The following is a 144,179-nucleotide window of genomic DNA, read 5'->3' on the forward strand; positions in this document are numbered from 1 at the left end:
GTGGAAGTGCTTGTGGTTGCCTCATCGTCTCGCCATGGAAAATGTATTTGTATTAATAATGTATGTGAATGCGTCATAATGTAATTTCAGAAGAGAAAACCTAACAATCAATTTATATTCACAAGAGACGTACCTTGACATAACCTTAAATCCGTCGCATTGTCCGTGGGATTGTTTTCACTCATTTTTTACAATTGTTATCCACTAAATTTGAAAATAAAAAATACTACCCTATTAAATTATATGTGTATCAAAACAAACTAAAAAATATTTATAAAAAACAATAATTTTATGACTTTTATTATTTTTATGCTAGTGAGAACCAAAACAATATGGAAATGAATGAGGGAAAACTGGATCCTACCACGTGATTTCCCGGCCAATAAAAATGTGGTTTTAAACGTTTAACGTAACCTTGTTGGAAGTCGAATAAGAAGTGTAACTTCAATAACAATATATGAATATACATTTTAAAGCAATAATTTTGAGAGTCGTACAATGACTACTCCCAACTATCGTTAGTCTTGTTATTCATTCAATGCTTAGCATTAGCGATGCATAATTTGCAGAAATTTGGCTTTAAATTTCCAAAGCAACTTTTTCAAATACTTAAACTTATATTTGTTACTGAAAATTCATCATCATCATTATGAGTAGCATGGAAGCTCAATTTTGTAAAAGGCTTTACTTAGAAGAGATTTCCAAACATGTCTCTGGGTGACAATGGTCCCCTAGCTCCTAACCTTTTTTTTATTTTATAACCGTCGTCGAACAGCCGACCCAATTTTGTGTTCACGACTACTTCAGTTCAACTCCGTAGTTTTCTAATTTGAACCAATCCAGAAGACAAAAGAACTCTTGGATCGAGTATTGGAAGAAATTTGCTTTCGGGGAGGACTTTTTGATGGAACTAACTCGCATTTGCGTTACATGGAGAGGAAAACTATGGAAATATCCCACGGTTTTTCCAGACGGCAAGGGGACTCTAACCCATTATCCGTCTACCACTGAGGATATTTCACGTCAGCACTGTGATCGGTGCAAGCCGGGTGCGGAATTCGTATTGACCAGCCATCACTGGTATTCGATCCCGGTTCACTTCATTGGAAGGGGAACGCTCTATCCTCTGAGCCACCATGACTCTCTACACCTTGTTACAAAACTCTCTCTCAACTGCATTTGTTCATCGCAGTTTTGGGTCTTCTTTCTTTACACCCGTGGCTTTACCAAATTAAGCCTTATACAGGGCTTAGATAATTTATTCTGAAAACATAAGCCGTTCAATTTAGTTAAATTTTATGAAATGTGGGTCTTTATAAGGCATTTATAAATTTCTGTATGGCATCGCCTTCAGCATTTATTTGTTTTAATCCCCCCCCCTAGAATAGTTTCTAAAAACTTTCGTTCAATTAAACTCATATAGGACTGGTCACTGTCCATATTTCATCCCCATAGATTAAAATAGGTCTAACAAAAGTTTCACAAAACAAAAAATTTCCTCCCATCAGAAAATTCAAAACTGCACAAAATCCAGCTTTCTCTTTTCAAAAAAAGTGTTTTAGAACACCCCAATGCTATAAAAGTTCATTTATTTGATATCATGTTGCTCAATTGGAATTTATTTCTTCGATTCTTGTATACATACACTCATTTATAATAAAAACGATCTTCAATGACTCGCCTTCTTTTTTGGAGATTTTCATCTTGGTTGTAGTGGGTCGCAATTATAATGCAAGCGTTTTCTTCTTTTAAATTTGTTACCCGAGCTAAAATAAAGTCAAAAATCATGTTTTCCTTTATTTGAAAAAAAAAAGCGAAACAGGACAGCGAGTTTTTAAAAGCCGCTGGAAAATCGCGACATTTACTGCCTTTTTAAAAGTGATTTCTAGTTTTTAGAATGGAGGTAACATTTCAAGTCTTTCAATGCAGAATCAAAAAACAGCAATTAACTTTGTGGCCTGTTATTTCTGAACATTAGAATGAGTAGTTGTGCAATAAGGAAAGCAAAAAATATTAAGTAAAAAAAAGATAACTGTTATTCATTATACGAAATATTTTATCGAAATTAAAAAAAAAAAATCTTTCATTGAAATTGAAATAGGTGGGGGTTACAGTTACCTTGAATGTTCAACTTTAATGGAGGAAGTATGGATATATTAGAATGATAAAACCAAAATAACTTAACTTGAATGTCAACTTGCATCAATATGGTAAAAAGCTATGCATTCTGAACAGCAAACGTAAAGGGTCCTACTGCAAGTTGATTTTCGTAATATTATAATACTAGTTGGCTGCGCCCCCTGCTCACTAACGCTCGCCAACCCCCGAAAATTGCTCCGCAATCTTATATGGTTTGCTTCGCAAACCAAGCTCGCTTCGCTCGCTACTAACTTAGGTACATTGCAAATACACAAAATTCTAAGAATTCAAAACAATCATTCAAATCCATATAACAACTTTTTTTTTTGAAAAAAAATTACATCTTTTTAGTAAATACTAAGTCATTAAAATAAATTTGAATTCAAATAAGTGACATGTAATTCGTTAAACTTATTAGAAATGTGCTATAGTATAAAATCTTAAGATAAAACTTCTAAAACTTATATTTCTTTTAAAAAGGTTAAAATTTTAGCTATAATTAAGTCTATTAAAAATTAAAATAAGTGAATTTTAATGGAAAAACCTGCATAAACAAAAAAATTCTAGTAAAACAAATAAATTCGTGACATGAATCAAAAATCGTCAAATAAATTCGTGAAAAAAAGCGCTTTCGACAAAATATTGAAATAGAGATCTATCGACAAAGACTATCACTTCTGCCTTGCTTATGCTCTCTCTGGTTATTTCAGTTTCCGTTTTTAAAAGCGCTATATGTTGAGCCATTTCAGCTAGATTTGGCATGTGACATTTTTAGCTGCAATCATTGGTCGATTTTCCAGCGTTGCCATTCGGGGAGTTGTAATGAGGCTTTTTTTTTATCGCCGTGTAAGAGAAATATACATATAGATATTAATTACTTTTTTAACTATGATGAACCATTTTTATTTAAGATAAAATGATTAAATATTTGCTATTTTTATCTAAGATAAAATGTTTGGCTTTTCTAAGAGAAAAAGGGGGCTGCAGTTCCGTGGTGACGGTCCCTTCAATGGTGGTGACATGGAATTACTAGGACGATCCAACCGCAATAATGAACTTGAATGATAACTTGCTTCAATATGGTAAAATTCTATATTTTCTGCACAGTAAATGTGATTTTTCAACAAGATGACCTTCATGCTCTTATAGTTCATTTTTAACTATTTTCAGTAACTTAGCCATTTTAACTGTCGTATATGTTTTAGTAACTAGTACTATTATTAGCTATGTAAGATTCATGAAAGACAAGGGCTAACCAAAGCAGTAGCAAAGTGCAGCACAATGAGATTAAGAAAAAAAACAGACATTTTTGTAAGTGTTTTCAGAGTTGGCTGATGTGGGATCCCGTATTCGGGAATAGAAAAAGCAGAGTTTTGTTGAGAAATGTAGTCTATTTGTTGCGGGATAAGAAAAAAAAATAGTGCGTGGAGTCCCTCAGCGCAGAAGAAGTTAAACTTCGCAACCTGCGACGTTAATTGTAGAAGAATCAGCAGTCGTAGAAGGATCACTAGTTCTATTCAACGACTCTTTTTCCAGCTCCGCTCGCTTCCGTGCTCTGTTATCACGGTAATATTGTGCATTTTTCCCTCATGGACCTCTTGAACCAGTTTAAATGCTTGTGGTTGCCTCGTCGTCTCGCCCTGGAAAATGTATTTGTATTAATAATGTATGTTAATGCGTCTTAATGGAATTTCAGAAGAGAAACAATCAATTGATATTCACAAGAGACATACTTTGACATAACCTTAAATCCGTCGCATTCTCCGTGGGGGTAGACTATATTTGAGGGTGCCCCTTGATTCTCGCCAAGTTGTGATCGCGGTTGATCGCCAAGTTGGGCGATGTTGAAACCCAATCGTGATTCTGATTGGTTTAGATTTTAGCGCTATTTTTAAATGTTCAACAGTATATGTAATTTCAGCATGTAGGTCCATTAGATCTACGTTGGATACCGGCTGGTAAGGCTACTTTTGAATCTGGTCAATAAGATCGAAGGCATGTGGGCAGTCATAAAAAGGAATTTAAGAAAAAAAAATGTTACCGCTAGTCCGGTATTACAGACGCCATTTTTGATTCGTATTTCGTCGAATTTATGTGGCGATGGAGGTACACAGACTCTATTCATGATAAATTTAGACAGTATCTAACTGTTATTGGATAATTCCGTGCACCTAAATCTAAGAATATTCAAGCTTAATGAAGAAGTGAGTTGTTTTTTTTCCTTTTCCTTCTGCACCTACTCCATTAATTTTTGCTTGAAATCAAAATCCTTTTTATTGGGTTTATTAATTTTGCTTATATTGGGATCATTGTAAGTTTTAGCCGATGTTTTGTTGAAATTTTCCAATGCTTCATTGAAATATCCTTATGTTTTGCCCGTCATTCCTGTTACCACGGTGTTCCACGCAAACAGGAATAGCGCCAAGCGTAAGTCGCCAATTTCGCCAAGGGGCACCCTCAAGTATATTTTTCCCCTCCGTGGGATTGTTTTCACTCATTTTTTATAATTGTTATCCACTAAATTTAAAAATAAAAAATACTACCCTATTAAATTATATGTGTATCAAAACAAACTAAAAATATATTTATAGAAAAGCAATACTTTTGTGACTTTTATTATTTTATGCTGGTGAGAACCAAAACAATATGGAAATAAATGAGGGAAAACTGGGTCCTACCACGAGATTTCCCGGCCAATGGAAATGTAGCGTTAAACGTTTAACGCAACCTTGTTGGAAGTCGCATAAGAAGAACAGCTTCAATAAAGAAGTTTGTATTCAGATTTCGCACTTGTACTTTAGCTTTTGTACGCAAGTTTGAAGCATCTGCGCATGCTCGCTTTTAATTTAGATGCTATGTATCTTTGCTTTATGTTGGCGTGATGAACGCTACAAACATAAAGCTACAAGCACGCTGCTTATAGTTGTTAAACGCTGTTTTGCTGTTGAACCCTATCTTCGACTGAAAACTTGGATATGGAATGCGAATCTGAAGAAATGTACTGATGAAATTTAAAAATGAATCGTGTGATATTACAACAATGGGTTCCTTCAATAAAAAAATAATTGTATTGGTTTTTGTTTATTATTATGGTTATCTAACTGCACTAGTTTCATAAGAAACTAAGTATATTTTCGCTATTTCATAATTATAAATTATATTTATTTTAACTATACAATTTAGTTAAAAGAAGTTAAATAATCAATAAAAGTTGAATAATATTTTTTTAACATTATTATTATTAATAATAATAATAATGAGCTGCATTCTGTATCACTGAATTTATCAAAGTCTATAATCTACTAAATTTTTCTGCTCTCAAATCCACAGATCATCTTGAATCGTGGAAGCAAAGGATCTTGAATAGTATGTCTCAGCTTTAAGGAGATAGTTTACGTCCATTGTAAATGCTGGTTTGATTTTGTGGTCAAAGTTAAAATGATATTCCACTACGTTAGCATATATAACTTACGGATGTTTGGCAAAATCTCTTATTTTCACTTACGTAAGATTGATTTTTCTTCTCGAGCGCATGCGCATTTCACTAGAACTGAAGTATGCGTATTAGATGGGCGCATGCGCAATTACTTGAAATCTTACGTACTACAGCGTATGGAAGCTCACGAAATCTCCCTAATGTCGTCGCCTAAAATTTTTTTGAAGTTCAAAAAAGGGAAAGTAGTAGACTGATTATTCTATTAGTTCAGCATTAGTTCTGATGTTATCGTATAGAAAATCGTCCGAATGGAAAGAATCATTAGTGTCATTTTTCAGTTGGAATTGGCGGAAAGCTTTCTGATGTTTAAATAATTGTCCTTTTATTAAAGTTAACTGGAACTTTAATTCATTACTCGATATTTGAAAAGGCAATATTAAAACAGGTATCAGATTCCTCTCATTGAGCAAATTTAAAATTGATTGAAATTTTGCATTTTTTTGTTAAGAGAAAGAGCAAACGTAGAAGGTCAGTGCCATAAAATGTCATTCGATAACGGTATGGCTCTTTTCTTAGAAAAAGGCAGACATTGCTTTTTTTTTTTTTTTTTTTTTGAAGAATACCACTTCTCTTATTCGTGTCACAAAGAGAAATGGATAAAGAAAAAAAAATGGAGAAAAAGATGAACCATAAATCCGATCGAAAGAGATGGCCATATTACGCGACGTTCTTCTTATACGACAAAATTCAACAAAAAAGATGAAAGACAAGAAAGAAAAGGTTAAATATTTTTTTAACTGTACCCGTACTCGCACGCCGAAGGAAAACATATCGTCTGCGCGTACGAGTTGTGGGCGGTTCTTGCAAGTGACTGGTCCAACACTGGAAAAGAACACGCCGCAAATGGCGCCCAATTTTGATGTCAAATTAATTGTGATAAATGAACAACGACTGTCACGCATCAAGTCTTTCAAGATCGTAAAATTTCGTCACTGCTGGAGAAAAAGAAGGAAATTTTTGGTGAAGGTGGGGGGAGAGAGAAACTCTAAAGCTACTTGCTTCTCTGTTTAAGTGACTCAAAAATTAAGTAAGCGCCAGTTTTCGAGTTTAGCGATATGCTTTTATTTTTTCCCGCTTCCAACTCGTTTGACTCAATCCAGAACGCTTTAAGTACGTTGTTTGTGATATTCAGTGGATATCCCAGAAAACAATAGGCAGTCACTTTATAGTTTAGATTTGCTGGATCGTGCAACTTCCAATTATTGTAGTTTTGATTTCCGTAATGAGGAAGCTGAGGTTTACCCATGAGAATACCATATCAAATTGCGGTTAAAGTGTTTAGATTATTAGCTTATGTAATTCTAAGTGGTTTTGTGGTTATGTACCTATAGGAATTATTATAGAGACAATTAGCTTGAGAGGGTGAGATAAAAAAGGTTTGGGATTAGAAGAGGCTTAAGAGCAATATCCAATCAGAACACAATTTATTTAAATGGGATGAAATAGAATTTTAATTGCGAAGGGCCAATCACATCAACATTTGTTTTTGTTAAAGTGAAATTTAAATGGTCAACAGAGATGACGAAGGGAATGGACAATTTCAATGAGTGATTCATTCCTGGTCAACAAATGGGGAGGCTATATGTCTACGACAGGAGGTGAAATTGTCTATCTTTGTAGTATCAGCACAGCTCTCTCAACCAAAGTAATGTACCCTTATCGCAGCAATTATTCATCTACTATTTTTAAAAAAAACGGACCTCACTGAATGATCTTCACGTTTTAAGACTCAATCTTAATAGTTTGAGAGGGTTACATCATATGTGCTAAATAATAAGTGTAGGTGATATTTCAAGTTACGATATCATACACGAAAGATACTTTCTCTAAATAAAGCTACCCTTTTTTTTAACGGATTAGGATTTCTGACCCTCAAAATATTGGAGCTAGCCGAAATAGGGTCCCCACAGTTTAATAAGAAAAGCGATCCTAAATTTGGACCCCTTTATGTTAATTTTATTTTTTGCATATTTCGCCATATCTCGAGAACTTTACGTAGAGAATTGAAAAAATTTTGCAAGCAGTTACAGAATTCGTTTATCCAAAGATAATTTCACGCAAAAAGCAAATTATTGTAAATATTTATTATTTTTTTTAAATAGTAGTAGAAAAAATTTTTTGATTTTAAGGTACATAATTTTTTACATTTTAAATTTTGTATTTTACACGGTAAAATACAAAATTTGAGCGAAATCGGTTGAATCGGCAGAGAAATCAAATTTTAAAGAAGTCCAAAAATCACTTTCTCCGGAACTAATCCACCGATTCTGCTCAAATTTTGTATTTCACCATTTAAAATTGCATTTTTTAAAATGGTGTAAGAAATTGCATACTTTACAATGCAAAATTTTTTCCACAATAGATAATAAAATAATATGAAGTAAAATAATAAAAAATAATAAATATGTACTAAATGTTATTTCTGCACCGATTTCTCTTTGGATAAAAGAATTTTATAAACTTATAATACCAATTAAAAAAATTTATGTGCCAAATTTTAGAATCCAAACTTCAGACCGCTGTCATGACCAAACTATGGGGATTCTATTTCCCAGATTGCGGCTATATTTTGGGGGGTCAGAAATACATCAAGAAAAAAGATATATTTTTTCAGAGAAGATACGCTTCTGTGTCTGATTCTGTGCCCTACAATGTCATCTGCATTGATTCATTTGAGGTTACCCCCTTGAATTATTAAGATTGAGTTCTAAAACGTGAAGATCTGATCCTTAGATTAAAAGTTATTCAGGATGGTCTTTTTTTTTTACTGTACTGAGTTTATTTATTAATTATTCTGTCAACTACTTTTGTGAGTCTCTGCTAGTAGATAACCATGGGTTTTATATGGGATTAAGATTCAAAATATCCATTTTGTTTTTGACTAAGTATTTCTCAGATTTTTTTGAGGTTTTCCTGAGAAGCAAGATGATTTATTCTGACCAAATTTTGATATTAGATATACATTTCGTTTACAGATGGCGTAGCTTATTAAGAAACACTATAAAAGTTTCAAAATAACCAACATTTCTTTCAATGTGGGACAGTCTTAGAATAACATAAACAGGTAACTGAGCAAATATTTCAGTTGAAATGGTTTTATAGTTTTCTTTCAGTCAGCGATGAATTTCGAAAATGTCTAACTTTTAACCCACGTAATTAATGGAAAATTTAGAATTTTGTTAGGAAAAAGTAAATTGATTTCTTAAGTTGAATGCAATAAGCTTATATTTACTTCCATTTTAATTCTTAATTATTTTTGGGATAATCGGTGAGTGTTTAAAAAAGATGTTGACCATAGCAAGAGTGACTGATTCGCCGATATATTTATTCGCTAATTGATTGATTGATTCATTTTCTCTTCTTTCTTTTCTATGTAAGGAGTCATTCGTAGTAACCGCTGTTATAGCATCTACAACTAAAAGTACGGTACGGTTCAGTGCTTTTATTTACGTCGCACTAGAGCTGCACAATGGGGTACAGGCGAAATATCCCCGAGGATGATCCGGAGAAAACATACATACGTCACATCCCGCTTTACAGGGAAGACACATTCACACGTCATCCATTCGCAGATCGTAATTTTGACTTGAACCAGAGCACAACCAATCACCGACACAGTACGCCCAGATGTATTGATTTATTATGGGAACTTGGTGAGCTTTGTGACCTATACAGATGTAGCTGGAACGCTGGAAATGGTTTTTACCTCGGTCTTTGGCGCGAAGCGCCACTTACCGATTCATCGAATCTGTTCAGTCATAATGGGGGATGTCGAAAATAGTTCGAAGTTGTAGTATGTTTAGAGAATCAAGTCCTTATAGAAGTGGGTCTTGGATTGAAATTTAAGGAACATCACTGAGAAGGGGAAATCCCCTTTAGTAGAGTTTGTAGTAGGCTAATCACCTCTTGGTCCTTCATGAGCTCTTGTAATTCTTTCATGAGTGAAACAAGGCGATGTGCTGATGTTGCATGAGTGTGAGCTTTAGTGTTGGTTTTCTTTCTACTGGGGCGGGCCTCGCACCCAGAGAAGTTTGATGTGTGATCCTTTCTGCAATTGCAGCAAGTAGCTGGTGTGTTTCTGCTTTTTGTACACTGAAACGAAAAATGCCCTTCGGCATATTTCATACATCGTGGTTTTTCTGTGCACGTACGCTGAGAGTGACCGACTCCTTGACATCGGAAGCACTGTTGCGGCCGCCGGCCGCTACACTGCTTCCGATACGGCATTACGGCATTAGTCGGCATTAATCGCTTAGAAAGAAACACCTCCTCACTCGTCAACGACTTGAGTCGGAATCCAAATGAGCCTATACAGATGTAGCATGCAGTCACCTTTTTATACACGGGGAGTCTTCGGCTGGTTGGGATTGAACTCATTGGGCCCACCCTACCACCCGAGCTCTCCAGGACTTTAAAACTATAAGTAAACGATCTTAAAAGTAACTATTCAAAGCTCGGCCCCGTCCCGCACCCTAGCGGGGGCCTCCGGGGTGAAAATTTATTAATCAACAAAAGGATACAAAGCAATTTCCAGTTTGAAAACAAAAGAAGATGAGCATTTACAATGATAAACATGAATAATAAAACAAAATAAATGAATAATAAATAAATGTAATAATATTTAACGCTTATCCTAAATTTTAGTTGACATCCTATAATTTTAGTTGACAATGACTTGTATGCCTTAGATTTGAATAGGGACGAGTTTGATATAGCATTACATGATTTCTTAAGTATCTTTGAATATTACTAACAACAACAATCTGAAAAAGAATAGAGTATATAACACTGAATCCAAGTGGGTAAACAGGTAAGTGAAAGATTGTAAACATTAAAAACATTTGATCAAGAGGTAAATTAGACAAGCAAAAGCAATTTGCTTGTCTAATTTACCTCTTGACTCTTAAAAGTAACTATGCATAATCTAAACTAATTAAACAAACATAGAAATCATAAAAAGCGACTTCTTTAAATAAAAAAAATTACATAATAAAAATGAACGGTATAATGCCGAAGAATATTAAAGGGTTGAAGCTTACAAAATAACTTTTAATGAATTCTCTCTTTACTAGACTAACATAAATTTATGAATCCACAAAAGCTATTACAATAGAGCCGCCGATTTTCAAGGGATAGAATGCTCGTCTCCCAATGAGGTGCCTAGGTCCGATCCCAGCGTTGGCTGGTCCATTCAAATTCTGCTCTCGGCCCTCACCGACCACAGTGCTGACATAAAATTTTCTTAGTGGTAGACGAGTCATGGATAAGAATCCTCTTGCGGTCAGGCTAACCATGGCAGGCTTTCGTGTGGTTTTTCTCCCCAAGTGACATGCATGCGGATTTGCTCTATCAAACAGTTTTCCACGAAGGCCAGTATAAACCAATGCTTCATTCTGAAGTTCCCTTGTTTTCCGGGTTGGATTCAAAAGTACAAAACTGCGGAGTTGAAGATTAGTAGTCGTAAACTCAAAATTGGGTCGACTGTTCAATACCGGCTATAAAATAAAATATGAAATTATAAAATTAAAAAAAAAAACCTCTAACAATAAAAAAATTATATTTTGAATTCTAAACTATCTAATTCTCTATCGGGATAATATAAATTAGTATCTTTTAAACATTGTTGAGAGTACTAGAATTGAGTTCGCCTACAGGAAAAGACCTCAAATGATTGCAACATAGATGCCGCTAATTAAGTAATTAAAGCTCTCGACCTTGAAGGATGTGCTTTGAACCAATAATCAAATCTCGGGATCTCATCTAAAACAATTAACGGAAGTGAGGTTTCGAATATATAGAACAACATTGATTAATTAGGATTTAAATCTTCTGGAAAAAAATGAGACTTGAAATTCATGATGTCTTTTCAAGGATAGATTAAAGTAAGAGTCAGATATTTAAGTTTAGAAAAGTTCTTCTTAACGCTTGGGTAAAAATATGAATATTTTATGACTGGATGAAGTCCGCTCTTTGGTTTTTAAAGCTATTATTCTAAGGCTACACTAAAACGCTTTTATAATGTTTTGGGGACCCCCCTGTCCGCTGACGCTCACCAACCCCGAAGATTACTTCGCAATAATTACTGTTTCTTGGCATGAAACATTTTAAATTATTCAATTTAAAATATATGCACTAAAAAGAACACTTGTGCCTCCAGTTCCCACTTTCAAACATTTCTCTTATACTATTAAAATCTATTAGCGAACATCAATCACTTTTCTAAGTAATCATTTTTTGAAATAACATTTAAAATTAAAAGTATATTGTAATAACATATTTGGTGAGCTCACAACTTTAATTTAAAATTTTTCTTACCAAGCGGATGGATATATTTTTAAATACAATTTTTGCTATCATCACTTTGTCTTTGAAGCTAAAAGTTAAGCTCTAAATTATTTACCGAATCTCTTTAACCGTAATTTACTAAAATTATATTAATATAATTTGCACCAAAAAATAATAACTGTAAAACGGTTAACTAGATCAAACACCAATGTAAACAACCGAATCTTAAAATGTAACGTAGAATTACATTATCCCAATAATACTAATAATAAAAAAAATCCTCCTAAACTCTTAATTTAGAAATCAAACAAAACCGAAAACATAATAATAACAACAACAGCACAGGTAATTTTAACCTATTATGGAGGAAGCAAAATCTCTTTTTCTGTATAATATTACAATTACAAATTTTTAAATCGATCTCTGAATGACGGGCAAAGCCGGGGAAATGATAGTTAGAATACTTGAGACCAACTTGTCTGAATGACGACTTTGTCTGAATAAAAATTTAAAATAACTAATACATTTCAGAAAAGTTTTAATATTATAATTACGTAATTGTTATATACCCTAGTAATAAATAGCTCCACCCAAAACTATTAAACGAAGGTTAGTTTGCCCCAATTCTTGATCCAGAGTCGTGGTGGCTCAGGGGATAGAACGCTTGCCTCTCACTAAGGTCACCCGGGTTTGAATCAAGCAATGGCTGGTTGATACGAATTCTGCACCTGGCTGACTCTGACCTCAGTGATAGACGGATCATGGGATAGAGTCCTTTAGTCGTCAGACTAACCGTAGGAGGTTTTCTTGGTTTTCTCTTCCATGTAACGCAAATGCGGTTTAGTCCCACCAAAAAGTTCTCCACGAAGGAAAATTTTTCCCAATATTTGATCCATTAGTTCCCTTGTCTTTTGGATTGGGTTCAAAATGACAAGGCTACTGAGTTGAATATTAGTGGTCGTAAACCCAAAAATTGGGTTGACTGTTATAAAATAAAATAGAAACCGAACAAAATGATTTGGTTTAAATTTTATCTCAATAGAATCGAACTAAATGTTGAAACCAAATTTATGTTTATACACAATGCTTTGGGTCCTTCAATTTGATAAATTTTAATTGTGATGTTACGCTCTATTTATCATCAAAAAGCAAAAAATGATTGCGCAGTAATCGTTGGGGATTGGTGAGAGAGTCTTAATTGTTCCCAAAAAATATTCCTAGGGTTCTGCAATACGAGTTAGTTCGCTCAAAGAGTTCTCCACGAAGGAAAATTTCTCTCAATACTTGATCGGCTGTTCAACGACGTTTATAAAATGAAACAAAATGCTTGATGTAGGAGTTTCTTTGTCTTCTGGAATCTTTTGGGTAGGGTTCAAAACTTTAAGTCATTGGTAGTCATACACCCAAAAATGGGTCGGTTACTCAAGGTATTTTATAAATAAATGAAATAAAACTTTTAGTTGGGAGACCAAACTTAACCATTCCGTTAGTTATTTGGATAAAGAAATAAATTTTAATGAGTAATACAACAACATTGTATTTTCTTTAATATTTATAATAAGTTCCGAATTTAGCTTCTATTAATTTCACATTCACCTAATTTGTTTCTCCTAGACTTTCCCGTTGAGAAACGAACCCTGGCTCTCAACAACCAGGTTAAGTGATCTATTCCTGACACCCCATGAGTCAGATGAGCGCTTTTAACCCTTCTGCTGACGACGCTTAGTGTGATGCTTCTGATCCACCTGTTATACCAGCCATAACCAAAAGGTTCATTTAAGAAGAATTACCGAGTCCTCGGTTGTTTCGATAAGTGCTATGTTATTCGGTGAATTCATTTATTGCTTTCTCAAGTTCATTTCCATCACTATCACTCGCTCTGTCTCACGCTCAACACCGTCCTTCATTATCTCTTCACAAACCAGATTTCGTCGCTTGCATATAAATTGTCCCATTCAAATACCGAATGTCCACTAGTTTATAGTTCCTCACCAGTTTAACTCCTTCCAAAACATTCGAAAAATAAGATAAAGAAAAAAAAATAAACGTCACAATTGTCATTGGACACCAACAGCAAGATAAAAAAAAAAAAAAAGGAGGACGCAGAGAAGTCCTCTACATCGTCCTGTCCTTCGTGCAAAGACAGTTTTTGAGATCTGATTCCGTAACTATATGAAGAGGGATAGAAGAAATTCGTGGCATATAAATCACTGCAAAATCTCTTAAAGCGAGGCTGCAGTTTAGTGTTTGTTTCTTTTGAAGATTGGTAAAAGCAAGCAGCCGGATGCGCTGAAATATAAGCAAGTTTGGAGGATGATGAGTGTATTTGTGAAAAGATTGTTCGGATGTGTAGCTCACGATTTTTAATTGGATGGTGGAGTTTCATTTCCTTGTGTGGCATCGGTTACGGAGTGTTTATGAATGACGGAAATGGATCGCAAACCACATTTTCGATAAATAACTGTTGTTTACTATCACATTAGGGAATAATATTTTTCATCAAATTAAAATGGAATTTATTTATAACGAACTGGGTGGGTGACATAGTCGATAAAGAGAAAATTTCGGTATGCGTAGGTTAGAGATTTTCGGCGGTTTTTTAATCAAATGTTTCGAGAGGTTTTGTCAGTGAGATAAGCTTAAAAGTACATAATTACGACTTTTAATTAAAATTGTGGTTAATGCGTATAGTAAATATATTGAAACATTAATTTTGTTTGCGCAAATAAAATTCTAAAGAGTTGAAACAACTTATCAATTCATAAGATTATGAGTACAATCATATAAAAACGGTTATTTAGTTGAAAAATTCAGTGATTTTGCACGATTTTGTTCAATTTTAATGAAAATGTTCACATTTTAAGAGTAGCTTTTTTATTAGTTTAGAAATTGTTTGAAATGGATTCGTAAGAATACTAACGGAGTTCAATTCCATGTAGTTTTGGCTGTTGATCATGTTTTTATTTTTGGAATCACCATCAACTTCGACCGCTCTGAAATACTTATCATCAAATAATTGGGTTTTCACGTTCTAGGACTCAATCTTAATGACTCGAAGGGGTGACCTCAGATATGTCAATTTAATAAGTGCAGACGGTATTATAAGTTACGAAATCAGACACAAAACGTACTTTCTCTGAATATACATAACTTTTTTTTCGATGGATTTGAATTTTTGACCCCGAAAATATAGGGGGTAGCAGCAATCTAAGAAATTTGGTCTGGAATTCGGTCCCAAAGTTTGAACCCCTTAATGTAAATTTTACTTTTTGCGTATTTAGCCTTCTTCTCAAAAATTTTTTAAGTGAATTGAAAAATTCTTGCACACAATTATAAATTTCGTTTAGCCAAAGATAATTCCATGCAAAAAAAAAGAATTTTTAGTAAATATTTATTTCCTTGTTATTATTTTATTTAATGCAATTTATTAAATATTTTAATGTTAATTTTATTTCATTTTATTCATTTTCTTTGGAACTATTCAACCGATTTTGCTCTAATTTTGTATTTTATCATGTAAAATTACATACTTCAAAATGATTAAAAAAATTATATACCTTACATTTCAAAAATTTTTGACCTTTATTAAATAAAACTATTAAAAATGATAAATATTTATTGAAATGCATTTTTCAATTTGCTTAAAAAGTTCTAAAGAAATAGCGAAATACGCAAAAAGTAAAATTAACATTAAGGGGTCAAAATTTCGGATCGTTCTCCTGACCTAACTAACAATATATCCCAGAATGCGGCTACCCGCTATATTTTGGGTGTTAGAATTCCAAATCCATTAAAAAAAGGTATGTTTATTCAGAGAAAGTAAGTTTTTGTGACTGATTTAACTTAAAATATCGTCTGCACTTATTAATTACCATAAGTGATGTCACCTCCTCGAGCCATTAAGATCGAGTACTAGAGCGCAAAGATCCAATCATTAGATCAAAAGTTATTTAGGGTGGTCCGTTTTTTTGGCGTACTGTACATAACACAGTTGAAAATCTCTTCTATTAAGGCTATGAAGACCTTAACAGTTATTTGCCTATATCGTCGTTTTTCCAACGCCTTCTGATGCTTAAACCAATTTCAAATTCCATTTGTAATTTTTCTCAAAAATTATGAATTTACAATCGATAAAAGTCTGAAAATGTTTTAAGAGACGAACAATTAAAAGATGAACACCAAAAAATTCTTTTTTTTTCTTTTTTGAATATAAGGAAAATATCTTCAATGTTATTTAACGTTCATAATTTATTTGTCATTTGGGAAATTTGCTGTAAAGAAAGTTCGTAGTAAGATAACACCACTGATCGACATTGAGTTCAACAAGAGATACTGCTTTTAAACTTAATATTTAAAGTTATTCTTATGCTTATTTTGAAATTATTGGCATAAAGGCTTAAACTTCAATAGAAAATTATTACTAAGAAAAATATGCTGTATATATTTATCAATTGAAAATTCTTTGCAGATGATTCATTATAAGTCACTTCTGATAATGATTCATAAATTGCAGAAAGAGCATTTAGAATTGGAATTTTAGCTGACTAATTTTAAATTTGATGATGGAGTTTCATTTCCTTGTGTGGCATCGTATACGGAGAGTTTATGCATTACAGAGGTTTGTCACAAACCACTTCCTCGATAAATCATGTTTTAGTAACCTCAATGAATAATATCTGTCAGAAAATTAATACGTAGAACTTAACAAGAAATACTACTTTTAATATAATCGTATAAAAAGTTATTCTTATGCAAATTAAAAAAATAATAGAATTGCAATTTTGCGAAGTAAAATCTAAACATTAGACCAAAGGTTATTAAGATTGATCTCATGGTTTGCAGATTTTTAAAATGCAGTAAAGGAAAAATTCGATATCCCAGTTTTTTTCTATTTTAAAGCGCAATCGTACCATAAAAGAAACTCATTTAAACCAAAGATATCTAAAGAATTTAAGAAACCTGTACCATCCTTCCAGAAAATTGCAAAATGCATAAACCTGAATATTTATTTGTTTAGAAACGCAGGCAGAGTATACAAACATTGCAAAACCGGAACTTATGATGTTTATATTGCGTTTTTAATTATGCCTACCTTGCTAAAAATATTAAGCATTCGACAAAAAATGTGTACAATTCGCGTAGTACAATGAAATGTAGGATTTATACCACCTTGAACTTTCAAGTATTGCAGAATTTTATAACCTCGGTCCCAGTTTTTTCCAGTTCCAAAGTAAGTAAACATCTCTAATCATAAAAGATAAAGCTTCTGTTTTTTTCCTTTCTTCTTTTTTTTGTTTGTTCGTACGAACGTTTTACCTATATTAGAATCAAAAGAATAATGTGAAAAAAAACATATATCCATTATTAAGTATCAATCGTGGCGTCATTTTTATTAAACAACTTGGCGTCATAAAGATGGAAGTAACCAGAAGCTGGATAATTAAAAACATTTTTTCTTTTAAACACAATGCAAAATGTCGAACAAAACAACTAACGAAATCTATGATAATTTGAGATTTCTCATAAAAAATCGAATAATTGTATTTCGTTCCTGAACTTATTATTTTAGATATAGATTAAAATGCTTGTTTAGCTCTTAGAAGAAAAAAAATAACCGTTGCACAAAATGAATGTTTTAAGAAAATAAATTTAATTAAAAATAAGTGTTTTTGTCTTGTTTTCATTCTTTTTTTAATGAGCCTAGAGCAAATTGCGCTGTAATGAAATTGGACATAGTACAGAAAGCACCCTTTTTATTTCAAACAATTTAACAGACTTTCCACACGCCCCCCTTCCCATGTTTGTAAATGATAATTACTAAATCAATATCAAAGTTAGCGTAATTTTTTTTTAATTATTGCGATTTATCATTATTCATTTGTTAACTCCCGTAAAATACAATAGTCACGAACAAATGATTCATTTGATTTCATTTTATGAAACGAAATTAAAAAATTGCGTTAGAAAAAACGGATTCCTTTTCTTTTGTTAACTCTGTTTGATTTTGTGCTTTAAAACAAATTCAAATGAATAATTTTCCTCATAAATCATTTCGTTAACAATGAATTTTCGGTATTGGCTTATTGGCTTTTTTCTGGGACAAATACTTAGAATTACTTATTTCCAAAATAATTAAAAAAAAAATACTTATTTTAATAATATTTTTCAAATAAAATCTCATTTTAATTATAATTTGCAAAATTTTTTTTCCAACAATTCAAAATATTTAAAATTATTTTTTACTCATAGTACATATTTCAATAATAATCTAGAAAATGTACTTAATTTCATATTTAAAAATTAATTTATATTTAAAATTACATATTTCAATAACAATATAAAATAAATTACTTATTTCAGCAACATTTTACAAAAAAAAATCTGATTTCAATTATAATTTACAAAAAAAATTTTTTTTAACAATAATCTAATAACTTACTTTTTTGTAACTATTAAATAATATTCTAAAAAATATTCATTTCAAAAATAACTTTAAAAAAAACACTTACTATTTTAAACAATAATTCTTCAAGTGCGAAAAAAGATTCTTGATTGTTGTCTTGGAGCTGATAATTTGGTTCAATTGAGTTTAGAAATACACCATTTTCAAACAAACAAAGTATTAAATATTTATCGGATTTCTGATGCTGGATTATTTCTGTTTTATCACTTAAGAAATCACATTTTTGGATTTGATTTTCTGTTTGTACGCCTTTACAAATCGATTGTCTATGAAAAAATATATTTGGTTTTGCTTTTGCTGTTCAGAGTTTTTTTTTTTTGTAATGACAATGAAAACTTAAGAAAGGTAAGAAATTTGATTGAAGTAACCTTTTGGACAGTTTTATGACATACAATTTCCTCCTAGAGTCGAGTGGATCTTGTTTCATGATCAAAATTTGAAGAAATACACTATAGAAGCATATAAAAATGTATAAAACGTTCTAAAAATAAAAAAGTTATCATTTATATTATAATTGGTGCTCATGGTGCTGCTCTAGTGCGACGTAAATGAAGTACCTACCAACATACATTCTTCTAAAATACATATTTCAAAGCAAAAATTGCATTTCAGTAATTATTGGAAACTTAAGTATTACTTAAGTATTAGGAGGATAAAGACGAAGAAATTATTTTTTTTTAGCAAAACTGGGTTTTTAATATATTTATTCAATAAAAAGGAAGGAAATAAATGGAGTCTCCCTGACTGAGAGGTATCACCAATCAAGCGCTCTCCAGCGCTGAGGTAGCAGGTTCGAATCCTGTCTTAAACCTGGATGCATTTTTGTGCTATCCTCTGTGTTGTGCTATTTGTATCTTTACTTGACAAAGTTCTTAAGCCTTGATTGAGCACACAAGCTTGAAAATGCATAACCAATCCAAACAATAGCATGTGTTCTTAATTTCTGAGAAGAGCACTATAATTGTTGTTGTGTTATACTTTTTAAAACCCTTGTTTCATTTCATATATAAAATTCAAGCCATATAATAAGCCATCTGTCAAACCATGTATCAAGCCATATTACTTTATATTTAAAATTCAAGCTAAAATATGCAGCCATAATAACAAATACTTTTTATTCTCTAATAAGGACTGAATGTAAGGGTTGAGTAATAATATTCAACTTATTATTATTATAATTAAGTTCGAAAGTGTGGTTTTAACCATCAAGACTTTTTTTATCAAACTAATTAGCAAAACTTATTCTTCTTCTTGTTGTGTATTTTCATCAAAATACATTAAGATGCAATGATTTAACTTTCTTATTTTTTTACCACCTAAATTCTGTCGTACTCCGTTATACTAAATTCCGTCAAGTAGCTGAAAAGAGAATTCTGTTCTTGTAACAAATAACTTTTTCAACAATGTTAAAAAAAAGTTTATTTATTTAGTTAGTTAGTTGTTGTTGCACATACATTGCAGGCTTGCGTGTACAAAAGTAGGACATATAAGTGCGTTGAAGTCGAAGAATAGGTAACAAAAGTAAAAGAAAGATAACACATCCAGAATTACTGAATCCGCTACAGAGCAATTGGTGGTACGGTGGAGCAAATAGAACTAACTATACTCTTAAAAAGTTTTTAACATTAAAACATTTTTTTTCGTGTACTTTCTGAATTCAATGCATTTTATAACTTTTCTTTTATTAATTCTTAGGTGCCCTAATTTTTTTATGTTTTAAAAAATATTTATAATTATCGATATTTATTTTTTTTCCGAAAAAGTTTCGTCAGATTCAGCAGAGAGAGTTTTGACCGTAATAAAAAATCATCAATGATCTTTATATTTATTTCTCTTATGTGGCAACAAAAGAGCTGGAATTTCTCTATCTAATTCATTTTGTTAAGTTGTCTTAAGTAATAATTTAAGTAGTGTAAAATGATTAGTTATGCGTTAAGTATTTGTTTAAATTGATTTTGTTATGCAGTCTTAAGGGATAGTTTAAGAAATGTTGAATAGTTAGTTACATACGTTAAGTATATAAGTAGAATACTTTTGTAGTTTTAATGAAATAAAAAATTAGTTAAGAAGTTATTATTTAGATTTATTTTTGATTCTGCATAAAATGGTTATAGAAGTTTTAAACATAACAGGTGCTATGGTGTGGAGCATACTCATACCAATTATTGGTTTTCGATCCATAACATAATTAAAACTATGCAAAGTTATGGTTCGAGAGGTGTGTGAGGCTGATTTGCATTGTTATTTGTGAGGTGCTATTTTTTCAACCGTATAAACGAAGTTGTTATTTAAAAACGTCGTTAGGTTGAAAAGGGTGCAAATGAATACTTCAAAATTCTCCTCACATGTACCTTAAATATACTTCCTCAGGTTTCAACCTGAGGTGTTACATTTTATGTCTGTGGAGAGGTAGATATTTACTACTTTAAGGTGTTTCGTTTTCAACCTGAGGTTATTACTTATCAAAACCTGAAGTGTATTTTTTCACACCTTTTGGAAGCATTTATAAACAACTTCGGAAAGAAAGAAACTTTGTAACAAATCCTCATTTACAGAGTTTTTTTCACAATGTAGATCATAAGTGTGGTTCTTTACTATTAAGTGTGGTTCTTTTACTCCAAATCCCAAAAGTAGCAATTTTCATATTTCATATTTTCATATTTATAATTTTGAACGCTTTTTAGAAGAGTTTTTGTTGTTAGTTCTTATTATTTCTTTAGTTAATGTTTTTCGTAAATGGAAGAAATTTTTTTTAGCAGTGTTTCAAATTGAACATGACTTTTTATGGAGTTGAACATGAAGTTAAAGTGTGGCTTTTATGTAAAAAATTTAATTTTTTTAAACATCCAGCGTTCGGAGCCCCCCCAATCCTGAGTTAACGTCTATCAATGTGAACTCCGTAGCCTTGTAATTTTGAACCCCGTCAAAAGACAAGGGGACCCCTGGATCAAGCATTGGGGTAAACTTTTACATTACATAGGAAGGAAAAGGACGAAACACTCTTACGGCAAGGGGATACTAACTCATGATCCGTCTACCACTGAGGATATTTCACGTCAGCACTGTGATCGGTGTAAGCCGGATGCGAACGAGCAAATAAAACGAGTAAAAACGAGCAAAAGTGGTTCAGGGGATAAAGCGCTCGCCTCCCATGAGGCAACCCGGGTTCGAATCCAGCAATGGCTGGCAGATTCGAATTCCGCATCCAGCTCGCACCGACTATAGTGCTGATGTGTAATACCCTTAATGTTAAATGGATCATGGGTTAAACAATACACAAAAAGTAAAATTAACTTTGAAGCACTCTCCTGACAACAGTAGGGGAGAGTGGGGTCAATTGTAACATTTTTTACTTAACTATTTTTAACTAACAAAAAATCCCATATATTATTAGTATTAATTGACAGACGAGTAAAGTAGACTATCCTCTACTAGAAAAAAAAATAAATACCTGATTTTAAATGTTATTATATTAGTTATTAACAATTTTTGACAGTCGTGCACTTGTTACAATTGTCCCCACTTACGGGGTCAATTGTAACAGTTCATAAATTCAACTAAAACATAGTTAATTATACATATTATCATAGTTGTGATATATTTTTTTATTGATCAAAATAGTAGTGATATTTTAGGAGTAAAAATAATAATGAGAGACCTAAAGGGCTAAACTTTTAACTTTAAGGGGTTAAAAATTTTATTTATGCTGTGAAAGGTGACAAATAAAATAATGCACATGCAACATAATATAAATGATATAGGAAACTATTGGTGGTTCTTAAAGAGTTAAGTAATGGTTTGTAAACATAAGATTATTTATTTTCAGCTGTTACATTCGTCCCTTTACTTATTGTTACAATTGTCCCCAAGACGCCATTTCAGCTTCATTTGTTAAAAACAATGCTAGTTAATTAGCAAAACTAATCTTTTTTTTTATTGAAATGTTAATTAAGGTGTCCACTTACATATTCGGTTACTAATTTTTATTTGTTTAAACAAAATTACTTTGTTACAATATAATATTCTAATACCAAAAAAAGTACTTTCGGGGCGTGAAAATATCTTTTGTGATGTAACTCTTTCAAAAGTACATAAAAATGGTTGCCATCAGGGGTGTACATGTAGATTTATTAAATACACCTTGTGCGCCACCTAGGAACCAAATCTAGAACCCGATACTCGAAATTTTTGCTCTGTTACAATCGTACCCTGTTACAATTGACCCCACTCTCCCCTATTTTTCAGATTGCAGCCAACCCTATTTTTCAGGGATTAAAAATCTAAATCCGTCGAAAAAAAAGGTATGTTTATTCAGAGAAAGTAAATTTTTTGTGTCTGATTTTGTAACTCAAAATATCATCAGCCATTATTAATTAGCATGTATGAGGTCACCCCTTCGATCCATTACGGTTGAGTCTTAGAAAGTGAAGATCCAATCATTAGATCAAAAATTATTTAGGGTGGTGCGTTTTTTGCACACTTTACGCTGCATTGAAAAAAACCCTTCTTTTTTTTGATTTTAAGATGTTATGTTAAATGTTTTCGCTATACTACAGAATTAAACATAAAAAAGAGACAATAATATTTTAAAGACAAATTTTATTCACCACAATAGGTTGCTCCAATAAATTTCTAGTCAAACACAGTTCATTTTTTCATAAAAGTCATGTCAACAATTACAAAGATAAATTTGAAATAATTTATATAAAAATAGAATTTATAACAGAAATACAATTTTTCTTCGCCACACCGGTAATGATGAGCAAATCTGCGTAAAATACTCTGAAAAGTTTTAAACCAAATAATTTCAATTGTTTTTATACAAGTTAATACTGCTTCAAGAATCATATTTCAAAATTACTAATGTCCAAGTACAGAAAGTATTTCATTCTTTTTGTATAAGTTTAAGAAATTTAGAATCATCGAAGGTTGGATATGTGTTGTTAATATAAACAAAAATCTTAGAGGAAAGCATGCTAAAAATATGCAAAGGCATGTTAAGTGAAGTTTAGAGAATTTGAAAAAATATCATCATACGAATGTACAGAAACATCGGGAAGTCATATGCAAAATATTCTTTTTCTGTTTTGAAAACCACTTAACAGAAACACTTGGCAGAATAAATTCAAATAATGTTCAAATCTTTAAACTTGTTCATAACTTGAACTTAAAATTTGAAATTTCAAAATATCACATGATCCTCCATTAAGTTGTTTAATTTATAAACTCTAATTTTAATTAATAATTATAAAAATATAAATTTCAAATTGTGCTGCAATATTATAATTTTGATTGATATTATATTTATAATTACAGTAATGGTATAAAAATAAGTCGACATCTTAATATTTCTTAGCAAATATAGCACTATATAAATTTTAATATGAATACTTTTAGGAATCTTATAAATGTTAAAAATTTTTTGATGCGTAACATTTATGCATAACAATCTTCACACATTTTTAAATTACACTCTCAGTCGTTGTTCTGCACAGAAAAAAATTACCGTAGTGTATATGGTAAGGGCATTTCTGGTTAAAAAAAAACAAACCATAATTCTGGTAATAAAACTAAAAAAATACCTTATTTAAGCCATTCATACGGTTACAGTTTCCGCTCATATAAATGGTTTAGCGGAAATTCTGGTTTTCAAAATTATAGTTCGTATTATCTCACAATTAGTAATAAATACAAAACTAAAAAGTAAATGTCACCAAATAAAGGATTTTTAAGCCATGTTCTAAAGTATCATGACAAAATACCTAATTTCAACACATATTTTACAGTATTTTATTTTTAATTTTAAAAATCATTAGCACATTGCTTCAGTAAAAATTACCGTGTTTTTCTGAAGTTTCCATAGAGCCAGGAACAAGGTAAATTGTACCATATTCTGGTAGTTCTGACCATAATTTTTTTTCTCCATGTATATTTTCATATTAAAAAAACTTAATGTATTTTCATCAACAGTAAAAAAATGCCTTTTAAAATCCAATCCGCTTATAATCCAAAGTAAAATATAAATTAAGGTCGCCATGGAAGTTAAAATTCCAAATAATTCATTTTTTAAACACTTTTCTTACACATTTGACGGTTTAGCTTAAAATAATTATTAAAATCATTATTTTCTGAAAATTTAAAAACTTTGTTGCTGTTTGAAGATAAAAATTATTTGATGTCTATTTTTTTGACATTTTTATATCATATAAAAATTTACAAGAAAATGCGCATGAATCTTTTATGAATCATTTAAAAAAATTTTTAAAATTAAAGTTTTAAGCACTGATCTTTCTAGCTTTCGATAAAATTGAAAATTTAACGTTTATGTAATGTTAGTTTTGAATAAAAATGTCCATATTTCAAACTCTCCATATTTTCAGCATTTTCAGCTATTCTTTTGTTTCTTACATTTTAACAAAATAGCGAAAGACATGAGTCAAGTATCGGTGGTATACATAAATAGGAACAATACAAACAAAAGGAATTTCCTGAACATACACACAAGTAGTTATCTAACTAACAGTGTGGGAAATTGTTGCAATAATTACATCTTATTTCAATCGCATGGATTCCTAAACATACACTTTACATTTAATAGCATTGCACAGAAAATATGCGAATTTAAAAAAAAAAAAAATATAAATAATAAACCATGAAGACTGCAAACAAAATCATAAAAATTAAATCAGATGCCATAAAGTCACCAAAATATATCATAAGTCATAGAGAAAGTCTAAAATCATAAGTCACTAATTGAAATCATGAGTCATAAAGCAATATCAAATTATAAGTCATTAAATTAAAATCTTAATAAGCCATGAACAATCAGAATAATTTATAAGGAATCATAAGCAGGAACACCAACCAGTAAGAATGTAATATTTTTTTTTAGTTTCTTATCTATATAATTTTCCATAGTACCGAAGGTAATTTTTTGTAATAATAGATGTAATTTTCCGTAGTAATAATGATACGCTGAATAATGGATGTTTTCCAACTTATATTTAAAAAAATTAAACGAACTTTAATGTATGTTTAATTATATAAAGACTATTATATTTTGAAAATATTAGATACATATTGAATAAGTTCTTTCAGCAGGAAATTACAAACAGTCAAATAGTAGTTACAATTTACAAATAGTAGTATGAGTTAGAAGTAGAGTTTTGTAACAAAAAGAAATATCATTAAAAAAACCCGGAAAATTGGGATTTCCTCGATTCCGACGTTCTAAAATCCATGCGGAAAACGGGAAATTTATAACAGTTCGTAATCCTGCTTATGTTTATTACACAGCTATTAAAATCAAAACCTAAATATTTAGTTAGGATATTATATTTTTACGACAGAGATGTAAACATGAAAGAAAATCTTATTATGGATATATAGAGTTGGAAGCAACCAGACATATAAATGGTAACACGTTTTTGTCAAAATTCTCTCACATTGTGTTGAAACACATAAATTATACAGTTCAAAATGGAATGTGTGATTCTTCTTTTCCATGCAACAAAATCAACACTAAGTACTTCACTAATACTGAAAATGAACAAAAAAAGAATTTTTTTGGTGAAAGTTTCAAACGAGAAACACGAAAACATTTTTTGATGTTTCTCGAGAGAAAAAAAATGGCTCAAACAACATGCAATATACTGCGGAGTTAAATGATTTTGAGTGGAGTTTGTAAAACATAAATATACTAAAACAATTTATTTCAAATAACATCTATTTAGATCACTTGATTTAAATTGACTAATTATGAACAGGAACAGTATACTTTAGAAGATTTTTGAGTGTGTTGAATAAAAATATCGTTCATATTTGCCACAACTTTAAATTGAATTGTTATTATTCAGAACTACACAGTTTGAACGGTAACATAGTTTAATTTAACACTTTATTAAGATTGCAGCAAATTGAACCATATTATGATTCTGGTATTATTGTTCAACAATTAGGGAGGGTAGATTGTAAATTAGGTCAAAATGTTCATTAATTCATGATTTTTGTCTTCTTAAATTCAGAATATAATCTTATTTGCTCAGTTATATTCAAACCTAATATGTATGAAAATTTTCAAACATAAATTAATATAGTTCATGACTTGTTTTTAGAATAATTAATAAAAGAGTATATATTTTTTAAAATATATCCTTCACTTTCTAAAACAATACGTTTGTTAAATATGGGCACTATAGTTTCCATGAAATAGTTAAATTTATAAATGTACAATAAATTGAAAATCTTCAAATAATAAACATATAAATCACTCTTAATGAACCCTATTTACAAAATTTCTACCGATATGCCTTTTTTAAAAATACTCAAACTGAAAGCATATCTTCCTTCTCACATATATTGCACGTTTACACAGCAGAAACACATAATAAGTCTTTCAGACTTACGTCTTTTAACAGACATGTTATGAACAGTTCATTTTGAATAAACGTTCTAACCATTCTGTCGGCATCAAAACTATTTTTGTAATACTTTCAATAAATTTTACACCGGGTTTCAAACTTTCTCGAACGGCAACGGCACCCATTGCATTCAAGTTTAGAGTCCAAAAAATGTCTAATATCACTTTACAAAAATAAAGATGAGTATGCCAAATATTTCTTTACAGTGACATACGGAGGAAGTTGCCATAAACTGAAAACTTGAAATAAATTCAATGGCACGAATTAAGTAATTCATAGTCCTTTTGAGGTAATTCTAGTTGTCAATCCATTCTGCAGAGATCTAGTCTCGGGTTTTTTAAATAAGGAAGACAATAGGCATCGAGTCTCAGCATGTTTTCAATGGCGCCTTGACCAAGATGCTTTGGATAAAGGCACTAGATTTCTTTCATGACCAGGGCACTAGAAATTCTTTCATTACCTGGGAAAGGCACTTTGAGTTCAAGGCACTAGAACTCTTTCGTGTACACCGGTTAACTCAATCACAATTTTGTACGTTGAATTTCTGAGATTATAGCATGATTTGTCGTGCTTCAGAGAGAGCCGCTATCAGTCCAGAATTTTCACTTTTATTTGGGGACGCGGTTGCGCCATATATAGCCGTAAGGTTCGAAGGAGCGGCTACATTTCGTGAAAATGAGGACATGTCCTCAACAGTACTTTCCATGGGTAGTCCAAGAAAACTTTTGTCCGTTGCTGTAGCCTCATTGTGCATTTCGGCGTAGTTGGGTGTTTCAACGCATTGGTAAGGGGCATCGGGAAAATGGGAAGACATTACTGCATTCCCGCTGCTCCCTTTGAGGTATTTTTCAAACTCACTCCTATCTTCATCGCCAATCACTTCATTTTCAGGAAAATCAGGAAAATAGTTGCCATCACCAGCTTGAGAATATCTAGCTTGCTGGTAGTACACGACGTTCTGGAATTGCGTGGTGGACGGAAAAGGGTTGTAAGAGGGTAAAGGCCTTTGTGGTTTAATATCACTCCCGAAAGTGTAGGGGTAATTGCAAGAGTTTCTGTCCTCTTGGTCTTGACTCTTGATCAAACTCTGGTGATCTGGAGACATCATGTCTGTAGCCATAGAGTAGTGGGGAAGTGGTGACATGGCAGTTAAGGCGGCATAGGTTGCGGCAGGATTACTACTGGAGGCAACCAATTCCCTCAGAGACATGACATTCTGCGAATGATGAGCTCCTCTTACGGGAAATGGCGGACGAACGTTCTTTAGGAACTTAGATGAGTCGCTAAAGCGAGTAATAAGCTGCGAGACGGGATTCTCGTTGCCTTCACGTCGTCCTGTCTCCGCATTGCCTCCCTCCTTTTGGAACATGAAACCATCTTGATCCCTGTCAATAGGTGACATTTCAGGGGTGGGCAGTGAACGGATAGAGTCGGGACTTACGTTGGATGACCCAGTGAGCTCTCCGTTGGTAGTGGGTTGCGAATTACTGTTGCTGATGGGCATGCCCATGAACTCAGGATATCTGTATCCGTCCATTCTTCGAGCGACATTGGCCTCAGAACACGGACTTCCGTGAGGGGATGAATCTGGAGTTTGAAGGCCACAGACATCCATTCCGCCCATGGACGAAGATCTGCCGTTTCCGCTGTATCCTCCCATGAGATGGCTGTTTCCTTGAGGAAATGAGTACGAGGGTGATGGAGCCGGGAATGGCATGGCCATGAGGGGTGGAGATTCAGGAGCAGCGACGTTTCCTTTCCGCACACTGCCACGTTTCGTATTTTTCCTCCTTCGAGGTCGGTACTTGTAATTGGGATAATCGTGCATATGCTGCACCCTCAATCGTTCGGCTTCCTCCACATAAGGCCTTCTGTCATCGTGACTCAACCCTCTCCATTTCTTACCTGAAAATATATATATAAAAAAACATTGTTAAAAAAGGATTTCAATAAGTCATACAATACAAAACACAACAAGTAAAATATGCGAAGAAAACACAAGGAAAATTGCTGTTTATTTCTTCACACTTTTATTTGAGTTTTATTCACGTTGCTTTTATTTATTCATCCGTAGCACAAATTATCTTCAGTTAAATTAATTAAAAGTTTCCTTAAAGTGCCAACTTTGAATAAATAGAAGCATTTCAAGTTACGAATTGTTTTACAGAAATAGTTTTTAAGTAGAAGAAAAATTGAAAATTAATTTATCTTTTCATACTTTTTTTCAAAAGAATATCAGTCTTGAGTTTGTCTATAAATTAACCACATTATCTTTTTAAAAACGGTTTTAAAAGTAGATCACAAGAATTTATAGACTTACTTCAACCAAACTTTTTGAATCAATAACGGAACGTGTCAAATGTTGGGTGGATATTGAAGGTTCACGGAAATAAGTTTTCCTTATATTGAGAAAAAAATTATTACATTTTAAATATTATCTAAGATGAAAATTAATTTTTAAGCTCATTTTTTAGTTTTTTATGCAATAATTATTGCCAAATACTCTAATAAGTGATAAAAAAATTTTAAGAATTTTTTTTAGAGACTGTTTTAGCACTTATTATAGAGTAATTTTTATAAGAGTATCTCTTCCTTTTCGGCAAATATAATAAACTTTCAAAATTTTTTTACTCTTTCTTTATATTGATTATTAATAGGTTATGATAACGTTGTTGTAATCACTTTTACTGCTTTCAATCTCTTATAAATTAAAGGTTTGATTCGCTATAATAAAGAGAGAGAAAAAAAAGATAGCGCAAAAAATCGTAATAGACTTATGACCTTTTTTAATTCCTATGAACGGTTCTTAAACTTTTGACGCTTAACGTGATGGTTAACACCCCTTTGTTTCTCTATCTTCACGTTTCAAGTTATGCTCATAAAAACGCGACATTTTGCAAGCATGTAACTAAAGTATTTAAAAAAGGATTGTGAAGTAGCCTGCATCATAATTTAAAAGGCGGTGTTTATTAAAGTTCTTGAGCTTGTCTAAGATCAAGTGTATTCATTTTTCTTTTTCAAATCGTAAGATAAGTTGATATGAAATTGGATGTTTGGTGTTTTGAAGAAGTACGGAGAATCTGTTTTGGACAGTTTGGAGCAGCGATTTTTATCTTTTGAGTAATTTGTACTGGTAGAAATTTCTCAGAAAAAAAATCGTCAAACGAAAATTTATTTAATTGTTATTTTAAAAGATTCTACCAAAGAGCCGTGGTTGCTCAGGGGATGAAGCACTCGCCTTTCAATGAGGCGAACCGGGCTCGAAAGCTGATCGATTAAAATTCTTCGCCCTACTCGCATCGACCACAGTGATCAAGTAAAATATACTCAGTGGTAGATGGACCATGGGTTAGAGTCCCCTTACCGTCAGGCTACCCGTGTGAGGGCTTCGTGGTTTGCCTTTCCTTGTTACGCAAATGCGGGTTGGTTCCATCAAAAAGTCCTAAACGAAGGCAAATTTCTCCCAATGCTTGATCCAGGAGTTAGTTTTCTCGTCTTCTGGATTGGTTTCAAAATTACAAGGCTACGGAGTTGAACATTGGTGGTGGTAAACCTAAAATTAGGTCGGCTGTTCAAAGACGGTTATAAAATAAAATAAAAAATTCTACCAAAATCAAATAACTATTAAAAAAGAGAGCATTTAAACTGCTAACTATGAGAAAAATAATTTATTGATTGTTTACCACAATAATATTAAACAACCAAAATTTTATCCGCTCCAAGTTGGCACACCTATGAAACTATTTAGTTTTTTGCAGTTGATTACATACTACTTCTGTTAGCCTCAAAACCTGCTGAATGGAGGTTCGAATCCCAGCGTTGACACCAAAATATTTCTCCCCATTTTGTCAACATACGAACAGTTTCCAGAAGTCTGCAATTGGTGATAATGGACTGTTTAAATACGAGACTTTTATTCACGTGTAGAGGCAGCACTACAGAGCTGTTTCACTCAAAAAGTCTAGTATTTCCTATCTCTCACGATAGATGGCCTAACCCAATAAACTAATTAAGACACATTCTTCTGTTCACTTGGCAAAACACAGAGCCCAACAACAACCCAACTTCGATGCCCATTACCTAACATAACTCCAATGTCCAGTTAAATTTTATTTTTACGGTTTTTAAACCATGTTAGTTGTAAATGATTACAAAGCCATATAGTTTTGTATTCATGTTTTTTTTTTTTAATATATCAGTTGTAAACGGTATCAAAACCGTAAAAGGTAAAGAAACGTTTCTAATCGTAAACTTAACACTTAATTGAATGGACAGATTTCTGCTGATTATTTTATCGTAATTTGAAAATGAAATTTCCAACAAGTTGGAGAAAACTTTTAATGTTTTTTTTTCTCCATTCGGGACCATAATTTTACTTTTGAATTAGTAGTAAAAAATAAAAAACGAATTCAGTGTAAGTAAATTATCAGTGACACAAATGCAACTAAAATAAATAGTGTGACATACTTTAACACATTTCCCCGACACACAAATCTTGGGAAATTCTCTCCTTAGTTGCAAGTTATGAAGCTTTGTTATTTAAAAAATGCCTCATAGACTTCCCATTTTCTTTTTTTTTCAATAGTTGATAAAACAATTTGATAATTGTTTTCTTGTTAAATTAAAACCTATAGCATTTTTGCATTCATCACTTTGTGCATGAAGCTGAAGTTCCAAATCAATTAACGAATATCTTTTACCGAATAGTATATAAATGTAATTTGCACCAAAAAATAATAATTGTAAAACTGTTAATAAGAACAAACACCCATTTATAAAGCTTTATCTTAAAATGTAAAGAAAAATTACATAATAATAATAATAAAAACAATCTTCCTAAACTCTTAATTTAGAAATCAATCAAAATCAAAAACGTAATAATAACAGTATAGGTAATTTTAACCCTAAAATTAGGGAAACAAAGAATATTTATGGAAAAACAATAACTTTACGCTGATGACAGCCAAACATGATTTTCCAGCCAATAAAAAAGTATTGACAACTATGGGACACCATCATTAGATTTTTAAATATACGTAGTAGGGAAAGTGACTCAAAAAGTCTAATGTGTAGTCATAATACGAAATGTTATATGCGTCGTTTAAATGCAAAAAATATATCTTGAGGTCCCCTTCAACACAACAGCACTTGTTTACAAAAAATCGTAAGCCCGGTGGTTTTTACAAGGCTGAATAGAAGAGTACAAGGTCGGCAAATGCAAACTTTGTCTCGATCTCACCCATGGAGTTTAGAATGACGGAGAAAAAAAGAGCTCACTGTACTGATTAAAACGTCTAAATGAACCAAACAAACAAATCGTTCAAAAATGAAAAAGATTTTTTTCTCAGAGATATAAACTCGATCTGTATTTTGTGCTCTGTCACCCTCTTCCCGATGAAGACGAGCAAAAAGGAGATAAAAAAGAGATCAAAATTAGTGCCACTTTAACGCATGTAACTTAGTGATAAGCTCTCTAAACAGCGCATTTAAGATAAGCTCCCGTGATAAAAGTGAAGAGAGTGAAAATAAATCCTGGTGATTCCTGAAGTGTGATTGCACCCTTCTTCAGAAACTTCGGCACCTTCGGGAATTGCAATTACGAACGCCACTGGAATTAACTTTTAAAATTAAATATAATGATAATTCATATACCTTGAAATTACCTGACTGACATGCAATATAGATTTTAACAAAAATTACGTTAAAATGCGCGAGAGTCTTCAAGCTACTGGAACTCTAAAAAGACAGAACAAATTCCTTGACACACTTTGTGCATTGTTGGAAATTTCTAGGTAGAAATGGTTAAATAGCTATTTATTTGTTAGTTAATCCCATAAAACCAAAACAGTCAAATAACTATTTAAAAAAGATGATATTCAAACTGTTAGGTATAAGAAAGAACGCTTATTTATCGTTTTCACCTAATACGGTTAAACAACCAGAATTTTATCACACCCACCAGGCCCACTTCATGGAGCCATTTTTTTCCGTGCAGCTCGGTGAATACTGTAGCCGAGAGGACAAATAGGTCAGACAGGGGTTCGAATCTCAGTGTCGATACCATAATATTTCCTTTATTCCTTCAACGCATGAAAAGTTCCCATTGTCTTGTACTCCTTAATGGATGATCCTGGTCTATTAGAATACGAAACTATCATTCGCGAATAAATGGCACAAGCACCACAGAGCTGCAATGTCCGTTTAAGTTTCATTTTAGAAACTATGTTAGTAGTAAATGGTTACAAAACCGTATATGTTTCATGGGTTTTAAGATTCTCGGTTTCCAAACCGTACCAGTTTTAAACGGTTTCAAAAACGTTAAGGTAAAAAAAAATGTTCCTAACCATAAATTTTATGATAAAGAAGCTTTGGCATCTTTTAAAACAAGATGGTCAATTACAAAGATATTATAAAAACAGAAACCACTTTATACTACGTTTTCCAATAGCAATACAGGATAGGCAATCACAACGATACTGCAGAGAAAAAAAAATTATTTTATTGCAAAAGATAGTATATCTCGACGAAATTGCAGAGCTCGAAATTACCTTGTTATCACCAATATCACCTAATTAATAAATTAATAAACAAATGAGGATTATAGATAACGAAAGTACCGAAGAGCAAAATAATTAATTTGTCTTAATGCATTTCAAGATTACTCAATGAAGTATTACAAAACAAGAAATTAGTTTGTCTTTGAATAAATAGGGATGATAGAAATTGAAGGTTCTGTAGGGAAAATTAATATTTGTCTTAATGAAATGCCAGATGGTAAGCAACGAACATATTGCAAAGTAAGAAATTTCATTGTCTCCTAGTACATAAGAATGATAGATAACGAAGGTACCGCAGAGCAAAAAAATCACTTTGTCTTCGTGCAAATAAGGAATATGGATAACGAAGATACTGTAGGGTAAAATAATTAGTTTGTCTTCAAGAAATGGCAAGATGGTAGGCAGCAAAAATATTGCAAAGTAAGACATTTTTTTGTAATATCTTTGTTAAATAAGAATGGTAGATAACGAAGGTACTGCACACAAAAAATTATTTTACCTTCGTGTAAATCAGGAATATAGATAACGAAAGTACTGCATAGCAAAATAATAAGTGTGTTGCTAGATTGCAGGCAACGAAGGTATTTTAACGAAATTACTTTGTCTTTGTGTAAATAAGAAGATGATAGATAGCGAAGATATTTCAGAGTAAGGCAAATAAGGATGATAGAATATTCTAGGGTTAGAAATTACATAGTTTTAATGAAATTTAAGATGGTTGACAACGAGGGTTTTGCTGGACAAATATTTCGTTTTCTTATAATTCAGGATCCCGGAGATATTATAGAGTGAGAAAATTTTGTCATGTCAAATAGATATAAAATTGGTAGAAATACACGCATAGTAAAACTTTACTATATTTCTCACACGTTGACACTTTTTCTGAAATATTACTATAAAAGTGTTTTTAATATTAATTCATGAATGCTAATAATGATGAAACTGCAAATGAAGTAAACAAATATAATAATATTAAAAACTTTTTAAATATTGAAAAATTTATCAACATAACACATATTTCAATCTTACTTAGTTTCGAAAACTCAGTTTTTTTGTTTTTTTTTTTCATTCTCTTTCATAATTGTAACTTTGATTGTTTTTTCGGAATTTTTTCCTCTGTGTATTCATGGAATGACTGAAACAAAAGCTCGTGTATTCCAGAAGCCAGTTAGCAACAACCCATCCTCTTCGAGTTTTGGTGTCAAAAACTCAAACAATAAAAGAAACCAAAAGGTAGCTAACTCTCGACACAAAAATGTCTCAAGAATTACAGACAGATCAGATGACAAGACTTTTGAAATGACACTTCATAAATTTAATATATATAAAAACGAGTAGTTTATTTCTATGAGAATAGGCTGACCCCTATCAAATAGCTTTTCAAACTAACGGGCCCAATTTGGGTGGTCCTTTATGGGTCTTCTTTTTCATGGAGGATGACCTCTTGGCTTTAAAAGAAACCATGATCCATCCTAAAAGATGACGGCTTGTTGACTATAAAGCCATTTCTCACTGAGACGCTTCCGAAATCACCGAAATCTGTCATCGGGTAAAATGGGCAACCGTGAAATACCCGATTTCTATTCTTTTCATTTATTGTATTTTTTTTCCCATCACTCCTACAGAGCTTCTTCACTGCTGATCCCAGGGGGTCAAGGTGTGTGGGTTGTGGTAAAAGGAACAAAAGTAGATGAAAAGATGCACTCATAAAGGTTGTCTGGAACGTTTTGAAGGTTTGAAAATCCTCGTGTCTCATGTTCTTTTTTTCCTATGCGCGATTAATCGCCGTTTAAGTAATGCCTTTGTTGACGGAAGTGCTTGTGTTTAGAACGAAATGAAAGGAAGTATGTCATATATGATATATAGTAGAACGAATGTGTATATATTTCCTGTTTCGTGTTATAATTAAAGCTTTTCTTGTATGCAATCCTCGATATCAAAAACTTAGATGACACTCATTTTTCGATATGAAGAAAAATCTAAATTCCTTTTGGTTGTGTTACTAATAGAAAAAACTTCTATAAAATACAATATTAAGCATATTTTCAACATTGAAAATGTAACTTAAGAATGAACTGTAACTTTAAAATTATGTATAATAGAAAAGAAATAAAATATAAATTGAAAATATGAATGCATCATTTCCTAACTTTTTAATTTTAAATACAATAGTCTTCTTAAAATTGTTGTCTATTAAAAATAAAGTATAATAAAAAGAAAATATGAATGCATTTTTTCTAATATTTTGAATTAAGAAGATAGCATTTTTAAAATTTAATAATGTAAAATTTTTAAAATAAATACAAGAAATGGAAAATATGATAGTATAAATTTCTTATGTTTTAATTTAAAAGACAGCTTTTCGAAATCGTAAATATGTTGCCTCCTAAAGTTAAGATATAAGGAATAAAAAAAAGCAGTAGGTAATGTTCCATTTCCTAGAACTTTAATTTCAAAGACAAAATTCTCAAACTCAAATATGTTGTCTTCTAAAATTAAAATACAAGAAATAAAAAACATTAATGAATTGTTTTATTACATTCTAATTTTTAAGTCAATAACTTGATAAATGGCCTGGATAACTTTAAATATAGAAAATAAAAAATATGGATGCTTATTTTTCTTACATTCCTTTGCTTTCCATTATTTTTCCTGCTTATTTTTTAAAAGCAACATTTTTGAAACGTAAATATGTTGTCTCCTAAAGTTAAAAAATAAGAAGCATGTTGAGTTCAGTTATATTTTGACTTAGGAAGAATTAATACTAAATATAAAAATAAATAATACTAATTACAAATAATATTAAATATAAATAATGCTGAATATAAATAATACAAAAACTAAATAATATTAGATACAAATAATCGGACTCACATTTGCAAAAAAAAAAAAAAAAAAAAAATCCTAATAAAAAGCGTTATGAACCTACTTAGAAAGCCAAGTATAATATGATTTATTATATTTTAATATAGAAAAGAGATCGGTTAAAAGTTATAACTCTACTACCGAGATATAACGATAGTTTTAGCGCAGTAAAAAGAAGGAAAAAAAAATAGTCGTGACTCGAGAAAGCATAAGACACGGTGGACAGAAAAGGTCTTTCTTAATTGAAATTTCGCCAAAGCTTTCATCATTAATTTAGTTTCGTCAGAATGAAGCAATCATTTTTCATTTTTGTCCATTTATCTTGAGGATTGTATGTAGAAGTATACTTGCATTCAATGAGTTTTTAATTGATGATTAATGTTTCCACTATCGTATCGGTTCATCTTTCAAATAATTGGAATCGTTTCAGAAAGGTGATGTCGGTTGACAGAGGACTTGGCCGAGTATCAGAGCGTGTGCAAAATTTACTGCCTTTAGGACATGACTAGGGCGAGTAGTAAATACCGAGAACACAGTAATCCCCGAGTAAGCTAAAGAGATTTAAAAGATTTACTCTTTTTTTTCTTCTTAAAGATGTCTTTTAACGTACGTTAAAGAGAACAGAAAAAAAAACTCTTACAGTGGAAATTTGTTAAACTTAGCTTTCTGTAAGAAATATGATACTTTAAATAAGAAATGCATTAAAATTATCCTTCAATAAGAAATATGTTAGATGTACTTTTAATAAGAAATATGTTAAAATTATTTTTCAGTGAGAAATATCTTAGACATACCTCCAATAAGAAATAGGTTAAAATTATCTTTCAGTAAGAAATACGTTAGACATACTTTTAATAAAAAATATGTTAGACATACTTTCAATAAGCAATATGTTAAAATTATCTTTCAGTAAGAAAAGCGTTAAACATACTTTCTATTAACAATATGTAAAACTTACGTTTCAATAAGAAATATCTTGGAGACACTTTTAATAAGAAATATGTTAGGATTATCTTTCAATAAGAAATATCTTATGCAAACTTTCAATAAGCAATTCGTTAAAGATATTAAGGTAGCTAAATCAAAAAAGCGAAAGATAAAGCTATAATGTCTTTCGCTTCAATAAGCGAAAGATATTAAAGTAGCTTTCAATCAGAAATAGCTTGGAATTAGTTTTCAATAAGAAACATGTTAAAAATAACTTTCAATAAGAAATACATTGAAATTATTTCATTGAAGTTATTTCAATAATAAATATATTAATAGTAGCATTTAATAAAAAGTAAGTTGAAATTGGTTCTTAATAAGAATCATCGTAGACTTATTCCAATAAGAAATAGTTAAAATTATCTTTCAAAAAGAAATATGCTGAAATTTTTTGCTATACCAATAAGAAATAATATAAAATTATCTTTAAGATATTCAATTCTTAAGCTTTCAGTAACATATATTTCAAAATTTACTTTCAATAAGAAATGTGTTCAAATAAGCTCGAAATGAAAGTACTTTAAAATTAATTTTCAATAAGAAATACTAACTACGTTAAAACTAGCTTTCAATTAGCAATATATTGAAATTAGCTATGTCAGTGGGAAATATGTTAAAATTAGCATTGAATAAGAAGTATGTAAAAATTGGCTTTCAATAAGAATTATATTAGACTTGCTTACAATAAAAAATAGTTAAAAATATCTTTAAATTAGTAATATATAGAAATTATATATGCAAATTAGAAAGATGATAAAATTAGCTTTAAGATAATAAAATTTGCTTCTTTGGTATATATTTTAAAATTTACTTTCAATAAGAAATGCTTTGAAATTAACCTGAAATAAAAGTACATTAAAATTAGCTTTCATTACGAAAGATCTTAAATTTAGATTCAAGTAAGAAATATGATTAAACTTCTTGAAGAAATCTGTTATAATTATTTTCCAAAATAACTTTTTGAAATTAACTTTGAATAGGAACTATGTTAAAATTAGCTTTCGATTTCATTCCAGCTTACAGAGTATAATTTAATTGATTTCCCAACTATTTCTTATTTAATTTAACAAAATAAGTTTAAAAATAGAATATCTGAAAAATAGTCGGATGACGCGACATTTTTAGAATGTATTGGTGTTTAATGCATAATTGTATTTGAAATAAAACCTATTCAATTGAAATAAATTGTAAGTTATGAAAAACTTGAAAATTCCATTTATTATCGAATTCTGACTTTTATCATTTGAATAATGCAGAATTTACCTTCTACAGCTATTAAGCATATTATAAGTACAAATGATGCCCTATATCAAATTTATAATTTCAAGAATTAAAAAAAGGAAAAAAGTGAATTTTTTTTTAGATCACATTTTACAGTTTCAATGATCTGTCCGAAACACTCATCCGTAATGTTATGCAGTTTACAATAAATAAGTAAATAAAAGATATTGTTAAGTTCTCAGCAGAAATACAAATTATAAGTTTATTATTCTTTTCAATTTATTTATTTTTGAAATTCATTTCTTATTTATTTAAACTTATTATAGTATTTACTAATTTATTAACACTCAAATACACTGATTCAATGATTTTAAAATTCATTGATTCACTCCCTCATTATTTTTTCATTTATTCACTCGCTATATCAAAAGCAATTCAAAGAAAAAAATATTCTAAATTACAATGGACGTGCTCTTATTTTAAAATATGAATTTACGAGTGAAATATAAAATAATATAAATATTAAATTCTTACTAAAATCCATCACTTCTACCAAATCTATTGCAAAACTATCTTCCAGTACAAAAACCAAAATTTAATCGAGTATATATTCATTTAATATGTAATAAATTCAAACTAAAAATGATTACTAATTTTTATTGCATTCATCAGAAAGGATATTATAGTACGAGCATTTGTTACTTTTAAAATGAGCTCTTTAAAACTGACAATAGCGATCAAATCATCATTTCAAATGAAACAAATGCCTCAGTTAAGGGGTTCGTAAACTCAACCTTTACCTCCAACAACAAGTAATACGGAAGCTGAAACAAACTATTTTACTTTCTTTAGTTTATTTTTTTATTTCCACTTGCCTTAAAACTATTTATTACATCTCTGGTTTTTTTCCCACGGAATCCTTAACGTTTGAATAATAATGGCGGAAAAAACATTAAAAAAATGGCTAATAGAGATTAGGGAGGGGAACAGGAGAGAGATAGAAACCGGGAGGGGGGAACACGTTTTCGGAAAGGGGGGGGGGTGATGAGGGCCGGGGACGCTGACCTATGGTCTCGTTCGTGACTCAAGAAAGTAAAATCGTGAGGAGGGCTGTTCCTTGGCCACGTGTATCCCGCCAGTTCATTTCCCACGTCGATCCGATGCTGGTCCGTCACTTTTTAATTATCATCGACGATTTTTCTTTAAATTTATTTCTTTAATGATAAAGGGTAATGATAAAGAAATAAAAAAAAAAGGGCCGGCTAAAATCAATTTATCCATGGTTAGCATGAAGAGTATATTAAAGTGTAAAATCCATTTTTGCATGTTTCTTATTTATAAACCTGGCTTCTGGGCTTTGTCGTTTTTTTTTTTGGCGTCGTTTTGTTATTAATAAAGTGAAAAATAATTGTTTCGGGTCTCTGCCTGGCTAGATTGCGCCATCGTTTATAAACGCGTGGAAAAAACCCGCCCTGCATAGAAAAACAAAAAAAAGATCTCGTCTTCTGGTCCTGTACGAATTGCGGTTAAGTTTCTCATTATTTACAAAATGTTTAATCTTTATTAATTGTTTTCTCATAAAAAAAAAAATTCGATTCTTCATTTGATTGACTCATCTAGATTTTGACCAGATGATTCGAAATGGGATAAAAAAAAAACTGAACACTTAAAAGGGATAAAAATTCATTGATTACTGTAATCTTAATCAGGAGGATAAAAAGGGCGTGAGAAGTCTTAAATATTAAAACAAACAGGAAACCCGACGAGTTAATGTCTGATGTCTATAAAAAAATGTCCGAGATAAATCCGAGAGTCACGTTTAAATGATAACAGCTTTTTTACTGCTTTTATATTATACAAAATAACAGTTGGAAATAGGAACGGATTAGTTTGATTCGACTGATTATTTTTGGTAGAAGAGAAAATGTATTGAACGCTTTCGGTAGTTAACTTCGAAATAAAATGTTTGAATGTAATTTGCAAAACATTTTACATCGTTTAGTAAAATTATTAAATATTTTAGAATTTTTATTAACTATTACCTAAAGTTGAATGATGCATTAGATTAAGTCATGTAAATAATTGTTATTTTGAAACAATGTAATAAAATAGAATAACTATTGAAGATGAAAAAAATCTGTGTGACTTTTTAAAGCAAGGAGGAAAAAAAAGAAAATGTTTCTCTAAATGATTACATAATAAACTATTTTTCACATTATTTTTAGCAATTTTTTTAAATTTAAGTTAATAAAAATTAAGAAAATGATGATTCTTGACAGCTTTTTTACTGTTATTTGTTATATGGAAAAAAATGGAAAAATAAACAATTTTCTTTATGTTACCTAATATATAAAATTTTGAAAGAATTATGCCATTTTAACAAAATTTCAGACGCGAGGAATAACGTAAAAAAAAAAAAAAATACTAATTCTAAATTTCATTTTGTAAATTTCAAATTTTTTTTCTTCTTAATTTTATATATAAGTTGTGTTTAACAATATAAACTTATACTGAAAATTTTAAACCAATCCCTTGATGATTCATGAAAAAAAATTTTTTTGAAAGTTCCTTGTGAAATTACACCTTTAGTGAAATTAAACGTTTTTTTATGGTTCTTAAAACATACTTTTTACTAGAAATCATCGAAAAATGGCTGACTTGAAATTTCCTTAAATTTTAATTCGGTTATTTCGAGATGTAACATACTATCGTTTATGTAGTTTTCAATGCAAGTATGATTTGATTCAATTTAAAGTTTGTTTCTTTACAAATACAAACAAAATAGCATATTAATGAATAAGTTTGGTGATGAGCATAATGCTATATATTAAGAATATAATTGTTACTTTTTTTATAAAAAAATGATTTACTAAGAATATCCATAATGATGAATATAATACGATATGTTATTAAGAATTTTTTTTTGTAAAAAAATGATTTATAAAAATATGTTGAATATACTGCGGTATGAAATATAAAAATGATGTATGACAGTTAAGAATATATTTTTTGTAGCAAAATGATAGACACAAAAGAGATTGGTATTTGAAATTATGGCTGCCGTAATAAATATTGATATTGTTAAAAACTGTAAATGCAATGAAAACAAACATTCTATATGCCAAAAAAAAAAAAAAATGGAAAAAAAAAAAATAAATAAAAGAAAGAAAAGAAACACACACATGGTTAAAGGTGCAGAAAACAAACAAACTTGCAAGTTTTTTTAAAAAAAAATTGCTGTGTGGTGTTCTTAAAAAATACTGCTTAATGTTTTGAAGTTTCGATTCAAATTCGTTAAAAAAATATTTCGAATATTTTTTTAATTCAATTTGCTAGCAACACGTTTTTCCCAAGGAGTGTGTTTCACTCTCCTTCACATTTTGATTTAAATAACTTTATATAATGAAAGAATGGTATCATTGTAAGTAAAAAAATCATCCTGCATTGTATATGCAAGATATCATTTAAGAAATAGCAAAAATAAATAATGAAAAAAAAAATTTAAGGCATTCTTGTATGCAAAAACATCATTAAAAAGTAAACAAATATTATTACATTAAAGAAATCATTAGAAACCGTGCTAGACATCATTAAATGCTAGAAATCATTTAGAAATATTCTAGAAGGTCAATTTAAGATAAAACATCATTAGAAACCGAATAAAATATCGTTGTATGCAAAAATTACAGAAAAATAAATAAAATATTAGTCTATTAAAATTTTTTCACTGGAAACTATGTAAGATATTATTTTTGCAAAAAAAAGAATAAAAGAAGAAACTATATTATATTTAACATGCGCAAGAAATTATGCTGAATTTCAAGAATTATGGTAGATTATATGATAGAATTACATGAGAGAAATTGTGAATCATATCATTTGTACAGGAAATCATCGGAAATAATGAAAGATATCATTGTAAGATTGAAATCATTAGAAATAATGTAAGTAAGCATTTACCTCAAACATTTTATTAAAATTATTTAAGATATCATCATCTGCAAAAACATTATTAAAAAGCAAACATATATTATTAGATTAAAGAAATCATGCCAGACATCATTATGCCCAAGAAATTATTAGAAATCTTGTAAAAAAGCAATATAAGACAAAACATCATTGGACGTCATATAATATAGCGTTGTATGCAAAAATTACTAGAATAAAATATAAGTGTTAGTCTATTAAGAAATAATCACAAAAAGTTATGTAAAATATCATTCTTTGCAAAAAAAAGAAAAATTTAAATAAATTACAAATAAAGACGATATGAAATTGAACATGGGCAAGAAATTATGCTAGATTTCATTAGATGCGAGTAACTATGAACGATATCACTTATATGCGAGTAACTGTGAACGATATCACTTATATGCGAGCAACTGTGAACGATATCACTCATATGCGAGTAACTGTGAAAGATATCATTGCATGCTAAAAATCATTAGAAATCATGCAAGACACGCAAACATTTCTTTAAAAATCATATAAGATATGCAAGAAGTGATCTTGTTAGATATGATGTATGCAAAATAGTAATTAATTAAGAGGTAATATAAATGCGACTCGAGAGTCACCCATCCCCTGAACCAGCAAAGCTTGAACCTAAAAAAAAATTGTAATAAATAATAAAACCCATAAAAAGTTTCAGAATTATATGCCTTTAATGTCTTTTATAGTCCATCTTAAACCAAAATCAATTTCTGATGCAGGTTACCACACAAACTCCGTCTCAAGAAGATTTTTCTCCCACTTAATTTATGACCATCTTATAACCCTAAAGGCAATCTATAGAGCGAAGGTTAATTATTTATTGACCATCTATTCGATCGTATTACTCGTTCCAACTAATAAAGTATATGAAATTCATTATGTTCTAAGAAAATTGAAAGGCGCCCTCCCTCCCCTCTTGCATTATCGAGATATTCCGATTTTATACAAGGGGGTAAATAAGGTTTATTAACTTTGACTGTACATCATCGATTAAATTGCTTTTAAAGATCGATTAATATTTTAGTAGAATTTGTCGTATGAGTTTTTTTTCTTACGGCGTTCGTTTAGTAATTCTGGTTCTTATGTTATGAGAAAAGTATTTTTTTCTGAACAAATTCTCAGAAAGAATTATGATTATTATTAAAAAGATGATAAATTTGTGGCAACGTATTGACATATTGAAGATTGTGTTTCCAAATTGATTAATATTAAAGTCACCTCGAGCAGTTTTTTCTCAGGAAATATACATCAATATAATTCAGTTAAGCTTGCTTAAATTATAAGGAAGGCGTGATTTTTCGACCTTTATTACATATTTTTAAGAGAGTAACATTTAAAACGTAATAAAAAACATTTCTAACGTGAGAATTACTTCAAAGTTATATTAAATGATGAGTTCTTAAGAAGATTATTCTCTGAAAATATGATACAAATTTTCAGTGATAAGTTAAGTCGAAATGTCGTAGCAGACAAATGATTTATTTAGAGTTTTATGTGTTCGACTCACAATTTGACGAAACTTTATGATTACAAAATTTTATTTCTGGGTTAAAGTATTTGGTAGTTAATTTCTCTTGCACAAGTGGATAGTTTTAAATAAAAGGGGTGAGTCATAATTATTAAAGAGGCTTGATATTCTTCAAACATTTTGGGCGTTTAACATTATTTTGACGCAATATGTTGCATTTTTTTTTAATGTCTAATGTCTAAAAAATTTTAACCATTAAAAAGCAACAATCTCACAGGAAAAATTGACCCTCAAAATTGCAAAAACGGATTTGTTAACAGATAAAGCTTAAACTCCTAAAAAAAATCGTTGTTTAAACTCAGTACAAATGTTTTCAAACACATCTGATATTTAATAATAATTCAGAAATTAAGTGGTTTATTTTAAATGCAATACTTAAAATATTTGAAAACGTTAGCGAAAAAATATGTTAAGTAAATTTTAATATATTAAAAAAAACCCAACATTTTCGGTGTTAGTAGCCAGTAATCTCTTTACAAAATATCCATTGAAAATATATTTCATAAAGTAACATCAATTACAACTACTTCATGCAGTAAATATTTTGTATTTATAAACCATCATAAGAATAAAATTGAGTCAATAATTGAGTACTAAAAAATTGAGTCATTTTAAATTGTCACTTAGCGCGTTCTTCCACTAAGCATCGAATCCTTGATTATTTTCACGATTGTCATTGAACACGTTTTTTTCCCCTATAAATGAAACACTGGAATAATTTTAAGATGTCCACCCACTAAGCACTTCGATTGCAGAAAAATTATTTTACACTTTTAAAAATTAAATTAAATTTAAGTAAAATAATCAAAAAACTAAAATTTTAATAGCTAATATTTTATTGTAAAATTACTTTCAAAAACTGTTATCATTAAAAGGTGTTTATGCAAATTTCCCTCATTTCATTCTTTTTATTTGTATCTAACTGTACAATTTACAAAACAATACTAATCTCAACAAAATGTTAAGAGTGTGGTAAGAGCAATTTACGAAATTTACAATAAAATCTTAGTGCATGATTTAGAAGAATTGCGATGATCCATTAAGTCATCGTTAAAGAGTTACTAAGCACGAACCTGACTGATTATCAAACTTTGTTAGAGACATCAAGGTGCCAATCGATCAAAATAAGAACTTGGAAAAGTACGAAAAAAAAGAAGAACGAAATATGGCGATTTTGCAAGCTTGCTTTGAACCATCATTTAGATTTTTTTGTTCCGAGGTAAAACAGATAAAGGTATTACTGTGCAAACAACCGCCATTATCAGTTTTGCTTTTTATTTTATTCTTTTCCCTTAAAAGACCGAGATTTAAACCCGGAAATGTGTATTTACCGATGCAGAGATAGGAATAGACCTACGGCCTACCTCTGGTCTCTTTACCTTTGAGGAGAGTCTTATCTGCATTGAGGTCTCCTTTGCATGAGAGACAAGATGAGGGAAGAGAGGGGAGACAGAGTAAATAAATAAATGAAAAATGCATTAATGCTCCCTCTTTTTCTGGGGTAAATGATGATGAAGTTGAGTTTAGATGATGAAAAACAACATTTTTAGACTCATAGTTTATTCTTAAGTTATTTCACACTGAGCTACATGATTCTTACAACAAATCTTAATAGTAAAACATCAAATATTATGCTTTATTTTATCTCATACTTTATTTCATTCAAATTGCATTCCTATTTCATATAAGCATCACATTTTGCCTTACAATAAATATTTGAAGCAAATAAAAATCCTTTTAAAAGAGTCTTTTTATTAAAAAAAGACGTTAAAGTGAGGAACAAAAGCAAAATTGTTTTGAGGAACCGATTTTTAAAGATCACTTTCAATTTTAAATTTCGTTCAACTTTTATCAATTTTCAAATTTTATCTACATTTGAGCCTTTTCGCATTCTTATTTCATTTAATAAATTATTTAATGTAAGTATTATACTTTGCACAACATCAACTACTAGTTACCTAAAAAAATTGTCTTAACGTGTCGTGTCGTGTTTATTAACTTATTAAAAAAAAGGTTTTTAAAGTGAGGAAAAGAACTTAATTTTTTTATTCTCATATGAAGATTTGAAGTAGGAAAAAGAGAGAAAATAAATAAATGATAAGTTGAGTTTCAATATAAGATGAAGTAAAGTATTTCTTATTATTATTATTGCTAAGTAATAATTATTAATATAGTGTTAGAATAAATGTTTCATTAAAAATCGAAGGGAAAAGTTTTAAAATTCTTTACGTCAAACAAATGTGATCTTATTATTTGTGTCTAAACGATACTATCAGAATAAATTAACTTATGTCCAAGAAAAAATTCCCAAAAATTAGAATTTTGTTTAAAAATATGTTGATGTGATACCTGCAAGTGACTTAGTGTGGATATTTTGATCCTGATTGGTTGTTGAAACATGGCATTTGCTGACGTTAGCAACTGTTCTTTCCATTCTATTTTGAGAAAGCGAAACCCGTCAAGTATTAGTTCTCTTACATTCTATATTCTTATACAAAGATTCTTTCACAAAAATTTCACTAGATTTTTCTTACCTAACACAAAGAAAGACACGAAGCGATATAGAATGTAAACAAACTAATTATGCATCGAAGTTTCTAGGAACACAAAACAAAAATATAACCAGAATTTAATAAAATACGTAAACAAATAATAAATTTAAGTTAAGTAAAAGACGTAGATGAGACATAATCATCAAATTCGATGCGCGCTACGGAGCTGTATTTAATTAACTTCACGTTGATTAACATTCTAACTTATGTGGAGAAACGTAACTCAACTTTAACACGCCATTTTGCTTATAAGCGAAATTTTCAGCTGGCGCTGACTTCATAGGTCAAATGTGTGGGTATCCGTGATCTTCTTCTTCTTGAAGTCCAATTACCCAATTATTGCTGAATAGGAAAACTCGCCATTCATACATTTAAAAGATATTTTCAGAAATGATCTTATAAATCGTTACTAATTTATCAGCTATTGCCGCCACAAAACCCTGTTACTTTTATTTTGCAATAGAAATTTAGAACTTGCAAATGATTCCTAAAATTAGTCATTTTTAAAATTGTTTTCTGAAATAAATGTTCCTGTTTTAAAGTTTTATTTTTGAAGGAGCCCACATAGAGTAACTTTCAATCTTAAAAAATATTCTACGACTAAGAATTGGGCATTACTTAAAAGCTAATTTCTATATATTTACACAGAAAAATATGAACGTGGTGTTTCTTAAACATTATGAGTTACTTTAAAATTTTACTATTTTCATTGAGTTAATTATTTATTTCCTGATTTTGGAAAAAGCTTCCTCCAACTTAAAAAGTATTTTATAGGCTTAGATAAAATATAACTCTTATGAGCATATTTTCAAATGTAATAGATATATGGCGTAAAACATTATCTTCTATAATTTTAATAAAGTAGAAGAGTATGATATGAAATGTTATGAAAACTTTATCTCTCAATTTTAAATCTACGATTTTCAAAGAAAGTTTTGAAATTTCCATATTGTTTGGTAATATTTTGAAAAAAATGATTTGTCATCTAAACAAAGCCGTAGATGTTAAATTACACTTTATTTCGTATATTTGATTTCAAATGTTTGTATGTTATACGAGCGTTTTTCTTAAGAAACTTGAGTTCTTTAAAGAAGTCGGCTTATAGTGTGATAAAACAATATGTAATTCTATAAAATTAAATAACCGGTTAATACTGAGCATTCACTTCAAGTTTCATTCTTCTTTAGAGCACTGAATTCAAAGCAATAAAAAATAGTTGGTTTACATAGCAGGATTCACAGAAATGAATAACCGAATATTTAATAATTATATTTTCGAAGCTTTATATAGTGCAATAAGTATTATACGAAATTAAATATAGATATGCCGCGTTTTTTCTTCAGTTACAATATCTGAATAATTTTGGTACACAACAGACTACTAATCTACACATTTGTTACCCACTTAGCTGTATCACATTGTTAGTGGTCTCTTAATACTGCACAAATGTGTTCTGAAGTCACATGGAGGAAGGTTCGGAGAACTTGGTGGCCATTTTTGATTAAAGATGTCACTCAACCAAAACAACGTTTACGAATCATCAATAACGAAAACACAACCAATACTTTAACGCATGAGTGAAGCGTTAGGAATCATTGAGAATATTAAACTACAAATTGGGTTTGAACTTTGAACGTTAAATGCGCTAGTCATTTTAAGCAAAGAAAAAATAAAATAGCAGGATGCGAAACTTCTTTTATTAAAAAACTTAAAAACGTATTGTAAGATATATCTGGTTCTATAGTTCTAGTATATTCCCAACTTAAATTACATAACTTAAGGTAAAAGACATTCTAAATAAATTATTTTCCATTTTTGTAAGACAAACGGTTGCTATAGCTACCGGTAACGTATTTTAAAACTTTTGCGTCTTTAACATATTGTCGTGATTTTGCTAACAACATGATTACAACATTTGGTTACACACGATAATAACACGAACAACATGATTATTAACACGATTTTGCTCGATTATAGATTAAATGTCAACATTTTTGAATGAGACAAAACTGGTAGATTTTTTTTATTTAATTTCGCGTATCAGTGTATTTGATTCGCTTCATTTTAGTCAGTGTAATAGTTTCTAAAACATTAATATTTAAAATTGGGTAATTCAAAGATAGATAAGGACACCCGAATGCAAAATCAAATGATGATAGTAGGTTACTTGATGCACAATACTTAAACACAGTAGAACTTCACTATACTTGACACAATTATATACCTTCGTTTATATGAATTTTTTTTTCTGCATCAAGAGAGATTTCTTTTTTTTAAAAAAAAAAAATTCCAATAAACGCATTAAAAAATGGAACAATCTATCAAAACTTTTTTGAATACAACTGTTCATCAGCTGATACAAGCTTCTTTAAAAAAATAGATAAAGATTATTTTTACACAAGAAATAAAATAAAAGTAAACAATAATCTCTGACGTTTGTTTTCTATGACACAATAACAATCTGTATAACATACTCTCGATTGGAAAAATCAAAATTTTTAACTTGCCAAGATGGGAAATTTTCTCGACTTTTTATCTGAAGCTTTCGTTTTATCATTAAAAGCACTTCAACTATTATCTATTAAAAATCTGAGGGAAGTTTTGATATGGGTCAGTGAGATTTATATTAATCTTTCTTTTATCTGCTAATTGCGGTGGGGCTTTCTGGCGCCACGGCAGCTGATAAAAAATATCAATTTTTTTATAGTTAAGCTTCGAATTCTGGTTAACGCTTACATCAGTACGTACTTGAAACAAAAGAATTTGATTGGTTGGCGATAAAATTGAGGAATTCTTATCCTGTGATATTTTACTCTAAACATGTATATTTACAACACACTTTAGTGTTTAGTTATGAAATGGGTAAATTGTCAGGCGTAGTCAAAAAATATATTTTTTTAATATTTTATTTTAGAAACGTGATAATTTTATAGCTTTATCGAAGTTCTAGAAATGCGGGATGAAAGTTCAAAAATACTTTTATAGTTAACACGGCTTCCAGAATCCTATATTTATTCCGAAAATGCGTTTATTCCAAATACAGGGCGAATTTGTTGAAGATTTAATAAGGCGTCAAATTAAACCAGATAATAGAGTGTACTATAATTAAAAGAATTAATTTGCACTGTCATACACATTAAAAAAATGGTCAAAACAACCAGAATATGGATAAATTTACCGTGTTTCTGAGTACACCAGAAAGCTCGCACCAAAATGTCATAATATGTAATAAAATTTAGTAAATGTGGTAAAATTTGTTTATTTTATCAAGCTTTTATCTATCATTTTATCACGCTCAATTATATGCTTTTTACGCCAATCTCTAAGAAATCTTAGAAAATGCATAAAAAGCATTTATTCGATTTAAATTTACTTCTCAGTTTTGTATTTTTTACTGAATGTTTGATAATAAGAACTGTAATTTTGAAAACTGGAACTTTCGGTAAACGGTTACCCTATCAACGGAAAAATTACTAAATGAATGGTTGAATTACCCTATATTTAGGTTTTTATTACTAGAATTATGCTTTTTTTATTAGAAATGTCAGTATTATACAGTACAGCCGTTTTAGAAGATATTTTTTGCTAGTGTAATATCAAGTTGTATTGTGTTCCCATACGCACAGTCATCATATTTTCATAATGCAAAATTCGAAATTTTTGATAGGATATTCGATATACCCATATTAAATATACAGAAGTTTACCATATCAAATACCATATTATCTTACTATATATAAAAATCTAATGATGTCACAGTTTTGAATTGTTGTCGTTGCATTTTTATTGGCCGGAAAATCACATGATAGGATCCAGATGACCCACAGTCATTTTCATATTGGTTTGGCTATCATCAGCATAAAATTGATATAAATCATAACGTTATTGATTTCCTATAAATGTTTCTCCCCCCCCCCCTAATTTAAAGGTTAAAATTACATGTTCTGTTTACATTAACATACTATAATGAATGACGGTTAAAGATAATCGTGAAAGGATTTAGACTTTAACTTTAAGCTTCATTCACAAAGTGATGAATACAAAAATTGTATTTAAAATATATCCATCCGTTTGGTAAGCAAACGTATTAAATAACACTTATGAACTCACCAAATTTGTTCCAAAAATATAATTTTAATTTTAGGTGTTATTTTAAAAAAAAATTGCTTAGAAAAATGATTTATGTTGACTAGAGAAATGTTTGAAAGTGGGAAGTGGAGACCCAAGTGTTCTTTTTAGTACATATATTTTAAGTTGAATAATTTCAACTGTTCTATGAGAAGAAACAGCAATTATTGGGAAGCAATCATCGGGGTTGTTGAGAGTCAGTGAAAAGGAGGTACAGCGTCCTGTTGTAAAATAATGAATCATACAATTGGGAAAATTCGTTGCAAGTTTTCAAAGTTTATCCATGTTATTGTGTACTTTTGTTCATGAGGAACTATTGAAGAGAATCGAATAATTGAACTTAATATCCTTATTCACCATTAATATCTAACTCAATTTTTTTCTCTCAATAATATCTTGTAAACTAGTGTTTTGCTTTTGTAGCAAGTTGTTTCCTTGAATTCAGCACTTTAGTAAGTTAAAATAAGCTACTGAGTCATCCAAAAATTGACTTTAAATTCCCCAGAATTTTTTACATTATATTTTTAAACTCGATCTTCTTATTTGTGAAATAACCATGCTTTTAGTTTTCAGTGTTTTTCGCATTTCACTTTTTGGCGCGTCTTCACTTAGTAAAAATAAAACAATCACAAACATCCCTTTTTTCTTTAGTTGTTGTCGTTGTCTGGATATCTTTCCCCCACCTCAAAAAACCAAAGCACGTGAAGCGGCTGATCTTTGTCTGTCAAAAGGGGTGGGCAGATTTACTTAAGAACTCGTTCTGGCACACGACGTTCTAACGATCCCACGACGTCTGAAAATGAGCTCTGTGCGACGTAAGGGATCGACGTTTATTTATGCTGTAAAAGGACTTCAGTTGACTGTCACCTGTCGAAGTGGAGACGTCCAAGTTGATCTCTCTGTCTATCACGATACATTTCGCATGTGGTAATGTAGATGTCAACACTTAATGTTCCGTAACTTTAAAACCATCCATCTAATTGAATTGAAAATATGAATGCAAAACGAGTAGAATCAAGTACCGGGAAGATTTTGTGGTAGTTGTGAAAAGATTTTGTGATTTTAAGCATCGTCACACTGAAGGTCCGCTGGTCAAGTCACCAGATCCTTCATTCACAAGGAAAAATACTTAGAACAGACATATACTATATTGAATGACAATCTATCAGCATCGAGCTTGTCTCCTCAAAGATAATTTCTATCATTGACACTATCCAGATTGTATCTTATGATATCTCGTTTGTTTTTACGGACCCTATCTAGCATCTCGCTCATGAGCAATATCCAACACTCTCTGGATTGTATTTCATGGTTAATATACAGCATTGATAATATCCTGATTGTTGGTCTATATCTAACATTACCGAATTTTTTTTCCTCACTTCATTGTAAATATTCCGATTGTCTTAGATGGACACTATCCCGCGAGTTCATCAGGGATAATATCTAATATTGATATGATACCCCATGTCTATTATGGACACTATCTGACATTGACACTATTCCACATGTCTCTCATGTTCAATGCCTATCATTGATATTATCTTGCTTTACCATCAGAACAAAATCTATCTTCTTTAATATTTCGCATGTCTGTGATAGATAATATTGAAAATATCTTGCTGAACAATGTGTGACACGAACAAAACATGGAGTGAACAATATCTAATATAGGCAAGATTCCTCTTTGACAATGTCCCGAATGAACCCAATATCTAATAGTGTGAATTTCTCAATTGTAAATTCTATTTAGAATGGACAATTCTATTCCAATTGGGCTTCCATTTTTAATTTTTAAGAATAAACATCCGATTTTGTTGGCCTGATTTTTCCCGAACTCATTTACTTTTCGCCTCACATATTTTAAAATAATCAGAGGTTGTGTTTGAGGGTTGGTTAGTGCAACGATTATGCCATGTTCGAGCCATGGGGGATAGAACGTTCGCCTTTCAATGAGGTGAACCGTGTTCGAAGTCGATACGAATTTCTCCCCCGGCTTACACCGACCACAGTGCTGACGTAAAATATCCTCAGTGGAAGACGGGCTATCGTCCCCTTGTCGACAGGTTTCGTTACATGGAGAGGAAAACTACGAGGTTTTCGTAGTTTTCCTCTCCATGTAACGAAAATGTGGGTTAGTTCCATCAGAAAACTCCTCCACAAAAGCGAATTTCTTCCAATACTTGTTCCAAGAGTTCCCTTGTCTTCTGGATTGAATTCAAAATTACAAAGCTAACGGAGTTGAACATGACTAGTTGTAAGCTTGAAAATTGGTTCGGCTGTTTAACAACGGTTATGAAATAAATAAAATAAAAAACGCCATCGCTTTGTTTTGCACAAATGAAATATACGCTATTATATTTGAACTAATAATCTTCTTTTTAATTTTCTTCAAATCACGAACTTTGAAATAGAATCATTTTTAATTAAAAGTTTAAATATATTTCACCGCGGATTTTGTTATTTTTTTTATAATTCTTTTAGATAATATTCTAGTAAACTTTATTTTCGCAAATCGAAGTAAACAAATAATTGGTAAAATTCTCATTTACATCAAATCGCGTAAAATCATATATGTATACAAAATCATTAAAAAAAAAAAAAAAAAACTGAAAAATATATTTTTAGTAACATTAATAAAAATCGATTGTAAATACAGTCAAACCCCGCTATAGTGAACACGTCTTATAGTGAACTTCCGGATATAGTGAACGAAATGCTCGGTCCCGTGCCTTGCTATACAGGTATAATGTTATTTTTAGTGGATATAGTGAACCAAAAAAGTGAGGAAGTTGGATATAATGAACTTTTTTCTGTCTTCGACTGATTTCCCCCCTATTTTCTCTGTAATAATTTTGAAATTTCTACTTCAAAATAAATGCATATACCGATTTTTAAAACTATCTATAGAAACTACTTTTATGTGCTCGAATGGAAGGTTAGATAGGTTTAAAGAGCGGAATAACAGAAATTCAGGAAAAATTATCTGAGAGTCGGGAAGTGTTTCCATATCTGATGTTGAGGATTGCTTATTAGCTAAACATTACTAATTTTTATTTGTACGTAAGACGAAGAGTGATGAAAAATAACACATTTTTTGCTACTACATAATATTTTCAGTCATTTATATGAATATAATGTAATAAAAGGGAGGAGTTTGGGAACTATTAGTAAATTGCCTGCGTAACGGATATAGTGATCTCCCGGTTATAGTGAACCAAAATTTCGGTCCCTTGAAGGTTCACTATAGCGGGGTTTGACTGTATAACAGTTTAAGGAAGCAACTTAATAAATAATCTGAAATTGCATTTATTCATTTTTTGAAATTTGATTCACCAGCATGTTTTTTTGTTATCATATTATGTTTAATTAAGAACACAGGTAATTGCTTATTTTTCGGCCTGCTTAGTAAAACCAACCGAATATGCTATGAATCATTCAACTTAAAAAAAAAAAAAGATTTGTTGTTTCTCTATTTTATAAAAAGGAAACAAAACAAACATCGTTTTCTAAAATAACTTCACTCCCCTTCTTACTAAGGCGATGACAATATCTAAGAACAGATCTCGAAATTCGAACAGTTTGTTCGCGAAGGAGCAAAAATCTTCACGTTGATGTAAAAAAAAAAAAGAGAGAGAAAGGGGGTGGTTGAGAGAAACTTGAAAACGGAACTTTTCTTGTTCGCGTACCGTTTGAAGTCATGAGTGCGCAGTCCTGCAGATAGCAAAACCTTCGATCTGGTCCGTAAGCCAACCGAAAAAGCGAAACGTTTTCGCGGCAGGGCTGTTTCAGTGTTCGAAATGCATCGGAGTGTGATAGGGCTGTTCCTTACTTGCTCGTTCGATTTGTTTTCCTTTATCGTTTTCTGGCTTGACTCATTTTCGACGTTGATAGGTTGAACTACATATTATTATTTGGATTGAGTCCTGTAATTAGTTTTTATCTGATTTGCAAAATCGATAAGTGTGACTTTGCCGAAAATTTTATTAGTATAAATTGGTGTGTGCTTCGCCCTTATCAGAACCGTGAAAGGAGAGTAAGGGGTCAGAACAATCCAGCCCACAATTTACATTGAAAACGAAAACTCTATAAAAATTCATTTATAAAAAATATCGATTATAAAAAATATCGAAATTATCCGAATTAAATATCAAAATCAACAGGAATAACAAAAAAATTTTGAACTTAAAAGGAAGTTAAAAAGTCAGGAAAATCAAATACGAAATAAAATAAATAAATAGTAAATAAAAAAGTTAATTAATAATAAATAAGAGGGAAAATAAATAAATATTTTAAAGAAAAGAATGAATCTTCTCTAAATAGAAGTATTTAACTTTTATAATAAGGATAAAAGTTTTCGTTAAAAATTTTTTTTCATGCCAACAGAAATAAATATTTGTCAATTATTATTAATAATCCAAACAAAGTGATTCATTAATGTAACTAGAAATTTTTTTCACACCCATTAAGATATATGTTATATGTTAATATATAAAGATGTGTAATGAAGTAAGTATACCATCACGTAATCAATAAAATTCAAGAAAAAAAAAATTTTTTTTCCTCACAGATTCCTATAAAAATCAAAAACATTCTACTGAAATATGAAGAACCGGATGAGTCTTCCATTTGGGCTATTTCGTATTTTCAAGTAGTATAACTTGATTTTTATTCTTTTAGTTGGGATATGTACTAAGGAGGAAATTTTTGTTTTATAAAAATTGCATAAACAATATGAAGAGCGGAATACCTGATATACAATCGAATTATGTGAAAGTAATTGTCATAAGCCTAAATGAAGAAAGAGTTCACGTAATTTATGCTGTTATGACTATAAAACAAATGTTATGAAAAGTTATGATTAAAGCTAAACAACGCGAATAAATCACAAATAATGGCAAATCATTTTATCTCTAAATTAATTATAGCTTGGTAAACAATTAAAGGTAAAATTACCAACAATGTCTTAATTGCATTTTTAGTGCCACTAAACAATGTGAATAAAGTACAAATAATGCTTTGTGTGCTTTTGTGCCACTCATTACGAAGAGCACAAATAATTGTGGAAAATAAGCAAGTTTTTTTTTTAAATTTTATTTTATAATTCATATTAATTTGTGACAGTCGTGGACACAATTGTTTGGGTTTACGACTACTCAAGTATAACTCCGTTTGAACCCAATCCAGAAGACAAGGGAACTCCTGGATCAAGTATTGGGAGAAACTTGCCTTCGTGGAGGACTTTTTGATGAAACTAACACGCATTTGCGTTACATCTACAGGAAGAGCACGAAAACCTCTCACGGTTAGCGTGGCGGCAAGGGACTCTATCAGTCTACCAATGAGGATGTTTTACGTCAGCACTGTGTTGGCGCAAGACGGTTGCGGAATACGTATCGAACAGTCATCGCTGGGATTCGAACCCGGTTCACCTCATTGGAAGGTGAACGTTCTATCCCTCGACCAATAAAGGCTAAAAAAATAGTTTTTGCTTGATTAAAAACTTCGCGTCAAAAATATACAATTTAGAAATAACAGTCGACATGTTTGAAGACCTCGAAAATAGGCGCCCGCCTATTATTTTCGAAACAGTCATTTAATGGAGAATAACAAATTGAATTGAAAATCTAAGGAAATCAAGAATTTAAACAAGAGAAATAAAAAGGGACACTGGTATAAGTTTGGGTTTCTGTACTGGCAATTTGAATAAAGAAAACAATACATGAACACTGACAAACTCAGTACTTGAGGCAGAATTATTCACTTTGGCTGAGGATTCAGAAAATTTGAAATTTAAACTGATAAAATAATAGGAAAAGAAAGTTGCCGGATATCTGTACTAGTTATATAAGAAAACTAGAAACTAAAAAATGGGAAAACGCTGATTTGTGGAAAACTTAGTAACTGTGGCTGAGAATTAAGAAATTTAAGAACTTAAAATAGCGAAACAAACGGAAAAGTGGCCATTCGACAGCAAGAAGTTTGGATATCTGTATTGTAATTTTGAAAAATGAAAATAATTTCAAAGGACTCTCAAACCCAATAATTTGTGTAAGAATTAACAATTTTGACAAATTTAAGAATTTAAAAGACGAAACAAAAAGTAAAGTGGATGTTAGGCTGCAAGAAGTTTGGATATGTGGATCGGCGTTTTAAAGAGAGGGGGAAAAAAAAGAAGAATTTTTAACCTCAGTAATTTGATGACAGCTGCAAACTTAAGTATGACGCCGTTGGTTTTCTAATTGATTAGAGGTTAAAAAGAATAGAACTAGGGAAGACGAGGAGAAGTTGAATTAAAAAAAAAAAATGGCTACCTGAAAAAAAAAAACAGGAAAAGAAAAAAAAGGGCTGTAATCATGGCAGCTGGGAGACATGGGGTGGTTTCTATATTTATGATGTTAGTTGGGGGTCTTTTGATTACAGCGTAGCTTCTGCGGGGAAATTGTTTTTTATGTTCCATTTAGATTTAATAAAGGAAAAAAAAAACTAATGAAAACTCAGTTTCCTTTAAGATACGCTGAAGTCTAAAGAATATATCTTTTTCTGTTAAAAGAAAGCATAAATAAGCAACTCAAAAATCAGTAGTCTACGAATATTTACCATACATTTGAATAATTTGACTATACTATGCCTAATTTCTTAGGTTTAGCGCACAATTTTATGTAAAGATTAAGAGTCAACAAAAGTTAAACTAAGCGAATACCATAAGAAATTAAATAAATTACTAGTTTACATTCTTTAAAATGCGATGTAAAAATTTTAATACATTTAAAAAAAATTCTGTAAAGTGTTTCTATTGCATATGCGTAAATGAAATAGTATATGAGATAAGAAATGCAGTAAGTGATTTATGAGTGATTTATAATAATTATATAAGTAAAGAAAAACTTCTTTGAAATATCATAGATATGATTATTTGCCCAATTTATGAATGCAGCGTAAATATTCTGTGTTTGTATACAGATATTTATAACCTAATATCGGTTTAAAGTTGTACATTGTAAAGAAGGCAAAAACTGCGACTAAAATACATGAAATTAAAATTTTGCTTCGAGCTTCCACCTCTATTACAGAATCTTTATTACGTTAATTAGATATTGTAATGAATATAGATTATCAAAAATTCTTGAAAATTTGTTAAAAAATTTAGAGTATGTTTAACCGTAATATCTTTCAAATTGGCTGTAACGTTGATAGGGTGATAATATGAACCTTATTATACCATCATTAACTTGATTATAGGACATTATTACTGTTATACTTGAACGAAAATACGGTTAAATTTAACTACTTCTTAAGATAACGGAAAATTGTTGCCGTGTTACGGTTTAATGTATCGATATTATGGTTCAAAGTTGAACTAATGTCTTTGACAGTGAAAAGGTTAAAAAAGAATATTTTTGCAGATTTTGTGGCAGATATTTCTTTTTTTTTTTTAAAGTAAAAAAAAAAGAGAAGTTATTAAAAAAAGATAAAAGTAGGAAAAATTTGAGTTTATTGAAGCATTTTTAAGAAAGATGTTAGTTGCAAAGTATAAAAATTATAAATAGTTTTAGTTTTTTTTTTTAATTTTGAAAAAAGTTTTCTTAATAGAACCAAAAAGATAAAATAAATTGCTTGAATTTATTAATAAATAAAAAAAAAGTCAAACCTCTCTCTCTCTCAACAGGAAAGTATAAGCGAAAAAATGACGAATGGTTGAAAATTGTCAAAAAAGAAGACTCATATTTTTTTTATAACTACATTGTTATAAACTTGAAGTGTGTTAAATATTTTTCAATATTAGGGGGATAAGCCCCCCTCTTTACAGACACTCACCCACCCCGATGATTTAACAAATCTTGGCAATAATTGCAATTTCTTGACATAAAACAGTTGAAATTATTCGACTATAAATATATGTAGGGGAGAGTGGGGTCAATTGTAACATTTTTTACTTAACTATTTTTAACTAACAAAAAATCCAATATATTATTAGTATTAATTGACAGACGAGTAAAGTAGACTATCCTCTACTAGAAAAAAAAATAAATACCTAATTTTAAATGTTATTATATTAGTTATTAACAATTTTTGACAGTCGAGCACTTGTTACAATTGTCCCCACTTACGGGGTCAATTGTAACAGTTCATAAAATCAACTAAAACATAGTTAATTATACATAGTATCATAGTTGTGATATATTTCTTTATTGATCAAAATAGTAGCGATATTTTAGGAGTTAAAATAATAATGAGCAGAGACCTAAAGGGTTAAATTTTTAAACTTTAAGGGGTTAAAAATTTTAATTTATGCTGTGAAAGGTGACAAATAAAATAATGCACATGCAACATAATATAAATGCTATAGGAAACTATTGGTGGTTCTTAAAGAGTTAAGTAATGGTTTGTAAGCATAAGATTATTTATTTTCAGCTGTTACAATCGTCCCTTTACTTATTGTTACAATTGTCCCCAAGACGCCATTTCAGCTTCATTTGTTAAAAACAATGCTAGTTAATTAGCAAAACTAATCTTTTTTTTATTGAAATGTTAATTAAGGTGTCCACTTACATATTCGGTTACTAATTTTTATTTGTTTAAACAAAACTACTTTGTTACAATATAATATTCTAATACCAAAAAAAGTACTTGCGTGGTGTGAAAATATCTTTAGTGATCTAACTCTTTCAAAAGTACATAAAAATGATTGCCATCAGGGGTGTAGATGTAGATATATTAAATACACCTTATGCGCCACCTAGGAACCAAATCTAGAACCCGACACTCGAAATTTTTGCTCTGTTACAATCGTACCCTGTTACAATTGACCCCACTCTCCCCTACTAAAAAGAACACTTCCCACTTTCAAACATTTCTCTCCCTTATGATACTAACATTAATCATTTTTCTAAGTAATCATTATTTGAAATAACATTTATAATTAAAAGTATATTGTTATAACATATTTAATAAGTTCACTTAATATGTTTGCTTACCAAACGAACAGATGTAAATACAATTTCTGCATTCATCACTTTGTGCTGAAAGTCTGAATCTTTTCACGAATCTCCTTAACCGTCATTCATGATTGTATATCAATGTCATTTGCACCAAAAAATAATATTTGTAAAATGGTTATTAAGATCAGGGGGAAAATATACTTGAGGATGCCACTTGGCGAAATTGGCGACTTATTTTTGGCGCCATACTTGCTTGCCCGGAACACCGTGGTAACTCACAAACAGGACATTTATATCTATTACTAATTAAACCTTCATTCATACACCAGTCAATCACTGCTTTTTTTTTCATTGTTATTAAAATCGTACAGAAACTTAAGATTTATTTTATTGACAGTATTCATTTTTAGTACCAGAAACAAAAATAACCTTACCAGCCGGTATCCAAAGTAGAACGAACGGATCTCTGAAATTACATTTAAAAATTCACTTAAAAACAACGCTAAATTCTAAACTAATCAGAATCACGATTAAAACCTAAACCAATCAGAATCACGATTGGTTTTCAACATCGCCCAGCTTGGCAATCAATCGCGATCACAACTTGGCGGGGGCACCCTCAAGTATAGTCTACCCTAAGATCAGACACTAATTTAAATAACTTTATATTAAAATGTAACTTAGAATTACTTTATTCTAACAATTATAATAATAAAAACAATCCTTTTAAACTCCTAATTTAGAACTTTATAATAGCAGTACAGGTAAATACCTTTAAATTAGAGAAACAAAAAAATATTTATAAGAAAACAATAACTGAATGACTTATATCAGTTTCATGTTCATTACAACCAAACCAAAATGAAAACAGTTGTGGGAAAACTGGATCCTATCATGTGATTTTCCGGCCAATAAAAATGCAACGACAACAATTCAAAACTGCGACACCATCCGTAGAGTTTATAGAGTAAGATTCAATGAACAATAATGAAGGGCCAAATTTGCTGCTACCTGAATGTGCTGTCAAACTGAAAGCTTTTATTTTTAAATTTTATTTAGCAACAATGTGGTTCAACGTTAATAAAAGCATGCTTAAGTTAATATTTAATTGACACTTGACGTTATTAAAGCTTAATTAAATGGGCATTTATACCGATATTCCAATACCGATATTAAGGTTCAACGCTGAACTGATTTTTGTGAAACTATTCATTTTTATTCATATTCTGAATAATAATGAATGCTTACATTATTATTATTCAATATTATTATTTTAATGATACTTCTATTTTTATTAAGTATCCATTTTCTGAAAATTTTATTTTCCTAAAATACGTTTTTCTTTTCATTTATCATTCATGATAATTTTTTCAAAATTTCAATTTGTCGAAAGAAAGTAACAAAAAATAAGTGAACAGCAATTTTAACACAATTTTTTTTTATTTATTAGATGCATTAACTTACACCTAAAGTGACATACTAATGACTTCGTCGTCTAAAACTTCAAACAAAGAGATAACTTACACAATTAAATCAATAAATTCAAAGAACTTAACAAATCACGTGCTAATGAGCTCCCAAACTGTCATATTTGTTTACCTCATAAACAATAACGCCTCAAAACGACTTCATTCGAAAGAATGACCAAGTCAGAACGACACCAAAAAAGCAAACGATATCGACGACTTTAAATGATTCGAAACAATCGACTTCATCTGCATCGAAAAAAAAAAAAATGTTTTCGAGAGCAGGTTAATTGAGAGGGAAACTTTGATGAACCTCGTCTCTAATTGCTTCAGAGACTGGTCATGTGGGATGCGTTGTGATTAGAACTCGAAGGCATATTACGTCGGTCTCCCATGTAAAAAATCACTTCTTAATCTTAATTGAAGGTGTGGTTGGGTATCGAGGTTATCAGAAAACTGTGTGAACAAATTTTGGTCCTTATAATTACGGATTAGCGACGATAGGGGAAGCTTTTTTTGATTGAATTGTAATCCTGTAGGTCTTCGAGCCTATTACACGCAGAAGACATCATGTTTTGAAGGATTTCAGACGTTGTCAAAACGATATGTTTCGATTTTATTAATAAATGTGGCTTTAACGTTATCGTTAACATTATTCTTTGTCGTTGTTACATGTAATGCCGAATAATATATAATTGATAGTCTGATGTAAAATTCATAGTGAGAATCTCCATTTGCATTGTTATTTCTTATTTATTGAATATTATTACTGTTTATTTATTATTATTATTTTATTTTTATTATTTATTCATTTTCCTACTTAATTATTTCTTATTTAATTATTTATTATTACTTATTCATATGTTTTTTAAATATTTATGTAGACGAATTTTTAATATGAATCTTACTTTAGCTACATTGTTGGAAATTTAATGGAAAAATGGTTAATTAACAATTTATTTAATTGTATTTTACCATATTAAAAAAAACAGTCAAATAGCCACTCAAACCGTTAAGCGAGAAAAAAAAATTTATAACTACTTTCACCTAATACGGTTAAACACCAAAATTTTATGGCACGAATATGACTTAATGAAGCCATTTAGTTCCTCGGATGTGGGTACATTGATTATAGCCGAGAGGGCTAATCTGTCAATCCCATGACTAACAGAACTGGGGTCCCAGATTGACATAATATTTCCTCCCTTCTATTTAACAAATGAAGAATTTTCAGTGCCCTGCACGTCCCAATTTGTGACCCTGGACTATTAGAATACGATACTCTCATTCGTGCCAAAATGGGAGCACCCTAAAGCTGATTAACACAAAAAGTTTAGCATTTCACATCTCTTCCGATAGGCGAAACTATCAAATAAACTAATTAAACCCATTTCACATTTTATTTGATAAAACATAGCTCAAATACAACCTAACGCTAAAGTCCTGCTAAATTTATTTTTATGGTTTTGATACATTGCTAGTTGTAAATGGTTAAACAAAACCTATAGTTTGGTATTCTGTTTCTTTACTATTAAAATTTTTATAATTCTTTAACGGGTGTAAATCTTATTTCGCGTAACTATCTATAAATACTGTAAAAATTATTGATTATTTAAGAAAAAAGAATAAATGCTTATTTACAATACTTAAAAATTAGGTATTTTTTATGCATTTTAACTTATTTAGAGTAATCCTATGTTGACTTAATATTTCGACTAATCTATACCGATATTCTTTACGATCTTACTAATCTTCATCGAACGCAAATCTTCCTTAATTGTTATTGCCGCCGTCATAAATACGCTATTCATGAAGAGGTTTACTTTAAAAATTGTTAAGAATTTGCAAGAAAAGGAAGTAAGAATAAATATTTAATTTTTCATGCAATAAAATACGGCAACTTTTCGTATTATATCTAATGTATAATCATTCATTTAGTCAATATTCCAACTTATCTACACCGAAATTCTTTACCATTGCAATCCTATAATTTCTAGAAATCATCTTCATAAACACGCTATTTAGGAAGGTTTACATTAAAAATTATAATTTATTTTTAAAAAACGGAAGTAGGAATAAATTTTTTATTTATAATAGTGTAAAATTAGGTAATTTTTAAAATTTTAGCTAATGTATAATCAATCGTACATTAACTTAATATTTCAACTTATCTACACTCATTTTCTTTACCATTGCAATTTTCGCAATTCTTTTTTAGGTTAAAATCCGATAATTTATTAAAATCGTCCTCATAAACACGCTATTTATAAATGTTTACATTAAAAATTATTAATTATTAAAAAAAAAGGAAAGTAAGAATAAGCATTTTAGAACTTTACCTAATGTATAATCAATCCTATATTATCTTAATATTTCAACTTATCTGCATCGAAATTCTTTACCATTGCAATTTTTATAACTTGTCTTCAGGTTGAAATTCTGTAATTTCTTGAAATCGTCTTCATTATACACACTATTTGTGAGGGCGGCTTACTTTAAAAATCACTCATTATTTCACAAAAGGAAAGTCTTATTTTCCCCGCCCAACATACACTCGTCATTTAGTCGGGAATTCCTCTTTCAGGGGCACCCTATTAGAGGTGGACCAGTGTTGCTCCCACAATATGGACAAATAGTATTGAGATCCATGTCTTGTCCGGGATTTGAACCCAGGACCTTTCTGATGTGAGGTCAGCTGTTTGACCACTACACATCCGGTCAACTGAAAAAAGAAAGTAAGAACAAACATTTTTATTTATTGTTTTGTGAAATTAGGTATTTTTTCGAAATTTACCTAATGTATAATCATACACTTAGTAATGTGTAATTTATCAGTTATTTAATATTTTAACTTATCTCTACCGAAATTCTTCACTGTAGCCCATTTCTAGAATTCTTCATGAGGCGGAAATCCTATCATTTCGCGTAACCGCCCACAATACCGGTTTCATTTAGCGAATAATAACACTTTCACACTTCATTCCATTTTCGAAAAGGATACAAGTGATAAGTAAAACTTAGGCGAAAATAAGAATAAAAAAAATTTGCGAGAATAAGAAAAAAATAATTCACACTTTTTTCTTCTGCATCTTTTGATTACATGTTCTACTTGGAAATTAAATTGAGGAGAAAATTGCCACGTTGGTCTTTAGAGGTAAAATGTTTCCCAACTTCGGTAAAATGATACAGCAAACGATATTTTATTTTTCGGTGCGTGTTCTATCAATGAAGGTTTTGTCATTACAATATTTTTTTTTAAATCACGAGGAGTGTAGGTCCTTGAAAACTATTTGTTTACTTCTTATTGGAATATAATTTTTTGGGGTAGAATACGTTCTTTTTTTCCGTATTTTAAATGTTTCGTAACCAAGTAATTCTCCACTTAAATTTTAAAGAGTTTTTTCTTCTCTCAAAGGAAATTATTTATAATAAATCGAAGTAAAGAAGATTCTTATTTTATGTTGAATCTCTCAATTGAAAGCAGTGCTTTTACTTAGGATTATGATTAGGTATGATGATCATTAGGATTTATGATTTTTAATTGTGGTTATGTTATTGGGAGGTAAAAATAATAAAAAATTAAATTTTTTTCTCAAAGAAAATTATTTATAATAAATTGAAGAAAAAGAAGAGTTTCATTTTATCTTGAATGTTTCCATTAAAAGGAGTACTTTATTTTTAAGAATATCAACAGGATTTATGATTTTTAATTGTGGTTATGCTTTCGGTTCCTTAAAATAATAAAAAGATTGATTTATTTTCCTTCCAATATAGTCTAAATAAAAGAACGTTTTTTTATACGAAATATTTAAAAAAAAATTAAGATAGGAACATATTAATTAGAATGAAATTCATTATTATTATATATAACGTATTGTGCGCAAAAAATTGAACACCCTGAGTAACTTTTTGTCGTATCGAATTTTCACATATTACATTACTTAACTGAATAAACTTATAGGAAAACTATGAATTGAACACTCTAAATATATTATCAAAATAATGGATTTTCAAAAGTCATTAAATATATATGCCGATATAATTATTTTTTAAAGGGGACAAAAATGAAAAATCCATCAAAAGTATATCTTAAATTAAAACTCAATCTTAATGGTTCGAGAGCTTAAACCATATGAATTCAGACGATATTTTCAGTTGCAAAATCAGGCACTTACTTTCTTAGAATAAAAACATAAACCTTTTTTGTTGACGGATTTTGATGCCTGACTTTCAAGATAGGGGGTTAGCAAATCGCTGTTATAATTGAAAATTCTACAATACCATGCCTTAGATAAAAAAAAAACACCTATAATTTAGGAAAATATGTTCAGTAGGGTTCAAACTTATAAGAAGTATTTTTTTATTACTAGTTGAGAGCACTGTGCAAAGTCATTTATTTAGAAATTTTTTATATTAATTTTTTGAAGATCATTTATTGCAAAAGGGTTCATATGAATGAAGAATTGTGTGTAATTCAAATTACATAGTGAATATATTTAATAAATTTTCAAAATAATGGATATTCAAAAGTCATTAAATATATATGCATATAAAAGTATCTTTGAAATGGGACAAAAAATAAAAAAAAACAATTAAAAGTAAACTTGTAAGATATATATTTAGAAAAGAATCGTTAAAGTTTATAAATTTCTAATTAAACAAAAATGTCAGTCGCATTTTCTTTGTAATTCAGCATACCATAGCATTGTATATTTTTGCTTCTTTAATTTTTTTGTTTATCTTTTTGTTTTGATCCTCTTTACTGAGTTAACATGGATTGTAATCTGGCAAGCGACCAATTTATTTCCGTTTGCTGCCAATCTTATTCAAACTGTAGCCAAAAAGATTAAGACTACTTTGTTGCAAGTGGTAACGAATTTCGTAAACGTTGTCCCCGCATTAAATCTTACATAACAAATGTTAATTTCAAAATATAATAACGATTAAATTATATAACATTTATTTTAAAATGGAATTTGAATTTTTTCTTCATATAGTATATATTATTTCCCTGTTACACTAAATTATCCTAGATATAAGACATAAGAAAAAAAATTCCCATGTTATTCCCACAAGTTTCCAAGCCACTAAAAATGTTTTAAAAATAAATAGCAAATAAGAAGGTTTAAGTAAAAATTATGACTTACAAAAAAACACTTTTCATAAAAATGTGGACAGCTAAAAAAATTGCAAAATAAAATATGTAAATAAAATGTAAAAAAGAAATCATAGAAATACGGTAAGAAAAAAAATAGTAATTATTTTTTTCGTAAAAGATTACATGTAAATAAAATCATAAAAATGCACTTTGTAAAATTGAAAGAAATATTTTTTAAAATTTTTTAAGAAAATTGCATGAAAACAAAATAAATAAAATTATAAAAACATAGTTTGTGAAAAGAAAGAAACGAAAATGTTTTTATGATTTCTTAATGCAAAAAATTGCTAATAAATAAAATAAAGGTAATCATTCAAACATTGTCTGTAAAAAGATGAGAAGTTCGTAAGAATTTTTTCTAAAAAAATAAAATCGTAGGTACATTTAGTAGATGAAAGCAGAAATTATAGTTTGTAAAAATAAAAGAAGTTTCTTAGAGTTTCTCTAAAAATAAATGCAAATTAAATAATTTAAAAAAAAAAAACGAAGCGAAAAGTCCATGCATATAAAATAAATGAAGATGTAAAATTACGGTTTGTAAAAAGAGAAATGTTACAAAAAATGGCAAGTGAAATTTTTTTCTATAAATATAAATTTTTTTTTTTTCAATTAAGCCATTATTCTACGATATACGTATTTTTAAACCATGTCAACCAACATCGACATTTTCAGCGTTATTAGGTTAAAGATTCTAATGATATATCTAGTCATATATCTAATAATTTGATAGATATCTATCATAATACTTGATAGATAGAAAATTGTTTTTAAACGTGTTCCCTAACGCTAATTCTTTTTTTGCATAGTCTCTGTAGTAGAAAAGTGATTTTTTAATAAAAATATAATGTATCAATTTTCTATAAGGGAAACATAATTATTTGTTCATACTTTCATCAACTGTATCTCTCTGAAGGTTTACTTTTTATTATGATACTTTTCTGTGTATGTAATTATGATGTTGACACGAAGGTCGATTTACTGATGTTTGCTTCTTTACGTTACGCTAATCGAAATAGGGAAGTTATTTATCAGCGAATTAACACCAACTATCAAGTAAATAAAATAAATCACTCAATGAGCATTTTATCAATTTATCATAATTATAAACATATAGAATGAAATCCAGGCGTTTATTTTGTTTCAAAATTTATTCGCTTCTACAATGTTTACAAAAAATAAATAAGAAGAAAAAAAGAACACTCCACACCCCTTCAAACCCTTTCATCAGTTAATCCAACTTCTTAAAAAAAATAAAATAAAGATACAACATTTAAGTCCGTATTACCATCGTGAAAATGGCAACAGTATCAACAGTAGCGGGTTTATTTAGTTTTAAATGCATTGACCTACTTTCCTTGACGAAAGATAATGTATTCTGGCCTTTCTCTTATAGAACACTGACCCTCGGACATCCCTGGCCACGCCTCACCCCTTCCAATGGACTTTCTAATAAGGAGTGGTGGAATAGAAAGAATAATAACAACGATGGAATAAAGATATTAAGGAAATAGGTAAAAGTGCGTAAAGCAAACGAATTTTTTTTTGAAGGTTTAATCGCTTGAAAAAATTAAGATTTCAGATTCATAGAGGCGAAACTCTGCATACAAATACAATAGACAAGATTAAGGAACTGATTTCTGTATCGTCTGATAATAAAATCGATGAATTTAATAAATAAATCAAAAAAATATCGATATAAAATAAAAAAAATAATACACGTTACACTTTTTGATTATACATTTTCTATTCTGTTGGAATTGAAATAAGATATAGAATAAGATATTTAATTCGAATAAAACATTTAATATGAATTTGGAGTTTTCTTTTTATCGTCGCTTATGGATAAAAGTTCACGCATGTATTTAAAATGTATAGTTTTCTTTTTATAAATTTTTCATGAGAAATTTAAAATTTAATAATCTTATTTTAGCTTTATTAAAAATTTTAATAAAACAACATGATTATGTTTTCAGATTTTGGAAATAAATCTGAAAAATATCGACACGTAAACCCATTTGATTCCGAGAGAGGAATGCCAGGGGGGAAGAGGTGTCAATCAGAGATGTCTTAGAAATGGTCAATAAGTTCACTGAAGTCACCCAAAAATCTGCTAGCACTTCTGAAAATCTAATAATGTTCAAGAAAATATATCTTCAAGAAAACATATCTTCACTAAAACATATTTTTATGATGTTTGGATCGGAATCGTTAAGGTTTCTGATACTGGTTTTATGATAGAAGAATTTGAAATTAAAAATATATATACTATAAATTTACTATTAGTACACAGTTGAGATTCTATAAAATTAATTTCGTTCTTTTTGAGTGGTAACAAACTACTGTAAGATATTGTTTCATATAAAATATGTTTAGGTGTGCTTTACTTTATTATGAAAAACAATAAAAGATAAAGTGTCCTAAATATCCATTTATAATTTATGGGGAAAATTAAAATTCGACTTATCACTACCCATAATTTTTTTTTTTTTGACCAGAAAACGAAAACTATTACGACAATTGATCCATATATTGGTGAATTTCATGGCTATTAATTAAAAATACGTTATTAATTGATTAATTAATATATTCCCTAATTATTAATTGAAAAAATTCCTGAAAAATACTTAGACAAATCCAATAATTATTCACCATACATCGAAAAAGTGCATCTAGTTCTTTAGCGTATTGAAATTTTCTTTATAATCAACCTATTGATTTTTCAGACATTTTCATTTAGTTTAGGGTTAATTAACATTAATTAACCGAATTCATTTTGCTTCAATACAATAATTTTATTGCAATGGTCTGTAATTTATAAACTAGTTTTAATAAATTTGTAATAAGAAGCAGGAATATAATTATATTGTCACATTAATGTAAAGACAGAGTTTACCGGTTTCTCAATGAAACATTTTTACTCGTAAAACTCATGCGTACACAATGCTCATTCACAAACTACAATCTGACAACAGAATCGGGGCGATAACAATGAATTCAGGCACGTGTAGAGAACAATTAATTGGTGGCTAATGATTCAAGCATTGTTGTTTGCTTTTCATCGTCAATATCTAACAACAAAGCAACTCGAATTAGCGCAAAAAATGGTATTCAACGTTGGTGAAAGGGATGTAAAAAAAAGATTTCCACGCCTCTAAGATGAGTTAAGATGTTCGAAGCTTCAGCAAACGATTACAAAAAAGAAGAAAAAAAAACATTAAGAAACTTAATTGGGATAAAAGAAGAGATTTTCCGTTACAAAATTTATTTTTCCCCTCAAATGACATTTGAAATAGTTTTCTATTTCATATTTATTCAAAGTAAGAATTTGTTTATTCACAGGTTTGATTAATTAGAATGGCGTATTTTAAAAACATCAATCAGATCAGCGTAATTCATGACAATGTACTCTAAAATAAAAAGAACAGCTCGGGTAGTTTTAGCCAAAAGTCAATCGTTTGCTTTGGAAAAATAAAATGCATTTTCGTGGTTTAGTGGTTAAGCATTAATTAGTTTCAATTTTCAAACTCAAACACTTATTTTAGAAAAACTGTTTCACGAAAATTCTAATCGTTCGAACACAAAAATTCCTTCTAATAATGACTTAAATTATTTTTAGAAAATTTCTCCAAAAGGAATGAGTTTTTTGGCTATCAAATCTTCACCAACGTACATGTGATATTAAAATTCAATTTATTTAAAATTTGAAAATTACTATAAATTTAAAATAATAAAAATATAATTGAAAATAAATATAAAATAATAAAAATAATAACTTAAAATTTAAAATAACAAAAATTTAAAATTTACTCTATTTATTGTATGTTTACGACAGGAATTGCTTTTGGCTTTTATAAAAAGAAATGATCAGTTCATGAACACATTGTTAGACTTCATGTGTTAACTCTAAGTTTAATTCTAAAATGGTTATGCAAAGGTGTTTTTGGTTGCTTTTTTCTATATTTTCTTCTATATTTTCGTAAAAGCAATGTCTAAAGTATACATTCTCTTTAACAAGCATAATAAAAAAAGTCACTCCTTTCCGTTTTTCTTCTCTTTTTTTTTCTTTACAATTTCTAACCCCCCCCCCCCAATTTTTCCTTTTTTCTTTATATTTCCTTTTTTTCTACGTTTTTCTTCTATTCATTATTATTTTAATTAAGACTTGAAATATGTGCTCCACTTAAATGAAAGCTCATGACTGATAATTAATAGGTAGAATATTTTAATTCAGATTGTAATACTGTACCACAAAATCACATTTCATATGCATATTTTCAAAATTCGCAACAATATTTTAAATGTCAGTTTAATTTTAATTTACTAAACATACATACTCTCTATGATTAAATTTGTACGGTGAAACATGCTTTGTATGATGAAATGTAAGTATGATTAAAAATAGTTACCAAATTATGATTTTTCTTCGTGAAATTAAATTTGAATATTTTTGTTTTTAACTTAATTTTATTTTATTTATTAGTTATATTTAATCAGACAAATTATGTTTTATATAAATTATGTTTCATCATAAAAATTTCCTTTCATCATCTAAATTTTATGATTGTTTATAAATATGAAAAAATTGATTGAATTCAAAGAACAGTTAAAATTTTGACTCTTTTTGTTTATTTCCCATTGAATCTATTCAAAAAGTGTCATGGATTTGTGAAGGACTAGACTTGGCCGAAGAGTCGTATTGAGATGCCTTGTAAAAGATGTATGTAAGACAATTCAGAAAGCTGACTTCATTATGTGAACGATTTGAACAAAAGACAACAAAAAAACAAGCCGCCTCATCTAAATTTAACTTTGCAGGACCTAGATTAAGACTTTACCTCACCACAGCAATTACCGGGGTTGAGAAATCAAATAAACAAATTCCACTCCTGACAAGCTATCTTCCACTTAATTGCCCGATCTTTCTTCATTCGAACTTTTGTGAGCGATAAAATTTCGTTCCAAAAGAGAATTTCTTTCGAGCGGCAGATTCAACAACAATTTTGAGGGAACATCAAACGACAGTCATTGCCTGTAGAATGTCGCCGAATGAAATAAAAGCCAGTTGAAAAATGTCACGATATCCAATTTAAACATTTTCTGAGTAGACAGGAGTTGCACTACTCAACCCGACTGCTCATTTTATGTCCTTCGATACAGATATTCCATGTTCCAAACTCCTGAGAAATGTTTCTCTCCCACACTGACAAAAAGAATGTCGGAGATTTTTTGAATCTTTTGCTAATGCAATCGAGAACAATGGAAAAAAAAGTTCCATCGAACTAGTTTCGTTCTTCAAGGAAGTAAATAAATTACTATCTTGATTATGCTCATCAGGTATCGTTTGCAAATTTTCAGCTTTAGAAGTTTTAGAAATATGGGTTAAAGAGGTATTTACTCATTTGAAAAATAGTTGATTCATCCGAAAAGTTTTATATTTTTTCCATTTATCAGTTCGTTAAATACAAAATAATTTATTCCCATACAAAATATAATGCAAGTTGATCATTTTTTGGAAGCTTTATCACTGAATACGAATTTGGAAACTGACGTCTGGTTTTGCATATTACGTAAGCATAATTTCGGATCACTTCAAAAACAAGAGAATCACAAATCCCTATGCTTAAGGTAAAACAATGACAAAACCCAATATTTTATTTTTTTTTCAAAACGGTTCATTTGATTTTAATCATGTTTGAAATTTACAAGGTATTTCTGACAGTAAATGGAATTTACTGCTTTAAGTAAGCATTGCTTTGCAAGCATCCGATTCACCTTTCCCCTAGGTGCTTACGAAATTTTGGATTAGTCTTCTACTGGTAGTCGGCGAGATTGAAAAAAAAAGAAGAAAATTTAGCTGTTTTAAAGTTCTGTATATTTTGCACACTTAATACAAGGGCTAAAAATAAATGATATGCTTTCAGTTTGTCAGTCAAACAGCGGTGCATTATCACGTCAAACCATAAAAGTTTTAAAATCAATCTAACAGACGGAAGACGTCACTTTTTTGTGACATTGTCGTTCGTGCTGTAATTTAAGAATACATTAAAAGTTCACTGAATAAATGTAATATTATTAAATAGCTTAAATTCAATCTTCTCAAAAATAGAGAAATCCGCAATTTGCAGATCAAACATTCAAAGGACAGAAGTCAAAGTTGTATAGAATTGGAAAACCGCTGAGAATGCTTATACAGTAGAAACTCTAACAAAATAGAAATTATATATAAAAATAAAACGGTCATAAAATTTTGAATTCTGTTATAATATTTTGGGTATTTATTTTTGAGGTATATGTTTAGAAATCATTGTGCAAATAGGAAGCACTGTACGCAATTATAAAATACCTTTACATTTAAACAACAAATTTATGTATTCAAAAAATGCTTTCATACGTTAATCTAACACATTACTGAAAATAGTGTCTCATGATTAAGAAATGCATAGATATTGATATAAAAATATAAATGCTTTCATTTTTTGTTTTTCTTACATGAAACTCACAATTTTACGAAAAAAAAATCAACCTGTAACAGAATTCGCGATGATATTACTCTATAAACTTATTGGAATTGCACTTGCCGCTTCATAAACTGTTATTTTAGTAATATAATTGCTTTTTTGTAGTAAAACTTTAATAAAACTTGAGTGTAAAAAAGTTATTAATATAATATTCAAAAACTTAGTTTTTTTTTAAATAAATTGATTGAAAAATGAAAATGGTATCCAGTTTTCGGAATGAAGCTTTAAATACAAAGATTGAATATTTCGGAGTTAAATGATGTAAAATTAAATATAATAATGTAATGTGATATAATTTTTTTTATAATTTCTATTTCACAGGAAATTTTTATTTCCTAAATTATAGTTCTTATTTATCCTACATTTAGTTAAAATACAAAACTGAAAAGTAAATTTAGCCAAATAAATTGTTTTTAGGTCATGCTGTAAGGGAGCACGATAAAATTACCACATTTTCTACCAGAAAGCATGGTCATAAAACCATATTTTATCGTTCATTTTACCAAAAGTCATTATCAAAGCACTTCGGTAAGAATTAAACTGCTTTTTGGTGTTTCCGCAGAGCCAGAAACATGGTAAATTTTACCTCATTCTGGTAGTTTTGACCCTACCTTTTTCCTAAATGTATTTTTTAAGAAAGCCTTAACCAAACAACACCTAGATAATCAACGCATCATTGTAATTATGAAGATAAGCTAATAAGCGCCCTTCTAAATTGTTCCATTTCAATTTCTCAGTTGTCGGGGACCCCTTGTCTATTCCCACGGCAGTTTCACGTCAAGTGACCCGTGTCGACCCGGAAAGAAGGTAGAGACCACGGGGTGACCGTCGTGTATGGGAAGGAAGAAGAAACCCCTTTTTCTCGACGATTCCTATAATCGGTTCCGCCATCGCTTATTCCTTCCACACACAATTTTTCATTTCGATCTTCTTATAAATTAAAATGTATTCGGTCGACGAACTTAGTTGTGAAAGATCAACCCGCAAAGATCTATTTATTCACACATAAATTACTAGGATTAGGTTTTGCTGAGAAAGAAAGTGTTGACATTTGAGGCTGTTGTCCCCAAATGTTAACATTTAAGTCTCATTTCAATACTAGAAAAACTTGGCTAAACATTTAAGGCTGCTGTCCTCAAATGTTAACATTTAAGTCTCATTTCATTCAAATATTTAAATACTAGAAAAACTTAGTTCTCTATTTAAGGCTGCTGTCCTCAAATGTTAACATTTAAGTCTCATTTCATTCAAATATTTAAATACTAGAAAAACTTGGCTCGTTATTTAAGGCTGCTGTTCCCAAATGTTAACATTTAAGTCTCATTTCATTCAAATATTTAAATACCAGAAAAACTTGGCTCGATATTTAAGGCTGCTGTCTCCAAATGTTAACATTTAAGTCTGATTTCATTCAAATGTTTAAATACTAGAAAAACTTGGCTCTCTATTTAAGGCTGCTGTCCTCAAATGTTAACATTTAAGTCTCATTTCATTCAAATGTTCAAATACTAGAAAAACTTGGCTCTCTATTTAAGGCTACTGTCCTCAAATGTTAACATTTAAGTCTGATTTCATTCAAATATTTAAATACTATAAAAACTTGGCTCTCTATTTAAGGCTGCTGTCCTCAAATGTTATGATTTAAGTCTGATTTCATTCATATGTTGAAACACTAGAAAAAATTTGCTTGTTAAGAAAGTGCTGACATTCGAGACTGTCATCCCTTAACGTTAAAATTATTAACATTGAAGCACGATTTCATCTTAATGTGAGAAGTATTAGGAAATTCGTGCTTATAAAGAAAGTGTTGATATTTGTCTCCCGGCTCTTAACATTTAAGTTTATTTTCATCCGGATGTGAAAATACTTAGAAAACCCTGCTCATTAAGAAAGTGTTGTCATTTGAGGCTGTTGTCTACAAATGTTAACTGTTAAATCTATTTTTATCTTATGCCAAAAATGCTAGGGAAACTCTGCGTATCAAAAAGTGATGTCTTTAAACTGTTGTCTTCATTTGTTAAAGCTGTTAACGCTAAAATCCAGTTTCTTTTAAATTTTAAAACGCTTCAAAAATTCTACTGTTAAGGACATTTAAAGCTGTCAAGTCTTTGTTGAAACTTTGTTGTAAATGAGTTTATTGAACAGAAGAGGTTGATATTTAAAATTGTTGTCCCTAAAATGACAAAATATTAGGAGAATTCTACGCTGTTGATTTTACAGGCCATTGTCTTCTAATGCTAAAATAGTAAAAACCTTCGTTTATACAGAAAATGTTGACACTAAATATTAAAATCCTGGAGAAACTCTGAATCTAAAATATCTGAAAGTTGCATGATAAAATTAAAGTCACGTGTTAAAATTAATTATCTTTTTAAATTTCGCCTTGCATTCAAATTATAGCTTATGAATAATCCTCTATAAGTTGAATTTTTAAAATTTAAAGTTAAACGTTTGAAGCCTATTTCGATTAATCGCCATTTATAGGATTTGTTTTTTGAATATTTTTTTTTCAATTTTAATTAATTTATTTGATTTTTCTTTTTAAAATATTATTTTTGGATAAAATATTTCTCATAAGAGTGCATGTATAACCTTAAACTATAACAGTGATAGAGTTAAAATTTCAAGTAACTATTTAGATTCATAGTAATAAAATGTCAAAATTTATGTATACGTGATTTTATTAAATTACCCAGTGAGAAAAAAACATATTATAAAAGTTGTCATGTGTCATGTTCATACAATTTATTCGCTATCACGTTATAAAGGCTATTTTATGTGCATCAATCACTTAAAAGCAATTTTATCTTTAATTTAATGCAAAGTTAATTATCTTTTGGAAAAAAAATATTCATATAAAAGCTAATGTATTTTTTCTCAAATGTACAGTAATTTAAAATTGTACTTTTTTCTGAAGCAAAAATAAATTAATGCGCCAATAAATTATCTTGATTTTATTTTACATCTTAGGTAATTATACAATAGTCATAAAAAAATGCTGCAGTTCTTAATCGAATAATTGATCGGATATTTGAAATTGTCTAAACATCGAGCAGTTGAACTAGATGACTATCGAAGGTTATCGAAGACTATGACTATCGAAAAAAAAATAATTATTTTTCAATTAGATAGTTGCAGAAATCTTACAAAGTAAGTTCAGAAAATATCTTTTGTACAACAAATTCAATTTTTCTTTTTAATAATTAGAGATTTCAGCCTGTTAACACTATTATTTATTGACACGGTCTTTATTTTCATTGCTAACTCGTTTTTGTAAAATATTTATTAAATGACATTGAACAGAAAATAAAAACTGTCAAATTTTGTTTCATTAAAACTAAGCAAGGTATCGATACCAGTTGCGAACGCATCCTAATACCTCTCCGAACTAACTGTTCTTTAATCAGTTTATTCAACTCATTATTTACTTGAGAACATTTTCTCTGAAACCCTTTCACTTAAGTTTTAATTGAAGATGCAACAGGAAGAATCGCTTCTGCTTCATAACTTAATGGAAACCTGTGTCAGTGTGTTGAGAAAGAAGAAGACACAAATGCCCACAGGCTACGGATGTTATAATGGCTTTTAATAAGTTGTCCACGCACGTACTCAGAAATTTATTTATTTTATTTTTTAATCGTACATTTTTATTTACTTGCTAATGTTCGTAACCTGTTCAAAAGCCTTTATATTCTCTGTTAGAGTTTTATATTTGGTGATATTTCATACTTAAAAATGCAAAATTGGGGAAGCTCGTAAGTAAATGCTTATAGAGTAACTGGATAGTTATTTTTTAATAAAATTGAGTAACCGTGTTGTAATGTTTCGTAAATGTAAAGAGTACCAACAAAGTTGCGTTTTTTTTCTTGTTAATTCTTGTTTATTGTAGCTTGATATATATATATATATATATATATATATATATATATATATATATATCACGTTCAAAATGTAGAATAAAACAAAGAAAAATTATAGACATATGAAAAAAAGGGGGGGGGGAAATAATAAGTAAAAAATAATAAACAACAGTTTAAAAAAAAAAGGATGAAATTTTATTTAAAAAACCGGAAAGAAAGATATAATCTTTTCATCAGCCTACACGATTATATCCGCAAAACAGTGTTTTCTTGTATTTATTTATTATATATATATATTAAATGCATTAAGAATAATTCTAGACTTAGTATTATTGTTTTTGTGAATGCAGTAGATTAATTTTTAAAGTTATTATTTTGACTTTTTATAGATGCAGATAGGTAATTTCAAAGTTATTTTATAAATGCAGTACAGTAATTTTAAAGATATTTTTTTCTAAAGCAGAAAGGCCATTATAAAATTATTATTTATTTTGTAACTGCAGCAAGGGAATTTTATAGGTAATTTTAATTTTTTTAGTGTATTTAAGAAATTTTAAATTTTGTTAATGAATGTTGTATGAGCCATGATGAATTGGGGTTAGATCATTCGCTTTCCAATGATGTAAATCGGGTTCGAATCCCAGCAATGGCCGCTTGATACAAATTCCACACCCCGCTCGCACTGATCACAGTGCTGACAAAAAAAATATTCTTAGTGGTAGACGGATCATGGGTTAGAGTCTCCTTGCCGTCGGGACGTTTTCGTGGTTTTCCTCTCCATGTATTGCAAATGAAATGTTAGTTCCATCAAAATGTCCTCACTGAAGGCAAAATTATCCCAATGCTTGATCCAGGAGTTCTTTCGTCTTCTGGATTGGGCTCAAAATGACAAGGCTACGGAGTTGAACATTAGTAATGGTAAACCAAAAAAAAAAATTTAGTCGGCTGTTCAACGATGGTTATAAAGTAAAATAAATGTAGTATAATTAATTTGAAGTTCTTTTTAAACTCCGCAGAGTAATTTTGAAAAAACAGCAAACTTATGAAGAAATCAAAATAAAAGAAATTTATTTGTGTGAAATAAACGTTTGATTTGCATTTTTAACTAAGCAGGTAATAAAAATTAAAAATTGTCTTAGAAACAAATTTATTTTAGTTTTACATTTGCAATTAATAGTATTAAAAACCACACTGCATCGCATTTACACATGGAAAAGAGCTAAATTTGTATCGCAGTTAAATATGTAAAATTTCAAAACTTGCATCACATTTATACAGTGAAAGGGGCTGTACTTGCATCATATTTAAACACGGAAAAGTAATAAATTTTTATTTAATTTAATTTACAGCCTATAAAAAATGTTAAAATCATGCCAAGTCAATATTATCTTACTAATCCAAAAAGGAATATCATTATAGACGTCAAAAAACCTTCAGAATGTTTTTTTTTCTTCTTTTCGATATCTCGCAAGGAATTTACAAATCTCACCTTGATGAGAGAAGAAAAAAAAGGAATCTACCAAAAATTACAGTTGTCCTCAAGGTTAAAGGCGAAATTTCGTGACATCAAAACTTTATAACTCCCTAATGCTCCTCCTTTTCTTCCAATTTGTTCTGCCAAAGCATCTAAATATCGAATATGGTCACGATAAAAAAAATAAAAAATTTTTTTTAGCGAATATCGTTTGCAGACGAGAGGTATCGTCTGCGAGGTAAAAAAGTAAAGTAAAAAAATGTCGTTTGAAGTAGTGAGTCACTGTTTCTGGTATCTTTACATGAGGGAGTCGAAAATTGATGCTTAAACTCCGCTTCTGAAGTTTAAATACCTCTGAAAATATTTGAATTGGTAGGCAGAAAGCGGAGTCGAAAGAGAGAAGTCAGACTTTTTAACAATGAAGAGAGTCAGATTTACTACCGCCTGCTTTATTTACTTGATCTAAACGCATCTACAAACATGGATCGCACGATAAATAAACAAAAAATGAGGGAGGAAAAAAAAAAAAAAACGAGACATGAAAAAATATCTCCGCCAAAAATGTTGCCAAATCACTATTTTTAATTTCACCAAAAAGTATAGTGAAGAAGAAAAATATGTCAATTTTTCGTTCCATCATTTATTTTTACATTTAACTCAGTAATTTTAAAAGAGTTATTCACGTCTGATTTCCATTAAAATAAATAAAATATTCACTTTTTTTATAAATATATAGCAAAGTTTTTAAATATTTTCTTCATTTATTATTAAATTTGAGTCTCTATTACTAAATTTGAAACTATTATTAAAAATAAAACAATCATGTTGATTCTATTATTATAAATTTCTAGGAATGCTTAGAATATTTTTTTATTTAGCAAAAACTATTCTATTATCCACCTTACTTTTTTTAAATTTCCAACAGCAATTTAATAATTTTGTATGCAATTAAAGCATACATTAGCTTGTATTTAACTTTTTAAAAAACATTAAGTAATTTTTTTCGTAACTATTCCGTTTTTTGGAGTACGTGAAAAAAGTTCTACCACATAACTATATTAGTATATCTTGTACTATATTAGTACATTTTCAGTATTTAGTACCACAATACCGGTAGTACCTGACACTGCTATTAATTGTGCATGATTGGCGATTTTGACTGAAATGATATAGTTGCCACGTTTCTTTTTTGCCGATTTTAAGGAAAAACAATTCCGTAATTAATCTCCTTTGTTTAAAAGATTTGAATTTTTTAAGAGATAGAATGCTGCAAGTTTTTATTTTTATAAAAATTTTAATATCTTAAGAAATAATTTCTTAAGTAAATTGTAGTTAATATCTTAATGCAGTTAATATATTAAGTTAATATCTTAAGTAACTTGAAAGATCAGTCTCAAAGTACTGTAACTTAGAATTACAAAACTGATTAAAAATACAATAACATTGAAAGGATAATTCCGACTCAAGGCACTGTAATATGAAAATTATATACTTTGACTATAAGTACTGTAACTTTAAAGGGATACTCTGAATCAAAGTAAAGTCATTTTAAAATGTTACATTCTGGCTTAAATAATGTTGCATTAAAATTATAAACTCTGACTTAAATACCGTATTTTTGAAAATGTAACTGTGATTCTAAGTACTGTAATACTTTGAAATGTAATATTTTGACTGTAATACGCTAGACCTTGACTCAAATACTGTAATCTTTGAAGTATTAAATATATCTTAAAATGCTATAATTTTAAAATGTTATACCCTGACTTAAAGTATTAAAACCTTAAAATGGTATAATCTCATTGTCGCATTCCATGTTTGTTTGTTCAGTTTAAATAAAGTAAAGGTACAAATGGCATGAATTGTCTCCAAAAATGGAATTTTAGGTATAAATGCAAATCCAAGCATCTAACCTAACACCTAACTTGAACTTTTAAACGAACCTCAATTTAAAAAGGGTATGATGCGTTTTAAAGCCATTTTTAAAAAGGAAATAATATTAAAAAATAAGAGATACTATTAATAAGGGAAATAAATCTACATTTTAAATACATTTAATAAAAATTATACCGAAAAAAATTGCAGTGGATATCATTATGCGTAACAAATTGCTCTGTTTAGGAAATAATTTTTTTTAATTTTTTGTTTGTTTTAAAATCAACAAAATTGATGAACGACGAAAGAAGTAAAAATACAAACAGCTCAAACGTTATAAATCTAAAACGTTTTAGTAAGTTGAAAACGAAAATAACTCTCAATTTGTAAGAGGTCAAAAATGTTCAGAATCGGTAAATATAAACGAAGAAAAATAAAGAAATAAAAAAACTCTCATTTTAAAAAAAGAGCCGGCTGGTTAGATATAGTCTCTGACCTTTTATCCAACGAAGGAAGGAAGGGAAAAAAAACTTCTAAAGAACAACCTCAAAATACCAGTTGGCGTTTAGAATCTAAAATTTGCGTCCACTTTTCTACAATCTTTTTAGTTTTTTTATTCTCTATTTTTATTATCTCAATTCTACAACGACAACAGCAGACGATTAAGGAAAGAATACCACCCTCCCCCTAATTTAGAACGAGGTGGGGATGGTGTGGGAAGTTTAGTAACCAAATTGGAGGTGAAGACTAAGAATAAAAGGTACTTAAGCCACAATTTGGGGAAGGTGGTCTTGGTGCAGCAAAAAGGAAAATTGCTGTCCCGTGGGTTCTCTGGACGTTACGAAAAGTGTTACGAAAATGATCTTTTTCTGTTTCAGGGAGCATTCATGCGTGGAAGAGGACCTCTCAGTGTCTGGACGTCACTTATGAGAAATCGAAATAATGAAAATAATAGAATATTTTCAGGCCTTTAATATCCTGCGGTTAGCAGTGTCATATGATTCTGGAAATTTTGACAAGCTCTTGCGAAAATATTCGTCCTGTCGACTACAAAGGAACATTTTAGGAATTTTTTTATTTATTTATTTTTATTTATTTACTTTATTTTTTAATGTTTCAAGATTTAAACTTCTGATGCTGATTTGAAATACATCACGAGTTCTTGTTTTCATAACTTATCATGTGCGTAGTTTATTCTTAGGTTTGAGACTTGCAAAATATGGAACGTTTCTCCCGCATATGCTATTCTTATCAAGAAGAAAAACAATTTACTTAATGTGAGGTAAAGATATTTCTGGTAAAATTCTGGTAATAAAAACCAGAATAGGCAATATTCAATTCATTATATTGATAATTTTTCTTTACGTCAAGGTAACGGTTTAGCAGAAATTCTGGTTTTCAAAATCAAGTTCTTATTACCGCACATTTAGTAAAAACGCATAACTGAAAAGTAAATTTAACCGGTTTGCATAATCATAATAAAACTACTAAATTTTGATATATTTTTGGCAAATTTTATGAATTATTATAAAATCATATTTTTGTTTTGTTAATTTCATCAAAATCATTACCAAAGTGCTTCGGTAAGCGGGGGTGTTCCCATAGAATCAGAAATACATTTTACTCTATTCTGGTAGTTTTGACCATTCACTTTTCTCATTGAGGGTTCAATCTTTCGAAAATATTTTTAGTGGTTCCTTATAATTCTTACCACTAATCATACACGTGAGTTATTCGTAGGTTCAAATTTTTGAAAATGTTCTTAATAGAGATACTTGGTTCATAACGATTCTCACCAGTATTCATGCACCAGTATGTTAGGTTTAAGTTATGTGAAAACATTTTGAATAGTCGTTAATAATCCTCGTCAATGTTTTGTCAATCCTCATGAGTGATCATGCATCCAAGTATTTTGTGACTATTGAGAGTTGTTGTTAATTTACGTCGCACTAGAGCTGCACAATGGGCTATTGGCGACGATCTGGGAAACATCCCGGAGGATGATCCGAAGACATGCCATCACAATTTTGATCCTCTGCGGAGGCGATGGCACCACCGCTTCGGTAGCCCGACGACCGACTATTGAGAGACAAAATGTTTTGATGGACGAAAAAATTATTACGAACAAAACACGGTTTTAAGGAAAGAAGGCCTTCACCAACACCTCCTAGGAGAAAGAAGACCTCAGCACGGATCCATTTAGAAGTTCAACGTAACGAACATAAACTGCGCAGTGGATGAAAAATAAGAAAGGTGTCATTACGTTACGACTACTGAATGATTAAATTTCCTGTTTACGGTAACTCGTACTGAGGCCTTCTCTTTTCTAGGAGGTATTGCTTTAACCCTCTGAACGTTGAGTTAAGGATATTTTCCGAATTTTCCGATTCAGGTTTCCTTATATAAAATAACCAGTTTTCTTCATTTTATTTAATAGGAAAATAATGTGTAGTAGGGAAATTTCAGTACTGGGACTGAATACTTGAAGGGTCAAATTATAGTTTAATGAAAAAAAATAGCCAAACATGTTTCAACTTTATATCTTATATCCTTACAGGAGATCATGCAGGGAGATTTATTAGGCTAATGTTTTAGCAGTTTTTGTTTTGAAAATGTTATAAATTTTAACGGCATTGAAACTCCAGTTAAATTTATGTTTTAGCCATTGATTACGAAATACGAGCCACAATGACTGTTCAAAGTGTAAGGTTCGCATAAGTCTAATTTTATTATAGCAGAGAATAGTTTAACTTTCATATGAAAAGGTGGCAACATTCAGAGATGTAAATAGAACGCTTCGCAAACGCATATATTTCGCTGTTATTATTTTTCATTAAATACTTTTATAAAATATCTCTTCGCTTATTTACTGTATTGCATATTAATTAAATTCCTTGTCATTCAACTTTATCTTATAAAAGTGATGAAACACAAAATGTTATATTACTTTACAGTAACAAAAAATATTAGCAAAAGAGCTTTCTTTTCAAATTAACGAGTAGAAATATTAAAATTTCAATATTACGAAGCAAAGGTACTTATTTTTCTAAATATCGAAATATGTACAAGTAAAAGTACCAGCTTTTCAAATTAACGAAACATAAGTAAAAGGGTAAATTTTTAAGCCAACGAAGTACAAGTAAAAGCTCAAATTTTTCAGTGTTAGGATGTTACAAGCAACAATATTAACTTTTAAAAAATAATCAAGACGAAAAATAGTCAAGGTGTTACTCACTAGTCAAGCTTAATTTTTTAATACTGTTTTTTTTTAATCCTAAAATTATCTTTATGAAAAATGTATATTTCGCTTTTGTTGAGAAGATATAAATTAATGAAAATGTAAGTTAGAGTAAAAACAAATTGTTAAGTATCGCAGAATTTCACTTTATGTTAAAAAAACGAGCTTAGTTGGACGATTCACGTCAAATAATAAATTCCAAACTGATTCTTTTTAGTGGTCAAATTTATAAAGTAAATTATTATTTTAAGAATGCTTGAAAATATCAGAGCTATACGAAAACTTTGGAATTTATAACTCGAAAAACTAAAAATTTTATTCTAATTTTATAAATTTAATCCTTCAATTTCAATCTCCAAAAAGCCAATATCAAAGTTACAGATTAAGCTTAAATTAATTTATAAAAGTCTTAAATAAATTTATAAAATCAAAACTTTAAGAGTCAATATTGTTGGTTGTCTGTGGGTTTGTTGTCCGTACATTTAAGGCAAAGTTATGATTTTAAACAATAAAAACTATGTTGCAGTAAACAATGGGATTTAGAAGGAACAAATAACATTATTATTTTAAAAGGTACTAAACTTTTTAAAAAATCTTCAATTTAGCAAGATTTTTTCACCACGATAAAAATGATTAAAATCAATGAATAATTCTCAATTTTTGCAATTATTTTTGAGCTCATGTAGTGCAGCGCTAGTATATCTTTTTGAAAATAAAAAAATTAAATCACGAACTATATATATATATATATATATATATATATATATATATATATATATATATATATATATATATATATATATATATATATATATATATATATATATATATATATATATATATATATATATATATATATATATATATATATATATATATATATATATATATATATATATATATATATATATATATATATAAACGGTTTTTCATGTCGTATTTAAGAACAGATTGTAGTGTTTGAAAATTATGAATTTTACAGAAGAATCTAATATCTAATAAACTATCCGCAAAAAAAAAAAAGAAACATCACAATTAGTGAGTGGCACTTCGTTCACACTGCAAAAATCTGTTGATAAAATTATTACCTTTAAATTTTATGTCGTAACTTTTACAGTAATATTATTTTTAATGACAGTAAATATTACAGTACAAAATACGATATAACGTTTTTTGTGTGCCGTAACAGTTTACTGTAAAAGGAAATTTCACGGTAAAAAGTACTGTCACCCTTAGAGTCATTTCTTTCAACCGTAACTTTATCGATAATTTTTTGCAGTATGCCTTTTTTGTGAATGTTTATAAAGCAAATAATCAATACTGTCATACAGGAACAAAATCAGAGAAAATGAAAAAACTACTCTAAAAAAATATGCATCGACTCATGCGACCTTTGTTTCAAATTAAACGATATAAAAAAAGAAGAAGAAAAAAAGAAATATAAGAAGCTAATTACGTATCCTTGAACGAGATTTATATTAAAAATTAAAATAAAAATTACTATTGCAAAAAAGAAAAAAAAATCTCCCGTTTTCAAGTCTGCGTCAACTTTTTTTTCCTCTCCACAAGTAGACAGGGTCTGTCATGGAACATTCAGAAGAAAAAAAAAAGAAGTTATCTAGATGGAGTGTTTTTGAAAGTAGGCATTCGCGTCTGTTTAAATATATAGAAATGGATACCCGGTGCTGGAAATTGGACTCCGGCCCATCTTTTTGTTGAGATTGCTGGCAACAGTCCCTTTATTTTGGGGAGAGTCTTTTCGCCTAAGCTCGTGAATACGATCAAAGTGTCTAAATTCGTCCTCCCAGAAAAACTCGCCCGAGCTATATTCGTTGTCTGATATGGAGTTCTTTTTTCTTTTATGCTTTCTTTCTCCCCTTTTTTACACCACCTTTTCCCTTTCTCTTTTTTAAAAACTTTGCTTAACAAAGCGAGTACCGTTTCACACTTTTCAGAAAATATAAAAAGAATCTCAATTAGAACCAAGCTTTATCTTTTTCAGCTGATAAAACTATTTTTTTTCTTAAAAAAAAATAATGCAAGGGGCAAAATGTTATATAAAGTTATATGAGCCATTATGGCTTAGGATATGATGGTGGCTGAGGGGATAGAGCGTTTGTCTTCTAATGAGGTGAGCCGGGTTCAAATCTCCTCGATGGCTGGTCGATATGAATTCCGCACCCGACTACAATGCTGACGTAAAATATCATCAGTAGATCATAGGTTTAAGTCCCTATGTCGTCAAGCTAACCATGGGAGGTTTTCCTCTCCATGTAACGCAAATGCGGGTTAGTGACATCGAAAAGTCCTACACGAAGGCAAATTTCTCCCGATATTTGATCCAGAAATTTCCTTGTCTTCTGGATTGGGATCAAAATGACAAAGAGTTGAACGTTAGTAGACTCAAAATTGGTTCGGCTGTTCAACGACGGTTATAAAATATGAAATATAAAAATGTATGAATCATACATTACATTCATACATTCATATATTTTAAAGTTATTTACGATATTTTTAACCCCGTACGCCCTTTCAACAGAACGAAAAATTTAAACAAAAGTTTCAAGTTGTTACCAAAAAGAAAAATGTTTATCATAGGATATTATGCGGTTTTTAAATGCAATGCTATTTAGAGATGTTTGAATCAAACAGTAATATATGCATATCGACAATCACGCATTATTATATATGAATGTTATCTACAATATTTTATATCCTATATGGTATTTCAATGGAATGAATACTTAGTACAAAGAATACAAATCATTAAATCGTGTTCAGTTGTAAAAATATTTTAAATATTACAGGGAGCAAAATATTATATGGAGATACATGAATGAAATATTCATACAATATGATATGCATATATCGACCTTTACGTATTTTATATTGCTATTTACGATAATTTATATCTTGAACGACATTCAGTAATTATACAATTTGAATATATGTATTCTATATACGTATAAAAATTTCCTACATACTAAATAATATCCATATTCATATATTATTGTTAATATCTCTTTAAACATTCATATATTATTTATTATATTTAAATGTTATGAACGATATTTTATATCCAGAAGGATATTTCAATAGAAAGATCAATTTAAACAAAGCATACAAATCACTTTGTGTTGTACAGGTGTTAAAAAGACTATATTTTTAGATAAGGGAGCGAGATTTTATGAAGAGTTATAGGAATGAAACATTCATATATTACAATATCTATAAACATATTATTATTATATATGAATGTTATTTGTGATAATTTGTATTCGGATTAATATTTAGTAAAAAAAGGATTTGAATGAATATAAAACTTTTATGCATAATAAATTATAATTATTTTAATACATAAAATGATATTAAAATACCAATACAAGGTTTAAATTATATTTTAATGTACAAAATGATATTTCGAATCACAGGATAATATGATATGAGAAAGAACAAATTGATTAATATAATAAATATTATTTTAATTACATAAAAATGTTTTAAGAAAAGTTTAAAATTTATGATACATTATTCTCTGCATAAATTCTAGAGTTATTTTTTAATGTACTTTATTAAATTCCAAGATTAGTATTAAATTAATCTTACTATATTATGAATGTTATAGGGATTAAATATTACTTTATGTGTAAAACAAAATTTTTTGGTCACATTGAAATAATAATATTTTGCAAAATTCTAGATTTGTAGTTCATTTAAAAAAATATTTGCATTAAAAATAAAGAATCTATTAAATAATTTATTCTTAAAACTGTTATATTGGAAAATTATTAAAGTATACCTAGAAAAACTGCACATGAATTTAAAAATAATAGCATAAAATTTCAAAAACATAAAGTTTTAGACTGCTTTGATTTTTGAAAAAATGTATTCTTTATACAAATTGAAACAATTTTTTGTCTTATACAAAAATTTGAAATATTCTCAAGCATGTACTTTAATTTCGGAATATAATGGACTAATGTAACAAAAAGTCGGAGTAAAATAAATGAGTATCATTACTTTATATATTCTATATGTTATTTTGTCAGGAATTGTAAAAGTTTATAAATATTTAATGAAATGCTGGTTTAATTTAAAACAATTTGAATTTACATAATTAAGTAATGACTATTGTTCAATTTGCTATTATCAATGTTGCACTACACTGTTTATTCAAAAAAGTGTTAAAAATAAGCCCCATTTCCGTTCAAGTACCTTGAAATCGTAAATGCGTGATCAAGTTTAACATGGTTTGATTTACACCATAATATGGTTCAACTTTGCACCACATTATTCTTGCAGCAAATCTTAACGATAATATAGATCAAAATTTCTAGCAGTTTACTGATACATTTCTGAAATATTTAAAATGTAACTATTGCAATGCCATCGTTTCCAATTTATTCATAATTTCTTTTACACTGTTATAATTTTCATTTTAAAATTATGGTAAAATAACCGGCAGCAGTTTGTCCCTCCAAATAACTGTAAAGTTTACGGTAAAAAAATATTTTTTACCTTGACGGTTGTGAAACTGTTTAGAACTAGTATGCATAAAAAATCATGAATACAAAACTAAATGGTTTTTTAACCATTTACAACTAGCATAGTTTCAAAACCACGAAAATGTAATTTAACTGGGCACAGGAACTAAGCTTTTGGTTAGGAAATGGGCATCGGAGAGTGCAGGGTTGAAATTTGGGAATGCAGGACACTGGAAACTCATCATGTGTTGAAGGAACGGCGGCATTACAGTGACGTCAACGCCGGGATTCGAACCCCAGTTTTGCAGTTCATGAAACTGACAGATTAGCCCTCTCTGCCATAATACGTACGCTGTGTCAAGGAACTGGGTGGCTTCATTAGGTGGGCATAGTTGGTGAGATAAAATTCTGGTTGTTTAGCTGTATTAGGTGAAAGCACGTAATAAACCGGTGCAAAAGCATTTAAGAATATTGTTATTTAACCATTTTTTCCGAAACATTTCTATCATTGTAATGTATCTTATTTACACATCGTAATTATCTAAGAATTCAATATAAAGGTATAGCTCATATTTCTCAAACAAAAATAGTAAGCAATGCTGTGCAATTTTAATAGCTAAATAAAAAAAGAAATATATGCATGATAAATATGCAAATATTTTTTTTTCTTTATTAAATACAGACTTCTGAATCCAGACCAGAGAATAAAAAACATTTTTTTAACTGTCGCGTTTAGTTCTTGGCAAACAGTCTGCGTTCGAGATTGTCAGTTGTCTTAAAGACTTTGAAAACAGATGGCCTTCAAAAAACAATTTTTTAAAATGTTTTTTTCTTCTTTGTTTATCTAGCTTTTCTTAAGTTCACTTTTTCATTTTACTTTCCCTGACGGCTTCGTTTATAACTCAAGATTTTATTCTTGTTTTGCATTCGCAAATCAATGGAGAAGTTTTTACCAAATACATGATTCATTCATGAATAAACTAATAGTCCATAATATGTGATCAGAAATAAACCAAATAAATTTTAAATTCTTGGTTATCGATTATTTATAATTATGATTCATGAGAAATATTGTGTCAATTATTTTCTTCTTGCATATCAGAATAAGAAGAGAATTTTTTAAATTGACATTTAGTAGACCATAAACCATAAATTATTATGTTGAAAACACAATTTATTTTAATCGAAATAAATAAAAAATTATTTATAAAAAGCGGATTTAATGAAAATTATACATTTAAAAAAAGTACTGTTGTAATAAATGCGCTATTAAATTATTATTTATATTTTTTATTGTATATTGTACAATTTATTTATTGGACAGAAGTGAAATTATGTAATTCTTTTGTTGTGACACTTTGATCAAATGTAATTCAACGTGTTACTGCTTTCACCGAAATGTGTTGGGACTTCTAAACCAGTAAAATTTATATTTCATTATTTGAATTATCAGAATTATCAACGAATTTAATTTAATTTCAAAATGTTAATTACTTATGTAATTTTTAAAAAAATCATTTTTTTAATGAATAAAGGAATTTTACAGTATAAAAATTTTTTTGCTGAATATTCGAAGAGAACAAACATTAAAGAATTGATAAATCAGATAGATTACTTTTGAATCGATCTAATTTTCATATTTTGTTGCATTTCTTTTAGTATATTTTCAATAAGGAAATAACTTTGGATGGAATGCAACCTCATGGAATGCAATTTTCCTTTAAAATATGATTACAATATGAATTTAAAACTGCGAAAAATTATGAAATTTATGGTTTTAATTTACTGTTAAGAGCCCCCATATAAAACAAATGAGAAATATAAACTCTTAATTGTGAGTGTACACGAAGTACATGTACAATGTAATGCGTAGCGTACAATGAGAGCAAAAAAATCCAATCATAATGTCAAAAACTATTGAGACTGTTTGGTTTTTATTTTGTGCACAGTAGACATCAGAAATAACTTAGATCCTTCTACCATTAAAAATGATTTAGTGCTAGCATTATTAAATTTGTTTATAAAATCAAGAGATTCACTTAAAGTTTTCCATTTAATTTTCGTCATTTCGTTATTTTTGTAATTTCGTTTTATTAACCAATAAAAATCTATCATTTTTAAAATCCTTTAAGGGAAGATTGAAATGTTTTTATTGTTTAACACTAATAATCTTAAACTAACTATTATGTCCGGCAGTTAATCATAATCTTGGAATCTAACCGTTAGAACGAGATTAGTTCGGAATTTGATTTTAGTGTTTTTGCACAAGCTGAAAATGAATAAAAAAAATCCGGAAAATTTTTTTTGTCGAAAAAAAAACTGTTGAAAAAACGCCCTTATTGATATTATATTTTATAACGCCTTTATTGACGAAATTATTGATTTTAACTTGAAAAGCATGTTGGGATTTAATAATATGTCATCATAAACTGTATCTTTTCATAATTTTTCAGTATTATATTATTTAAAATTATATAAAATTAACGTTTTGTTATTTCTTCTTTTGATTGGTATTTTACTTTAACTAATTTCATAAAAGCAACAGAAATATTAAACGAATAATTGAATATTGATTAAACATAACTAGAATCACTCGTTTCAAGAATTATTTCTGGGTGGAAAAAAGTTTCAATTATCAGAAAACCCGAAATCTTTCACGGAACCCTAAAGTTCCACGGAACACTTTTTGGAAATCGCTGATTTAGATATTATAAAAGGAAAGCTTTCCCTTTTAAAAAGCACTAATTGTGAATTTTTATTTTATTTGACGCAAGATCTTTCGAAAAACAGTTCCTATGATTTGCACCTTAATTCCCAAACCATTGAAATATTTACAAATTCATCTTGTTGATCCACAACACGTTTTTCAAATTCTGTTCAAGTTTTTTTGTAACCAATAAATATGCAAATGAGTACACAGAATAGGGCAATGAATAATAGTTGTTTTGGTTATAAGTATTTTAATATTACCCCCCTTCCTACTCCATGATGAGGATACATTTGCTCCATTCCCCCTCTAGAGTTGTTCAAAAGAGGGGGTGGGGGATACACATGAAGGGGTATTACAGATGGCACGCCAGGTGCTGAAGCCTAGTGGTCGGCCGTCACCTGGATTGTGCTACGATTTAGTTGTTTTTTTTCTTATTTTACTGGGTTGATGTTTTTAACGGACATGTTAGTTGTAAGTTAGGTCCGACTAATTAAATTACATGATAAAAATAATTATACGAGGTATGCGATTAAGAAGAAGCCCGTCGAAAAAAAAAAATCCAGTACAGAATTAACTTTTTTTCTAAAGAAAATCTATGTTTTAACAAATTGATAATGTTTTATATACTGATGTATATTTGAGAGATAATTTATCGCATGGTATTATGATGACATTTATTAGTAACTTTAAAAAGACAAGTTGAATAGTTTATATAAAATAAAACATATAATGATGTAATAATAAATTCAAATTCTTTTTATTATAAAAACAAATATTAAATATAATTTCTTAATAATTAAATACTAGATAAAAATCCTTATTTCAGTTTTTATTTTATTTGAAGTCTTATAAAAATGTATTATTTTATCGTCTCGCAATAGAAGAAGGAAAATAAAATTTGCCGCACATCCAATACACTCACAGAAAAAAGTGTTCATCATTGAAGCATAATACGTTGGAAATTCGGTGCAAACATCGTAAAGTGTTACATACTCCCGTTCAAGTTGAAGTTTAATATCCTGTAACCAAGTTTGAGATAAACAGTACAGATTCAACTTACCATGATTAGTTGCATATTATTATTATTATATATAATATTGTGCCAAGTTATATTAAATGCACTATATGTTAACACCATATTACATATTATATTAATTATATCGTATGATAAATTATATCTTTATATATTATATTATGTTTTTTATAACCATATATTTTGTGTTATATTTTATTCGATCTTTCTTTTTATTTATATATATATATATAAATATATATATTACTTTTTTATCAAAAACTTTTGATAAGAAGGCATACCTTTCAATACTTTCAGAAGAATGCCTTCCATTTTAAAAGTTTTATATCGTAAAATTTAAAAGTGTGAAATCAAGTTTTGATTTTTATATTATAATGATTTGCAGGTTGTAGCGTTACCTATTTCAAAATAATGGTTAAAATTAGTATATTTTTATATATTAGTTGCCTTAAAATGTCTTGAAATGAGAAAGATTAAAACAATCGTGGTCGGGTGCAAAAATGTTTAAGTAAAAAGAGTTATATATTTTTAATATTTTGCAATTCTTGATAATTATTTGATAATAAGGAAAGGTTTTAATTTTGAAAGCAAATTTATTAACGCCACGCTTATTTATCTACGGATTATTAAGATATAAAATCAAATCTTGATTTTACGTTGTAAAAGTGTTTAAAGGTAAATGTATTATTTTAAAATCTTGAAAATAGGAAAAGAAAGAATAACTTTACATGATCAGTCATTATAATATGAAACATACAAATAAAATTATTTTTAAATACATCCTTAAAATGCAATATTGAATCTCGGTATCAAAAATATTATAATTTAAACTATTTAAATTATAAGAGATAATAACATTTAAAAAGTATTCAAAAATAATAATAATTTAATTAATAAATATGATGAAATTCTTTTTCTTCTACATATTTAACATTTACAATGAGAAGTTGTTAATGCAATAAGCAAATAACTCTTTTATGCTAAATATATTTAGCATAAAGTATTTAATATGTTTAGTATTTTAAAATATAAAATGTTTTAAATAAAAAAATATAAAACTATTTTAAAATAATTCATCCATTAGCCTTTACAATCCAAATCCTTATAATTTAATAAAGATCCTTTACGCTCCAAACAAATTCCAATTGAAAGCATTTCATACCAATGCTGGCAATGTAACGACCCAATATCTACTTTACAATATCAAATTTCATATTAAAAAATGCCAAAAGAAAGAAATTTCTATTGTTTTTTAATGTTAAAAGTAGTTTTTCACCAATTCTTATAATGCAATATAAATTATCAATGTTCTTCATTTTAGATCAATAAAATGCAAACGCTTAAAGAAAAACAAATTTTCTGTATACTGTTTTAGTGTAATAAGTAAATAGTTCTTTTTATATTGTCAATTCTTCTCACGCTGATGCTTTCAAATAAAAAGCAGTTTATATCAATCCTGATAAGTAAAGACCAAATTGGTTTTACATTCTCGGATCTTATTTTATGAAAGTGAAAAAGAAAATCCTTCGAACACCTTTATAATGTGATCCTTAGGTACTTCATAAATCTTTATTAGGTAAATTAGATTATCAATGTTACTTATTTAAAATAAAAAGGGGATTTAAAATGAGACCCATTCGTTGTTAACAATTTCAGTGCAAGAAGTAAAAGTAGAATTATATATTCTCAATTCTATTAATGTAACATCGATTATGAATGCTTTTCATTTTATATCACTATAAATCTAAAGATTTTACATCAAAGTAAAGCAAATGATTTAAAATGAAATTCATTCCCTGTCAACTATTTCAATGTAATGTGTAAAAAGTGCATGATGATTAACAATTCTGAAATGTTACATTGTGAATGTTTTTCACTTTATTTCAGCATAGAGCAAACGATTTTATATCAATATAAAGCAAACGATTTAAAACGAAATTCATTATCTGCTAGCTATTTCAATGCAGTATGTAAAAAGTGAGTTACAAATTATTAAATCTTATCACATAACATTAATTATGTAAGTTTTTTAAATTTCTTATTAAAACAAAGAGAGCAATTTTAAATTAAATACATTTAAATTAATTTAAATAAGTTAAACGTATTTGCATGCTTTTGAATTCTTATAGTATAAAAACATTAAAATGAAAGACATTTGTGACTAATACTGATAAGGAAAAGAATATTAGTTTTGCAATATCAGTACCTGTAATATAAAACTCCTGAAATTGAAAACATTTTTCTAAAATGAAAGTAAAGTAATATTAAGCGTTTATATTTCTGTAATGCAAAAAATATAGAATGTAACACATTCTCCGTTAAATGCTATGATACATAAGCAAAAGAACGTTTTCGTTCCATTATCAATCTTTTAAAGCAACACTGTTTTTTAACGAAGCACTCTCTGCCGAAGTTAAAACCAAAGACACGTGGTCATTTAAAGATGGAACACTGATAGGACAGTTCAGAACAAACGGCGAGCAATTCTCGTTGAGGCAGAGGTGTCACCGCTATTGTCGCGTACGTTCAACTTCACAAACCACACAAGTTGAAAACCCTTATTAGTTGATTTATTGACACCATATCTCCACCCATAAATACATCCCCAGAATATCACTTCCTACCTGAGATGGAGAGGTTGGTATTTTCTTCGAAATCGCTTAAAAATTTCATAAGAAGAGGTTACTTGGGCGTTCAGAGGTTAGGTTTTCAGAAGGTGAGGCTTTTTAAAAAAGGTTATCTATAAAAAGAAGAGCTGTTTCCCGTATGTAGTTTTGGTAGAAAAAAAATGTTTTGTCATAAATTGTGTTGCAATTTCAGAAATAGTTTCGAAGGTTATGGTTTTTCATGATATATGGATTCGATTTTTGATCGTGTACAAACTAGACATTGAACTCTAGATCAAAAGACTGGCAATTAAATTTTGTTCTTTTTCATTAATTTATTTTTATTCGGGTTGTTTTTAGGTGGAAAGGAAGTTTAGTTTCATATTTTTTACAAGAAAAATATTTAAATTAGCTTCTAAATTTTAACAAAGCAAATAGTTTAATCGTAGTGGAAGAATGTTTTAAGGAATATTTTGAAAATACTACTCTCAGAAAAATCAGTTTGATGTTAAGTTATGAGTAAATATTCAATTGCGCCGATCTTTTCGCAGTAAGCAAAATGTTTATTCGAAATATAATTTAGGAAATTCTAAATTGTTAAAGTTGTGCATCTATTCTTCCCATATTTTCATTAATTCTTATTATTTTTCCTTTGGTTACATTTAACCTCTTTTGTAATCTTATGAATAAATATCTTTTATGCATGGAAACTCTTTGAGAAATACAGTAAATAACTTCTGATAATTATAATATTATTATAAAACACCGTTAACATTACTTAATATGTAATTGTTGTCTAATACTTTTAGTAATGTAGATAAATTTTCTTTCTTACATTCCATAAAGACTTTTAATATTCATGTAGATAAGTTTAGATAATGTAGATAAATTTTGAGTTTAATATTCTTTAAAAAATTGTAATTATATAGATAAATGTCAATAAATTAGGTACATTTTTATTCTTATATTCTTTCAAGTTTGTAATAGTTTCATAAACATAGATATTTATAAATGTAGATATGTAAGGAAAATTTTTTACTTTTATATTCTTTAAAAATTCGTAAATAAAGCTTTGCATTCAACACAGAAATATGTTGAAAATTGTTTTCTCACATAATGCATAACATATCTTTTGTTTCCGTTGAAAAATTTTTTAAAAATAAAGCGAACCTTGTCATGCTTTCATTTAAAGTGTTACTTTTATAATGGGAAGAAGACACGTTTTTTTGTGAAAATTCTACTATAAATAGTAAATAAATTTTTTTTTAATAAAACAGATTTTTGGAAACTTTCTTTAAATTTTTCCATCCAATAAAAAAAAAGAGGCGAACTTGAACCCATTTTAGCAACAATCTCATCTTCAAAATTATAAGTCGTAGGAAATTAGTGAAAAATAATGTAATTTATTTAAAAGAAATTATGAAAGCACAGTTTACCGTTTAATTAAAATTGGGAGAAACAAGAAATATGAATTAAGATATAATTGAAGACCATAAAATTAATAAAAGTTGTAAAGTAAATGATTTAACTGCCAAATATTTTGAAAATTAAATAAATTAATCGAAAAATATCAATCATCAAAATATCAATAGTAAATTAATTGAAAAAATATCAATTCATAAAGTCCACTTATTAAGTCCACTGTTTTGAAGCTTGTTTAATATTTTGAACTTAATTTTTACATATTTTTATAAAAGTCTTGAACTTAATATCAGTTAATAAAAGTTGAAAAACTACTGCCTGATGTTAAATAAATAGTTGAAATAAAGTAAGCAAAAGTATCTGATGTAAAAATCTAGTGAACAGAATTATGACAATAATTATCTTAAGCATTACAGTTTCATATCTGAAAATGTCTAACCTGATTGTCTGTCAAGGATCATTAGAACCTAATTAGGAATAACTTTACAATAGTATTTTGAAATTTGCCCGACACATTAAATTAATTTAACTTTAAAAAATTAACGCAACATTTTTATACTTTAAAAACAATTACTTTCTAAGTTTAAGAAATAAAGAATGTTACTGTGAATGACAGAAATTGATGGTTGTTCCCTTGCACTAATGTTGTCTAATGTTGAATAAATTTCATTAAATTAATAATTTCGTTAAATTAATAATTTCGTTAATTTACTATTAATAATAGTTACTTTCGTTAATAATAGTTAACTAATAGTTAGTTTCGTTAATTTACCGCTGAATTAATTTCAGACAATCTGTAAGTGCCCGAAATATATACATACTAGGTCAAGTTAAGTGCCACTGCCCGGTATGCCCTACACAAATGTTTTTTTTAAAGTCAAGTGCCACTGCCCAGTATGCATTTAACCGGTACTCCGAATACTCTCCTAATCTATCCTAAGTAGGTAATAAATTATCGAATAAATATAATTATATCAACGAATAAATTAATATCAAATCGGATGTAACAAATATTTGGGGCATTCATTAAAGCGACTCTGTGATTGTTGGCATTCACCAGTGAAAGTCGACATTCTCTTGATTTCGGTCATTCACGGTAAAAAATATGTAATATTTTAATGGAAAAATGTTCTATGTCTAGAAATCAAAACACTTTTAATTCCCATTAAACGCATTTTATTAAAATAATTTTTAAGCATTAAGCACAATCACCCACCGTGGTTTAAGAAATAGGTTTATGATAAAAAAAATTAAATTCAAAATATAACTTAATGAAAAACGATTATTAGAACCTAGGGATGGAATTATATTTTTTAAAGTGGCAACAGTGAATGGTTTCACGTATAAAATAATTCTCTTATCACCTGCTTACCAACACACTCTTCTAAATGCTAGACATTATAATTGCCGACACACGTGTGGCATCATATTTCTCTTGCTGATTAGTTTGACACAGATCAGGTGCAGTTGAAATTTCATCAGACTCAATTTACCACCAGTAATAAATTAACTAAATACATCTTGCATAGGGAATTAACATTACAGTTTTGCTAAATAATAAGTTATTTTAAAAATGATATGATTTATTTAGAGAAGAATCGTTTTTTAAAACTGATATTCACCTGTTTTTGTTCTTAATTAATATTTTATAAAGAAGTAATTATAATTGAAAAAATCTGAATTCATAAATTTTTATATTTTCAATTATTTTACAGTAAAGAAAAATGGTTAAACAATGAAAATAATCATTATTTTTAGCAAAATATTAGTTTCAAATAAGTGAAATTCCATTGGATTCAAAATATGATATGTATTTTTCTATGAAAAATACTTTAAACGTGTTATCGTATTGGATTGAATCTAGAAACGAATCCCAAATAGTCGCATTACTGTTATTGCTTTCCAACAATATCTTTGTCAAAATAAAAAATATTGTAATGAGTGTTATTACAATATTTTTATTTTTATTTTGGTGAATAATTATAGTAATGACAATTTGCTCTATTAATTTGCTAAAATATGAAAATACTCAGTGGTGAACTGAAGAGTTTCCAGTGTCCTGCACTCCCCAATGCCCATTACTTAACAATAAGTCAAGCTACTGTGTCCAGTTAAATTTCTTTTTTGCCGCTTTTTAAACCATGCTAGTTGTAAATGGTTAAATACCGTACAGTTTTAGATTCATGACTTTTATTACCCATACTAATTAAGAACTGTTTCAAAACCGTAAAGATATAAAATGTTCTTTACCGTAAACTTTACAGTTAATTGGATGGACAGACTGCTGCCGGTTATTTTACCATAATTGTAAAATGAAAATTTTAGCAGAGCATTTTCTTCTTATATTTTTTATATTTCATTCTTTTATATATTTTATTCTTTTATATAGTTCCTTATTTGATTTTTATATTTGTTCCGCTAACTGGATCTATTTTCTGCTTGAAAACATTATTTACTAAAAACAAAAATTAATTTATTTATGGGTTAAAAATAATTTATTAATAAATCAGCCGGGACACTCACAAAACTCAATATGAGATCGTACTATCCCTAATATATTAAATTATTATAGATGAAAAAGTAAGGAGACAATTCCTCATTGTTTAAAAATGTATTAAACTATTTTTAGAATGTTTAAAAAGTTTACATTCTGTAGTATAAAACTCAATATTGAAAACAAGTAAATAATAAATTACCGAAAATACTAGTTGTTGCTGATAGTTTTTTTTTTGCTGTAAAATAAAGTTGTTGACTTAATTGATACAAGTATAAGCAAAATAACTATCTCATTTGATTTTCATAATCTTACAGTAGAATTTAATTCATTTATGACGCATGAGTTACTGAATGATCAAAAGTTAAATAATTTAAATGCATAACAATTTAGGCAGGTTTAACATAATTCCCAACTTGTATAAATTGTGAATGTAATTCAAATATTAGCTTAGAATTAATTACAAATGACAAGAAAATTTTAAAAAAAATATAAAATTTTCTTATATACATTTCTTGTGCTTCAACACATAGTTAAGCTGTGGTTTTTAAACCAGCTGGTTGGAGCGAAGCAAAATTTTTTATTTCATTTCCACTATTGTCTTTAATATATGTTCTAAACACTTCTAATATTACCTCTCAATGGCTGTTTTATGGGTGTTTTCACGCTTAAACGACTCGACATTTGTCAGCAGCGGTTCACGTACACATTTGATAAACGCCAGGTGTACATACTGAAACATTTCTATTAGCACAGCAGGCAATGAATTTCTCGGCATAGAAGTTTTAGAAACGAGTAACATGAATTCAATTGCCACCATACAGGAAGGAAAAAATAATATTGAAATAGATATTTAGTTACTGCACGGGATATTTATAATTACAAACGATAAACAGTTTAAATTTTTTAATCGGAAAAAGGTGTATTTCTAAACCTTGTTTTTTTTTCAGTTTGCGTTCTATAATCCCCTAAGGCGTTAATACGTTTGTAATGCTTCATTTATTTAATAAATACATGAATAATTAAGAATTGAACTATTCTATTTTATGTAAAATTCATGCTTCCTTTGAAGACTCCTCATTAAAAACAAACTAAGAGTATTAAAGATATGTAAATTATTTAATCAAAAATTCTTCTGCACAAATTGTACTGTACTATTGTTTAAAAACAAAACAATAATATATAGTTGAGTACCATACATTAATTTCCTGTTTTTTCGCCACTATGTAAAGGAATGAATGCTATATAACTTTACCAATTTACATTAAGTTGAGTTTATGAGACGCTTATTAATTAAAAACGATTAATTTTTATCTCGAAAAACATTTCTGAACATTATTTCTTAAGTTTGTATTGTACATTCCAGAATGCAATTTGTTTAATTCCTTTAAGGCATCCACAACGTTTTATATTCATTTAATAAATGTATAAAAATTATCTCATAAAATGAATTATTCCATTTCATACACGATTTGTGTTTAATTGCTAGATTTGTCAGAACAAAAACTTAATATAGTCTTAAATACATACAATTTTTTAAAACAAAAACTCTAGCACGCAGATTGTTTTAAAAGTATGAAATAATATGAATGAGCCCTCGTCATTTATTGCTAGTTTTTAAACTAATATGTAAACAAATTCTAGACAAGTTTTTGAATTTTCACATAGTTGAAAACTATTCATTTGCTACATGATTCAATGCGAAGATTTCTATGAAATTTTCAGAAATCACAGATTGTTTAATACTACACATAATATTGCTTGTTACTTTAGTACGCTACTATGTATGCTATTATGTTTATGAAAGTTTTAGAAATGCACAAGGGATTGAGTACTTTATTTGTTCTAATACTGTAATTATTTTCATTATTTGAAATTCACAAGTGGTTGAGCACTATGTTTGTTTAAGCTCTGTTATTATTTTCATAAGTAAAGTTGAGAAAACTACTGTAAATTGGATAAAACTTTACTGATATCAAGAATTTTTGAGAGAAAAATCACGCCTAATATTTATCAGAACAGTTCCCATATTACACATTTATAATAATTTATAAAAGGGTAAGATGTATTCTATATAACTTAATCTAATGTTTGTATTGTTGCATTGTTAAAACAATTTTCAAAATATAAATATATATATCTATTTTATATATATATAAAATAGAGATAGAAACTTTTGAAAGATAAAATATAAAATATAATGCTTAATAAATCTGTCAAAAATGCATTTTAAGTATCATGCCCTGTTAAAAATTTAATTTCCCTACGTAAATCTTTTTCCACCGATAGAATTTAATATTATCTGTTATTGTAATTATCTGTTACATCAATTTTTGTAACAGAAAGTGTCCTGGAACCGTTACTAAAACTCACAACACGTGCGACAGGGTCCACTGAGCAGTTTAACTGAAGAGTGAAAACTTAACGAAAAAATACATAAAAAATAAACACTCATCATTTCCATCGCTTGAGCAATGATTTGTAAAAGTCAAAGTGTGAGTGTAGAAAGAGAACGGTACAGAGGTTTCGACACGGCCCCGTCGCCGTTGTCATTTAACGCCGCTTCATTCCACTGCGGAACTGTGAATTATTTATTATCAGAGTTGATTTGTATTTCTGGGAATGGCAACAGCAAATAACAACACCCAAAAAGACTTCTTCAGCAGATCGCTTGCGTGAAAAAGATTCTATAAACTTTCATAAAATTGAAAACGATAATTAAAAAGAAAACAGATTTTCGGTCGACTTGTATGCGTTACCTTCCTAACACTGTGCTACTACCAATATGGTTTGCGAAAGCTGGGTGGAAGAATAAGCGTAACTTTAACTAATCCGGAAATTTATAGTTTTATAATTTTAAATATCTTTCAGAAGAATAATATGAGCTGATACTTTTTTATATGAGCAATTTGCAATTACTCATATTCAGAAAACTAAATTAGCAATTGTAAACTTTTCACTCAAAAAACTAGATTAAATGGCATATTTTGAAAAACCATATTTGTTGAAAGCATTTAAAAAATAAAATTTTGAGTACTCTAGATTAGATTTCAATATCTTTAATTATTAAAATGATTTTAACTTAAGATAATATAACACTCTATGAACCCTATATGACATTAAATGTTAATACTGAAAATTTTTAGCGTGCCTGAAAATTTTAATGAATTAGCGTGCCTGAATTAGCAACCCTGAAAATTTTTAGCGTGCTTATAGCCATTTTTTATTGTAAAAAAAATTTTATTTTGTAATCAGAAGATAAAATGATAAAAAAGGAGAAATATTTCAAAAATAAGTAAATAATTCCCTGTTCGTAAATCAATGATCCGAAATATCTCAATATGTTGAACATTCTTTAAAAAATTTTGGCTCATAGTTGCCACTGATTTTGGTGTCGATATGAACTAAAACTTTTTACAGAGTTCAGAATCAGTTTAATGGCTTCATTACAAAAACATTTCGCTTGAAAAACTAGCAACATTTTTAGTATTGTATTCGAACTAATTCTTTTAAAACGCTATTTTGTCAATTTTGTTAATTTTAATTATTTTCTTTTTGCGCGGCGATAACTTACATTTCTGTACTTGAAAATGTATTTAGTTTGCATTATCACAAAAAATGGTGGCAATTACATACCAAAATTTTTTACAGTGCTCTTGATAAAACAATAAGGTAAAATGCTAATTTGGAACAAAAGTGAAATAGATAATTTAATAAAAATTTATATATAATTTGTAAGTTAAAGCTCATTATTTTGTATTATTGTCAAAAAAACATTATTTTGTACTTATTTTTTCAAAATAAATTATAATTTTATTTAAAAAATTATTCATTAGCAATAACTCAACATTTTCATTTCAAATTATTCCATTGAAATTGTTTGTAAAACGACTTGTTTGTATTTTAATGACGTACGAAGGATGTTACATAGACTATACTTTTTTACAATTGTACAAATGGAGTTATACTGTAAATAATTTCAGATCAAATTACGCTAAAAAGGGGAGAAAGTATTTCCCCCGTAAGTTCAATTTTTTAGGTAAAATTTTTCCGAATCAAAAATATGATAAACTGTAGTTTTTTCAGTAATATTTACGGTAAAATTACTGAAGCACTAAAATTAAATAAATCTCACTGTAAAAGTTACGCTGTAAAATTTTACAGTGAAAATGACCTGTCCGGTAAAATTGATTTACAGTTGATGCACTCAGGATACCAGTACTTTTTACTGTATCCAGAATGATCCAGAATTGTTTACAGTTTAGCTTTTAGCAATTGTAATTCAAATGGTCTCCTAAATCGCATAACAAATATCGTAGTGATGAAATGCGCTTAAAGTAAAAGCCTCAATGGATAAATAGATAAAGTTAGAAATATTTGTTGAAATTATAAACATTAATTCGAAACTCTCAAATATTCTATAAAGTTCTATAGTTCTAAAAGTTCTATACAATTACTAAGAATATAAAGAATAGGGAAATGTTTATAGCAATTACAAGGGGGTAAAAACCACAAAAATGAACAACTAATAAATAAAATTATTACCCATATTTGGGGGGGTCAGGGACCTAATTTACCTTATAATTCAATAAATAAAGTTTTAAGTAAATATATATACATAAATAAATTATAGATATATAAAATAAATTTCTAAGCTATTTCATAGACTTTGATGCAACATGTATGTTTGAGAGATTTGAATATTTGTATTACATGAGAACAAAAATTTATATTTTTAAATTAAGTATCTTGTGCAGAAATTATTAAAAATACAATTGTTTTAAGTAATATATTTCTATTTATGGATAAAAATATTTCATAATTCTTACCATTTAATTCAATTTTGAGTTTATTTTTCCAAAAAAAGTTAGCACGACACTATTTTTAATCTCATTTTAAAAAATATCATCTTGAAAAATCTACTCAACATTACTTACTCTCAATATCTGCGCAATAATATCTCAAAATAATTTATTCTAGATATATAGGAACCAAACCAAATTAATTGGATTAGGTATTTACAAGAAATAGAAATGTTACTTTGCAGCAAAACTTACATGTTTACTGCCTCAATTGAATAAGATTTATAAGAACAGTTAAATTTATTTACCCAGTTTAACTCAAAATAACTGATATTCTACTTAAGTGCACCAAAATTAATTAATTTAATTTGTAATTTATTTACGTACTAATACAAAATAGCTTATACAGTATTTAAGAAACATACTGACACAAAGTAGCGTGTACTAAATTTTAGGAGCATACTGACACAACAGCACAAACGCAAAATAGACTGCACTTTACTTACGAAGCACACAAACGCAAAATAGCATGTACTGTACTTAAGAAGCCTGCAAATTCAAATTAACCTGTACTGTACATAAGAAGCACACAAGCGAAATATAGTTTGTACTGTACTTAAGAAGCACACAAACGCAAAGTAGCATGTACTGTACTCTAGAAACACACAAATTCAAATTAGCCTGTATTATACTTAAGAAGCACACAAACGAAAAATAGTCTGTACTCTACTTGAGCATACGAGCACAAAGTAGCCTGTACTGAACATAATAAGCACTTAAACGCAAAATAGCCTGTTCTGTATTTTAGAAACATTCTAGCACAAATAGCTTATATTGTATTTTAGGAAGCATACTAGCTCGAAATGGCTTAGATTGCTCTTGAAAAGTTTGCGAACACTAAATAAATTTTATTGTACTTAAGAAGCATACAAATGCAAAAAAGCCTATATTTTATTTATTTAATACAGCCATCTTGGTCCAGATATACGTATCCTTATGGAATATCCACAATTGTTTTTATGTGAGAAGTATATTGAAGCATTTATTCGTGTGATAGCATTTATTCCTGAGTGCGTGCATCAAAACTCACGGGTTAACTCGAAAAATATTTAATTTTAGTGACCAACGATTATTATTTAGTGACCAATGACTATTAAGCTCTATAAAAATGAAATAAAACAAAAGAAATTTTTTTATTCTCATCCTTTACAATTTTTTGAATAGGATAGAAAAGGGACTGAGTGCGAATTAAAAATATTCTAAACATAGCTTGCGAAAGTTACAAAGGTTGATTTTGCGTCAAAGTAAATTCCAGAGCATTTTGCCTAATTTACATATATCAGGGATTATTGTTATTACGTATTATGATGTAAACGATATTTATTGTCAGACTGTAAATTTAAAAAGAAGCAGTAAAATACTGTGTTTTATAAAGATCATTCAAATAATAAAAAGTGATAATCTATAAATCCCACCAAAATTCAAAATTACAATATTCATTGTGAAAAATTCTGAATCAAATTACAGTAAAATGTATTTGCACTCAGGTTGCTAGTATTTTTTACCGTAAAATTTCATGCAAAGAAAATCTGATAAATCGTAATTTTTTCAGTAATATTTACTATAAAATCACTGAACTAGTTCAATAAATATTGCTGGAAAAATTACGGTTTACAATTTTATGGTGAAAATGATTTTTACAATTAAATGGATTTTAAGATAAAAGGATTTTTATAAACTCTGCACTTAGATAACCAGAATTTTTTTACAGTGTATTGCCTTTATTAAAAGCTAATATTAATATTTTTTTTTTTTAAAAAATTGATCTTTCATTTTTAGTTAAAACGAATGAAGAACAATGTCAGTATCTGGTTATAGTTTTCTTACACGCTAGCTCAGTTTTTTAAATTTAATGTCAGCATTACTAAAGAAGTAATTTGTTTCATACCACGTTTACTATTCAAAATACTCTATTTTTGAAATTAATAACTTTGGAAACAAAGAATTCTTAGAAAATGCTGTTGAATTTGATAATTTCAATTGGCCGTATATATATTTCTGAAATGAAATCTAGCCTTGAGTGCCAGATTAGTTGAGAACTTTCTGATTCCTACTGATTCTAATCCATGGGGTTAAGTAAGTTGATTACCCTTTACAATTAGAAGCATCTTTAATATCAAAGTATATTCGTTGTCGTGGATGGCAACAACAATAAAAGAGAAAAAAGGAAAATAAAAGAATACTTAAAATTTCTCAGAATTGAAAGAAATAGTTTTTAATTATCATTTTCTATTAAATAATTATTACACTAAGTTTTGTAGATTCAGTATTATCGAAACAATAGAAGTTTAGAAGCAGTACTTGTTCAACAAAGCAGCTTGATTGTTCGTTTTGAAAACAAATTTAATAAATAACTTTTTAAACAAAGGCATAAATTTCTGTTATTAATTTAGACGCATTATTAAATAAAACATTAATAAATGTAACTTAAATATTAATACGATTTGTATACGTAAAGAAAACTTTATCAAAAGACTATAATTGGAAAAAAAATATCATATCTTATTAACTTCTTCTTGATAACAATCAACAAATCAATTGTAAGTTTATTTAGAAAATTTATAGGAAAACTATTTACAAAATTATGCTAACAATTGATTTCTAATTTGATAGATAATCTAAATATTTAATATTTTACATTTTCACGTTGATTTAAGGTTTATTATTTTTAACATGTTTTTAATGTTATTGAGGAAAAATTTAGAATTTTGTTCAAATATTTTATCGGTAAAATTCAATTTCAAAGCCTAACGGCGTACAATTCAGGAATGAAATGAAAAATGATGAACGGGACGAGTATTAAAATAAATCAATGTTTTTTATTGAAAAAATGCAATTTAAACATTTTTTTAAGAGTGATAAATTATATGGAATTAAAAATATATGAAAAAAAGTTCACTTATCTTAAAATTTTAAGTGACTTCAATATCTTATTAATAAACTAATACTTTAAAGGGGCATAAATAAAATGGCTTTCAGGAATTTTAAAAATATGGTTTTAGAAATGATGACAAAAATCTTTAATTTTTACATTTTAATAATGTAATTGATTACATTTTAAATTACATTTTAAAAATATAATCTTAATGTATTAAAGCATTTTTGCCACACTTTCAATGACAAATTTTAATGTGATTCTAATGTTTAATATATTTTAACAACTTTCTTGCGACATTTTAGCATCGTCAAAACAACTAATAATTCATTAAATTTCTCATTTGATAAAACATTAAAATTATGTCCATTGTTGAAAGAATACTGAATGTATGATGATAAATTTTATTTTTAATGAAAAGGTACTTAAAGTGCTTAAAATTCAACATGGTTATCGTTTGTTAGCATAGTTAATTTATAATTACTGAGATACATAGTTAATTAAAAAACAATGCGTGTGAGGTGAATAATGCAACCAATTGTTACTGAAACATTATTTAGTCATCAAAATTCCAAGATACCTAGGATATTTTGCTCTAGGCACGGACGAAAAAACGAAATATCCGAAAGAAATACGTTTTCGTATTTACATCCATGATCGTAATATACGAGAACATAATAATTATAATAATTATAATAATATAATAATATTATATATTATATTATTATAATTATTATAATTAATATTATAATTAATAGATATTATAATAATACTTAATATCCGAATTAAATATCTGTTCTTTGTTCCAGGATGTCGACGATTTTAATATAAGGTACTAGCATTAACTTTTTAAAATTGGAGCATATACGTATGAAATAATTCTATCATTTGTGATTAAATAGGAACTACAAAAAATGAAATTATATTTAGAACTTAGACGCTTTACTATTTTCTACATTATTGACGCATGGAAGTTGCAAAAAGTATTTTACTGTTTATCGTAAAAAAAATTTCTCTGAAACTAAGACAATGTATATAATATATTACCATTGAGTTATATTTTACACTATTTTCGATTATATTAAAAGTAGAGTTAAGTTCACAGTTTACTGAAATAAATGTTTTCAAAAATGTTACAAATGTATTATGAACGGCTAAGGTGCACTGTACATCGCATTACATTTTGAGATATTTTCTTTCTCTTTAAATGTTGTTACGTATAATTTAGTGTATTGTTTAGATCATAAATCACATTATATATATATTTTAAATTTTTCAACAATAATACTACAAAAATAAACATAATCTACCGATATAAATGCAGCCAAAAATGTTGCACTTTATATTGTATTGTATCGTGTAATTAATGCGTTGAAGTATATGCACCTCTTGTATATCCACCGTAATATTTTATTACGATGAATCATGTTACACAATAACAATTTAATACTACTACACTAATTACTGCGTTGAGTTAAAGATTTAAGCATTTTCTTTAAAAAAAATTTTAATTGATAGTGTAGAGTCGGTTGTTTTTTGCGAAAGGAAGATTCTATGGGAACAGCATTTTCGCCATCTTAAATTTTATAGCTACCCTATTTTAACAAACTACATCAGTGAAAATTAGAATATACAAGATCAAAAAAATATTGACTTAGTGCTTTAAATAACTTTACAAATATTATATATACAATTACAACTTAGACTTATTAGTTGTTAGGATATATAACAAGAATTTAACTTTTTCATAATATTAAAAGAAATATATGCACTCAAATATTTAGTTTTATTTTTTTTTTAAATATAAGCAATCATCATTAAAAGAATATTTTGAAATTCCCAGTTCATTGAATCATCATTTTTAATTTCATAAAACCATTTCTTAGGGAGCATTGCAGGGAAAATAGTGAAAAAAATCATTTCAAAATGATTTTTTATGATTTCGTTTCCTAATTTTTTGATAATGGACACCATGAGACAAAGTATTGAAAATTCAATTCTTATATGATGGCCCTTTTGATGGAACAAATTTGATCTTGTCTTCATGGATTCTATGAAGGGCTGGTATTCAATAATTGTTTGTACTTTTGTATTTATGGACAATATTTCCTTGTTAATATTTTTATGAGCACTATGGAATCTCATTATAGATAAATAAAAACAACTAAAAATTGTTGTTTTTTCTTTTTTTCTTTCTTTCTAAATTTGGAATTCATCTCTTATAAAACAGATATTTAATCAAAACAATTTTGATATTTGAATTTTTTGGCAGAATTTGAGAAATGCTTTTCATTATAGAAGGGTAAACTTACGTATCTGTAATAAAATCAATGCTATATTACTTTCAGACTCGTATATAATAATATTAAAACATTTCATCAGATTAACAATGTTTCATTCAAAATATTGTTTAAAAACAATTTATTAAAAGCTGTGTAACAGAACTATTATTTTTAAGATCAATTCAAATATATTGATGGAGTTATAAATAAAATTAAAGTAATCATTTTTGGATAACTTCGGATATTTACAAAGAAATAAAAAAAAATAAAAATAACTAGACAGTGAGTTTAATTTTTATTATGATACTTAAACATTAATGATGTGTTAAAGATGTCTAAAATAAAAAACGAGTTTAAATTTTTATGTTCGAAAATTGCAGTACATAAAATTAAAATATCGCAAAATACTTACAAATGCAATAAAATATTACTTTTAATTTATTAATCTAAATTTGATACTCATGATTTAAATAATAAGTAATACGAAAAATTGTGATGCATTTCAAGCGATTTAATGCAGCGGTTTCTAAATTTTTTCAGTCGCGGAACCCTAAACGATCGAACTTCTTTTGGTGGAACTTTGACTTTTTAGAAAACGTTCCTTAGCAGGTGCAAACGAAGCAAGAAACTTCTAATTAATTCAGAAACAATTAATGCGGATGAATTTTTTTCATTGTTTCATCAATAAGTCTTAAAATTAAGTTTTATGTTAGGTAGTTGAATTCGCAAATCTGCAGAGGTTACGTTTGTTACTCTATAAGTCAAGTTTAGTAGTTTTTGACGTTCAAGTTGAAATTGAATAAATAAGCTGAATTATAATTTTTTTTTAAAAATTATTATAAATTGTGAGAGAGGCTAGAGAGGCAAAGAAAAATAATTCTTTATTTGTAAATTTGGTAATTTTATATTGAATTTCTAAGTTCAACGAGAAATACTGATGAAATAATTTATAAATGCATATCGTTTAGCAATTTATATATTGTACTGTTATATAGAAAAATATATATTTCTTAAAATTTCCTCTTTCAATTTTATTGAAATTTTACACAAATAATTTCATAAAAACAATTTTAATATTAAATAAGTAATGGATTATTAATCGGGTACAAACCATCTTTCAAAAAATCATTACTGGCTATAAAAAAATGTCCCAACCTACGGAAAACCCACCTATGATCTTTTCACGGAGTCTTAAAGTTCCGCGGAACACCATTTGAAAATCGCTGATTTAATGCATTAAAAAGAAATCTGAGGGGGATGAAAATGTTTCTTTATTAATGAAACTTTCAAGTGTGTATGCACACACTGAGTTTTATACTTATACGATGTAAATAATTCAATAAATAATATTATTCATTATACTATTTTCGAACTTTATAGCAAAATCTTAAGCATCCACGGAACTCTGGAGTTCCACGAAACATCATTTGAGAACCGCTGACTTAATGCATTAGAAGGAAATGTAAGGGGGACAAAAATATTTTCTTTATTAAGGAAACTTTCAAGTGTGTATGGACACACTGTGTTTTATTTATGCGATGTAAGTAATTCAATAAAATATATTATTTATTATATTATTTTCGAACTTAACAGTAAAATCTATTCATTTTACAAACGCAAATATAAAATTATTTCTTAACTTACCCAGCATTTTACTAAGATCTGCATTATGAAGATCGGGATTTTCGTCCGCAAGTCTTTTTCTTTCAACTTTAGCCCAAACCATGAAAGCATTCATCGGTCTCCGTATTCTCTGTTCTTGGCTAGCTCTACCGCCTTTACCAGCGGTTGAAGGAACATCGACGGGACTTTCCGCGGCTGCCAGGGGCGAACCGACAACATCATGCACCGGAGAACTTCCCGGTTCATTCACAGCCCCATCACCAGGGTAGCGCCCCAGTTCCGAAGCAGGCGGTGCTTCCATCGAAGACAAGTCCGCCGGGGCAGAGTTAATCCTCGCGAGTCCGTAAGCACCGTCCGGCAACCATCCTGTCTCGTCCGGCACACCATACTGAACCATTCCCTGATAGTCCCCTTGCTGTTGTGGCCAACCCCTTGCATAAGGAGATCCTCCCGCTAAGTAATATCCGGCAACTGGACTCCCCTGTTGCTGCCTGGAAGTTCCCGGACTTCCACTATAATCACGTGGGTATAGTTCCATCATGCCGGACATATCCTGGGGGTGGAAGGGTGATCCAGGATCGTTTGGGGGTGGATCCTGCTGAAAAGCAGACATTGTGTCCTCTAATGCAATAAGATGCATGCAAATGCAAACGATGTTTTGTACCACATAAACATAGAAGCAAGTACCTTCGATGCAACAGGTACGACGGGTTAGATTCTCCTATCTGATCCTTTGCCGAAAGAGCCTCACTCGATCCTGCTTGGGGTAGTGACGTCACTAAACTTTTTCCACCAATGGGAGAGCCAAATTTCATCCTCTCTCTCTCTCCAGGTGAGTTGAAAACTTTTCACTCTCATCTTTTTCCTCAGCTCTCTTGGATGGTTTTTCTAATACGTAGGTGGTGGTTTTCTGATAGGGTTCTTCTTAGTGTGAGGGTGTTTCAGTGAATACAATAGAATGTTTTTTATTCTTTTTTTCATCGATGATAGAGATAGTTCTGAAGTGGTATAATTGCTGATGATAGAGGAAAACAGAGATAGAATCAATCGGAAATGAAATATGTTACCTATATTTGCATTAATGTGTAAAATATGAAGAAATAAAATATTTTTTTTCCTGAATTACTTCAGATAGAGGACATTAAATGACTTATAAAATCAGTTTTTCAGAATCTTATTAAATATTTGATTTTCACAATTTATTCAAACACGTATAACAATAAATAAAAAAATAAATAATAAAAAAAAAAATTACAATAAAGTAAATAAATAAATAAGTAATAAAATAAAATTAAATGAGTGAATAAATATAAAAATTTTCAAAAGGGATAAGGTTTTTTTCAGTATCTTTCTCTTTGAAAGAAATGTTGATATAGAAAGATAAAAGCGAATTACCCCCTATAAAATATTTTGAGGAAAAACTAAAAGCAAGGCTTCAATTGCTCCTAAATTCAGAGATAAAAGCAAATTAACAAATATTTTGAAATAAAATTATTTTATTTCTTCAAAATATGGTATCTCTTTAAAGGGAAAAGCGAAATAATGAGTTAAAAAGTAATAAATGTAAAATATTTCGCACAGTTAAAATTAAAGCCAATGAAAAAGTTAAACACATAATATTGAAATTAAGGATTTAAAATTAAAGCAATGATTTATTGCTTATAAATGAAATTCAAATGTATATTTTCTTTTACATTAAACATTTTTTGAATTATTTTTTCGGTTAACATATCCCTTAAACAGTAAGGTAAAGGTAACCATTAAGAAGTTTTGCATAAAAGAAACTAAAAATCATGATTTCTTTGTTTCCAAATTAGGAGAAAAATTCAAATTGAAAAAAATTTCAAAACGTAACACCTTCTTCAAAACATCTTTTCTATTTGAAAAAAATCCCAGAAAATATTGAGATAAAACTATGAAATGAGAGACTGCACCACGAAAATCTTTCGAAGAGAAATAATTGAAATTTGAAATTAATGGTTTAAGTGCTTCTAAATTCATAGACAAATTCAAATTAACGAATTTTTAAAATGGAAACTTCGATTTTTTTATTAGCGAGTTTAACTGAAATTAGAGAAAAGTAAGATAAATAGTGAAGATTTGTAAGAGAAATTCTGCTAAGAAAATATTGAAAAAAATACTTTAAAATAATACTTAAAATTTTCCTCTACTTCAAAAAATTATAGAATTATAAAAATCGACTTACTTTTAAAATTCGTTTATATGGATTTTACTTACTAAATATTGCGATCCGAAAGATAACTAAATATATCCGAGAGATATATTTAGTTAACCGAACGATCCGAAAGATAACTAAAAATCTTTGCAGATTTTTTTTCTATTTATTATAATTTATTTCAAAATTATTATTTATTTAGAGTCACTTGATGCTTGTTCCCTCTCAATTAAAAATATTATGTAGTAATAAATGTAATAAACTCTGAAACTCTTATTATAATATAATATATTACAATAATATAATATATTATGATAATATAATATATTATTATAATATAATACATTATTATAATATATTATAGTCTTGTAATGCATTACTTAAAAAATACCAACAGTGTATCTCAACCATTATTATCTAATGATAAAATTCAATAAAACCTAATCAAGTAAAATAAAAAAAGCGAAATTTCTTTTTTAAAATCTATTTTCACTTATTTGAAAAACAATAAAATAAGTTAATAAGTGTTTCAAAGACAGAATTATGCAAACGAGGAAAACTATTTTTAAAAATTTTTTATTTCTCACTGTTCTTCAAAATTTTAAACTATTTGCTCCAAACTTAAGTTTTCTTTAAATATTAAATCATTGAATTTTACATCATTCTGGGAAATAAATTAAAATATTCATCCGACAAAATTTTTAAAAACAACATTATTTCCAAAAAACTATCTCGACTAAGTCTTTTTCCTTTTGAAAGTAACCAGATTAAAAAAAAAATATCGTTGCCGAAAACTAATTTTGTCAAAAAGTACCTGACAAAAAGTGACAAAAATATTATTTTCAAATTTTTTGAAATAAAACAGAGAAGGAGAAGAGCATTTTGAAATGTGATTCAATTTCACAAAATGGTGTAATGCGGGAAAGGAACTCGTATATTCTTATTTATAGTAAATATAGTAAAAGTAAATATGGTAAATATAGTAAAAATAGTAAAAGTAATTATATATAGATAAAGTAAATAAATTAATATTATGTTATTATCATTATTATAGTACTCTCGAACACAAAAAATCGAGAGGGGGGGGGGCTCAGAGGAAAAAAGTATCGTCAAAACTACCAAAATATAAGAAAATTTATCATGTTTCTGGCCATATGGGAACATAAAAAAGCTCGATAATTTTTACCGAAACTGGATTTTGGTAAAATTAACAATAAACTATGATTTTATAATCTGTCATAAAATTTGGTCATGATACCTTAGAGCATGGCATAAAAACTATTCTTTTTTTTTGGTAAAATTTATATTTCCGTTTTGTGCTAAATGTGTGGTAATAAGAACTATCATTTTGAAAATCAGAATTTCAGTAAACCGTTACAATATCAAGAGAAAAAAAATACAAAATGAACGGTTTAAATACCAGAAATTTTGGTTTTATTAACCAGAATAATTTTTTTCACTTAAAATGTCATTAACATACTAGTACGATAATTTTACCAGAACTTTTTTCTCCGTGTACTTTCTTGTTTTTGGTTATTAAAATTTATAGTTAAAATATTTCAATTTTTTTATACTTACATTATAAAGTAACTCTTACATTTTTATATAATCGTGATTAATATATTTGTAGTTGTAGTTCATTTACGACGCACTAGAGCTGCACAATGGGCTATTGGCGACGGTCTGGGAAACATCCCTGAGGCTGATCCGAAGTCAAACCATCACAATTTTGATCCTCTGCTGAGGGGATGGCACCCTCGCTTCTGTAGCCCGACCACCAGCACGTGAAATCAAGCACTTTACGGTGCAACAGTTTGACGAGCACCAATACCGCACACCCTCGTTCCTTACGGAGACTAATCCATGTGGTCACCCACCTGCATACTGATCGCAGCCAGTGATGACCGAACACTCACCGTGTAGTAAATGATGACTGGTGCACGTTAAGTCTGTTGGTCAGGAAGTTCTCTATGTTTCCATATCAAATCATGCTTCTGGGTGTACTGAATGAGAGATTTATCGTTCTGTGGTTCAGGTCAAATTTGCAATCTGTGAATGAATGAATGGGTCCACCCAATAAACGGGCTGTGATGTGTGTGTGTGTGACTTAAATCATATTCTTGGCCCTAGATGGAGCCACTGAAATACAAGAAACGCACCCTTTGCCTTAAATTCGCTTTGTTTCACCAAGCAAGATTAATGGAATTGGCAAGTAGCATTAGAAATAACAACAACAAGAACATACGAGTCATCTCCTCTATTTATACCATTTTGTTTAATCAAGTCTAGTTTCGAATTAACCCTTTTATCTTAGTTTTGGTTCAAAAAGTTTGGAAAAAAATTATTTTAGTCTTTTTTCAGTAAGCATTTTTTCACTAAGAAATTTTTTTAAAAAACAGTGACTTGATGAAAACGGCCATTGATCTATAATTAAGAAAAACATTTTTAAGATACCTTTCATAAAAATAAAAAAAAAAGATACCGAGCTACATAAGCTACATAAAATTAACTACTTAAAACATCTCATAATTATAAAAAAAATGTTAATATTTTAAAATTATTTGGCACAATTTTTAATAATCGTGAAAAATGAAGTATTTAAATATGGGTAAATTGTTATAATTGACAGGTTCTTCCATTGGGACAGTCTTAAAGGTGAATTGAAGTACATCTATCGATTGCTTTTAAAATACAATAGAATCAAAATCCCGATTGTTTGGAAAGCAATGTTAGACGCAATGAATGAGTTAGAATTAGCTCTTTTTCGATGTAAAACTAAAATAGCTTTTTAATAATTATATGCATAACTTGGGTATGACTTTATTCGATTCAGCGTAAAAAATGACGCAAAAAACGTAACATATCACTTGCATCGAATAAGTGTTGGTCCCTGAGCCCTGAGTAAGCTCTTGATTTAAGCAAAAGCTCTCCGCGGAGAAGGGTGAGGACCCAAATCACATTTTTTGATACAATTTACAGTTATCTTATAACAATTACTTTATTCAATTATTCGGGTGTCCAGAGTTATACTTTATAAAAGTTGAATCAGTAACAATACATCTGCGCTTTGATTTCTTGTGGGCTATTTATGATTAAGGCTTCATTTCGAGCAAATTTCATACGTGTCTAGTTTTGTCGAAGTCAGTAAAGGTCATTAAAAGTACACTTTTTTTACTACTTAGAAATCAATTTATAGGTCACGCCAAATGTATTGAGCAAATAAAAGGACCACCTTGAATAACTTTCAATCTAATGTTCGGATCTCCACGTTCTGCGTACTCAACCTTAATGGTTCGAGGGGGCAACCTCAAATAGGTTAATTAATTAGAGCAGACGATATTTTAAGTTACGAAATCACACACAAAATTGCACTTTCTTTGAATAAAGATACAATTATTTTTTGAATGAATCGTATTTCTGATCTCCAATGTATAGTGGGAAGCCGTAATCGAATCGCAACCGTAGGGTTTTTTTAAAACTCAATTTCTCACGAACTATTCGACCGACATAGCTCAAATTTGGTATTTTACCATGTAAAATTACATTCTTAAAAATGATGCAAAAAATTGCATAATTTGCAATTAAAAATGCCTTCGACTATTGGTAAATAAAATAAAAAAATACTTACTAAAAGTTATTTTTTGCATGGAATTATTTTTGGATAAACGAATTTTATAATTGTGTGCAAACATTTTTCGATTCGCGTAAAAATTTCTCGACATATGGCAAAAATATGTAAAGAGTAAAATTGGCATTAATGTACTAATAATTTAGCATATTTGAGGTCACACCATCGAACCATTAAGTTTGAGTTCTAGAACACGAAGATTATCATTAGATAAAAAGTTATTCAGAGTGGTCCATTTTTATTTTGCGCACTGCACACTACACACGTGTTGGATTTTTCAGGTACTACTCACTAGTATGTATTCCCGAAAATATATACCTCTGTGGTTCGCTGGTATCACAATTAAGTTTTGTAGCTCAAAGTCCACCAAAAGTATTCATGTATTAATAGTTAGTGTGGAAAAAGTAGAACACATATAATAAAGGTCGATGTTGTGATTCACTCGTTTTACCGAAACTAATGCATTCGCTAAATCGATTTTTTTAAAAATTTTACAGGTTTTTCAGTTTTGGCCCTTCAAAATTTCAGGAAAAAAAGAAACACACTTCTAACAGTTTTACATAAAAAGCATGTACTGAAAATTTCAACTAAATCTAAAATGTCAAATATTCTACCCTGTCTGACTCTTAAAAAACTATCTCTTTATAACAATATCTATTTTACTGCGCATATACTCTAACAAATATTTTGTTTTTCTCTAAATACCAAGACAGTTTAATTTTCGATTCATATCAATATATATTTGTGTTCCATTAATATAACTATTTTTTTTATTTAATAACAATTCGAATTTGTTTACTATGCATAAATATTAATATATATTTATTATCCATTTGTATTAAGACAAATGTTTTTTTTTCTATTTATAACGATGTACATTTTCTTCCCATTATTATAAATATTTTTTTTCATAATAACCAAAATTGTTTATTGTACATAAATACAACTTAATATTTATTTTCTATCAGCGTTAAGACATATTTTATTTCCATTAATATCAATACATATTTGTATTCCTTACATATTGCTATTTATTTCCTCTATAACATTACATATTATTTGTTTAATGCGTGTAATTATAATAAATATGTTTTCTAAGACAGGATTGATTCTCATTGATATCAATGTATAGTTGTTTTACATCGATGTTGACATGTTTTGTTTTCTACTCATAACAATACATTTTTTGCTTACTCATGTTAAATTACTTGTGTTCTCTGCAGCTCACCAAACTCGATGATTTGCTTCGAAATAATTGTTGTTTCTTGGCAGAAAACAACTTTGCTTCACAAAAGCTGAAACTATTCACTTAACATATGTACGTACTAAAAAGAATTCTGTTTGCCCATTCTCACATCCAAATATTATTATCTATTGGTATTCTGAATATTTAGATGAACAGAACTCATTTTTCTAAGTAATCATATTTTAAAATAACGTTTATAGTGTTGTAACGAATTTTCAGTGAGTTCACAACCAGGAAGCTGATCGTCAAATTCTAAGATCTCTATAACGGTAATTAATAAAAGTATATTAGCGTTATTTGTACAAAAAATAATAATCGCGAAACGGTTCATAAGATTAGACCTTAAAATGTAGCTCAGAATTACGTTATAATAATAATTTAAAAAAACAAAACAAAAACGGTTCTCTCAGTTTTAAACTTTTACATCAAAAGTGTCATAATAGCAGTACAGGAAAATACCTTTAAATTAAGGAAATGAGGGATACAAAAATGTTTATAAAAAAAAAAACAATACCTTTGTAACTTTTATTAATTTCATGCTGATGACAGCCAAAACAATATGGAAGTGAATGAGAGATAATAACACGAGATTTTCCGGCCAATAAAAATGCACCGACAACAATGTGAAACTGTGTTAGACCATTAAGTTTTTATGTTACATAAAGATATTTATTTATTTTCTATAAATTTTAAAACCTATTTGTTCTAAAAATGTTCAAGTGGAATGCCATTGAACCATCACGATTTAGTAAATATCATCGTAACACTGATTAGCCGAGAGCTAACATTTAATCTTGCATAATAATTAATTATTTCATTTTAAGATTTGGTAAAAATTTTTGTATAAAAATATTTTGCTGTAATATACGTGTACAAATTTCGATTTCTTTAATAAAATAAGTTTTAGTTACTTTAGATTATATCAAACATTATTAAAATAACCGAACATATTGTTTTCAAGACGCATCGATATAAAATATCCCTGATAATATACAAATCGTAGATTAGAATAGCATTGGTTGTATGATTCAATGGAAGGAAGTGTTTTCGTGGTTTTCCTCTTCTTCTGCCGTTAGTTTTCTCTGGTTGGTCTCATTTTAATACTCATCTACGGAAATAATTTTGTCTTCCGTACATGATTAGAGAGTTTTCTAGAAGCTGAGGATGAGACAAGAAAAAAAAACTGATGCAGAGGTTAACATCGAAGCCTTAATTTATAAAAGTAGGATTTCTTTGATAGTGACAAAAAGAAATATTGGGTCATTTTTTCTAAATTTTAGTTAAAATACTAGCGCAATAAAAACTATAGGTGCCATATTTTTTTGTTGACATTTCAAGCTCTTATGTTAATTTGTAGTGCTTGATTGATTGAAAACAGAAAACAAATATACATCTTTTGAATGAGTATTAAATGTTAAACGCATTGGTTGATATATTATTTGTTTAATTTAAAACATCAGTGACTTAGATCACATTTCTAATTGTTATTGCTGTCCGAAGAATTGTGAAGACGCAGTAAAGAAACTTTCAGTAAAGTGAATATAATTCATAGCAAAAAGTTAAAGTTAAGAGCACTTATACTTTTAAGTTACACGATTAAAATTTAAATTAAAAGTTTGAGTTAAGAATATTTATATTTTTCAGATTTAAATTTAGGTTAAAAGTTTTAGGTGTGTATTTTATTAAACAGATTAAAAAAATATTATAATTTAATTTGTTTGAAATCTTTCTCGAAGTTGGGCGATAATTTTGTTTTATGAAAAATTTATTTAAACTTAAACAAAATCATATAAATCATATTGTAGGCATGTTTGTCATACGCTAAATCCTTGTGACTTTTTTTAATGAAAATTTTTACTAATTTTTTTAAAGAAAGAAAAAATAGTTTGAAACAAGTTTAACAAATTATAATTCTTTATATAACTTAATATGGCAATATATTTCAAACATTTCTACACCAGAAGATGAGTTTACCCAAAATGTCGCCAAGCTTACGCGTCACAATTCTGTGACATTTACTCCCACTTTTGTGACACGAAGTTTCAATTTATGGAGAAAATTGCTGATCCAAAACATATTAATATCAACATTTTTTATCACTTTCTCACGGCATGAATTTCATTTTTTTTTATTTACATCAAATCTATTTCTCCTTTAAGTTGAAATAAGTGAGCTGGAAGCTTGGCGCCAGGGACCCCGGGAATCTAGGCGCTATCTAGTAAAACAAAGACCGTTGGAAGCATAGTCTAAATTCTCTAAGAATATCTGGTTGACAAGATAACCAATAAATAATTTTATAGCTCCATCGTTTGCAATCGAATTTCGAGTACGAGTTGATGGGGGTAGTAGCCCTGTGATTGGCGAAAAAGATCGAAAGCTCTTGGGGTTTTGTTTGCTTGCATTATTTTTATCTGCTTGAAAAAGGTTCATGGAAGAATGATAAATAGCTATTATCTGAAGTGCTAATTACACAATACTCAAAACGACACAAAATATTCGATCTGGGTTTCTTTTCTTGTACCTCTTGTGAGGGATTATATTGAAAAGGATACAAAGGACATGCTTTGTAACGTCTTTTAAGATTGATAATGAATTTGTTTGGATTATAGTGTTTGTTGTGAGATGACAATCATGTCTTAAGTCACAGTAACAAAAGATATTTGTATTGATTTTTAAAGCAAAATAAGAACTAAATAATGGTTGCATATTTTTAAAAATTCTTTATATATTAAAATGTATGCCGATAAAATTACGAAAATCATCTATTTTTATTATTGGGTATATAAAAGGGATACAAATTAGATATTTAATACCATTTTTTAAATATAAAAAGGATACAAAGGAATATTTAATACCATTTTTCCAACATAAAAAGGATACAAAGGACGCATTTAATACAGTTTTTTAAATGTAAAAAGGAAGGATATATTTAATACCATTTTTCAAATATAAAAAGGATACAAAGGACATATTTAATATCATTTTTCCAATACAAAAAGGATACAAAGGACGCATTTAATACAGTTTTTTAAATGTAGAAAGGAAGGATATATTTAATACCATTTTTCAAACATAAAAAGGATACAAAGGACATAATTAATACAGATTTTTAAATGTAAAAAGGATGTAAAGGAATAGTTGATACTATTTTTCCAACATAAGAAGGATACAAAGGACATATTTAATACAGTTTTTTAACTGTAAAAAGGAAAAAATATATTTAATACCATTTTTCAAGTATAAAAAGGATGCAAAGGACATGTTTAATACCGATTCTCAAGATAAATTAAACTGTTTTGTTGTGTGATGCACTGTTAGAATTTTTATTTTAAAATTATGGTAAAATAATCGGCCGCAGTCTGTCCATCCATTTAACCGTAAAGTTTACAGTAAAAAATGTTTTTTTACCTTGACGGTTTAGAAACTGTTTACAACTAGCATGCATGAAAAATCATGAATATAAAACTATACGGTTTTTCAACCATTTACAACTAGTATGGCTTCAAGACCGCTAAAAAGTAATTTAACTGGGCACAGGAACTAGAATTTCGTTAGCAAATGGGCATTGAAGAGTGAAGGGTTGAAATTTGGGAAAGTACGACACTGGAAACTCATCATGTGTTGAAGGGAATGAAGGTATTATAGTGATGTCAACGCTAAGATTCGAACCCCAGTTCTGTAGGTCATGAGAGTGACAGATTAGCCCTCTCTGCCATAATAGCAGTGTCGAGGAACTAACTGGATTCATTTGGTGGGCATAGTTGGTGTGATAAAAGTTTGGTTGTTTAACCGTATTTGGCGAAAGCAAATAACAAACAGTTTTTCTCACAGTCAACAGTTTGATCACCATCTTATTTATGGTTATTTGACTGTTATGGTACAAAATCATTTAAATAAATTGTTATTTAACCATTTTTTCCGAAAACTTTCTAGCATTGGGGTAGGCACTGTAGCAAAATATATTTATTAAATTTTATTCTACTTAATAAAGGGAAGTAGAAACTAAAACTTGGTTGCTTATTTTCAAATTACTCGTTAACATGTTTATATTTATAGTATTAAAATTGTTAAAAAATATACCAATGCATTGTCATTTTTGACGATTCAGCAATCCTCAAGCTCGCGATTTGTTACAAACGGGAACGGAATCACGTGTTTTGTGACGAAATGAGAACTCTTAAATGAATGACGAAAATGTTTCCTCAACCTCGAAACCTTATCGTAATGCATTGTGGAAGATCGTTATTAGGATGAAGACTAGACGATCAAAAATAAAGTGACGAAATAAGTCGACCGGCTGTATGGTGGTCAAGGAGTTGGCCTCGTTGGCCGGGAAATTCCCAGGTTCGAACCCCACTTCGGGGGCATGGCTGTCATTTATCTCTCTGTTCTCTTTGTCTTTTTTGTCTTAAGGGGACTTTAACCTACCTATATAGTGTCTACGATACAGTAATTATTAGAAAAGTTAGATACAGTTGGTATTACAGGTTTGTTTTGGAAAAAAAGTAGAATGACGGAAAATGTCTTTATTATTGATGAAATACGGTTCCTCGAAGAAGTGACGATTTTCATTTCGTCACTTTAGCGAAATGTTCGTTCCGAGCATATACCAGGAGATGGTTTCGTCAGAAGCAAAGAAAGTTTCGTGAAATTTGAGTATTCATTTTTTAGGTTGTAAGAGAATTATGTCATTTAAACTTTTGGCAAAGAAAAAAAGTTAACAATATTTTATGAAAGTTTCATCTTAATTTAGCAATTGAGAATTGATTTTCAGTGACCCATTAAAAAAGGATATTTTTGCAGTGGGCATCACAGCACCGAAATTTCGCGCACTTTTTGTCAATAGAAATGACCACTTAGATAACATGGTATGTTTGATTTCAAGGTAGCAACAATTTTTATCCCAAAATCCCAACAAAGTTTATGAATGATTAGTAAATAAACATGGCAAGCTTGAATCAAAGTTAAATTGAACTGTGCTAGTTAACCTTCCAGTTAATGTGCTAGTTAATGTCAGATTCAAACAACCCTTTTATAACGAAATTCAATCTAAAAACATTACACATCATCATTACAAAATGCTGCGTTTGAGAATCTTAACATACAAAAGGAAAAAAAGAAGTTTGAAAAAATAAAGTTTGCCATAAAAGGTAAGAAATTTCATTTTTTGTAAAGGTTTATACTTGCTTTTATTCAATTTTAAATAAATGATATTATCATTGTAACATTTCTGCTTTGCAGGATGAATAAGTCAATATTATTGTGTCAATGAAAATACATCACAAATACAACGTTTTCCGTAAGATTGCCTGCTATCTGGGATAGATATTGATGAAAGAATTTTTTTTTAAAAAATATAATAAAATTTTAACTAAAAAAGCTTATTAAAAATTTCCTTTAAACTTGACACATAGATTTTGTATAATTTAAGTTATGTTTTAATTTAAAAACTATGGTCCAAGTGTGAATGTATTACTTTTATTATGCTTTAATTAAGAATATTTGGAATTTTTAAAAAAAAATATATATACTGAACTGATTGAGTTCTATTTCCTTGTATATTTTTTAATGATTTTAGATAAAAACTGAGATAACTATATCTAGAAAATAAATTATTTCAATGTTTATGCTTTGAATTTTATTGTAGAGCAGTTAGCATGATGGAAACAATTTGCACTTTTCATGCTCAAATTTGCTCTTATTTTGAAAAACTATTCTATTAAGATTAAAAGGTAACTTGAGATTTATAATTTCAGAGCCCCTGCTTCCAAAAAATAAAGTTAAAATTTTAATTAGAGCTGTTTTAAAAAAATTAAGCCGAACTCAGTCTAAAACCTTAATGTTAAAGCTTAGATTCTAGATCTCCGATTGGCTTTAGAAAAATATTCTTGACATATTGTATTATTGGTTTAATTTTATTTTGTAACCGGCGTAGAGCAGTCAACCCAATTTTGGGTTAATCAATGTTAAACTCCACAGCCTTGTAATTTTTTAGGCAACCCAGATGACAGGGGAACTTCTGGACCAAACACTGGGCTAAACTAACCTTTATACAGGACTTTTTCATCGAACTAAACAGCATTTGCTTTACATGAAGAGGAAAATTGCGAAACCCTCTCAAGGTTAGCCCAATGGCAAGGGTATTCTAACCTATGGTTCGTTTACCGCTAAGGATATTTTAATGGCAGAACTGTCGTCGATGCAAACCAGGAACAGAATTCTTAACGACCAGCCATCAGTGGTATTCGAACCTGGATCATCTCATTGCTAGGTGAGCGAATCTAACCTTTAAATTGTAATCTAACCCTGTTGTAATTGTTGTAATCTAACCCTTGCACTGTAAAAAATCCCGGATTTAATTACAGTAAAAACTACCGGCACCCAGGGTGCCGTAAAATCCAGTTTTAGCGACATTTATGAAACAAAACTTAAGAAACAAAAAATCTGATGAACAGTAATTTTTACAGTAATAATTTTCGTACAGTATAATTTCGTACAGTATTTTTACAATATAATTTCGTAAAATCATTGAATCACTCTAATTAAATAAATATATATATATAGATTTTACGCTAAAAATGCGTTTTACGATAAATTGCATTTTGCGGTAAAATGGATTTTACCGATGATGCACCCAAAATGCCTTTATAACTAACTTGATATAGAATTTTTTATATTGTGAGACACTCGTACTATTGTTTTTATGAAAGATAAACACACTGTTTGACATTATTAACCATAGATTATATTAAAATTATGGCTGAGTTTTTAAATCTGACCACAGCTTGAAATACGAGGTTTTAAGAGAATTTCTGTTTAAGAAAATTCCCACAGCATTTGATTTCCCGTTAATTCAATTTGATGTGGAATCAAATGATATGTTCATTCAATCTTCATTCATCTTCATGATACTTTTTTTTTCTTTCAAAAAAGAATAAACCAAAGAATACAAATAAATTCGAGGTGTGATATCGCATAAATCTCTTGATACATTTCATTAAATTAGTGTTTTTCTGAAAATGTCTACTCACGTTTTTACAGGAATGCTACGGGGGTTGCAAATTTATTATAGTGGTACTAAGTTGAGAGTTTTAAAGCTTACTTTATCGTTCAGAGTTCTGAATGCGAAAACATCGTCTGAAAAGTTAATACTATGTTACTGTGAATGACCGAAATGGAGTAGGGTCAAGTTAAGCGCCACTGCTTGGTATGCATTTGTCCGGTATACCCTACACTCATGTTTTTCTAAGGTTCAGTGCCACTGCCCAGTATGCATTTAACTGGTATTCGAACACTGATGTTTATCCTAATCTATCCTAAGCAGATATTAAAATATCGAATAAATATAACAATATTAGCGAATAAATCGGATGTAACAAATATTTTGGACATTCACCGAAGCGACAATGTGATTGTTGACATTCACCGGTAAAAGTCTACATTCTCTTGATTTCGGTCACTCAAGGTAACATCTATAATGTACTCAGCCACCCCGACCCCTAAGTCCAAGATTTTCCACTTATGATTATGCTTCATTTCTGATGCAAGTAAGGAAAAATAAGCACATAATTCATGTTTTAGTTGTTTAATTTGGGTTGAAAACTGTAGAGGTGCGTTTTTTTGCTGTGTCCTTTTTCTTAAACATACATAGTTAGCTGTGTCAAGATTTATGATGTTGCTGTTGTTGTTACTTTACGTCGCACTAGAGCTGCACAATGGGCTATTGGCGACGGTCTGGGAAACATCCCGGAGGATGATCCGAAGACATGCCATCACAATTTTGATCCTCTGCGGAAGGGATGGCATCCCCGCTTCGGTAGCCCGACGACCTGCGCGCGAAGTCGAGCACTTTACGGTAGCACAGTTTAACGAGGACCCATGCCGCACACCCTCGGTCCCTACGCAGACTGATCCAAGTGGTCACCCACCCGCACACTGACCGTAGCCAGTGATGCTTGACTTCGGTGATCTGCTGGGAACCGTGTCTTAACGATCAGTCCACTGCGGGACCAAGATTTATGAACTCAACGATTACAACGTTAGATACTTAATTTTTTTCTCGTCGTTTTTTCATAAGGCATCCAACTTACTTCCTCATTCGTCCCTGTCATGCTGAAATAGGCAGAACATATTTCTAACATTTAAAAACCAACTTATAGTCTTATTTAATCCATTTTACATAAATAAAAATCAATAATATGATTTGTAATCTTTTTATACCACAACCTTGAATAGAGTGCAGAATAAAATATATTTTTAGAGATTCCCTCTACATCTGCCTAACACATTAGCATAGAATTGGTAAACTGTTAAAGGGCTACTGATGTTTTGATTTCATTAAAATTCTTTATTATTTCTCACGCTTTCTTTTCCGCCAACACATATGAATACTAAGAAAAAGAGTCTTGGCATTAAATTTCATCAATTAATAACCAATGCATGGATTCCTTAACTTTCCTTGGCGAAAACTTTGCTAACATTATTTTTGATTTCTTGGTGGACGGAGGTAACCAGTTGGGTTTAGCCCTGAAGCCACACTTTCCGGGCCATTTTCTTAATTTATCAATTTATATGTGCACATAAATGAATCATTTTTTTTTACTCTGCGAGCTTCGTATGACTTCAGATTTCTGAAATAAAATATTTTTATTATTTATCGAATTTAATTCTTCGTTGAAGCAGTTCCGAATGTTTAGTATCTACACCACTCTTGCCTACAACACAGTGGAATAATATATGGACAATTGGAAATACTCCAATCAACATTCAACTTCTTCAACAAATGGTAAATTCGTCAACTTCTTCCTCAAACCAAAGTATTCCTGGATATCCCCGGTATTTGATTTCCTCTAATCGATTGAGTCGTGCTCACATACAATCAGCTTTCATTTATATTTGCCTCGTCGTTCTTGGTCACCCTCTTTTCTTCCTTCTTGCCATCAGGAGCCTAATATTAAAAGATAGAGTCATAGGATTGCAGAAAAATTTCCATTTTTTCTCGAAAATATGCAAAAATTTTTAATCAAGAATGCTTTGAATCTTCCGTCACAAACTACAATTTTTAACACTAAAAACTAAAATTATAATTTTTACAAGAACCGAACTAGTGAGTTTTATTACCACATTTCAGATTACCCTGTTTTGATTACGTATATATTATACCATATTTTGGCCTCCCTAATTGTGCATAATTATTTCCTTTGGTATAGTAGTATAGCATGTTATAATCTAATACCTGTCCGAGTTTGAATATTATAGGTTAATATTAAGGGGAGATATTGGGTCATATATGTATATAGGCAACAATTTCTTCATTTTTACACTATTTTACGCTCTGAGAAATATATACATAGTGTGCCACATTGTTGGTCCCTTAATTTGTCCATACTATTTTGCCTTCGTATGGCACCATAGTATGTAATAATAGAATACCTTACTGAGTTTGAATGTTATAAGTTAATATTAAAGGCAGATATAGGACCATGTATATATATACAGTATATCAGTAGTAAATACATAAAATTCATCGAAGAAAAAAAATTATACCTTAATTTTGAGAAATTTTTTGTGCTTCTGATTTCTAATTTGAAAATTCAATCAGATGTTCTCTTCAAATTATTGAAGCACCAATTTTGCACGTGAAGTTATGATCATCAGTTGAACACTCTGCAAAAATTCTTTAATATTACGCATTATTTCTAGCGATGGTTACGGATTTTCAACATCCCCATCCGATTCCTGTGAAACAAAAAGTTTTTTTGCTAACAGTTTTCTGAATTCAATGATTCACTTTTTTAGGGGGGGGGGGTGGCAAAGCCGCATGACATATATGGCGCAAACATTATATTTTAACTGTTTTGAAACTACGTATATACATTATTCGAAAGGTCTACGCTTTAATTCACATGATCAGCTGATCGCATGCAATTAGTAAACTTGGTGTAACAACTCTCTCAATCAGAAATAGATGGCAGCACCATAACTCCACTCATCACCATCCGAAGCCCCCGGGTGATAAACTCTAGTATTATACATCTCAGACATTAGATTGTACCTCTAGTACCATTCTCTCTATGCTAGATGGTGCACAAGGTGGAACTTCTAACTAATCCACATTAGATATGACTTGAAGAAGCACAATTTGGTCACAATTTAAAATTTCTTGCTTAGCACATTAGCTGTTCTTTATTATCCAGAAAAATTCTAGAATTCTTTTTGCAGTGAAAAAATGTCGAGATGACTTTTTACTGTACTCGTTTTTCTAAAAAGCAATTTAGATGAATTTGAAAAGAAAGAAAACTTTTGTGGTTAATTTATGATCCATAAAACCCTTTAAAATGTTTGAACTTGAACCTTTCAATACAAAGCCACTCTTTTGATGATAATTTGAGTACTGAATTACTAGAAAGAAAATACCATAAATTACAAGGTGTTATCACCATAAATTATCAAAGCCAGACATCACGGGACCGATTAACAGAACTGCAACTATAAATTAAAACTTTCTAAGCTATATTATATAACTGCATTAATTAATATGTAATAAGTGTTTTTTTTTATCCTAGATATTCATTTTAAGTAACAAAATTTGAAATTTGCATTTGTATATGCATGTATTTCCGTATGTAGAAATTGATATCTAAGGAATTTCAAACAAATTAAGCACGTGAGCTCAGTTTCTGTATTATATCTCGTGCGTATGTTCTAATCTACTTTTAAGTTATAAGAGTCATCATGTCTTTTGCAAACAAATAAATGATCTTTCGCTAAGATTATGTCTTTTTAATTTATGGTTTTTTAGTAGCTCTCTGACGACAAAAAAAAGATAAATTTAATAGAGAAAGTAAATACAACTGATTCAAAGTCTATCCCAAAAAATGCTCAAATAACATGTTGACTTTTTTAATTGCTTTCTTCCACGTTTCTTAAACGTAAAATATTATTTCACGTTTTTATCTTAAATAACGATAATTGAGAGAATCTGGATAATTCCCTCTATCTATATCATAGATTGCCGTTGTTGTCTTGTCTATATCATTGTTAAATACGACGGTTGTTTTTTTAATTAGGGGCTGTTTCGTTGTGTACACTAAGAGGTGACGCGTGCGTCACATTGTGTAGCGGCATTCCTTGGAAACAACTGTGATCATTTGCAGCTGCGTAGGTTAACTGTACGGTTATTTCTGTGTCTTTAAAATGTTCGAATTTAACAAATCACCCCCCACGCAAGAGATGAGGTCAGTAATGCGTTTTTAATCGGCAAAAAAACCTGTCTGCTGCATACATTCACTGGTAGATTTGTGAAGTAGCAAAATTCCTTGCCATGCTGGAAGGGAATTTTTCTGCTCAATGGCAATGACTCTCTCCGCAGCTCAGATCCCAGTTTTATTGGACTCTTTTGGTCGGGACGTTTCGTACCACCCCTCCCTACAATACAAACCTTGCGCTAAGTGAATTTTATCTTTTGCGATATTTCGGACATCATTTTGAAGGCAATCACTACAACGATGATGAATACGTGAAAATAGCCCGTGATCTCTTGATTAACGGAGGAGGCGGCATGTTTCTATGAAGATTGAATTCTAATTCTAGTTGTAATGTAGTATGATAAGTGTTTAAACAAACTTGGCAACTATGCTGGAGTATATAGGAATTGAGGAAACTACCCAGATACGCAGCTGACACTATGCCACATCTTTGAGTGGCCAGCAATGAGTGCTAATCTGAGAGAAATAGGAGTCTTGCCGTCATGGATAGACCTTCATGACGATAACATCAAGCAAATCGCAGAAGCAGTAATCAAGACGCGTGGAAACATTTGATTCGGCTATCTAATAGACACGACAAAAAAAAAAAGAACTATGATGGGAAAAAGAGAGACGTCAGTAGAATCTGAAAATAAATTTGTCTGTTGAAAAGTTTCTTTCGTTTGGTTTTCATTTTCAAACGGCCCTTAAACAATCCTCGTGCTTCTAAAAGTTTGGAGGCGGAGTTCTGGCACCTGAGAACTTTAAAACACGTCCTCTTGATGTGAGCCGATTGAATAGGTGTTCATCTCTATCACATATTGACAGGATTTTAAGAGTTCTTTTCAGACCACATATCGACTGGGGGGGGGCATGATCCGCATTGACAGGATCAAGACATATGTGATCATATATGGACAGAATATGCATAGCTGTTCGCATCTCTACCATATATGGACAGGATCTGTTTAGTCTTCTTTCTATCTTTGCTGGTTTTGCACTGTCAGAAATTACAGCTTGAAATGACGGTAAAATAACCGGCAGCAGTCTGTTCATCCAATTAACCATAAAGTGCATGGCTAGGAACATTTCTTTACCTTTACGGTTGTGTAAGCATTTAGGCCCAGCACAGTTTCCAAACCATAAAAATAAATCTTAAACTGACATTGGAGCTCTGAGGACAGTAAAGCCATTTATGCGTGAATGATAGTTTCGTATTCTAATAGTCTAGGGATGCCGATGCAAGAGTGTAGGGCACAAGAAACTTTTCATGTATTGAAGGATTCGATAGTGGTATTGGTATTGTGGAAGAAATAGTGTGGTATTGACGATGGGATTCGAGCCCTTGGTTAGCTGGTCACGAGAATGACCCATTAGCCCTTTCAACTACAGTGCGTACCTAGTTGCATGGAACAAAATGACTTCATAAGGTGGGCTTATGTGGCGCGGATAGAATTCTAGTTGTTACACTGGATTATGTAAAAACAATCAATAAAGTTTTTTTTTTTTTTTTTTTTTTGCTTACACTTAGCAGTTTGAGTATCACCTTTTTTATGATTATTTTACTGTTTTGGCTGAATATGGTTAATTAACTATTGAACAAATTGTTATTTAACAATTTTTACCGAATAGTGGGGATAGTTTGCCTTATTTATGGGTCGACATAATGTAGATAGTTGTTCTCTTTATCCAGACTATCTCTTTACGGCACATCTATAGTTTTCCCTGCCCTTACTTTACATCGACAACATATAAATAGTTTTCTCTAAACACACCATATAAGGATGTAAATAGTGTTTCCTATCCATATCATAAGCAAGACTGGATCTCTGTAGTTCTCCCGATAATTACTTTATATTAACAGAATCTGAGTAATATTCTCTATCAGGAAATTTCTTAACTTGATTCGTGCAGTTTTCCTAATACATAGAACATATTTACAGGATCTGATCTATCTGAATAGTGTACTACATCCCTACACTATATAGCCAGGGTCTGGTATATATTGGTAGAACTCAGTATTTGTCTCTATTAATACTATATGAACAGAATATACGAGGACTGTTTTTTAAGTGGGGGCCATTTAAAAAAAATCAAACGAAAGAAAATTTTCATGAAGCAAATTTATTTTTTGATTCAGCATACCTTTCTCTTTTTTTTTCAAAATAGTTGCCAAGCTTGCTTAAACACTGATCATACTTTACAACTAGATTTAGGATACCCTCTTCATAGCAATTTGCAGCCTGCTCCGATAACCAAGAGGTCACGACCGTTTTCTCGTCTTCGTTATCGTTGGTTACCGCCAAAATGATATTTGAAACATTGGTAAAGATGGAAATCACTTAGCGCAAGGTCTGGGCTGTATGGAGGGGTGATCCAAAATCTCCCACACAAAAGAATCCAATAAAGATCGGGACTGAGCTGAGGAGAGAGTCTATGTCCTGGAGTAGCAAAATTTCCTGTCAGCATGCCAGTAGGAAGCTTCGTAAATTTTACAAATCTGCCAGTGAATGTATGCAGCTGACTCGTTTTTTTACCGACTAAAAACTCATGACTGACAGTACCTCATACGCGGTGGGCGATATGTTAGACTTGAATATTTTGAAGACTCATAATTGACCTACCATAGCTGTAACTGAGCACAGTTGTTCTCAAGGAATGCCAGGACATGACTCGTTAACGACGCATGCGACACCCATTAGTGTACTCAATAAAACGGCCCTTACTTTAAAAAAAAATCCTCATATGTAGTTTTCTATATCTTTACTCTCTATCTACGAGATTTGAGCCATTTTTTTCTACCGGATAGTCTTCCCTATCCACATTATACATTAGCTGGATCTGATCTAGTAGGCAAAATCTGGAGAATTGTCTCTCTGTACCGTATCTACATAGTATACCGATCTACAGAGTTGTCCTTATCATTGCAAAATTAACAGGTTCTGATTAAATTTTCTAACTATACCATATATTGAAATTATCTATTTTTGTATCGACACCATATATTGGCAGTATTTGAGTGATGCTTTCCAGTAAATAATATATTTTTTTCAGAAAGTGATAGGTAAATAAACAAAATTGCATCTTATTTTCAAATATTTGAACTATTAATGAAGTAAATTTAAAAAAAACTAAATTGCCATATGAGGCAGAGAAAAATAGTTATTATCTAAAAATGGGCACGTTTTTCTTATGACGTAATTAATTGAAACATATATATTTATATTTTCGTTACTCTATAAGTTATGATCTAAACTTGAACCAACTAATGAAGTTACGTGTAACCAACTAGCCGTATGAGAGATAATGTACTTATTTCAATTTTAAATTCCCGAAAGTGGCAGTCACGATAAGTTCATCAATTTTTATCCGATCTATTTCACAGTTTAACTACATAAATAGCGTCATTGTACTTTTTGTTGGACACAAGATTTTTTATTATTAATATTTTTAAGAAAACAGCCATGCATAAAATGCAAAGAGTCAAGATTTGTAATTTAATTGATCACATTAATATCTAAGCCGGGATAGCCTGGTTGATAGGACGTTGAGCTCATGTTCGTGATACGAGTTCGAAGCCCTCCAGCCGAAGAATCCCCGTGTATTTAATGGTGACTGCTGCAAGGTAAGTCTGTCAGGGTCATAAAGTCCCTCAAGTTCCCATAACAAATTAATACCTCTGGGAGCACTGAATTGGAGATTTGTACTCTGGTTCAGGTCAAAATTATGATCTATGAATGAATGGGTCCTCCCAACGAAACGGGCTGTGGCGTGTGTGTCTGGCTGAAGTCATATTATTGGCTATAGATGGCACCACTGAAAAATAATCACCCTTTGCTTTAAAAATAGCTTAGATTCCCATAGCAGGCTTACTAGTACCGGCAAGTGACATTAGCAACAACAACAACAACATCAACAACCATAAATGTAATGAGAAATATTCTACCTGTAACGGATTCTTCAAAATTTATCTTCTTACTTATGTTATTCATTTATGTTATTTCAATTGCATAAAAAAGAAAATCAGTTTTCTTTAATTTGAACAAAATAGCAACATAGAAGCTCACATGCGCCATTCAGATTTAACTAACCGTAACGATCTGCAGCATTATTTCTATTTTTTATTCTTATTTTTATTTATTTTTATTTTTTAAGGACGCTTAAAATTAAAATATTTTCCCAAGTTAAGATTTTTTTATTAAAACGTTAAAAATTTATAAGAAAAATGCAAATTGAACGTAGACATTTTTCTTTGTATATTTTTAACATAGTGGAGAAAAAATTGAAACCAATTACTGAATTTTGTTAATGAAAAAAATTAAAAGCGTCTAAATGACCAAATAACTATCGAATAGTGTCAGAATATTTAAACGATAGCCCGATTCCGGAATTTGTGACCGAAAAGTGACCAAATAATGATTTAATGTTGAAATGATGAAATATTAATCGAATGGTGACAGAATATTGAACAAATCGAATATTTATCAAAAAGCGATTGGATATTAAAATTTTTTTTAAACAAATGATCAAATAGTGGCAGAGTATTTAGATGAACTCATAATGATCGAATGGTAATAGAACATTGAAAAGATCAAATATCAACTGAATGGTAACCAAATATTGAACAAACCGAATATTTATCAAAAATATTTGGATATTAAGCATCTTTAAAAAATGATCGAATAGTGGCAGAGTATTTAAGATCAACTAATAATTATCGAATAATAATAGAACATTGAAATGATCAAATATTAGTCGAATGATAACCGAATATTGAACAAATCGAATATTTATCAAAAAGTGATTGGATATTAAAATTTAAAAAAAAAGATCAATAGTAGCAGAGTATTAAGGTAAACTAATATTAATCGAATGGTAATAGAACATTGTAAGGATCAAATATTAATTGAATGGTAACCAAGCAAATCGAATATTTATCAAATATAATTGGATTTTAAACTTTTGAAAAATGATCGAATAGTGGAAGACTATTAAGATGAACTAATAATAATCAAATGATGATAAAAAATTAAAATTACTGATCAAATATGCTTGACTGGTAATATAAAATTGAAATTATCAAATAGGATCGAATGCAGAGCGAATATTGAACAAATCCAATATATATAGCAAAAAAAAAGATTGGATATTAAAATGTTTGAAAAATGATTGAATAGTGGCAAACGAACTAATAATGATAGAAAGGAACATTGAAATCAAATGGTGTTACAATAAAGATTAAATTTTTAAGATGAACTAATAATGTTCGAAGGGAAAGATCAATAAAATGAGTGAATTAATATCAAATGATGGTAGAATATTGACTAAATATCAGAAAAAGTGAATAAACACTTTACTTTTACATTACAGGATGACGGCATTAAGACTCATTATTTTGAGGGGGGGGGGAAACTTAGCATCAAAGTATTTAACGAGGTGTTGCCACCAGCAAGACAGGTGAGACTCGAATATATATATACTCAAAGTATATAACTCATGATTTAATACCTGACCTGAACAGCACACCTTCTTATAGGTCTAAACCATTTATCGAAAGATAAACAGAATAATCGGCCCAAAATCTCCGCAATTTTTTGACGCCTTTTTAACGTGCGAATTTCGCACCACAAAATCGTGATGCAGCATTTTTTTGTACTCTTCTATTTCATACCTTTGACTTTTAATAGGTAGCTTTTCGGACTTCTAGAAAAGCATGTAATTATACAGAAGAGCTATTTATTTGACTAAGCATTTGTGAAGACTACGTGCCGCGGCGCGATAGACTAATAGTCTTCCTTCGACCAGGGTGCGTAACAACAAAAATCGTGATTCAGTGGCAGAACGCTTTGGTTAAGGATGTGATATTTATTTCTTAGTTTTGTTATCGCAGAAGTCGAAATTGTTTCTTTTTTATTATTATTATTTTTTTACAGCCTACGTCAGAAGGTGTTGAGACTAAAATAAATTTCGGCATAAATGTTCCGCCTAAAGACGTGTTAAAATGCCTTTGAGCTGTAAAATGGCGAAACGGGGTTGCAAATGGAGGAATAAAAAAAAAAAGAACGATCGCCAAAAAACTCACTTTGAGAAATCGAGTTAGTGATTGAAAAGGATTAAAATCTGGGTGGTCTAAAATCATATTAGAAATGGGAGATTAATAATGGAATATATTTGGGAGAGGTCAAACTTCATTGATAATTGATAATTACTAATTTTATTGGTTAATTGTTAGACGCTAAATAAATGACGTTGTTCGAAATTCTCAACACGTTTCTAAAAAGAATTCGAATAAGAACATGAAAATGATATTTTTGATATTTATTCTTTCCGAAAGGCATAGAATAAAGTTTCAAAAACGCTTTCTCTTTATGAATATGTTACGCTTCTTAAATATTTAAATACTTTATGCTTCTGTAATACTTAATGCTTTTGTTTGTTTTTCCAGATATATGCATTGATTTTCTCGTCATAATTGAAACATAGTGTTTCAAGTAACAGTTACCCTACGTATAGGATGGCTAATGAAATAATCTGGCGCATTGTAAACGTATCTGGCATTTCGAAATGCACCAGGCTGATAGGAAAAATTTTCAAAATTTATTAATTTGTGGAATTTTTAGGCTTTTAACCTTTAGTCTAATTAAATACTGTGCAAAAAATGACTCAATTACACGGAATTCGCTAAGTTTCATTGAAATAAATCGTTCATGAGACTTTTAGACTTAACTATCTTTTCTAATTTTTCAAGTAATAAGTGAAACATTTTCCAATGAGCCTAAAGGTATGAAGTTTTACACCAATAAGCCAAAAAAGCGTGAAACTGATTCAAAAGTACTGGAAACCGAACGACGGCTGTTGTTTGAAAAGAACCTGATTAAATCAGTCTACGACATATACTAATGTACAACTATAATTTCCACCCAATCTATAACACATGATTTTTCAAGAAGGATTTTAAGAAGTTTTCAAGCTTCCTAATTATTTTAGGGAAAATCTGTTACTGTTATGATTTTTGTAATTGAAAATGTCTATTAAAGTTAATGTAATAAAGAAAAATCGTATAATGTTCCGAAAGCCATCAAGAAAAGCAATTTTTTAGGTAGATATTAAATATTATCAACTAATAAAAGCAACCTATATACTCGTATCAGATAATAAAATGATGAAAGAAACAGTTGGTTTTAGAAGTTTGTTATTAAAAAAGAGTTAAAAAAAAGACGGGGCAGTGGATTTATCACACGCCAGTGATGGAACAGTTATTTTTTGAAATTTGCCATCTATCAGGTAGCAATGATTGATGAAACAGTTGATTTCCAAAGTTTGCAATCCATCAAAAAACTGATTGAGCAGTTGATTTTTGACGTTTGACATTTATCACATAACAGTGATTTAACAGTTGATTTTTGAAGTTTTCTATTTATCAGATACCAATGATATAAAAGTTCCTATATTTAAGATGACTGTTATTTCCTATTATTGCTATTCACAGATAAAAGCGATGTTAGAGTTATTTGGTATTTCTTATTTATAACATAACAGTAATCAAACAGTTGATTTACAATGTTTGTATTTAGTTATGGAACATTTGATTTTCGAAGTATGATTTATAGGATAATAACGGCGAAATATTACGTTTTAAACCTTTGCGGTAGTAAAACAGTTTCCTACGATGTTTGTCTTTTATCATGTAATAGTATTGGAACAATTTATTTCGGACATTTATGAAATAACAACAAAAAATTCGTTCTATTTCATATTTCCTATTAAGTAGCAAAGAAGTTAAATTTTTTAAAATTTTCATGTTTATTGAAAGTTTAGACAATGTTATTAATGTTTAGACAGTCTAGTTTCGACATTTTCCATTCATCTATCGATTGTTGATTAATTATATTCATTAGGAAAAATAAACAAATAAAGTAGTTTTAAAAGCCGTTAATTTTTCTTTATTTTAGAGTATCGTGTTATTAAAAATTAGCACGAATTTAATGAAAGCTGTTTCACTTTCAAATAACTTTGAACCTTTCCCCAAATAGTGTCCATTTTATTAATAATCGTTTAATATCTAATAATTGCCCGGATAGCCTGCTTGGTAGGAAGGTGGGCTCATGTTCGCCAGAACAGGAGTTTGAATCCCGCGAGCTGAAGAATCTCCGTGTAATACAATGGTGAGTGGTGCTCGTTAAATCTGTTGGGGTCACAAAGCTTCCATAACAAATCAATACTACTGAATTAGAGATTGATCGTTCTTTGGTATAAGTCAAAAGGACGATCTGTGGATGAATGAATGGAATATGATTGAGTCCTCCCGGTAAAACGCGCTGTGACGTGTGAATGGCTAAAGTCGTATTCTTAGCCGTAGATAGCACCACTGGAGAAATAACAAAACACATCTTCTGCCATAAAAATTCGCTTGATTTCATGCAGACTTGCTGATTGGCAAGTGACATAAGTAACAACAACATCTAATAATTGTTTTAATAATAGTATAATGTCTAGATTAACCATCAAATTACGACTTATGCTATGTATACTCGAAATAAATTAAAATCGTGAAAAAAGAAGCACATTTTTAAAATTTAAAAAAATGCTGATTTTCAACATTTTTTAATTAACTGCAAATGAAATGACGCTACAGTAAGTAACAATATAAATGCTTAAGTTTTTTTTTTGCATATTGCATGTTTTTTTTAATAAAAAAAGGAAAAGTCTACTATATTAATATTTTTTTAAATATATCATTAGAATACTTTGAAATGGAGAAAATAACATGCACTAAACGAAATACAAACTATTTTAAATGTTGAAATTCATTATATGAGAAATATATATATTTTTTAGAGTTAAATTTTGTATTTGATTAAGTCGAAAATTTCACCGTCAGAACATGTAAATTAAGTTGAATTTACATGTTTTGGTGCATACTAAACATGTAAATTCAACTTAATTTTAATGCTCTGATGCATTTATTGGGTTAATTGAGATGAATTTACGGCTTACTTTTATCCTAAAATGATTAACTTTGTATTTAATAAAATATAGAAAATAATATTTTTAAATATTATTTTAACCATTTTCAAAATAATATTTAGAGATATAATGTCGGAAAATAAACAAAATAAAGCATTTAAAAGATATTTTTAAGTTTTTAGTTTTGATTATTTTTATTTTGCTACTTATTTCAAAATTAAAGTTTTAAAAATAAGTTTTTTCTCAGAATGGAATATGTTTTTAGTTCATATTACTCCATTCATTTTATTCCACATCAATTTTCTTTAAAACAAAAACATTTTAAAAATAAGTAAATAAATGAAAATAAAGATATAATCTAAGAAATATTTGAATAATCTTTTTTGGTAAAATGTTGTTACCTAGGGTTATTATAGAATTTTAAAAAAAAATCAAAATTTGCTTTACTAGAATTTCTTAAAATGTTTGAAAATCAGCTCAGTAATTTTTATGAAACCAAAAATGATCATTTTGTACAAGTTACGAAACTCCTGACTCCCTTTAATAAGTACAAAAGCAACTCTTATGCAGACACTTAAAATTACATCGAATATTTGAAGGAAATTTATGTTTAGAAATAAGGTAAGACAAATCTACTGTCAAACAAAAAATTTGTTAGTTTAATGTTTAGCAATTGGTTGAGTTACATTGTTGGATCTATGATCGAGACAGCTAATATTAACACACAATAAATATTAATCAGCTATAGCAATTTTCCCAAACTTATGACTTTAGTGTACCCTTTCTAAATTTTTCGGAACGCTGTGTACCACTAAAAAAATATATATGTATTTTTTACTATAAAAAATTGCACAAAAGTTAAAAATCACAACTGTCTGTTGACACCACTAATTATTAACTGTTAACTCTGCAAAAAATAGCCAATAGAAAAATACGTAATCGTAAATTTTCATGGCTAGCTTTGTTTTTAAGTGAAATCGTTTTGAAATTTTCGTTTGTCGCAAGATATTTCGCATAAGAACGCGTACCCCCGCTAAACTGTTCTCGTATCCCTGGGGGTACGCGCACCACACTTTGGGAAACACTGAGCTATAGAATCCAACAAGTATTACATTTCCACATAGCGTCTGTATTGAAATGAAGTCAACATTTCAATTTAGAAATTGTTTTTTTTTCTTCCTAAGAGTATAATAAAAATAAATTAATTTTCCCTTTAATTTGCAAGCTCAAAAAAACTAAGTGAAAGATTGGAAGGAAGAATTTCAAGCATGCCTTAGTCTTCAAAGTAAATATTCCTTTGGTCAAGAGAAAGGAGCCAAACTTGGCAAACAAGCGAATGTTCCTTTTTATTACGACGAAAGCAGCCTCTTATTAAAATTTTGGTTCCTTAAATGAGCATTTCGGCGCCTTATTCCATCCATTTGATGATCGACCCTATAATAACAGAGCTCGTCAATAACATTAAAGGCGAGAAGAAAAAATATAATAACAACATCTGAGTATCACGTCTGCCCTGTAAGAACTTCTCATTTATTCCGATTTTCATTATTACCTCAGATTTCGAACTTCACTGCGAAGTTCTGATGAATTGGAATCTGGCAGCCGTGACGGGAAACCGTCATTACAGATGGGGGATCTGGCAACCAATTGATTGTTGGAAAAAAAATTTTATCGTCTGCCTTTTTCTCTGTGAGTGGAATCGAAACCGCCACCGTTGCTGCGTTCGAATTATTAATGTGCGAAGAGTAAATTGATTACATTCGAACGCTTGTTTCCACACATCGTAAATCTACTATCGGAAACCAAGTAGCCGATTAATGCGCTATTAATCAAACCAGTTATCGATAGTTGATAGAACAATTTTGTTCTTTTATTTTATTTTCTCGCAAAGCAAAGTGGACCGATTCATAATTTGAGCAACGGCGTGAGAAAAAAATACTTCGGCCATGGTGGTTCGCCAACGTGAGAATGGACTAGTTTCGAATTAGTAGTTGATTTAGATGCCCACGCCGATATCATGAAAAAGTCCACGGTGAAATTGAATTAAAAAAATAAAAAGAGAAGCTTCACGGATTCGAATTATTCATGGTTTTCAGCCATGCTGTTGATCGATATTTTAACACTTCAACTACCGATTCTTGGTTATCGTCTTATTTAATTACTATAATGATGCTACGCCTCTGAGGAGAGTTTTTTCCCTTCGCTCAGAGGTTACGATATTTTGTTACGGATAAAGAATAATTAGAAAAGAATTTTTATTGTTTGTGTTGATTTGTATCTTATCTTTACCTCTGTTTCCGTGTCTAAATGGATGATTTGATCAAATGTTGTAAATTCTATTGAAGTTGGTAATATGATACGGATAGCAGTTACTGGGTCAGGCCTTTTCTATTTTTAAAAAAAACTATCTCAAATAAAATGCCAATAATCTATTGTATGAGTTCAACTTTATAGTGCTTGTAATTAGTTATTCAAATAATAATATTAATAATAAGTAAAATATTGACGAAAAATGTGCGGTGAAAAAAATTCTAGTAAAATTAACGTACTATATAGTAATGACATTTCTGGTAAAAAAAAGAAAAAAAAACTTTTAGTTTGGTTAATAAAGCAAATATAAATGGTGTTTAAAACATTCATTTGGTAATTTTTCTTTCATAGTTCTGATTATCAAAAATTTCTTGAAAAACATAAAACTGAAAGGCAAATTTAACCGATTAAATGGTTTATATGCCATGCACTAAGGTGTCATGATAAAATTATTAAATTTTATCACTAGCGAATTTTATCCGAGCTTTTTGGCGCTTCCATAAAGTCAGAAGCACTGTAAACTTCACCATATTGTACTGGTAGTTTTCTAATAACCAAGGGGAAAAAATCATCTCAGAAGTGGAAAGAAAAGTTTTTGGAATATATTTTTTAAGATAAGGTCTCTTAACCTTTTATTTAACTTAAAAGCCCGAGATAAGACAGTCTTTTTCAGTCTTCTACAAAAAAATAGTTGAGTTTTAAGGGGTTTTAACATTAAACTTATTAAAAAATGGTGATTTAGTGACATGAAAATAAAGGTTTTTTAAAAAGCTGCCTCATTTTCTTATAAACGTTCAACAAATTAAAACAAATTGCATTATATATATATATATATATATATATATATATATATATATATATATATATATATATATATATATATATATATATATATATATATATATATATATATATATATATATATATATATATATAAATAATAAATAAATAAATACAAGAAAGCACGAAGAAACTTAAGAAAAACAATAAGTTTCATTTATTGCGCTTGAGCTGCAAGTAAACAGAACCCATAAGATAAGCTCAAAATGAAGAATAAAGCAAAGAAAAATTAAAGACATATGAAAAAGGGGGAAATAATAAGTGAAAAACTAACAAACAACAGTTTAAAAAAAAAAAAAAAAGATGAAATTTTATTTAAAAAAACCGGAAGAAAAAAAAGATATAATCTTTATATCCGATTATATCCGTGAAACAGAGTGCTTTCTTATATTGTATCAATAAAGCCAAAGCAAAATATATTAATACAATAGTGTGAGGAGCACTCAAAAATTTTTTTTTATAAAAATTATAACAAATAAAATAGAACACAAAAAGTAAAAATAACATGTAAAAACAGAAAATAAAATAAAAAGAAAAAACAGTAAAATTGGACTATGAAACGAGTAGCGAAATCAGATCATCTTACATGGACGAAATTTTTCAAGAATGATTTAATAATGTTTTCGCAGAAAGATTGCCAGATTACAAAATATGAAAACAAAAACGCAAAATGAGTGTAACAAAAGGGTTTTAAAGTGTCGTTCTTACTGCACTACTGAAGTGATTTGTGATTCTGTGCATTGATTTGTAAGTTACCAAGGATGGCCCCGAAATGGATGTGCGCAAGGTAATATCATACTGGATAATTTTAAAAATTGACCATAAATAGTTTTAGAAAATCGATGTTTATTTAAGAAAAAATAGAAAAGAGAAACAAATATTGCCTGTTTCGCAAATAATTTTAGCCACGGATTTGCACGAAATGGATTAGCGCATGGAAAAATTAACAAAGAAAAAATTTTAGTAGATAATTTAGCCACAGATTTGCCCGAAATGGATTTGCACATGGAAAAATTTTATAAATTAATAAAGAAATTTTTAGCAAACAATTTTACCCACGGATTTGCCCGAAATGGATTTGCACATGGAAAAATTGTATAGATTAACAAAGGAAATTATTTAGTAAAGGAATCTTTAGCAAATAATTTTAACCATGGATTTGCCCGAAATGGATTTGCACATGGAAAAATTATACAAATTAACAAAGAAATTATTTAGTAAATAATTTTGGCAATGGATTTACCCAAAATGGATTTGCACATGGGAAAATTATAAAAATTAACAAAAAAATGTTTAGTAAATATATCCACAAAAATATACGATTAATTCAATGATTTTATATAAAATTTTATTACATTAGTTGGGTATCCAATGTTTTTCATCAAATTTTGAAAGAGTTTACCGATTTGTTTTTTGCATAAATAAATATTACTACATATTCTTTTAATTCTGTTCAGTTCATTAAAAGTGGTATTTAAATAGATGCTCCTAGAAACATTAGAATTCCAAGTAATTAGTTTATTAATATTAAAATTAAAATCATTTCTTTTATCGTATAAATCAACAAAGCAGATATTTTAAACTTTTATAATACCCAAATCCAAAAAATTGAAATTAATATTATCATCATGATTACGAAGTAAGATTAATTCCTCAGGGTATATATCACTCAATAAAATAGTAAAATCTTGGAAATTAAAGATAATTAAGTCATCAATATGCTAAAGAGTAATAAAAAGACAAAAATTAAAAAATAAAAATAAAAAGACAAAAATTAATCAGAATTTCCCAATAATCAAAATCGCAACAAGGGATATTTTTAAAATCATAGTAATAATTCAAAAGGACATATTTTATTTTAGAAAGGGGAATGCTATTGAAAAGATCCTGGAAATCAAAAGACGCAATAGAATTAATTTTATTATGTTTAATGAAATCTGAAATCGGTTGATTATTAGTGATAATCCAAGAGAAACCTTCTTTAGTAATATTGTTAATAATCTTATTTAAGTAGTTAGAGAAGATGGTGCCAGGTTTAGTCAAATAAGTATTAGATCCACATGTGATAGTTCTAAATTTTACTGGAATTTTGTGAAATCTAGGACTGATAATTAAGTAAGGAAATTGTATATTGCTAATTTAAATTTTTAATCTCTTGTAAAAAGCTAAAAAATTTTTAATGACAATATTATTATTGAAATTACTAAGCTCAAAATTTTTACTATTTTTTAATTCCGTATTTAAAAGTTTAGCATAGAAATTTTTACAGAATATAGCATAATTATTGTTAGCTTCGTCTATGGGAGTAATTACAAAATTTTTTTGAAGTTGCTTAATTGATTGAACAATATTAGAAAAATTTGTTGAATTGTTATTCTTATTTAAATTATCCTTATTATTGAAAATAAAGTTTTTAAAGTAATAATAAATTCCCCATTTCCATTCTGTTAGCATACCTAAAGGTAAAGAGAGTCTATTTGATATCTTTAAACAAAAACTATTGAGATCATTAAGAAAGCATTTTAGAATTTTATTGACTGATATATGGTAAATGGGTCTAAATTTTGTGCCTTTTATCATTAAATTCCTAAGTTCCAAGTTTTCTACAATATTTAAATTACCAGTAATAATATGTTTATGATGTTTATCAACAAAATCAAAATATTCATCCTCCTCACAGTGACATTCATAATCGGATATATTAGTACTCCCTAAATTTTTGCTTATATCAATATAGTTAAATATGGTTCTACCAAGAGATTTGTTATATTTAAAACTTTTAATTACGTTAAAATCTTTTAATGGAAATAAAGCTTTATAATTTTCAAAAATTTTGTGAAATTTGATCTTATCGAAAATAATATTTTGAAAGTTAATAACGAAATATAAATTATCTAAACTTTTCTTTTTATTAGGCGAAATTTTACTCATTTTGGCTTTTATAAGATCGAAACAAAGAATTTTGAAATGTTTTATTTATTTATATCTTTGTTTTATTCTTCATTTTGAACTATATATATATATATATATATATATATATATATATATATATATATATATATATATATATATATATATATATATATATATATATATATATATATATATATATATATATATATATATATATATATATATATATATATATATATATATATATATATATATATACATATATATATATATATAATTTAATTTTAATAATATAATAATTTAATTATATATAATTTAATTTTTTAATTTTAATATTAATAAACTAGTTACTTGGAATTCTAATGTTTCTAGGAGCATCTATTTAAATACCACTTTTAATGAAATGAACAGAATTAAAAGAATATGTAGTAATATTTATTTATCCAAAAAACAAATCGATAAACTCTTTCAAAATCTGATAAAAAACAATGGATACCCAACTAATGTAATAAAATTTTATATAAAATCATTGAATTAATCGTATATTTTGGTGGATATATTTATTAAACATTTTTTTGTTAATTTTTATGATTTTCCCATGTGCAAATCCATTTCAGGTAAATCCATTGCCAAAATTATTTCTTTGTTAATTTGTATAACTTTTCCATGTGCAAATCCATTTCGGGCAAATCCGTGGTTAGAATTATTTACTAAAAATTCCTTTACTAAATAATTTTCTTTGTTAATCTATACAGTTTTTCCATGTGCAAATCCATTACGGGCAAATCCGTGGATAAAATTGTTTTCTAATAATTGTTTTTTTCCGGTTTTTTAATTAACATTTCATGATTTTTTTTTTTTAAATTTTTTTTATTTATTATTATTTTTAATAAACTGTTGGTTGTTATTTTTTACTTATTATTTCCCCCCCCTTTTTCATATGTCTTTTATTTTTCTTTGTTTTATTCTTCGTTGAACTTATATACATACATATATATATATATATATATATATATATATATATATATATATATATATATATATATATATATATATATATATATATATATATATATATATATATATACAGTGGGTGATCGGTTAACGAACACTTTCACGAAAGATTTTTGTGTTCGGATAACGAACACTTTCAAGAAAGATTTTTTGTGTTGGGACAACGAACACATATTCGGATAATGAACAAAACGAATTCTAACGAACACTTCTCGGTCTGAAAGAAAAGTACTATTAAACGTTTGTTATCATTTTGCATACAAAATAAGATCACTGAAAGGAG

General features: G+C 29.2%; 1 protein-coding gene across 1 annotated transcript; it reads right to left on the reverse strand.

The window, feature by feature from the left end:
- Positions 1-24,641: 24,641 nt before the first annotated feature.
- Positions 24,642-110,451, reverse strand: LOC107454275 (uncharacterized). The gene is made up of 2 exons (XM_016071406.4): positions 109,578-110,451; positions 24,642-28,708 (listed from the first exon to the last, which is right to left on the reverse strand). The coding sequence occupies exons 1-2, from the start codon at positions 110,194-110,196 to the stop codon at positions 27,354-27,356; spliced, it is 1,974 nt and encodes a 657-aa protein (XP_015926892.3). The 5' UTR covers positions 110,197-110,451; the 3' UTR covers positions 24,642-27,353.
- Positions 110,452-144,179: the final 33,728 nt, after the last annotated feature.

Source organism: Parasteatoda tepidariorum, chromosome 9 (assembly GCF_982258835.1).
Source record: "Parasteatoda tepidariorum strain Cologne lab strain chromosome 9, Ptep-v5.0, whole genome shotgun sequence".
NCBI lineage: Eukaryota > Metazoa > Arthropoda > Arachnida > Araneae > Theridiidae > Parasteatoda > Parasteatoda tepidariorum.

Bases quoted from the DNA above. Each gene is read 5' to 3' on its own strand.
- LOC107454275 (XM_016071406.4), bottom strand. From the start codon at position 110,196: ATGCATCTTATTGCATTAGAGGACACAATGTCTGCTTTTCAGCAGGAT. The intron at 28,709-109,577 runs GTAAGTTAAGAA...ATATATTTTCAG, and splicing joins AGATCTTAGTAAAATGCTGG to GTAAGAAATGGAGAGGGTTG.